This window comes from Tripterygium wilfordii, chromosome 17 (assembly GCF_013401445.1).
Source record: "Tripterygium wilfordii isolate XIE 37 chromosome 17, ASM1340144v1, whole genome shotgun sequence".
Classification (NCBI taxonomy): Eukaryota; Viridiplantae; Streptophyta; class Magnoliopsida; order Celastrales; family Celastraceae; genus Tripterygium; species Tripterygium wilfordii.
In genome coordinates, this window is record NC_052248.1 from 3,699,951 (window position 1) to 3,810,693 (window position 110,743).

Below are 110,743 nucleotides of genomic sequence, written 5' to 3' on the forward strand. Positions count from 1 at the left end.
ATCAAGAGAAAGCACCAAAAACAACTAAGAAAACTTAGAGAGAGAAACTAAATCTACACTACTACTATGGTGGCTTCATGTTGGAGAAGTGAATGAATGATATGAGGAAGCCACCCAAATCTTAGGGTTTTCTTCTATTTTTACAATAGAAAATACCTAACTACCCTTATAAAATCGTTTCCCATTGGTTACATACATGATTTACCCCAAATGCCCTTGAAATTTCAGTGCAGAAAATTACAGATTCGTCGTAGGTGTCCGGACGGGTGTCCGGATGCTTCATGCCTCCAACTTTGTCCGAACAAGGTCTGATTCCAAGCTCTTGTGATTTCCACCATTGGATCTTTTTCCATCTTCAAATCACGACCTTCAATTACATGTGCAAATCTTGGCATGTGCACTTGCAGCCATCTTTGACCATTTGATTAAACTTGCACCAAATCTTGACCTTGGTATCTCCAACAATTTTGTCATCTTTGACCATTTGATCAAACTTGCACCAAATCTTGGCATTGGTATCTCCAACAATTCCCTTTTAAATGTGTAGCAACTTGCAGCCATCTTTGACTCCAAAAATCAAGTAAGATATTCTTTTAAGTCAAAAATTACAAGCAAGAATGTTGTCTTATGCACAACCATTGGATTCACCTTTAAATGATCATCTTAACCCTTCAAGTCTTGTTGTAATCTAATCCATTCATAATTCAAAACAATTCAATCTCGGCCATAGATTAGTGTACCGTTGGAGCTTGTAGTCTTCAAGAATATCTTCATAATCTAAGTCCCGACACCTCACAGCAAAAAGTGCCCAAAAAGTGCTCCAACTTGCTCAATTCAGTCATTTAAGCCCGATTTCCTGCAGAACCAACGGGAAACATGTATAAGGGTAAAATTACTTTATTTAAACACAAATGAATTACTATAAGCACTAGAACCTCCTAATTAGATAGTATTAGGACCTCAAAATAGAGGTCCGGTCACACCCCCCAACTTAGACGTTGCTAGTCCCTAGCAATGCAAACACTTCTAAAAATAAAATCCTAACTCACTGACGTAGGCATCACGGTTGCATTTAGCATATGCAACAAGCCTTTAAACCCCTAGGTCACCCTAGTGGACGAGTTGTAGTCTCGTGAGGGCTTATCAGAGCGATACCCACAAACACTTGCCAAAGGATCCACTATTACTTTGAAAGCACCATAAATGATTCTTAAGTTCTCACATGCAAGAAATAGAGCTAATCCCCCAATTTCCCCGCTAGTTGAAGACATGCAAAATCTTTAGAAAATCAATCTCAAATCTCCTCAAAGATGACTAAGAACATTTTTATACTATGAAAAATATAAGTGCAATCAAGCAAGACAACTCAATACATTCACACAAGTAAAACCTTGTTACGGAACCTTTTGGTGTTCATAAATCCCCAATCCCAAATGTACACAAAAACATAAAAACATTGTGCTAAGTAAATGACTTACACAATTGAATTAAATATATGTGTTTATAAAAGATAATTTGGATGGGCATAGCTTTGAGAAAGAAATCACCTACAAGAGCAATTAATGCATCCGCCAACTCACTTGCTTACCTTGAATCAAATTCATCAAAAGGTTAAATGGTTTGTAATGTGGCTAAGGGACAAGGTAGGAAGAATTTGGACTAGGTAACAAGTTGCAAGGTTAAGTTCAAACATGTGAGCTAAATTCTCATTTTGTCACCCCTTCCATTGTACCACAAATTCAAACACTTCTCATCCTTTACACACAAAGGATTAACTTTATTGCATACACCTTTTTTTTTTTTTTTTTTTTTTTTGAATATAACATCATTTATACAACAACCCTCATAATTTTTTTTCATAATGAGGAGGGGTAATATCACTACCGATTTATTTTTCAAGCTCCTACTCAACCTTGCAACCAAAGGTGGAAAATATTTGGGAAAATAGCTCACACAAGGCTTGTATGTGAAATCAAGAGGCTTAAAGAAATTTAGGGCTTATAATCACTCACAAATGAATAGGCTAAGCTCACATCTCTCAACCTAGTGAATCTTTCAATCCTAAGTTCACAAGCAAGTGGCAAAATACAAAAATCACACTTCTCAGTAATCAAATGTAATGTTTGCAAAGCTATTGAAGAACACGCTCATAGGATGTCAAATGAATATCAATGAAGAGCATCACCCAAAACCCAATGTATATCAATGAAGAATGGTTCAAAAGAATGAGAAGAGTAAAAAGGTAATTTTTCAGACAAAAGAATCCAAAAACGCAGTCATACAAATGCTTCAATGCCAAGATGTCTGCTTAACTACACAATTTTATATCAAACTAGGTCCCAGTCATTCCAAGAGAAATTGATCATAGTCATCCCACTCAATCACATGCATCGATTTAGCAAAAGAAACCAAGGAACCTACTCTACACTTGCACGTGTGAACAAGAATAAGAAATTAACAGTCAAATTGGTAGTGAATCCCCAAAAGCACCTACCCGTCCCCTCCTAAAGTCCATCTAGCATGTATGAACAGCAAAGCACAACACAATAGGATAGAGGGTAGGAAGTCATACCATACTCTTCAAAAGTGGTCAGAATCATGAGAAACGAAGCATGTCCTGAAAATGTTAATACCAACCACACTATCCAAGCATGACACAACAAGACTTTTTTTTTCTTTTCAAAATTTTCAAATTTTTGATATTCACAAAAACACACCAAAATAAAGCAAGTTTCACAATGGATTCAGAATTCCCTCACCCCCCAACTTAAATGAGACATTGTCCCCAATGTCAAGAATGGAAAACAAGGCAAGAGCAAATTGTGAAATGCATTGTGAACATACAAAAAACACCAAAATTAAGGGTAAGAAAATCACAACATAACACACAACCATTTCACAATTCTCACCCCCCAACGTCAATGAGTGCATAAGGCGCGGAAATTGTGAAATGGATTGTGAGCATACAAAACACACAAAAATTGAAATCAAACCAAAACTAATCACAACCATACTATGGTACAAGAGTGGAGTCTAACCATGACACATGGGAGAATTGGGATCCTTGAGATCCCAAGAACATCCTCATAATCACTACTCCCATGTTGAGGAACATGACGGACCACGCATGATTCGGTCCCTTTTTCCCGAAACTCACATGGAAAAAATTGTAATTGGGATTTGGGACGCCATACTTTTTTAATTTCTGTAAAAAATTTCTGTGCAAAGTAGCATTTAGAGGACTTTTTAAATCCACTTGGTAAAGGTATTTTTTTTGGTTTTTGAGGATGCACTTGGTATGATTCAACTTTGAGTGGGGAAGGCTCTAAAGCTCCTAAAAGAGAGGACAAAAATCCCACACCGTAAATAGTTAAGGATTTCAAAACTCCTTTCATAGCATCTCCCTCAATCAAAAGTTTACTACCTTTCTCAACCAATGCTAGTACAACCTCAATTGAATCATGTGCAAGTGTCAACTTTAATTTGTCCTCAACATGAGAGTGAATATAAAGCTTAGGGATGTACTCAATTGCCCTCCCAAGGTGTAACTCATTCCCTTTTGGTCTCACTTTGTTCTCCTCTTTCTCTTCATTTCTCTTCTCTTCGCTCTTTTCCTCAACCTTTTCAACTTGATAATTATCCTTGTCTCGACATGATTTATCTCCAACTACAACATTTTTCACCTCACCACCCACTTCTTCCACTAATTTCTCATCCTCACTTACCTTAGGAGTCATGGTATTGTCAATTACTATCCCACTCCCTGAGGTAAGGATGGGTTGTTCTTGTTCTTGCACATCCAACCCCTCACTTGAAGTTTCGAATTGAAATTCTAATGTTTGAGTGATCTTTGTCAATTGGCTTCTTAAATCTTCCAAGGCTCTATTGGTTTGCTCACGAAATTCAAATCTCCTTTGATTAACCTCCAATTGAGCTTCCATGAATATTTGAAGCGTATCCTCAAGTGATCTCTCTTGGGGTGGGGTGCATGGTTGGTAAGATGGTGGAGCTATACATTGGTGTGAAGATTGTGCTTGCCTAAAGGGTTGGTACTCATGTGCATGAATGTAGTCAAAAGGAGGAGGTGCATGTAAATTTTGTCCGAAGGGAGCATATTGTGGCACTTGTGGCATTTGATAATACATAGGTGGGTAGACATTTTGTGGGGCAAATTGCGCCGCATTGTCTTGTTGAAGTGGTTGAGGTGCATTTTGCAAAGCATGCTCAACTTGAACATTTTACAAATTTTGGGCATTGCCAATTTGGACATCTTGCCCTTGCACCGGATTCATCAACTCATCAATATTCACATGTTGCAAAAGACGACGCAATGCATCAAGATTCATATCACCCCCACGTACACTCCCCGCATCACTCACATTTATATCACCACCTATCCCATCTCTATTGGACCCATGCCCACTAACATTATCTCTAGGTTGAGACATGATGGCAAGGAACAATAGCAAGTAACACACAAAAGTAGCAATCAACCACGTCAAGTAACACAAGATTTTTTTTTTTTTTTTTAAATTAATGAACAACCAAGAACAATATTAAGCAAGAACAAGAGCAAGGATAGGAATAGAGCAACAATCAACCTTAGGAACAATAACACACCAAGATGTAGCAAGTAGTGATAAAAAAAAATGCACAAAACTCTCTCAAACAACGTATCACTACCAAGCAGCAAACAAGGTGGCATCCATCGCCCACAGGAATCTAAGTTAGCCCCATCCGCCAAGTTCTTCTCACAAATTTTTTTTTTTTTTTTTTTCAGCAACTACACTAATTCAACTACACTAGAAAGCAAGTAAAAGGGAGGAACGAAGTTACCCTTGAAGCGTGACCGTGCTCCTTCCTTATTTGATGACGTTTAATAGCATAAAGCTAGCATCTACAAGCCACCCAACTCCGTCTTTGACACTCGCTTCCCCGGCAACGGCGCCAAAAACTTGACCGACACCAAAGTGTGTGTGTGTACTTACCCCAAGTGTAGGGTATCGTCAAGTAATAAACCGGTGAGTCCGGTATCGATCCACGAGGAAGCAATGCAAATTTGAAGTGAATGATATGCAAATGACTAGCTAACACTAATAAACACAATGAATATCAAATAAAAGCAAGTAAAAGAAATGGGCCGAATGACTCGGTAGCATGAGCGATTTTGTAATCAAAGTAAGCACAAATTGGATTTAAAACAATTAATTAAAAACCTAGTCTCTAATCCGTCCCGGTGGTTACTCGGTTCTCATACTCAAGGAATCATTGCAAACACACACAACCATACACAATGCATTGTGTGATACTATCAATCATGCATATGCAAAGAGAATTGGGATATAAGACTTCAATTCATACATGTAGGCCATCGGGTCTCTTAATCTACGATGAACGCAAAGGGATAAGCACCTAATATTATGGATTAATGTTCCCCCTTGGGGCTCGGCTTGGCTAACACCCTAGTTTCACACTCAAAGATCAATTAACCATAACTCTCCCATGCACATTCCTAAATTAACCCAAAACCCCATCATCAATACACATAATTAATAGCTATGCAATGGAAAACTCAATTAATTAAGGAAATCATGCAATGGGTTTAACAATTCTCAATCTAACACATTAGATGCAATCCCTAGACTAGACAATCCAAGAATACAATCAAATATGTCATTCTCATATATCCAATCACACAACTATCACGAAATTAAAAGAGAAGGATCGAAACTACGACCCTTTGAGCATACCTTGAGTAATCGAAACCTTGCATCCACCTTTCGGGATTAGAAACTAGAGAAGAGAACTACCCACTCATGATTGTTGCAATAAACATCCAATCTATTGTCATCTAAATCAAAGTTTATACAAAATCAAGAGAAAGCACCAAAAACAACTAAGAAAACTTAGAGAGAGAAACTAAATCTACACTACTACTATGGTGGCTTCATGTTGGAGAAGTGAATGAATGATATGAGGAAGCCACCCAAATCTTAGGGTTTTCTTCTATTTTTACAATAGAAAATACCTAACTACCCTTATAAAATCGTTTCCCATTGGTTACATACATGATTTACCCCAAATGCCCTTGAAATTTCAGTGCAGAAAATTGCAGATTCGCCGTAGGTGTCCGGACGGGTGTCCGGATGCTTCATGCCTCCAACTTTGTCCGAACAAGGTCTGATTCCAAGCTCTTGTGATTTCCACCATTGGATCTTTTTCCATCTTCAAATCTCGACCTTCAATTACATGTGCAAATCTTGGCATGTGCACTTGCAGCCATCTTTGACCATTTGATTAAACTTGCACCAAATCTTGACCTTGGTATCTCCAACAATTTTGTCATCTTTGACCATTTGATCAAACTTGCACCAAATCTTGGCATTGGTATCTCCAACAATTCCCTTTTAAATGTGTAGCAACTTGCAGCCATCTTTGACTCCAAAAATCAAGTAAGATATTCTTTTAAGTCAAAAATTGCAAGCAAGAATGTTGTCTTATGCACAACCATTGGATTCACCTTTAAATGATCATCTTAACCCTTCAAGTCTTGTTGTAATCTAATCCATTCATAATTCAAAACAATTCAATCTCGGCCATAGATTAGTGTACCGTTGGAGCTTGTAGTCTTCAAGAATATCTTCATAATCTAAGTCCCGACACCTCACAGCAAAAAGTGCCCAAAAAGTGCTCCAACTTGCCCAATTCAGTCATTTAAGCCCGATTTCCTGCAGAACCAACGGGAAACATGTATAAGGGTAAAATTACTTTATTTAAACACAAATGAATTACTATAAGCACTAGAACCTCCTAATTAGATAGTATTAGGACCTCAAAATAGAGGTCCGGTCACGGAGCATGTGAGACTCACGATTTCACATGGATCATGTGCATCCATCTCAGCATTTAGAATAACTGGGTCAAAAAATACCGGGATCCTTAACATTTTCGTTTTGAATAAGTTGCTGTTTTTTGAGCAATAGGTACTTGTAATAATGGTATGTAAGGAGTTTTTACACAAATGTTTTGCTATTGCAGAAATATCGTCTTTCTTTGAAAAAACTGCAAGATGCTAACCAAAAGACCATGAGGATTGATTCTCCAGCTGAATCAAGTTCATCACGTTATCCGTCGACACGCATTAATCGTCAAGGAGGATTCGTAGAATTGTTTAAGCCACAATCCATGGCTTCAGCATATAAACCAGAATTCAGAAGTTATTTTCAGGAGACAATGAATGGTGGTCCAATGTCTAGACCTTCTCATGGTTCTATCTGTCTCTCCAACCGTGTGGACTCAAGCCGTAATAAGACGCCAAATTTTATTTATAAACAGTTGAATCTACAAAACCTTCAACCACATATTTCTTGTCCTGATCAATTTGAATTTGGCATCGCTGCTGCTATGGGGAAGTCATCTGGCTATAACCAAATGGGAAATTATATTTCTGAAGGACTTCTCAAGGGATCAATGCCTCGGTGTAATGTGGGAAGTTTTGGCTTAAGTTCTATCGATTGCCCAACATTGTTTAACGATCAACAGGGACAATTTCTCTCGCAACAACCATCATCAGTGCGACTTCAGCCGTCATCAGTGCCTCCACCACAATCACAAGAAGAAGAAGAGTTGGGGGGTAAAAGCTGGGAAGTTGATGAGTTGCTTGAGATAGCAAACGAGTCTTCCTCATTTTTACTTGATGAGGATTTTAATAATCTCTGGTAGATGGACGAATCTGCATGCATGTAGATTAAAAAGCTGCTCTTCTGGTCTTGAACATGAAACTCCAACAGATTCTTATTGTTTTTCTGTTTGACAAGTGCAGTTTGCATCTTAGTGATTCATAGCAGATGTTTAAAATTTATCTTGTGGTGTTCTTTCTTGTATGCATTGAAAGTATTGATTTTGTGGCATGATATGGATTGAGCAATTTTGATATAGATTGGGATTATCATTAGCATGTTGTATTGGAGGATAGCATAGTTGGTGAATCTCCCTAGATCAAATTGTATGGACTCGAGAGGTTGAGTTCAATTTTCCTTGGGAGCAATACCTTTATGGCCACGCGTTGGGCTTTGACCCAACTTACTTTGTCGTCAGGTGAAAAACTTATGTGCGCGTAAACTTGATGGTCCGAGTTTAGGCCTATATGGATGTCTAAAGGGCAAGATTGTATCGTTCTCGATTATCAAAAAAAAATTTGTGTTGCATGATTTATTGAGGATAAACGCTTTTTATTAGGCACGATTTTTGAAAAAATGAAAATGACAATAGTCTCTTGATAAATAAATTCAATGTTAACATAGGTACTTTGATTAATTGTGGATGATAATCTTGTGAGTCCACTTAATATGACTAAACCATCGCAGACCTCGTATATATGCTAATCGTTTGACTTTGATTGCCGATTGAGTTTGTCTGTGTGAGAGTGAGTCCTCCGAGAAGGAAAATTCTTGAAGTACCAAACGATCAGTCCTCCTTACTCCTTAGGGTTTTGCAATAACAACCATGGAAGAACTCACTTCTTGCACAACACAATGACACACTCATAGCCTGGTGGTTAGGTGTTGGGTTTTTGCCCAACTTATCATGTTCTCAAGTGGAAAATTTTCATGCGGCAGGCTTGACGGCCCGAGTTTACGCTCATATCGGATATCCAAAAGACAATCTTATATGATATTGTTATCGTTAAAAAAAAAAGTGAAGAGAAATAGAATGATGTGAAGGGTATTTTTGGACCTATAAATATTCAACGGTCTAAACGTTGATGAAAAGAAAGATTTTGAAACTTCTTCTTGGGTAGTGTTAGGACTCCAACATCGGTTAGATGTGGGAGTTCCATTCACTTAATAAGAGGTGTCCAACCTCGTAACACTTGAGGACCATTTTAGGGACAAAACCCACATGGGCCTTGGGCCTTTGGCCCAATGTGAAACAATATCTCAAGTGTTTGTTGGGCCAACATTTATTCTCTACCCATTCTTCAAATTATTACAGGTAGTGTAAACGCTAAAGATACATCGAGTGTAAACACTAATGTTAATGGATCATTTGGTTCGATTGAGGGCGTTTAATAAGCTCACAAAACGCCGAGCCAAACGAGATCTAAGTATCTAACCTTATTTTTTGGAAATGTAAAATTTTCAAACAATGAGTTGTTGACTGAGATGGAAAACTTGAGTAACTCCTAACACAAGTTGGAGGTTGTGAGTTTAAGTCTCATGGGTGTTTTCACTATCGCAATTTGTGTGATGAACCCTTGCTTAGTCCAGCGAGGTCTCAACTAGTCCATGGGAGTTGCACTTGTGGGGTCTTGAATGTGACCAATCCATGGGGTTGCAGGGTCTTTCATGTGACCCTGGGTTTACCAACAGTGAAATGTATGGATGGGGAACTTGTCTCAACTAGTCCATGAGGATTGCGGGGTCTTTCATGTGTCTGATCCATAGGTTTGCAGGGTTTTCTATGTGGCCCGGGGTTTACCATTAGTTGTCCAATGGGCAGCTAGGTGTGTCCAAGTTTAAGACTTCAAGCTCAAGGGGCATCAGTCATGACAAATGTGAGGGGTCTTCTAGCAAGTAAATTAAAGTACATAGGCGTCTATGTTGAAGTAAGAAGAGGGTATGTTATATATACAACCGCCCCAACGTACAGGGGTCTATGTACGTTGTATTTCACTATCTGCGCACGTTAGCCTTTGTAACGCTCATTACGTAGCTGTGGCAGGAGAAGGAAAAAAGCCCAGACCAATGCCTCGCCGACCTCCGAGCTTTCAACAGCTTCGCGGGAAAAATCTGTTTGTCCCTTTGATTCTCTCTTCACTTTATTGTTGTCATGTAGACTTTGTATTTCTTCGCTGGAGCTTGTTAACGAACAGTGACTAGGCATTGGCAGCATTACATGCTGTATATCGCAGTAGATGAGGAACTCACGGTTGCGGGCAATTTTGGGGAAGGACTAAGAGACCTAATGCTAGGTTTCTTGCCCAATGTGTAACCGGTACATGTCAAGAAGTAAGTAGTAACTAACTCTTACTAATTTAGATATGATCATGATAATGTTGCCATCCCATGTGTATTTCGGTGGAGGCTGGTGGAATATCCAAGGTTAACATTCATTTAGGTGGTTGGAAATCGTAAAAATTAATGGAAGGCATGTGGGTGGCCTTGCACAACCAAAGAGGTGCTTTCTCTGGAGATCCAAATTAAGCCCCTCCATGTGTTGTGTTCTTATGTTGGGAGGTTATATGGGGTAAAATTCTTACTCTAGACAACTTGAAGAAACGAGGCATCTCTCTAGTTAATAGATGTTGCCTTTGTAAAGAGAGTCATGAATCTATAAACCATCTTCTTTTCCGGGATTGGAACCAGCTGTGTTAGCTGGTAGTTAAAAGCCACATTTAAATTTGTCTATAAATGTCATCTACATTGACTGCCAATATGAAAGCAAGACACACGATTGAAATATTAAGATCTAATAGAGGAGCACCACTAGTTCAAATGGTCAAGAGATCCTCATCACCTTGCCTAAGGGCAGGGTTTGAATCCCCATCGATGTTGAACTATCGAAAAAATGTTAATGGTGAAAGTCTTACGTAGACATATATAAATCTTAAATATTAGGTGAAGATAATATCATAATTAGGAAATAATATTAGCCAGAAGCATTTCATAATAGATGTTGCCTTTGTAAACAACTAATATGCATAATACCCCTGTACGTAATTTATCACAATCTGCTACACAGAAAAAATTTTACTAGCAAAATTTCAACTAAACACTACAAAGCATTCAAGCAGCATATCTACTACTAAAATTATCCAGTATTTCTACTATCGTCATTTCTGCTGGCATATGTGCTACTTTGCAAATGCTTTACCAAACGGGCAATATTGTTTTTGCTTCGTTTTTGTTGAGGATGCAAGAATTGACTTCTGGAAAACGCAATCCAAAAATCCTCAACTCAATGTTTGTTCAATTATTTAGACTGATGATTGCATTTTCTGTGCATCCTTTGTATAGTTTCAGTCAAATTTTTTGTAGTTAGTTACTTGCAATTATTCTACTGAAAAGTTATGCATATTTATGGATATCTTGCATTAATCTTACAATTGGATCTCATTTAAGGTTGTAGTTTGCGGCATGGCTTCATAATTTTTCAGTGCCAGGTCTTTCAAAGCAGCTTTAAAATTACAACAGATCCATTATATGGTGTTGACCTACTGTTCAACTCAATCTAATTAATTGCCACTCAAAAAAATGTTTTTAAGTTCTTGGTAAAGCATAGACATGTATGATTAAGTATATTTTAGTAATGTTTACTGTCCCCTTGTTTTTAGGGAAGTGGGTGAAATCCTAAAAAGGTATTTTATTGAAGGTTTTTGTATATAGGCCTTATTAATATTGTGAATCTTCATTATATGGACATTTATTATCCATTGACTTGTGCTCTTTGTCAACTAATAAGTGAATCTTCATTATATGGAAACTTATTATCCATTGACTTGTGCTCTTTGTTAACAAATATGATTTTATATGATACTCTCTATTAAGATATATTATTGACCAATAGCAAATTGTAACGTGCATATATGGAATATCTTCTTTTGGTAAGTTTCAATATGTATATATACCATATTGACACCCCGAGGAAGTACAAATATATGCCTCGAGTTTACACCATACACCAATTTGTGATCTCAAACTCAGCATTTCTTTCCTGTCTCTTCCTATCATTCACAAACAAACATGACCAGTCAGGGGACAATCCTGACTGAACTTGGCGAACATGATGCCCGCTCATCGACAAGAGGAAGTGTTCTGGTAGTCGATTGTGATTCTGTATGTGGTAAAGTTGTGTCAAAAATGCTTTGTAGATTTGAATATAAAGGTATGTCAAGATCTTACTTTCTCTTTCTGTATGCTCACTTCTTTCACATGCTTCATGTTTTAATGAAACTTCCAGGGTTCGTTTGTTACAGTTGTTGATCCTATTTGTGATATTAAGAGTGTGTTTGGATTGAGGGATTTGGAGGGAAGGGAAGAGAAGGGAAAGGGAGGTTCCTTTCAATTTCATTGTTTGGATAGTTTAGCAAACATTAAGGAGAGGGATTTGGAAGGAATTGGAGGGAAGATTTCATTAAATTTTTGTCAAAATTCTTCCTCCCCAAAATGAAGTCATTTGGAGGGAAGAGATGACTTATTGAGTTCTTTATATGTTAAAAACCTATTTTTCTTTCTCATAATCATAGAGATTTCCTTCCACTCTCTCTGATTTAGCTCTTAATGTCAACCATAATGAAAAGATTTTAAACTTTGACTCTCAAAGATTGTTCCTCCATGTTTTGGATAAGGTTTATGTTTGATTTGTGTTATCTATTTAATATATGTCTCAGCTTTCTTTGTCACATGTTAGATGTAGTACTATAATGACGTTATCTACATCTTAAACCTAAAAAGCCCACCTCTATGAATACCCTCTTGAAGCTCCAGGATCTGGGGTGGCCTACACTTGTTACATACAAAAAAAAAAGAAGACAAAAACAAAAACTAGAAACTTTCATTTATACTTATCATTGCTGTTTTTTCACTTTTGTTAATGAACATAAATGATAGTGGTAATCATAAAATTGTTTTATATGAATTATTACCAGCTAATACTATCTAGTATAGACACACACACACACACAGAGACAGAGATATATATATATATATATATTTTGTTATTTTATCGTTTGGCATTTGATTGAAGTTCTAGTCCCTCGTCTCTGGGTATCCTCGCTCTGTCACTCTTTACAGATGCTTTACAATGTTTCTTTAGTGTGTAATGACTGATGTAAATAAATTAGTGTAGAAACCTTATCATCAAAGTTTTGTTCAAAGTCACATGCATAATGAATGAAAGATTAGCATGTAATTGCAGGTGAATGCTAATTCCCTAAAAAATACAACCTAATTCTGCTTCTCTGGGTGGAAACAGATGGTTGTAATTTTTCTTAGATTTAGAAGTTCAATTGTGCCTTCCTAGAGGATTGTGGCGGTTTCTTATAAGTTATAACCATATTTCCTGTTTTTCTTTTGTGGAAGGTTCTCAAGAAAAGCCTTAGCATGTCTTCTTAGAACTAGAATAATTTCATATACTAACTACCACTGAGTTTAGGAATAACTGAAAATTTCCTACACCGCTTTCACTTGCAGTTACAATTGCTTATCGAGCAGTTGACGCTTTGCGCATTGTGTGGGAGACAGAAAATGAGCTTGATCTTATTCTGATGGAGGCTCACTTACCTGATATGCAAATGAATCCTCTGCTTACGCGACTTGAACAAATGTCCAATTTGCCAATAGTCAGTAAGTGTCCCTCTTGGCCATTTTAGCCATCATTTTTCCTGTTAAAATGTTCTTCATGAACTTACAAAAGTCGTGTTAAAAGGCTAAAAGCGTTTCATTTTAATTTAACTTTTATTGTATTGCAGTTATGTCAGCTGACAATGATAGCAACACCATATTAGGAAGCTACTCTAAAGGGGCAGTGTTTTATCTTGTGAAACCACTCACGATGAATGATGTAAAGAACCTCTGGCAGTTTGCATACATCAGTAAAACAGACAAGATGATGGCTATGGAAGAAGTAAGCGGCTTTTCTGCAGAGTCACATAATGGTGATGCAGATGATGTAGAGTGTATTGTGGGAATGGAGAAGCAGGGTTTGCTATATGACAGAATAAATGAGGAGGAGACATTGGATAAGGAAGATATAGAAGATGGTGTGGAGGTTTTGACCACGTCAAAGATACTTTGGACAGATGAGCTACATGAGAAGTTCTTGAAAGCTGTAAAAGAAATAGGCATTGAAAGTAAGTGTTTCTAGGTATAAATTATCATGAATGCAAGTATTTCTGGATACAAAATTTATCACATGAGTGTATCATGAGTTCATGACTCTAATTTGGTCTTTTCTTTGTCTTTATTTTATGGGGAGCTTCTCTCTTATCTTTATTTGTCTATGTACAGATGCTCATCCGAAGAGTATTTTTGAGCATATGAATGTCCAAGGACTGAAAAAAGAACATGTTTCAAGCCATCTGCAGGTTTGTTCTCCTTAATCTCTTACAATTTTGGAATTGTGTAATACTTGAAACTAAAGTCACCATTTTTACCCAAATGGAGAAGAAAAACTGAAAACAGATTTATATCAGTAAAGAACGTCAATGTATTAAATTACCCAGCTTTGAAGCTTTTTGGAAAATAAAAATAATTATAATGATTACCTCCTTAGTGTCTGACTAAGGGAGTTTTTTTTTTTTTTTTTTCCCTATATGTTCTTCAGAAATATCGTATTGCATTGAAAAAAGAGCAAGAATCTATCCAAAACATCATGAGGAAATATCCCATCATGGCTGGTTTTGCACCATATTCTCCTTCATCAACATGTGATCTTCAAGGTGAGTACCTACAATATAATTGTAGAAGCCACAATCTGAGTACTGCGAATCAACCAGGATTCAAAAGTTATTCATGAGAATCTCAATGGTCCCATGTATATGCCTTCTTGTGTTCTGTCTATCCAACCTTTTGTGTGGGCGCAGGTCCTGATGGGGTGCCAAATTTTATGCATGGACAGTCGACTCTTGTGAATTGTCTTCCTGATTCATCTCATCCCAATTCTAGCCAATTCGGATTCAGAAATTTAGTTATGGGGGAGTTACCTAGCTCTAACCAGATGGAAAACAATAACTTTGAAGAATTTCTGAAGGGAAGAACGGCTCTTAGTAATGTGGAAGGTTCTGGCTTAAGTGCGGCCCCCTGGCCAAATTTTTTGAACAATCCCCTAACAAGACAAGAACAATTTCTGATGCCACAGCAATCATCACTGCCTCCACTACAACCACAAGGGCAGGAGGCAGTGGCTGGCAATAGAGGGGGGTAATGATGAGTTATTTAGGAATGCAAATGAATCTTCCCCGCTTTCTTGCGATGATGCTTCGAGTGAATTGTTGTACATCACTGATAAGTCATGAAGTCGCCATGTGAGGGTTGAAAGAAACTCTGAAAGATTGTCAGGCTTTTGTTCTTTCAATTTTCATTGCTGGAGTTTGTGAGTTTAGTTTTATAGTTTATCGGATGTCCCGGAAGGGACTGGTTTAGTTTTATAGTTAGTAGTTTATATTCAACGCTTAAACTCCAGTCTCGTGTTCTTATATGCGCGAAAATGACTGATTTGGTGGCTTAATTGGAATTAAGCTTTTCTTTAGCCTTCTTTACTGCATGTTTTTCATACCAGAATCTATTATGAGAATTTGTTTTTTAAATCTTTTTTTTTGTTTTTTTGTTCATATTTTTTATCTGGTTTTTGCATTATAGAGATGCAATGCTTGCTTGCAGGAGGATAAAACTTTTATCACTGTGGGGGGGTCATTTAGGGATCTTATCCGGTGATCCAAGACGATAAAGCTTATCCTCATCATCTTCTCAGCCGACCTTGACTCCTGCTATTTTGAGGTCATATCTAGTATGCAAAGTTTGCCATTAGCGGACTGGTGATTCTTTTGTATCACCATTTTCCCTTTCTTTCTTGTTCCAAGGAGAATGTGTCAAGAGAGCTCTCCCAGCGAAAAGAAAACTACGGATTTCCCTCCATAAACTGACTTGATTGATGCAACTTGGATCTAAGACGACAAAATGGGTCTTTGAGGTGCACGAAGACATGCACTGTCGATCGAGTATTCTTCTTTGTCATGGGGTGGGGCGAGACCTTGGCGGCTGGAATACCATAGTAGCCTCAATAGGTACCCCTGAGCGCAGTTTCCATAATCGGGTTCATTGATATTTCAGGTATGGTAGATGCTTTAACACATACAACTATACTCACTTCGATAGAATTGCTTGATCTAAAGGGAACCCCCTTTAGATCAAGGAATATAATTTCGCACGTAAGTGGTTATTTCTTGGTTTCATTCAGTCATTCATAATTTGCAGAAATCATGCTCGTAAGGAGTCCTATTAAAACCAAGAAATATAGGTCTGCTTGTTATCCAAACCAAGGGAGCCCCTAGGAGGTCTTCCTCCACTAGCAAATTTTCTCGGAAAACTCCATTGATTCACCAATACATCACAGGATTCATCATGATGGGGGCTTTTGCTCATTGCTATCTTCTCTATTAGAGATTACACTCCGGAGCAGAATGAAGATAATGTATTGGCAATAATGTTAGACCATAATGGAAGTCCAAAAATCATCATATAACAATCTAGAAATTCAAAAATGGAAATTGAAAGGAAAAAATGGGAGGTTTGTGATGATTTTTAAATATTTTATCCTAAGTAATCTAGTATCCTTATCTATGAAGATAATAAAAAATGTGAACTTGATTGGATTGATGATAAAATTGAACCATTGGTCATGAACAACGATTGGATTGATGATAAAGAAAGAAAATTATTGGTTCAGTTCTCCACTTTGAAGATAGAAAAATGGATTAATCAAATTCTATTGAGGGACATCCTCAAAACGTTCAGGTCAAAATATGGCTTTCAAATTAAGTTCTAAATTATTAGATGCTGCTAAAGGGAGTGGCGATGCTACACGCAAAAAGGAAGAGACTCATAGAATGGCCAAGGCAAATAGAGCTTTCGCACATTTCCACACTTGAAATGAAAAGAGCCGGTAGCGATGGTCCAGAAACAGAGTACATTGGAGAGAGGGGATTTCTCACAGTGAATGTCATAATGAGACAGTTGCAGAGCTTTGAAGATACCTACCCTTTTCTAGTGATCATCCATTTATTCCATGACCGAAATAAGGGGATACACCTTACACCACAATTTTGAATTAGAATAGAGATTTCAAGAAATGACGAATCTATTCACTCTATCAATAACCAGAAATAGGTCAACTCACCCATGTTTTGCTCAATTTCTCGCGCAATCAAATTCTCATAAGTATGAATCAAGGAATAGCCCCCCAACCTGTTTTTTTCATATAAAGGTCATGACGAGTTGGGTAGATTGGGTCATACTTCAAAAAAATAGGCATTCATTTTTCCTTTCTTTTCAACCCATTTCATATATAGTAACCTCTTCTTTTTTTTTTTCGGCAGTACTAGCTGTACATAATAAAAGTGTACATAGACTTACGTAATACATGTGGCAAGCCACACGTACAAATGACAAAGCAATTTCAAAAATGAGTCTAACATTTTTTCTCTCACATGTTTTTATTTTCTCTTTCTTAAATCAAAACTTCAAAACATTTTATCTCTCAAAATACAAGTTGGATTTTCAAAAAAATTTCATATTTAGAATCGGCATGTAAAACTCTTTCCAACAAGATATATTGTCAATATTTTTCGCTTGGTCGTTCTTAATTACATTTTTTCGTCAACAATGTAATAGAGATTTGGAACAATTAAAAGACAAGTATTTATTACATTGTTTTAGCCTCTTATCACATTGTTTCAACCACTTATTGCATTGTTTAAACATTTTACTACATTGCGTCTGTCTCTAGTCACATTGTTTTCTCGCTTTTATTACATTATTTCAGCTTCTTATTACATTGTTTAAAATTTATCGAATAGTTTCAACCTCTTATTACATTTTTTCAGCTTCTTATTAAGTTGTTTAATAAATTCGACCATTGTTTTTGCATGAACCAAGGCCAAAAGTATGAGTTTTACAAAGCCGAGCTCAAATAGTACGTTGTTTAAAATTTATCACATTGTTCTAGCCTTTAATTACATTGTTTCAACCTCTTATTACATTATTTCAACTTCTTTTTACATTATTTAATAAATTCGGCCGTTGTTTTTGTAGGAACCAAATACCCAGAAGTATGAACTTTACAAAGCAAAGCTCAAACAGTACGTTATTTAAAATTTTATTACATTGTTCGAACATCTTATTACGTTGTTTTAACCTCTTATTATATTGTTCGAGTATCTTATTACATTGTTTAATAAATTTGGCCGTTGTTTTTGTAGGAACCAAATACCTAGAAGTATGAACTTTACAAAGTAGAGCTCAAACAGTACGTTGTTTAAAATTTTATTACATTGTTCGAACATCTTATTACGTTGTTTCAACCTCTTATTATATTGTTCGAGTATCTTATTACATTGTTTAATAAATTTGGCTATTGTTGTTGCAAGAACCAAGGACCCAAAAATATGAGCTTTACAAAGTGGAGCTCAAACAATACATTCCAATCTCGTATCCTCTAAGGCTGTAGAAACACAAAGATGAGAGTAGTTGGTCTCTTTCTCTTCGAATCTACTCTCATGATTGTCGAAAAATAAAAATTTAGCGAGAACCAAGCTGGGTCAAAAATACTCGTTTGGGTCTAGAACTGGCTCGGGCACTTCCGGCTGTTGTTATGGTCGAAAATGGTTGCAAAATGTTGCCCTTGGTTCAGTCAGTCAAAAGGAACCAACGGTTGGCTAAAAAGTTACTGGAGTTGGCCAGATCTAGCTCATTTAGGCGACGGTGGTCATGACATTGTAGGGGATTATCCAACGATTCTCACAGTTGTCCACTGCTAATGATGGATGAGTTTTGTTACTGGGGACATGATACTTAGTTGGTATGGTGGTCAGATGGAGGAGTTTGGCCATTGGCCATGGAAACTAGCGGCTTGGAGCTGCAAAATAAGAGAGAAAATGGTGGAGAGAGAAAGAAGAAAAGAAATAAAAAAAGGAAATAAGAGAGTGAATGCATATAAGAGAGAGAGAAAGAAATTACAAAAGAACCAGAATATATATTTTATTTAAAATGCTCCTATGTGACATGATGATTTTTCATGCCACATAGGCTATGTATAATTATGTACAAAAAACCTATGTACAAATATCATTTTCCTTTTTTTTTTTTTTGGCTCAGCTACCCTACCAAGCCGAGCCATTCACCTTTACTGCAATTCTGCAAAATATGTACGAGCCCCTTCTAATGGGAAAACAAAATTTAATGAGGATTTAGTTCATCCCACACATACACGCCATAGGTATCTCAATTTCAATTCAAATATGAAATTGATTCACACTCCATGTTTTTGAGAAATTTTTACCATCTAAAAAGAGGAAAAAACTGAGTGTTTGTTTAAAGAAATGCGTAAATTTTATTGAAGTCAAAATGAGAAAAAAAAAATTGGATTGAAATGGGAGAGGGAGGATTTAAATTCTGATCACCAACATGATAAATACAATCTTTATTACTTCAACTAATGGCTCGAGTGAAAAAATTGGATTGTCTACCTACATCTTTTGTACTTTTTTTTAATTATTAACACAAATCTTACATATGATTAACTTAAAAATATAAATAAAAAAGGGTTGCACTTAAAACGCACCGTTTGAAATAGTAGAATAGAAAGAGTGAAAGACCACGTTCCACATAGACCGTTCGTTCTTGTCCAAAACCAGCATTCGATGACCACCTGAGAGAGAGTGAACAGGGAAGCAAATGGGTTCATCATCTCATCTTCTTCAATCTCTCCCGCAAATGCCTCCTCCTTCAACAGTTCCCGCTAATCTACCTCTACCTTCACTCCCTTCGCACTTTAGTTCCCCCGGCGCACGACCACGGATTTCATACGTAGCTTGTGCTGGAAAAAGAAGCAGCAGCACGGACGATTATCACGCCACTCTCCGAGCCCTCAACTCCAAAGGCCGTTCCCCTAGAAAATCTCTCGGTCAGGTGCCTCTTATTCACTTCACGTCGCTGTTATTATTACTGTTACAAGAGGGCTAGTTGTTTCTTCATTGAAGCTTTTTAACAAACAGTTAGTTGGCATGTTGCAGCATTACATGCTCAATTCTACCATAAACGAGGAGCTTGCGCGCGTGGGAAATGTTGAAGAAGGAGACCTGGTGCTCGAGATTGGACCAGGCACTGGTTCCTTGACTAACGTTCTCATTGATGCCGGTGCCACCATTCTCGCTATTGAGAAAGTAAGCAAGCCGGAGTCTTTAATACAGTTGAGGAAAAAATATTTGCTTCTACATTGTTATCCTCATCTTGAATCCCAGATTATACAGTGTTTTTGCGGGAGCTTTTGAATTTCTGGTCGTGTCAAATGAAAATTTAACAACCTTGAATTTCCGTATCACACTCAGAGAGAATATTTCTTGTAGGATCCACACATGGCTGCTCTTGTAAGGGAAAGATTTTCAAGTACTGGCCGTTTGAAGGTAAATTCCGCAATCTATATTTGGGTGCATTTCTGGGTTGATAATATTTAAAAACCATCTGATATAAAATTAAAGGTTTTGCAAGAGGACTTTGTTAGGTGCCACATTCGCTCCCATATGTTGCCATTGTTGGAAAGTGTAACTTCATCAAATGCTAAGCCAAGATATGCAAAAGTAAGCAGCCAAGATCATATCCTCTGTAATTTGATTCTATCGACTTTAATTTGTATTGATTACTTAATGTTGTTTTTGAAGAAGATGTTTTATTCGTGAGCATCACAAAGTGTTATTTTCTGTATTTGAGGGCATGCTATGATGGCTAAATTTTTCTCTTTTGCAGGTTGTCTCCAACATTCCTTTCAATATAAGCAAAGATGTAGTCAAACAACTTCTTCCGATGGGAGATGTGTTCTCAGAAGTTGTTCTCTTGCTCCAGGTTATTGTCATCACCTCTCTGTAGTAGCTTTTATATATTGAATTTATAAAAATTAACCAACTCTTAAATGATTCAAAGATTATTATTCAAATTAGTATGAAGTCAAAATTCCATTTTGTGTTTGTGCATATTACAATGACAATAAAAGTATCATCAGTGCTGGACAATAAGACATATTTAACTGAACTGACAAAGACACTAAAAGTTTTGGGATTGATAATTTTATTATAAGACACGAGGCGTAGATAGTTTAAACAAATGACGGTATTTTCATCTAAAAGTTCTTGAAGAAGCAAGTGGAATAATATCCGGTGCCCTTGGGTTGGATTGGAAATCTGCAACATATGAAGATCTATTCTGTTTAAATGAATTGTTATCAATAAGATTGCAAATACTAGAAGGTTCTGACTTGATAGATAAAATAGCATGGTCTTTGTGCTCCTTCCCTTTATTGATGTTCTGTTTTGCCTTTTGTACTACTCTAAGACTGTGCAGATGCCAAGTTGGTGGATAAAAGAGAATCATCATTCTTTTCCAAACTCTGTCCAGATTCAAATAATTTTCAATCTGGCTGTTATTTCTACTTATTGCCAGTATGATAATCTAGAATATTTTCAGGAGGAAACAGCTTTGCGCCTGGTGGAAGCATCTTTAAGAACATCAGAGTATCGACCCATCAACATATTTGTGAATTTTTATTCAGGTATGGTGATTGTTAATCTAATTAAATGCTAAATTAACTTCATTTGGATTAAGTGTCAGGCCAGGTGTTAAGTATCGACATTTTGTATGAGATTTAAAGTCTCATCTTGAGTAATTATGGATAGAGTGTGAAAATTTGTTCACCAATGCTGAGCAACTTTCAGCTCAATAAAATGGTGGGCCGCACTGAGGTTAAGTTACAAACTTGAAGCAGTTACATTCAAAAACTTCAGGTTTCTGTCATTCTGTGAGACCTATTTGTTCTATGACTTCATTTTTCTTTCTGTGATGTTGATTTGATAGTCATAGATGTTCATTCGGGAATATTATATTCTTATGGTACCATGATTTCTAAAGCAATGCATGTTATTTATTTATGACTTAGCTCTGTAAAATGTTGCTTTCTTTTTCAGAGCCAGAATACAAAATGAAGGTCACAAGGTCAAACTTTTTCCCCCAGCCCAATGTAGGTGATACGTTTACTAAAGAATTTTGATGCATTCTTTATAGTATCACCTCCCCAATATGGATAAAAACCATGAAGTCACAGTAAAGTTAAACAAACCTTGTTCATATTACCAAATGAACCGTTTATACAAGAAAATTTTCAATTTTACTTCATTGATGAATGTGGATTTCAGTTTTAACTGATCATACATACTTTTTGTAGGTTGATGCAGCTGTTGTGACTTTTAAGCTAAAGCCGACTGCAGACTATCCGCCAGTTTCCTGCACCAGAAGCTTCTTCTCAATGGTTTTTTTTCCCCTTACTGGGCTTCTTAGCTTTGAACTTATTGCATACATTACATTTCTTCTCCAGTAAGCTCTAACACAGTAGAAATAGCTTGCTGGATAGCAATGTCGCAACTCACAACCTAAGCCAAACCCGGCAGTTCAGATTGACATTTTCCTTAATTTTGCTCTGATGAGACAGAAATGTTTAAGCCCTATGTCTGGTATATGACCATTATTTGTCGCCAATTGCATCAATCATCATCATGCATACTTTCTAGTTGCTGGGTCATTTGCTTCGAGTTCTTTCTGGTGACATGCTTTCACTGGTCATGTACATAGGTGAATTCTGCGTTCAATGGGAAACGTAAGATGTTGCGAAAATCACTTCAGCATATATGTGCATCCCCTGAAATCGAGAAAGCCCTTGAGAATATTGGTTGTGCACCCACCGTAAGTGCTTACACCCTTTCTTCCACCTTTCTGCGGTTTAATAGTTTTTATTTCTGTAATTTATTTCATTGAATTATTTTCTCTCATGCCATGATGATTCATGCAGTCAAGACCAGAGGAACTTACCTTAGATGATTTTGTCAAGTTACATAATTTACTTGTGAAAGTATAGAGCTTCTAGTGCTCTGGTGAGGGCCAGTAGCCAAGTACTTACACTCGAGAAAATACAAGGGTGGTTCTACATCATCCGAGCTTTGCAGCAAGATTAACGGCGGGAACATTGAAGGTCTCCGTGTCATGGGATTTCATCAGAACAAGCGATTTTGGATATAGTTTATCTCGAGTAAAGGCCGCCTAGATGTATTCGTAACGCCCTAACATGCTTCTGAGATCTGAGAAATCATGCAAGTCATTATGTTCTGCTGACAAGGTGTGTTACCAAGAAGCAACAATTCAAATACTACTCGAAGCTCTTGTTATCAAATGTTCCTGTAGTTATGGAATTACTGGATACTTGCGTAATTGTAAATATATCTCAGTACTTGTATTTTGCAGAATTCATGGTTCAGCATGGATTAAATTATAGCCGAACAAAGTTGAATTCATGATGCATGTATCCATTCATAACTTACAGAGGAGTCTCTAATTCAAGATGATACTGAGAAAATTTGTGAAGCAAGGAACACAGCTAGTCCAATCAAATTGGTAGACAAGGAATTCAGCTATACCTATAAGGTTATTCAATGGAGAGAGGAACCACAGAGAATAATTCTACTCTCACAAAGTGCATAAAATATAATAAACGTTTGAGAAGAAAGATGTTGGGATTGAAATAAAAGGTGAAAGTAATTTACATATGATACAGAAAAGGCTTTGCGCAAAGTACTACTGCAATCTTGAACTGATAGGGCCAACACTGATCGATGGATACATTGCGCAATGCCTAAACTTTCAGCATCCGTAGGTAGTCATCTATTATTGACATTGCAGATGAACGGTAACCAGGACCAAACAGATTGTAGTGATTCAAGTAATGATACAACAAATACACATCTCTCCTCTTCTCAAAGCCAGGCTGTTCGGGCATCACCTGGTATGCGCAACAAGCACAAAAACAAAATATTATAGTTTAAAGGGAATAATGGAATAAAAAGGAATGAGGTGAAGATCAGTAGTCTTAAAGCCAGTACTCAGTAGCATTCTCCATAAAACTAGACCCAGCAGCTATGAACACCAATTTTTGGCATGCTTGGGATGCATTTCAGGTTGGTAAAATACAAATAGCATTTTTTACATCTATTTTGTTTATTTCCCTTCCTTAAATCATCCAAAATCTCTGGCAGGAAAAGCACTAGCAGTGACAAAAAAAAAGAAAAAACAATTTGGTAGCTCTGGAACATTTATTTTGTCATACCTCTACTAGTTTAACAATATTGAACATTAATTTTTAAAATTACCAATCGATGCCTCCTTGTTTTTTACTACGTAATCAAATTCTGATTTCCTTAGTCATGTGATCCCTTGCTTAGCCCTGGTCATGGCAGCCTTGCTTTGGCTGTGGCCACTGAAAGGATATAAATGGCAGCAAGTGGCATGTAACCATCTCCATACAATAAGCTGGTTCGCATGCCTTGGGCATTTAGGCCATGATCTCATTGGGCTGAGATCAATGGTTCAGCTAGCGGCTCAAATGTTGAAAGTCAAAACTGGAAAAATGAGGAAAGATATATAGAAGGAAACTTGCATAATGCATGAATGTAGTATCTTGAAGTATCAATATGGAAAACTGATACCTCAAAATAGGCGTCGTAGAAAGAACCTCCGAAACTTGCACACCAGGACATTCCAAATTCTGCCTCACTATGCCCATCTGCAGAGGAAGACAATCGACAAACATAGTGCAGTTAGCACTTCAAATAATAGTTTCTAAACCTACTTATGCAAGATCACCACAATCTTTACCACTGGAGTCAAGGACTAGGGCCACTACAGTTTGCAGAAGTTTGTGTTTTTTATTGTGTATCGATCATTGGATTCTTCTTTAGTGCATTTAAGAAAGGACATCCAGCAACATACTTTTCCTCAGCTTCCTTAGCTCGCATGTCATACTAAAAATGTTCCCGCTCACAATTACCAACCACAATAAATTCTCATGACATGCTGTGGAAGTCCAAAACAGAACTTCCAAAATTATTTCATAACTAGCAGTGAGCAATAGGCTGTTTGGTGGAAACCAAAACACTTCCAACTTCCAATGAGGAAAAGTGACCCCAGAAGACAAAAATAAATAAGTACATAAATAACCCTTCTACTAAAGAACAACATATAAATAGAAGAATTTAGATAGCAAGTTTCCCCTTCTTTGATCTCAAATCACTTGTGAGGAACAAATTACCTCACATTCCCCTTCAAGGGTGGGCAGACTTAACTCATATTTTGGAAGGCTCAACAATTGCAGCATTTAATCAAATTTTTAGATGCAACAATCAAATTAAAAAGCCTCGGCCTAATGGTAGAAACATGGGTCCAATTCTCGAAAAAGACACTCCGCTAAGCGGAGTAAGGCTGTGCATATCTTGTGCAAGAGTTGTTTACCGTATGGGAGGTGAGTCTTGAAATATCACGTACCACCTTCTATTTCAAAAGCTTAAGCTGATTGGAAAGGTGAAAGTTTTTATTATTTAAACCATTACCCAAAATAAGCTTCGAATTGAAATTTTGCACTTTTATTTATATGAATTCCCTTTTAGGCTAAGGGACTGGCATCCCATAATGCTCCTTTCAAAAAGATCATTGTTTATCAGGAAGTGTGAAAAATGACAAAGAGATGCTGAACAATTTGGACTCACAATAACACGCAGGATCAAGTATAACAGGCTCGCCATTCTTGTCAGAGGTGATGTTTCCACTCCACAAGTCTCCGTGAAGCAAGCAAGGCTCTATAACAACGTTTTCAAAGAGAGGTGCCAGGTTCTTCACCAGTCTTTCTCCTGTTTATTGTGTTCAAGATTAATGGTCCAGAAATTTAAGCATCCTATTCTTTTCAAGAGTTACTCAACGAAAGAAGAAGCATTTAAGTTTTACAAGCTGCATATTAGAAGTTCTAATAAATATTGAATGAATAATACTTATATGTTCCACGTAGCACAAGTTTGGCAAACATATGAATGTTCTTGTATACGTGTGTACATACATACATACATGAGCACATACAAGTAAACACATAACCAGTAGATACCATAAACAGCCTCATAAACTGGTTCGTCTACCTTTAAATTCCCATGAGAAGACAAGTGGTTTGTTAAAGTCCCAAATAGATAGGCAAGATGAGGGCATATCAATAAAATATCAGAATTCCATACTAAAAATGAAAATAGAACCAGTAAAAAGCATAATGTTTATTCCAACTTCATAAGGTGGAAGCACGCAGCAATGCAGAAGCCATCAATGCAAACCATACACAAGATCTGTGTTACACATTCATAATACTTTCACCTCACATGCATTCACAGTGATACATCCTATATAAAATTTCAGGTAGCTTTAGTTTCTTTCATTACTTCTAGAAAGCATAGATGAGAGCCATAAGGCCCATAACTTGGGACGATATTACATGATAAGTTATGTAGGAAGCAAGAGACAACCTTTTTGATAAATTGTTGAATCACCATATTGGTCTAGTGCCAGCTTCAGTTGGTAACCCAATCTATGCTCTGCATAAAACTTAACCCAATCTGAAGTCCAAGTGTTTATCTGTGGAGTGCTGCAATGACAACACATATATTAGTGGATTCAGTAAATATTCAATTTATTAAATATTACAAGAGAAAATTTCAATTACATTTACAGATGGAACTGCACCTGCCAATTGTATTATCAACATCAAAGCCAAAGCCTTTGTCAGACTTCCTCGCTTTATGCATTTCAGCAAGCTTCCTACCTAAAACAGACTGAGGACCGATAAATAGCTAAGAGATCCAATTTCCGATTTTCTTTCACAAACAATATATATTTTATTCCCCCATCCTCACCTGGTCAGCCCTAGATGCACCAAATTCAATAAATTCCATAATAATGTATGATCCACCTGTTGGAAGGGGTCCGACCTACAACGCGGTTAAAGTTTTCCACTCAAGTAGACGCTACTATTTGCGCCAAAATGAAGAAATTGCATAAAGAAATAGATCCTCCATATCATAAAAGGAAGAGGATTCATCACCTTAAACGGCCTAGGTACTCGAATTGTTTGGGTTTCATACATAGCACCTAGGCCGAGAGCCTCTCCCTCAAACATTGATGGCCCAATGCTCCTGCTTAAGTGTCCCAACTAAATCAAACAAAGTCTACACAGAACATCAAACGAAAAAAACACCAAAGAAGTAGTTGTTCTGCTATACTGGTGTCCACATACGTTTATATTTTTCTGATACTAAAATGAGTACCTGTTTGTTTTAACAAAGAAAGAACCAGCATCAGTGTCATAACGACTGGCACGATTGATGCAACCACCACCAATAGAGCTAATCCTTGTAATCTGAGTTGCCTTTCCTTCTGAGAGGATCCACTCACGTATTGGATCATCACTCATTGCTGCCACTGCCATATATTTGGAACTTAATGCCTAAATTCAAACAACATTCTTTTATGGTTGAAAATTGAAATATATGAAACTGATAAAAATAACTTTAATCCTAAACATCATGGAAAACAAGAAAATTTTCTGCATTACAGGTAAGTCAATAGGAATAAAAAATTTCACAAACACCAAAATAGTTCATCACAACAAACAAGCATTGCAGCTTATGCTACTCCCTTCTCTTGAGAGCATATCTTTAGGAACATGTGGGTATCTAATAAACTTACCAAAACGTATTGCTATCTTGAAATCCAAATACACCAAGTACAATGCTCAAAGGAATTCAAAATAATAGAGCCCCAACCCAGAATTATGCATTGGTCTAGTAACTGAATTTTCTAGGTCTTATAGATTTCAAATCAAGAGACGAAACACTTTATAAAGGGAGATCAAACAGCCAACCGAAAATGCACAGGAGGTACACATCAAAGAGAGCTCAGAAGAAACTTAAGATGATAGTGGTGAATCCTTTAAAGGCCAACCGAAACTTCTATGTCTCAGCAGATACACAGAGCAGAAATTATCAAATTAACAGCAATCTTCAATCGCTCAAAACCCGCAAAGGGGTCAGGAAAGAACAAACTCCGGTATACAGTAAGTTCAAATCAGCAAAGACAGTAGCATATCTCGTTGCAGTCGCTTACAAGCAAATGGTTTACGTTTAGTGAAGTAGAGTCGAGGAAGGCAAGGCATTGAAAGAAAGGGAGACCCCAGAGAGATGGCTTGCAATGCCATGTGTGCCTCCGTCTTCTATCTCTCACTAGTTTGGTCTTGTGGTGTCCAGCTTCCATTGGCTATTTGGCTCTGTTTCTGGTAGACAAGGTCTAAACCGCGCTTGTTTGGCGAAACAGAATAGCGTAACCTCATCCCAATTAAGCTTATCCCTGAAACAGTTTAGGATGTTTGGCATTTATTACAACGTAAACCCAAATAGCTCTTCCCAAGCTTCTTCTACACACAACACAACTGGGAAAAAAAATATCAATGGCTGATCCGGCACTCCACCCAGAGACACTCAAACACCAAGAGATTCAACCGCTCAAAGAAATCGCAATAGACTACACCCCGGAGGCTTGCACGCACTGCCCAGTCTCCAACTCTATTAGCGTCACGTACGACCATCGTGGCGGCGCTCGGTGGCGCTCCACCACTCCATTCCTGTTTGGCACCTTCGGCTCTCTCATCCAGTGCCCTAAAGGCAACACCAGTGGCCTCAACTTCAACCTTTATCTCTCATCTCTTGAAGGGGACAAATCCCAAGACGAGATCGACTTTGAATTCCTAGGCAAGGACAAGACCATAGTACAAACAAATTATTACACTACAGGTCTGGCTTTTCGTTTCAGTTGACTGTAATGTAATTGCAGATTTTGATCTTAAAGTATATGCTTCTCCTAGTTGACCATTTGCGTTTGGGTAGATCTTGTTTTTTTGCTTCTGCATTTCATCCTTTATTTCATGGATTTGAACTGTGTAATCATCTTTCTCTGATCTTGGGATCATTTTAAAGTTAAATGCTTGGTAATGGTTTCTGTGGTCATTGATGTTGATATATATGTCCAAATGTAGTCATACAAGTTCTCTTTTTTGATAAACCTACCAAAATCTGTTACTCTTTGTAGGATATCTAGGAGTCCATTCACATACTTGAATACATTTGTGATGCAGGGACTGGAAATAGAGAGCAGCTTCATGATCTGGGTTTTGATTGCTCTGATGGGTTTCATGAGTACACCATTAAGTGGAGACCAAATTGGATTGAGTGGTTGATTGATGGCAATGTGGTGAGAAGAGAGGAGAGGAGGGAGGGTGAGGCGTTTCCTGAGAAACCCATGTTTTTGTATGCTTCAGTTTGGGATGCGAGCTACATTGACGAAGGAAGGTGGACTGGGCCTTACATAGGGTGTGATGCACCTTATGTTTGTCTCTATAAGGACATTCATGTGCCTGCTGCAACTTCAATGGGGTGTTCTATCGATTCTTGATAGAGGTTTCTGGTTTCTCTTTCGTGTGCATGCCAATTGAAGTTGAAGTGGATTCATGATCTTCTTTGTTGTTCCTTGTTGTGAAATCTGACTGTTTAAATTCGTTCTCTAATTGCTTTTGCTTTGAATCATGGTGCATTGGTTATTTGGAGTTGTAATTTCATTAAAAGCTTGCTGTACTCAAATTGCTTGATGATGATTAACTGAATCGATGTTACTGTCAGATTCGTCAATGGTGAATGATTAATGCAATATCCTTTTTGTCACTCTACAAACAATAAAGCAAGGGATTTTTCTTACATAAGTGGAGATGATTAAGTCGTGTGGGTGTGACCTGACGACTAGCCAATTTCTTTTTCCGGTTGACGATTCCAGTCTGTTGTGCGTTTTGTTTATTTTTTGTGTTTTGTTTGGGACCTTGGGTTAACTTATGACTCTTTATAGAGTAAGTGGAAAGACTGCAGTTTGTCAAACTGTTGCCATATTTTGAAAATGAGTGCCTGCAGTAGGATTTTTTCGCTAGGGCAGGTTTGGTGCCAGATAAGGATTAACATTGAGGAGGAGGAGACTAGAAAGAATAATTGCTGTAGTTTGGCGTTGGAAGATATGTGCCTGCAAATTGAGTGGCTTGTAGCTGCTTACATCTAGCCAAACATTTGATAATCCTCTCCTCTGTTGTCTTTCTCATTGTCTTTCTCTTTTTTATTTTCTTATCAGTAGTTTTGTGTTTTCCTTCCTTTTACTATTTTGAAATCTCTGTCACTGTCACGGTTAGGAAGTTCAAAGGTCTAGCACATAGTAACTATTGAGGGGCATAACAAGTGATTGCATATTGGTTTCTTGCATCCATGTCGTATAAATAATATGATAAATTGCAAATAAAATGGAAGTTATTCTGTTAGATTTTGGTCTCTCTGATCTTACATAGCATATGGTAACTTCATCCAACAACATAATACCACATCCTGTTGCAGAGTGATTTTAATATGTTTTGAACAGCCTTGTCTTTGATTTGAACTCTTCTTTTCCAGCACTTGGATGATTTGTAGCAGTCATTGTTACCAATTTTCAGATTAATATGTGACAGCAAATTAGGGATTCTCAACACCACCAACTCCACCCCTGTGTGTCATTTTCGCATGAAACGGAATGATTTGATCACCTAGTGCTGCTAAATAGATAGCAGTCTGTGAATGTCATGCTGGTTATCCTGCTTACAGGAGAAAAATCAAGTCTGTAAAACCCAGCAAATTTTGACATGCATATTTAAAGTTGCAGGCTATCTAATATCTAGTTAGAGAACCCACCCACCACACACCATACAAGGGTTAAGCATTGACCATCATAAATTAGTCTATAGACTCATCTGTACTGTAGTTCCAGTCATTGCTGCATTTTCAATACATCTTGTGAGAAATGATAGATGTTCCAGGCAAATACTAAATTATGTTCAATTTGGTTTGCCGATGATCCAGCTTTGGTGGGGAGTAATAATGTCAGGCAGTGAAGGCTATAGATATAGAGGACATAGTCAACCTTGTTTGGTTTCAAGTCCATGATGGAAGCTGATGTGCCAAAAACTCTTATACTAATTTGGATTTTGAATTTTAGTTTCTTGTTAAGCTGATGGAAGCAGAGTAAGTGATGTATGCTGTCAACACCATTGCATATAAATCTAGGTGATTTGTCACCCTCTGCAATAGAAAATCCTTACTGAGATAAATATTAGGTCAAGAACATCATCAAAAACCTGAAAAAATAGGTTTCTTACAAAGGCAGATAAATTTTTTTCAACTAAACAGTACCCTAGACCATGAATAAGTCATGACTTAAGATATCTTAAAACTTGGTAAGAACACCCTCATCAGATCTTTCCTTCTTTTCTGCAATAATTTATTTATTAAAGTAATATAATTAATTTTTTTTTGAAATAAGCATCCATATATAAAAAGAACAAGTACCTTGTCGGGTCCCAAGTCTTCCTCTCCTTGTTGCAATACATATATATAAATGTGAATACATATATATAAATGTGAAAGGATCCATCTTTGTCCATCATAACAGCTCAAACGACATCGTTTTCCACTGGATCTTATTGGCTTATCCAACAGTAGTAGACCTAGGGAAAAGAAAAGAAACAACCATTGAGACTCTCTACCTTGAAAACACTGTGCACAAATGACTTACAAGAATCCTATAGTTGCCCACTTCTTTGTTTTTACAGTTGGATTGGTTTGCCGCCAAAACTGACTAACTGCCTTAATCTCAACCGTCCGATCATATCAGGCACTTAATTTCGCTGAGGCCTGCCTGTTGCGGAGCCTACCTAGCAAATTCCAAGGAGCAAGAAAATGAAGTGTCTTCTTCCTTCTACAACTTCTCCAATCCCCACCATCCAATTCAAGTGCCCTGACTTCTTCCCTTGGAATTAACTTTGAGTCCACCCAAAGCGATTAGGGTTCTAAGTGGATAGTTTTATGTATTTGTGCTTGCCTGCTTGGTCTTTACTGTTTTTGGCATTTAATATCTTGCCTTTTCTCCAAAGATCTTGATATGGGTGTTTGATTCTCTTCATGTGTTCTCTGTTTTCCATCATAGTTTCTTTTTTGGAGCATGTGGGTTGGTCCTGATTTTGTTCTTGTTTCTCTTAATATGACTAATTTCTGTTTTTCTGGGTGGTCTTGTCCAATATGCTATAAATGCTTGATCTGGGTTTCTTTGATCTAAATCGTATCATAGTAGTTGTTTAGCTGGTAGGTGCTGGATTTGCAGTTGTTGTATGTACTTCTGGTGGACTTGTGTGGCATTTGTTGTCTTTGGAAATTGACATGTTTGGTTCTGGTATGAATTTGATTACTACTATTATTGGGTTTGGAATGAGTGTCACTTTCATTGTGTTTGTTTGCACAAGAATAATCTGTAGGAGGCTTCAAGGGGCTGAGTCACGACCAATGTTTGAGATTGATACCAGCATCCAGGTATGTTTGATTCTGTGCACTTTCGGTTTTGTGTGCATGTTATGCATTTTTTTTGCTTGAAAGAATGCCTCAATGATCCTGTCGCGTTCACTCAGATAAATTTGACTGAATCCAATATTCAATTACACTTGGATAGAAATTTTTTTCCCAGATGTGGGTGAAAGGCTTGAAGCATCCACCTATTCTTTTGATGCATACTAAAGCTTTTGATGCTCACTGATGGCCAATTTGTTCACTCAAATTCTGGTTTTGATTTTTTTTTTTTTTTCTGTTTGGTTATTGTATATCATGTCAAAACTGAGATATGTTAAAAGGCGGAGAAATGAGTCGGCTTGAGTCATTCAATGTAGAATGTAAATATGTGATGCTAATTGGTATAACAATCTATCTAATTTCATTTAATCTGGCTACATAAACCAAACCTTTGCAAGAATTGCTTCTGTATCTACTCTGATAAAAGTTACAACACTAGCATTCTAGTTTGGAGATTTGAATTATTCATGTTTTGATCTTTGTTGACAGCCAGAGCATCGAATTAATGGCCTTGAACCAGTTCTGGTTGCTGGGATCCCCACAATGAGATACAACCATGAGGCATTCAGTTCCATAGAAGATGCACAGTAAGTGTAGCCTGCTGCTATATTTAGCTACATTAGTGCAAGCAAACTTTCTTCTGGTTGCCTTTACTTCACCCAAGATTTTTCCCTATCGATCAAGGAGACGTACCTCCTCTAATATTCTCATTTGATTCAATCTTAATCTTAATCGACTTGGTGAAATATAGTGTTTGAAAATCACACAAATCCTTTGCCCCATCAGTACCAAATTTTCGGGTAGTATGCAAAAATAGTAGGTTGACATGTAACCAGGGCTTGGATTACTATCTAATTTTTATGCTTGATTACAACTTTTCAATACATTCTTGTGTATCTAATTGCGTGATGCTGCGTTGTTATATATAGTTAGAGACATCAAGTTAAATCAGTCTGACATTAGTCGAAACCGTCTCTGACATCTTTCTCCTGCAGGTGCTCAATATGTTTAGGGGAGTACCAAGAGAAAGAAGTTCTGCGAATTATGCCTCACTGCGGCCACAATTTCCATGTCTCTTGTATAGATACCTGGCTGAGAAAACAATCAACGTGTCCAGTCTGTCGTTTCCCCCTACAACACTCTTTGGAAACTAAACATGTGAGGCAAGCAACATTCAGTATGTCTCAATCTGCTGATAGACCCGAAGCTCCAATCGAACATTCTCGCCAATGGTTGCTTCCTGGTTCTGAGCGCTCACTAGGAAATATAAGCCGCGAAGTGCATCTTGACATTGTTCCTGGAAACACACAACCTAATCCAGGAGCGCCAGAAACAAGGGAATAACCATGCAAACAGAACAAACATCTGGATTTGCATCCTACTACCGGTTCATGTAGTTCGAGCCTTCATGATTTACTTGAAAGCTACTGAGACATCGGCATGAAGAATCTGATATTTTGTGCATCTCATCTGTACATAAAACCGTCTTCTGTCGCTTTCTTAGACTTGGTACTGATAGAGGGCAGGCTTATTTGTTGTGACAAACTTTGTAAGAACTTATCCGACCGGAACACATCTATAGAACATCATAGTTCAACCTTAGCCCTAATAGGAATTCCTAAATTTACACATACAGTTTTGTGGTTGAAGCTATTTGCAATCCATATTACTGAGAATTTTGGAGCATGCTTTGTGTTTCTTTCATTCAGCCGTCATGATGCCGATTAATGCAGAACAGAACAATAGACTAGAGAATAATCACCCATGGTGTTTCTTAACAGCCAACAAATAGATTAAGTCTACTGGTCTGGAGTTTTGAAGATGTACTGATCAACTCAATTGATTATAACTTCCATCAAAGTTCATTATTGAAGCATCTGAAGCATATAATGGATGCATTTGGCAGTGTGTTTGCACCTGTCAACCGCTTTTGCCTTGGACGCACCATGTTCGGATAAAACAATGTTTGGCCGAGCCTGTGTTACGGTATCTCCCCACTGCGGTGAAAATGCAGGGAGTTGTTTCCAATCCTGACGCAATGCGATTAACAAAATTTTCGACGTCAAAACACGAGTTTTTTTTTTCAATTTTTCTCTCAATTAATTTTATTATTCCATATATACTTTTACAAAAATTAATTGATATTAACAAAAAAAAAAAATTCTATTTTACTCTCACCTTGCAACCATATTTTTACTGATGCACGAAACACTTTTTGTCACTACAACTCGCCTCGTCTCACGATAATTTCGGAATTCGCCCCACCTCACCGCTATTAGTAAAAACACAACACACTCCCATACAAACCCAGTAAGAGCCTTCAATTTTCTGTGTGTTCAAATTCTCTTAAACAACACAAGCTCTTTTTCTTACCTTCTAAGTCAAGCAATAAGTATGTGCAAGCAACTTGATTAATTTAGGCATAAATTAATGGGATTGTTAAAACAAATATAGTTCGACCCTAAACTTTTCCATCATGTTTGGAGCTTGCTTTGTGTTTCCATGTGTTTAGCCTCTCACAAGTAGATTCATTTTAAATGGTAGTCATGTATTGTATTCTTTAAAATCCAATTATTAATAGATAAAAAACTTTTAAAAATCTGGTCCCCAAATGAAGATTAATTCAATTCTTTTGCCCACTTGACAGATTCATGCTGATATTATCAATGGAACTAATTTGTATGTATTCAGTTCTATATATATATATAGCTTAGACTTAAAGGTAGGCTACTCTAGCTAGAATTATGAGGTATTGGGTTCGAACCTCATTAGATAGGGTGAGATGTGAGATTTATTTATGTTGAGTGGATTAAACTCCGTGTGTGTATTGAAAAAAAATCATAGACCTAAGTGTATTCGTAGACCTAAGTGTATTCGTATATTCAAAATTTCAGTAAGAGAATATGAGTCCAAACAGTTCAGTCCACGTGGGACCATTTATGGTGAATTCAATCATTTACATTTTTTTTCTTAACAAGGTAAAGATGTGTCTTTGGCTCTAATACAGGTTTTGATACAAACCATTTTTTTGAAATACCACGGAGAATTACGTTTATAGTTGGAATTGAACATTGGACACACATATGCTTAGCACAATCGATTGTCAACCAAGCCAACTCTCATTGGTAGATACAAACCTTAAAAATCAAGCATACTGAGTGATTGAGAGTTATAATAAGGGATCAAATTGTCACCTCCCAATAGTAACCCAGCATTCCGATCGGTCGACAAGTGGCACGTGTCATTCCAGGCGTGTCGTGTGCAAAATATCCCATTCACTAACAAACAAACATTACATTTCCACCCTTAGAGGGATGAAAATTCGGGGAATCTAATGTTAACCCTAGGATGACCATAGTACTAATCCAAGGGCCAAAGTACTCAATAAAACGACAAATCTTTTTTAAAAAATTTAAAAAAGAGTCACGTAATTACCTATTGTTTAAGGTTATAAAACAAAAGTTTAATGAGTCCAGATACAAAAGCAAAGTTTAAACTAGTAAATAATGATCAATTCGTGTGGGTAATATGGTCTAGAAAATAAAAACAATACAAAAGACAAATGTATGGGGGAGATGGTGGAGCCCACCAATCATTCTAACATCCAATTGCTAAATTCCACTAGTGACCCTCACGTCATTACCTTAAGAAAAAAAAAATACTAAAATTGGGGAATCCAACGTTCCAAATCCCTTCTTCATTTACAAAATGACATATTGAGATGGCCTTTCTTCTGTCTGATTCCCTCTTTTGTATGATAGATAGTCATATGGCTTGGCTTGGCTTCGAGAGGTGGCTTTTGAGCTCCTACAATTGACCATGAATCAGATACTAGGGGTGTCAACGATGGATAATTGATATAAGTTTAATTGATCATTCAGTCGATTATTTGAGGTGTGGTTGGTTTTTCAGTTTTTCGATCGATTCTCACTAATTTACATTTGACAATAACCGATCAGACGGTCAATTCGGTTTGGTATGATTTTTTTGGACAACCCTATTAAATACTGTGATATTTGTTGATTAGGGCAAACAGCAAACCTTAATCTCTCAAGCCGAAACTTTAACTTTGGAGAACAAGCCAATTTAGCTTGATGGATTATACAAGTACATGATTGAAGATAGAGACTAATAATCAATATTAAGCAACGATTAATAATTTAATAGACATCAAGAACATAAAATCTACAGTACTCTCCCACTTGAGGATACTCACCATATATAAATAGTGCCACATTAGTCCTACTTATGCCTATGTGTTTCTCCACATGAAGCCATAGACCAATTCTCACCAACCACACTAAAACTCCCCCTCCTACCCCTAAAACAAATAAAGCACTTACTATAAATGGCAATTACCGAAACACTAAAATCCACCACCACAGCCGCCCCCATCACAACCGCAACCACCACGCCGCCGGCCAAACCGGTGGTTCGAAGATTCGTTGGAGTTCGACAACGGCCCTCGGGGAGATGGGTGGCGGAAATTAAAGATTCATCTCAACGCGTTAGGTTATGGTTAGGCACATATGATACACCGGAAGAGGCTGCTCAAGCCTACGATGAAGCGGCTCGAGCGTTGCGTGGAGAAAATGCACGAACCAACTTTGCACCGCCGGCTAGCCCTAGTGTCCAGTCCGGTTCACCAATGAGCGAACCGGATGCGAAGCAATATGGGCTTAGCTTTTCTTCATTGAAGGCTAAATTGAGCAAGAACTTACAAAGTATCATGGCAAGGTCCAAGGAAAACAAGTCAACGAAAAGTAGAGTGAGTGATCACTTCACTTTTGCTAGTATTTTTCACTTCAAGAGCAACCAATACAGGAATTCTTCGACGGACATGAAGATCAACAATGAGAAAATTGTGTTGCCAAGTATTGTTGTCCCTCCTGTGGTGGATGAGATATCTTCTTGCACTTGGGAGAGCTCAAGTGTGGTGTCAACTAATAGTAGTGATTGTCTTGGGTTCTTGCAACCCGGGTTCGACTCGGACGGGTTGGATATGGATCAAATGATGGGTTGGATGAGTAGCCCGGATGCTATGAGTGGTTGTGAGGGCGATCCGGGTTCAAGGAGCAAGAGGTTTAAGGTGTCTTCTTCTATTTTGGTCCCCCCAACATTTAGTGGCTCTCCTAATAATTATGGTGCAACATAAAGATCATAGGTTGAATCCGTAGAAACATCTCTTCTACATATTTTGTGCGATAAAGTATGCATACATCATGTCTGTTCTCAATTCCGCCCACTGCGGAAGTTCTGGTCCGTACACAGGAGTTGTTTTACCTTTTATGTAATGATTATGATGTTAGATTATCATAATTAAAGTTGCTGGAAGAGTTGATCCCACCTTTGCAGAATTGCTGGCTGTTAATCGAACCCTTACTTGAATCGAAGAAAGAGGCTACCGTGATTTTATCCTAGAGATGGATTCGTCCAATATTGTTCAAGCTTTAGGTTCTGATGACTGGTTGAACTCTCGTATGGGTCATTTTGTGAGCGAAACCAAGGCTATTATGGCTAGACTTGGGGTTGTCAAGTGTCAACACGTTTGTCGGTCGGGTAATGAGGTTACTCATACGTTAGCAAGAATGGCTAAGTTTAGGTTTGGGAGTTCCATCTGGATTGTTTTCTGTCTAGTGGAAATTGTCCCCCTTGTTAGGAAGGATATTTCCCTCCTGTGTAATGTTGCTCGTTCTTAATGAAATGTTTTTTCTCAAAAAAAAATAATCATAACTTTGAATTAGAGTGAGTTTATGAGCTACTTTTGTAGCTTCGATCGGTTAAAATTATGTGGGTCTAGCAAAGATTGGTTGTATGGATCCAAATTATCCTCTTAAGGAGCTCTTGATATTTCAAGTGTCCACTAAATTTCGACCTAATTTCAAGTGTTGATTTTCCTCCGTTATAGGCATGAAGCACCTGAAACTCTTGTTTCAAGTGTTTGATAAACAAGATTTCCAGCATCCAATTGTAGACGCTCTTATCTAAAGTATTCAAGAAGATGTGATGAATGTTCATGAATGCACAAATAAGTTTATCCTCTTAACATAAATCTATAGACATGACCGACTGATTGAGTTTGTAGCTTCAAACAACATCATTTGATTTTTACAAGACCATTGGGCCGAGCTAAGCTTTCATGTTTGAGCCGAACCCAATCATGAGAACTCAAGACCCAATAACGAATGTAGCCCATGGGGCTTATACTATTCTCCTTCGTGTGGGCCACCCTTCCAGACTTGAAGAATTCCTATAAATTGTCATGGTTGCCTAAAATGAAATTGATTCAAATTTAATGTGCTTTTGAGGGGACGGGTGTGGCTAGAATGATTCCAACCAATTCCATCCATCACAGCTATTGCATCATCATTGATCGTACTTAATTACATTATTAATCAAATGCTATCAACGGCTGTGATGAATGGAATTGACCGGAATCATTCCAACCCCTCCCATCCCGCTTTTGAGTTGGTGGGGGGATTGAACTTTTGGGAGTATGGTTCAATGTGTGAAACTGCCGAGAATTTGGATAGAGGTATTGTCGATCGAGTGGCATATAAATGGAAGACCTCAAAAAGAAGAATTTACTAGAGACAATTTCATAGAGGGGTCAAACTAGTAAGTCAACCAAGGAGAGGGGAAGGGTTAATATCACTTTTGCACACCGAAAGATAGTGAATGTTTCAATTTGCACACTGTTGTTTACAATGTTTCAATTTGGTCATCCGATGATAAAATTGTTTCAACTTGGCCTCTTAGACAAATTTTCTCACTTTGGGACAGTCAAACTACACATGTGACACGTTGACTATCCAAATCTTGATTGCCACATGTGCAGTTTGACTGCTCCAAAGTAGGAAAATCTACCCGAGAAACAATTTTATCATTGGGTGTTCAAATTGAAACATTTTAAACAATGGTGTGTAAATTGAAACACTGACTATTTTTCGGTGTGCAAAAGTTGTATAATCCGATAGGGAAATGACAGGAAATCGTAGAAATTTCAACGGATTGGGGCCTGTTCAAGGTACTAATATGGATCGTTGGATTTTTTTTAAGATGTAAACTTATCAAATTATCCTCATATATGAAATTATCTTAAAAGTTGTTTATTTTTGGACTCATATTTTTTTTCAATACAATTAAATTAAACCGACTTAATTAACGTAATGAGTTCAATTCGTGTGTAAATAACGGTTCCTTTATAAGTATTGAGTATTTGTTTTTCCCCTTTGTGGGATGAGGAGGGTTTGGAAGGATTAGGGAAGTGATTTATTGACGTTTAAAACTGGTGTTTCACACAAAATCTTTTTTTTGTTTAGCTTAATTTAATAATAATGTAATGATACGTTAGGGTTGTGGGTCTTTTCTCATCATTCTGTATCAACTTTGCATGCCCATCTGTCCATAATAAGTACCAGTCGTCATGATTTTCATGTAATTCTATTCTACCATGTGTTTCACATTTGGAAATTTTCACTCATAATTTTGTGGGCTTGCCTAGTAACTTCATATTTAGCCTTGGGAGTTGATGATCGAATGTACTCATTGAGAAAGGTTTTTACGTTGACTTAATGATTAATTAGAAGATAATCACTCAGGATTAAGAATACTATTCAAAATTTAAATCTTAATTAAGTCTTAATTAATGGGAAAAAAACTAGACTGGAGTTGCTCCTACTTGTATTTTTTTTTTAAACGATTTGGACCGTTTAGGAGTGTTCCCCTTCTGTTCTCGACTAGGCAACAAAAAGCCTTCTGTGTTTCTCTCATTCTCGAGTTGAGTTTCTGGGGTTCTGACTTTTCACTATCAACCTCCTGTTGTTGATTGTTGATTTCGGAAGTATCACAGAAATCCTGAGCTTTTATTGAGATTAAAGAAGAGGGTGGAGAGGTGAGTAGTGGAGGTTTGAACGGGAAACCATGGTGGGTCGGTTTGCTTCCCGGAGAAAAATCTGAGATTCTGATTCTTAAAAGGTTGGTTCTTGAACCTTGTTTTTACTTGCTTTCTTTGATCCCAACTTAGAAAAAGAAAATGGCTTTTTCTTTTTTTCCTTCTATCTTATATTGTTTCCCCAATTGCTTCCACATTTGGGTTTCTTGTCATATGAGATCTTGATCTCTATTTTGTTTCTTCCAGCTTCTTATACAGTGCTTTTGTGCTTACAGAAACAACAAAGAGATAGGTGGGGGGTACTGTCTGGTGGCTGTCAATTGTTGAGGGCTATTGTTAATTGTTGAGGGCTTTTGGATGTTGAGGAAAGTCAAAAGACAAATTGAGGTATTTTCATGGTTACTGCACATTGAATTTTCTTAGGAGTATTTGAGTGGGGTTGGTACATCTTGAATTTAAAATACACTCTACACTTATACTACAACTGTTGATTGAGACTCATGTCTTCTCTTCAAAGGAAAGTGTTTTTTTTTTTTTTTCCCTTTCAATCCAGCTAAAAGTAATTCATGATTCCATCAACAACATTTTAAAGCCACAGGATATTAATGTATTCATTATTTTAGAAATAAATTTCGGTTGCCATTTAATGATCACTTGACAAAGAAGTGGAGATGACTCGTGGAGGCATCTTTTGGATACTACGATTTGGTTGGTCGGGTCTTGTATCCTGCAAAACAAGCTTTGTGTGATAACACAAGATTCTCAAAGCTGATCTTGGCCTATTTGTTTTGTAGTTCTGGTTTCTTTAACACCTGTAATCTTTGTTTATAATTTAGTTTTGATGATTGTAACTGCTCCACTGCCTCTCAACTAATCTACCTTCACTATTCATTTCTTCGTTACATATATTCTCATCCGGATCATTGCTCAAAGGTTTGGTTTTTCTCTGATATCCAGTTTTTGCAGAGAATTCATTTGAGTCCAAACCCACATTTGAAATCATGGCAGAAGATGATAACAACAACGTTTTGGTTGATATGTCAACTGAAGAGTGGTTAGCACACGTCCAAGAGCTTGTTCCAGTGGCACTCGAGAAGGCTAAGAAGGTTAAGGGTTTCACTGGACGGTGGAAGATCATAATTTCCAAATTGGAGCAAATTCCTTCAAGTTTATCTGATTTGTCAAGCCATCCTTTCTTCTCTAAGAATACACTTTGCAAGGAACTATTACAGGCTCTGTCACAGACGTTTGAAGAAGCAATTGAATTGGCTCAATTATGTGCTAAAGAGAAGTATGAAGGGAAGCTTAGGATGCAAAGTGATCTTGATGCTTTGTCAGGGAAGCTGGATTTGAATTTGCGAGATTGTGGGCTTTTTATCAAGACAAGTGTCCTTGGAGAGGCTACTTTGCCTTTGACAGTGGCTGGTTCTCAGCAAGAGCCAGAGGCTGTGATGCATAGCAATATAAGGGAAGTTCTTGCCAGGCTTCAAATTGGGCACTTGGAGTCAAAGCACAAAGCTCTTGACAGTTTAGTTGAAGTCATGAAAGAGGATGAAAAGAATGTTTTGGCTGTTTTGGGGCGGAGTAATATTGCTGCTTTAGTTCAATTGTTATTAGAAACTTCTCCCCGCGTACGCGAGAAGACTGTAACTGTAATCTGCTCGCTTGTAGAATCAGGAGGTTGTGAGAATTGGCTTGTTTCTGAAGGCGCTTTACCTCCCCTTATAAGGCTTGTTGAGTCTGGCAGTGCAGTGGGGAAAGAGAAGGCTACTATTTCACTTCAAAGGTTGTCAATGTCTGCAGAGACTGCCAGGGAAATCTTTGGGCATGGTGGGGTTCGGCCACTGATTGAGCTATGCCGAACTGGTAATTCTGTTTCACAGGCGGCTGCTGCTTGTTCTTTGAAGAATATATCAGCTGTCCCTGAGGTTCGACAAACTCTAGCTGAAGAAGGAATTGTAAAGGTCATGATCAATCTCCTCGATTGTGGAATTCTTTTGGAATCTAAAGAATATGCAGCAGAGTGCTTGCAGAATCTCACTGCAAGCAATGAGAACCTTAGAAGGTATGTTATTTCGGAAGGTGGTATTCGGAGCCTATTGGCATACGTTGATGGTCCGTTGCCCCAAGAATCCGCAGTTGTGGCATTGAGGAACTTGGTTGGCTCAGTTTCTATGGAAATGTTGGTTTCTCTCGGCTTCTTTCCTCGCTTGGCTCATGTGCTTAAATCTGGATCGCCCGGTGCACAACAAGCTGCTGCATCAGCAATCTGTCGGGTTTGCAACTCAACTGAGATGAAAAAACTGGTGGGTGAAGCAGGGTGCATTCCCCTGCTAGTCAAGATGCTTGAAGTTAAATCAAACAGTGTTAGAGAGGTTGCTGCACAAGCTATTTCAAACTTGATCACCCTTTCAGTGAATTGCAGAGAAGTTAAAAGGGATGATAAATGTGTGCCATATTTGGTCCAACTACTTGATCCAAGCCCACAGAACACTGCAAAGAAATATGCTGTGTCCTGCCTTACGTCTCTCGCTTCAAGTAAGAAATGCAAGAAACTGATGATTTCTTATGGAGCAATTGGGTATCTAAAGAAGCTTAGTGAAATGGAAGTACCAGGTGCCAAGAAGCTGCTTGAGCGCTTGGAAAGAGGAAAGCTAAAAAGCTTGTTCAGTAGGAAATAGAGGGAGCACCATCCTGCTTTGTACCATGATTCATGAAGGTTTTTTTCCCTGTACAAGCATTTTTCATTATTTGTATGAAACAAAGTAGCTAGATCTGAATCAAAGATCTTAAGGTGTTAATCTATGCAATCAAAGTGTAATTATTTACAGTATAAAATATTAATTGTTCCTCTATGTCTCTTTTCTGCAGATACCATCAATTCTCTGCTTGCTGCAATGTTTTATTTCTTATGCGATGAGTTTGCGCTCTTCTTTTGGTTTTTTTCTTCCCTCCTTTCCTTCTGTTTTTTGAAACATTGTTGATCAAAGGCATTGGTGCTGGTAATTTAAGGTGCCAGGCAGGATATACATGGCACGTATATACAATGCTACGTATTATGCACCTCATATAACCAAAACTACTGTGGCTGAAAGAATGTAAGTATGGTCTTGCATTCTACATTGGAAACTGCCATTTTCAAGCTGGAAACGTTACTGCTGCTGTTCAGAAGAGAATTTTAACCTGTGCATGGTACTGCTCTGATCGTTTATGGAAGAAAAAATCCAAGTCTCGAGTTACCCAATTTGACCCGGATTAATATTGGAGAGACGAGGCTGCTCCTTGCAATTGCAATCAAATCAAGGTAAACATTCTTCCTACGGTACTTGTTTCCCCATACTAGTTTTTTTATTTGGATTGTCCTCTTTCTGTTTCCTTGAGAGAGTCGAGTCAACGTAAAGATGCATGCTTTGAAGGTAAATGGGGGGGGGGGGATTATGAACTCTTTGTGTGATTCATAACATCTGGATTATCTGAACTGCTATGGCATAAGGCATGGTGGTCCTATTTATGTCTTACATTAGAGGGAACCATTGCTCCTTAAATTTTGTTACATTGTATCTGATATTAAATATTGACAAATCCCATTTGTGACAAATGATGATTCTGGTTGTAAGGTCTTTATCATCCTATTGACTCTGATTCTTGTGGAAAAGGATTGGGAGGACTATATCAAAAATGGAGAAACTAACCTCACATCATTGGAAATATTGTTTGTTATGGATCAGCTCTGCCACTAAATGTGTGTAGCCCACGACTTTTGTCTTTTGGTTTAGATATGACTATTTGCACCCTTCACTTAAATTAAGTACACCACATTAATCTTATAAGAACCCTCATCTAATAGCACCCCACTAGACCCTATCTTTTGCCCAATTATCTTCCTTTCTCATTTTATCATTCTCCTTCTTCCCTTACGAAGATACAACATCACTCCCCAAATCGATGGAGTCTTCGCCGGAGTGATCAAAGGAGTAATTGTGCAAGAGAAGCCTCCTTAACATTTATTTCCAACTTTGCATTTAGACAAATGTGGTTCTAACAAAGAAGGAAGTGAGTTTATTACTGTTAACCAGTTAGATGCTGCTTCGGAGAGGTTAAGGTATCTTAATTTCTTGAGCGAACCAATAAAGCTTGGAATTTGAATTCCTCCGAAGTCATAGTAACTTAAATCCAGGTAACTCAGATACTTTAAATCCAACAAAGAATGATTTATCTTACCTTTCAACTTGAAGCTTGAAAAAGCTTCAACCTCAGTCTACGTTTCCGAATCAGAATCAATAGTACTACCAAGGTGAAGTTCTTTTACATGACCAATCATATTGTCGCAAATGTTTTGCCATTAGGGCGGAAAGTATCCGGTTGAGAGAAGTTAAGGTTTCTGATGGTGGTGTAGAGAAGTGATTGGGTTCAAAGGGTGCAGAGGGTGTTTTAGTGGAAAAAAACACACAAATAAAAATGTACTCATAATTGCTATGTTTTTAATTGAGATTTATTTAGATTAGATTGTACTTAGTTAAGTGAGAGATACAAATAATGCTCATCGCTGTAACATGGAATGCTCGGGATACAAATAATGCTCATTGCTGCAACATGGAATGTCTGTCATTTATATTTAAATATGCGTAGTATCTTACCTGCCAAGGATAAATACATGTTCAATGTAATGTCTGTCATTTATTTGATCCTAAAATGGGCCAGAGAAAAGTTCATATCCAAGAAACAGAAAGATTATACAGCTGCCTCTCAGCCACAAGCACATAAACTGTCCAGGAAGGAATTGCCCTCTATCTGGGAACTGAAACAGGACGTTTGGTGTTGTTTTCTTATGTACTATTTTTTATCACCAAGAGGAATTTTGAGGGATGGGAGAAGGAAGAGAACCAGTAACATATCCACTTGTACATAAACAACACAGAAGTAAAAGAGTGTCAGGCAGCCTGGCAACATCTTAAGAAGAAGGAGTTGGTTGGTGCAAACCATTATTTAGTTAAAAAAACCAAAAAATAAAGGACAGTTTTTACAGAGGAAATTCGTCGTCTGCTTCAACATCCTCTTCCTCCCATTCATAGTCTTCATGTACTCCAACATCTCCTTGCAACATGTTCACTATCTGCGCCAAATCCCGTACACGCCTCAGCAAATATTCACTAGAAGCAGTGGTAACTGGACTGTCTTCGGGGGGATTTGGTTGGGTGTAACTCAGAACCTTCAGGGCAAACTCTCCAGACGGTTTGAGAATTTCAACATCAAATGCAGGTGATAGTGACCGCCCCATAACTTGAACATGAGACACGCTACAATATGCCAATAAAGTGTGTTAGGAACATAACGTCAAACAAGTCTGCAAGTCCACCAAGTAACTGCATGCTAGCATTCAAGCAAAAACAAAGGAAAAAGGGGGGGGGGGGGGGCAAGGACGAATAGTGACAGGACTTAATATAATATCAAAAAGCTTAGGCAAACTCATCACTTGAATACGGTTACCAAATAATCAAATAGAACAAGAAAATGGAAGGACAAGAGTATACCAAAGGAAATAGCTACTCCATCCTTCATTTAGATATTCTACTATACAATGGAAAATGTAGAAGGTTTCACTTAGACGGTTCAGCATAGAAGGAGAGACTATAAAATCAAATTGCTTACCACTGAACCATAAAATGAATAAAGAAATCATAGCGCTCTTTTTTTTGGGAAAAACAAAACACCGAAGAAAAGGAAAACAGAGAAGGACCTGTAACTTTCCCCAAAAAAATCCTCGATGTTCAAAGAATTGAAGAAAAAAAATTAGAGAATAGTTTTGGAAGGATATGAGCATCCCCTTCACACATGTCTAACAATGGAAAGAGATGCACCTATATACAGCATTAGGAAAAAAAAATTAATGAGCATAAAACCTCCTCTTCATTCCATACTTAACTCTGTTAGTTAAATAAATGGTAGAAATAGGAATGTAGCACTTAGAACCTAAAAGTGGAAAGAAATATCATCGGAAATTTCTCTTCTGAACCTAAACCAGACAAGCGTGTGTTCGGTACAAACCAAATATAGAACAAGCCATCCATTTCTTGTTTCTGAACTCTACCCAACAGCTCAATCTGGAAAATTCCACCAATGCATAGAACAGGCTGTGGAAGCACAAAAGTCTGCAAACGGTTTTCCTGTTCATAAGGAAGTTATCTGGAAATTAGGATCATCAATGAGTATTTAAATGCAAGAGCATAAAGAAACAAAAAATTTCTCAAATGCCCAAGAAGTATAATATCTGTCACATGAGAGGAAGATAACAAAGCTAAAAGAACTTGTGATCGGAGGCAAACACATCACTAAAACACATAAATCCGACTTAAAACGAAGTCTAGAATCGATTAGTATTGGAGACGATACAGGGAAATAGATTCTAAGGTTTAAGAAAACCACTCCAGTACATAGTAATAGTAATCGGGATTAAGCTTATGAAATCAGTTCACAACGTAGGATGTTTTTTGGGTTGCTAGGCATGAAAGAAGGAAATTCCCGCTCTTAAGGCCACGCCAGTCAATCGAGTCAGTCCTTACCCGCTTAGTCTGCCCTTGCTTAGGGCTCGACCGATGGAAGGGAACCCTTTGTATGCTCCCGAGGGACTAGGACAGAAAAGAGAAGGGCAGCCCTTCCTGAAGAGGAAGGATTTCCAAAACTAATTTCGATTCATTTGATTGGGCTTCCAATAAGATAGTTGTCGCTACTGGACGACCAAAGGGATTTTGAAATTTATTAAGTCTCTCCAAAAAAGGTATTGTTAATAATCCCACAAGAGTCTCCCTTAGTACTGAAGAATTTTAATTTTGATTTTAGTTCACATCACGATTGGTACGACTGTTTCATTTCTGATAAGAATTAGAAAGCTTTTACTTTTCCATATGGATTTAGGATTTGGTTCTCCATATAAAGGAGCCTTGTAATAGCAAGTAAGGACAGAAATCACAAACAAATTATTGATTAGTTCTATTTGCATTTTGCAAGAGTTGATTTACTTTGGTGGTGAGACTCCATCAAGTACTCTTCTAGGAGACATTCCTAAAACGCCTTAGCTAGTTTATACGACAATTCTTCTATGTTAAAAAATGCACAGAACACAATACATAACATTGGAGTTTTAGTCCTGAAATTTGGAATTCTCCTATACTAGCAACTCCTCTAAGGAAGTGCACCAAAATAAGAAGGATACACAAATCCTCCAAATTTTGTTTTATAACTAATCCTCCTCTTCTTTCTAGTCTGGAAAACTGCTTCTTATGTCTGCCAATAGCTCAAGGCTATCATAATAAAAGGTTTTCATGGAAAGTATTCAAGTGCAAAACACTAGAGTATCCAAAGGGAGTGAGGAAGAGTGGAACATGATTCCGCATTATGGTTCAAATCACCCAAAAAAGGCAAACCAATGCATAAGAAAATCAGACATGACGTCTCTACAGGAATACTCTTTTTCGCTTTTGTGTTTTAGTGGGGGTGGTATGGGGGGAGAGCGACAAGAGGCTAACTCACTTCCTGTCAAACCTTCAGAGAGAAAGTAAACGCATCAATAATAATCAGGGTCTAGCATTAATGCAATTGCAAGCAAAAACATGTCATCACCAACATTTCAAGTCTGATGTCCTTTATAACTTTAAAATGCCCAATTGCCAAATCGGGACAAGAACCTTAGCTTCACACATTATTCCAATTACTGTAAATTTAAGATAACAGTAATGCCTTTGTCTAATGCAAAAAGAATAACCCTCTTAATATTTGGTTAGTAGAAAGATAAATGTAACCTCTCTACATATTATGTGAGGTAAGGTTTGTGTATATCTTGCATGTCCCCGACCCCGCCCACTATGGGGGCCTTGTGCATTGATGTTGTTACCCTTTAGAAAGATATATGTGTGGGTGTGTTTCTTGAAGGAATCAAGTTTTTCAATGTAATTTCCTTACTATATAAAAATCTAATAAAACAATCCGACCATGGAAAAATTAGAAAGTTCAAATAGTCTGTGATACACGATATGACAACTATGCTAGCAATAACTTACTAAATATAGACAAAAATAAATTAGGAAATGCATAAATAAATCTCAAATACTCATTCAGTTATTTAGGCGCTTTAGCCAAAAAAAGGTTTTGACAGGGTATCACCACTAAAAGTAAAAGTTTCATAAAGAAACATTATTTACATAACTTCTTCATTGGATAATTGCTTATACACCACTTCTTTACCTAGAGGACGAGAACAGTATAGAAACAAAAGCCTTCTAGTCCAAAAAGGAAAAAGTTTTCTGAACAACTAAATAAAGTTCACCCTAAAATCATATAGAACTACGAGCACTCACATTAGAATAGGTAAAGTAGAGTCTCTAAAATAGAGATTTTATAAAAAAAAAAAAGTAATGCATCAATATCTGATGCTAGTAGCTAAAGTAGAGACACAACAAAACAAGTCTAGACTTGTAGAGACTCCCAAATAAAAATAAAACAAAATAATATACATATATTTTATAGAATATTTCTCTCGTCATGTCTATTGCTCATTATTAATATTATTTTTTTGTTTATATTTGAAACATATGGTTTATTATTAATTAGTATATTCTATTAATTTATGAAAAGGTAATATTAATTTACTCATAATTTATTTATTTTCTTTCTAAAAGTAATAATAATTAATATTAATGTGATCATTAAATAAATTCATTTTAAAGTGGAACTGCAAAAGCTAAACAATGAATAATAAAAGAAGAGGAAACTAATGTTTAATCTATAGATATTAGGATAGAGACTATGATACATTTGTTATTGGATAGAGTCCGTAAATTGAGGAAAAAAAAATGGTATTTTAGTTTGTAAAACTGATGCAAATGCTCTAATGGCTTAATGTAATAAAACTACTAGTTGACATGACTTCATCAACAGAGCTTTTATCCGACAAGTTTGGGGTCGGCTATATGAGTTTTTGAGAAAATGAACAAGAATTCACTACGTGTATTCGTTTCCGCCATTCATTTTTATTTAGGATCATACTTTCATCAATTCCTATTGAATCCATATATTTTCTTACCATTTCAAGCCATTCCTTTTAGGTCTTCCATTTCGCTTCTCACTATCGCACCACTATCTTTACGTTGTATATGCCCATACCATCTTAAATGGTTTTCTTGCAACTTATATTCAATTGGTGCTACTCCTACCTTAGATCTAATAATCTCATTTTTATCATATTTTCTCTCGTGTGGCCAAACATCCAACAAAACATTCGCATCTCTACTACATGCATTTTTGGATATGGCGAAACCAATTAATGAATCTAAATGTTTCTGAAAATCCTTTAGATTGTTTTCTCCACAAAAAATAATACACCCCATTTTGTAATGCTCTTCCTAACAACTAATGAATTCTCTAAACGGGGAAAAAATTCCAAACACTGTCATTAAATTGAACATATTTGTTGGCAAAGGCAAATAGTGCACATCTCATGAACATATGCAAGTAAAAGAATGCACTTTCAAAATTATTAAGCCCATTTAATGCAGGAAAGCAACGGAGTAATCCGTGTCCGAGAAAGTAGAGCGGGAAAAAATGGTTAAAATAGCTTACCTGAGCCACTGGAAATTCCTGTGAAGTGTAAGTCCACACAAGCTGGTCATCAACAAGATCCCAGTGTGTATCACCCATATGATCATCTATGGGGATTTTGGAATGACCCATACGAAATCGTACAGATTTGGCAGAATATATGGGGTGGCCAAATTGAAAATAAGCTGGACAAAAAACATACCCTCAGTCACTCACAGCAAAAATATCCGAACGAATTGAAAGATTAACACTCTACAGGGATAATCAACACCCGTGCACAAGGCCCCCACAGTGGACAGGGTCACCCTCAGATGTGCTGAGAGGCTATTCCAGGAATATCACATGTTTACCTTCAAAAGGATGTATGCTTATTTCATTAATGACACAAATGTTGGAAACCAACTTATAAGTCAGTCTTTCAGGTACTGCAGGGTTCTTTTGTCCTTTGCTGGACCAGTACGAAGCTCTCCGCCCAATTCTATCTCTTGAATCCAGAGTATTATTAATGCTTTCAGCCGGGAAATTATCAGTACTAGAAGCACTGATTGCATCTGAAATACACTTCCTTATAGCAAATGACGTAACACCTCGCGCCAAAAACATATAAACTTTATGTTCCTTCTCCAAAAATTCCCTTTCCACATGTCGGCTACTGCTACATTCAAATTCTACAAGCTTCTTCTCACAACAGTTTTCGATGACGTAACCAACTCTAGATAATTGAGGAAACAGTCTGACACAGAAACTCTTACATAGACCATTTTCAACCACTGCAAAACAACCATTTATCAAAAAACCAAAAATCAGTGCAAGACAACTAGTTCCACATTATCAGTAACAAAACCAAAATAAGTGATTGGCTACATGGAAAATATTCAACTCCATCACAGTTCCATCATCCATGTTGAAAATTGAAATTTATCAATAAAGCCTGTTTATTGTATCCATGTGCTGTGCTTATCAGACGACCACTAGTTAAGAACATGATCTTGCAATGAAAGATGTATTTGTTATTAGTTACTACTATCATGCTCTGAACTTAAAATGGACAAGAGGTCAGGGTGGTCATAAGATGACTGAGATGGACAGGATGAAGGGTGTATAAAGCCAAAAAAAAAAAGAAAAAAAAAAGATGTCTCATTAAATACAATGAAGAGGGTCTTAAAGCTGCACCGTTTTGAATCAAGCACCAGTTCATATGTATGCCAAAATGCAACAGCACTGGGCCTGGTGCAGACTGCAGAGTAATATAAACTGAAGCGATAGTCCAATTGTAAAATAGAATCCACAAGCCACTATATTTTTCCATGTGCCAACATAATAACCTATAGAAACCTGACTCTCTCCATGCATTTGTGTCCCAGGCTTTAATGTCAAACCAATCAATTGGATTTTTTTCTTTTGCCTTTCTGATGTTAACCTTCCCCTTTTTCCACTAAGTACATGGAAAACGGATATAAATAGGGTCCGTTTGGTAGACAATTTTGACAGTGGCATATATTGTAGCATATATTGTAGATAATAAATGGTGATAATAAATAGTAGCATATATGGTAATTGAAATGCTGGTAGGTGTTTGGTGCTGCTTTTGTTGGTAGCATATATGGTGTTACAATTGTTGTCTAGATTACGTGTAGGGGTATTATACATTTATATTATAACAAATTAAAATAAATTGTAAACAATTTCTAATAAATAATAACAATATTAAATAAATTAAAGTATTATAAAAATTATATTTTATAAGTTTTATATTAAATTTTGTTATTAAATTTATAATGTTTATATTAATAAAAAATTGTTAACTAATAAAAGAATTAAAAAACGAAAAAAGTTTTGAAGTCTGGTTCCAAAACAGGAGAGCCAGGTATTCAATCATTTATTAACAAATCAAATCATCACTAATTTAATCATCAATAATTAGAGAATATGTATATGCAGGACAAAGCTGAAGCAAACAGAGGTGGATTATGAGTTGTTGAAGAAGTGCTGCGAGACACTGACAGACGATAACAGAAGGCTACAAAAGGAGGTTGAAGAGGGTAATATCATCAGTTACAAAATAAATCAAGGATATATTAGGAATGAAAATTGAAATTGTTCCAAAATGGTTCAAACGAGAACAATTTTGAAAGTGTAATAAAATTGTCTAAAAATGGTCTTGGATTTTGTGCCCCTAAATTGCCGTTCGGTGCCCCCTAAACAATATATATTGTTGTTGGAAATGGTTAACCAAACAAACACATATAATATCAGTCTCACCAATGCAAATTCTAGAATTACCACTATCAACCAATATTTATTCATTCATTCATTCCTATGCAGGATTTACATTTTCTACCAAATTCTTATACCCACATATATAATGTAGTTTTGAGACTTAACTTGAAACTACAGAAACTTTGTGGTGTGTAAAACAGCACACAAAACACAACAAAAAAACGAATTCGGCCAAAAAAATTGCAAATGTCCTAAATAACTTCAACCGAACCAAACAAAAATCTATCATCCATTTTTCCTTTCTGCAGAAAAAATCTTATCAATCCAATTTCACTTGGCAAGAAAACCCCCCATTTCAATGGCTCCATTTTGTAAAGAATGACAGGCATCTGATAATAAAGAACACATGATCAAGCATAAGTTTGAGTAGAATTCCTCACCAAAATGTCGCCAAGAGCATGAGACAGCACAAATGCGGGCAAGATCGGAAACATCTTCCAAGCACATCAAAATCTTCATTGACATGTCAAGGTCAAGAGAGTTCACAAAATCTACACAAGTCCCCATTTTATATGGCCAGACAAAACAAGAGGACAATATCGTTTTCCCGAACCTCAAAACCTGATTTGCATTAAAAAAAATAATCAAAAAGAACTTAAGAGTATTTATAATAACGCGAAAGGAATTTGATTGACGACACTATTAATTCTGCAGAATACATAAGGACCCTGTAGTAATCACCATATTCAATCAAATCAATTTGCAATTGCATCAAAAGACGAAATTCAAAAAAAAAAAAAAAAAACCTCTAGGACCCTTTATTAATCACCACATTTAAATGGGATCAGCAAATGCCCAATCCCGAGTGCACGCCAATATCAAAAAAAAGAAGAAGAAAATCGAGTAAAAATCAGAACGCATATATGACTGCAATATCAAATAAACAATTAAATGAACATAACGATTGAAAAATAGTAAATGAAGAATCCACAAAGAGATTGTATGGACGGAGGACCGAAAAGTTCCCAAATTTAGGCAAAATTGCATCAACGGAGATAGAAAATCTAAGAGAATGCAACGTATTCAAGAGAATAACTATAAAATTCTCAGAAAACGAAAAGGGGAAATATAAAATAAAAAAGTTGAAGAGAGCGAACACAAATTGCATAACAGAGGAGAAATCATGGAGTTCCCACCTTTGATGAGCGATCAAAAAGCTTGAATCTTCAAAAGCGCAGAAAACCCTAAGAGAGAAATTTGGGGGGAGAGTGCGAAATAATTGAGATAAAGATATTGTTGGGTAATAATAAAGAAACACGGACAGATATGGTACTCAATACCCATAGCCCACAGGTTTGGACGGTGGACGGGGAACTCGGCCAAGGTTTTTTAATTTATTTTTAGGTTTTTTTTTTTAAAAAAAAAGCCTTCCAAATTCCAATGATTATATACGTGGAAGTAAACTTAAAAAGGCATTATAGAATTTTTCCTTCCATTGAATAGAAGTCAGTGGTCAATTTTCAAACTTGGTCTCTTCTACGCTTTTATGAAATATTTGTTTCCCTGAAAGTAACACACATTTCGTTATCTTTTTTTAGTGGTTTTTATCTATAAATACAAAACTCAAAAATTATATTTCAACAAAACAATCTAAAAAAAAAAAATTTATAGAAAAATGATAAAATCTAACAATTTATCAAAATACCCTCTCTCCTTCCTCTTTTCTTTTTCTTCCTTGCACCATCATATTGGAAGTGATCGTCCAACCATCATTTTCAATAAAACAAACTATCAAAATGAAACTCTAGATCAACCCAATCAAAGCACAGTCATCACCAACAATAGAAAATCACTTGAGTCACCGAAAAAGCTTCGTAAAATCACGACCACCGTTTGAAAAAGAGATAGATTTGGCCAATACGGCCGACACCGATGACCATCAACACCTCTAATCAACTCCACAGATCAAGGCACATCACCTTTGAGGTTTTATTGCTTTTTCAAACCTTTTTTTTTTTCATCTTAAATCGGTTTGGAATATGCAGATATTATATCTGTTTCGTATATTATATTATATATGTTTTGTATATGTCAATATTCTTCTGAAAAATCACTAAAAAATGACATAGAACTCTCAAATAAGCCACGAGGGACGGAGACGAAGCTTTCAACAACGAAGACAAAACTTACGGTAGAGGTCCAAGATGAATCATGTGCAGGAGGCATATGTCATGTTTGAAGATGAAGATAAGAGTATTTTAGACAATAAAATCATATATTTTGACTTTTTATCCTTCTTGTAATGTGAGGAATGGGTAACAGACATCATTCATCATAGTTCAAGAGCATGTTTGACCCAAAATGAAGTTTAAGGGCTTAATCAACTCAATCATCAAAGTTTAGGGGGTCAATTCAACTCTTTTCTCTTATACATATAAGAGTCAAAAGTAAGAGTCACTTTTTAATTATATATGTATAAATGAAATTACAAATGGGGCCCAATACTTTGGGTGTCAAATATTCAAATCAATGGTGTAAATCTAGGCCTTACTTAATACCCTTGTTTTAGACTTTTATATGTGAATTCATATATATATATATATGACTAGTCTCTACTACGGACGTCCCGTAGACAATTTTCTTTACGGGACTTCTATTTCAACAGACAGATGCGGTATTCATGACTTGACAGCATGCCCCCACTGATGTACTTCTTTTCTGTAGCGCGGATGTCGTCTATAGACGTCCGCATGTGAGAACCATGATATATGAGATTTCATAAAAATGGTTAAACCCAATTGATTTATCTAATTGGTTCCAACTCATATGTGGACTTAGTTCAAGGCCCAAACTTTAGTCACATTCCACTATTTATATTAAACAAACGTCGATTTTCATAATACTGTTCATTGACCTTGCGTTTTTTTAGTTCGCGGCTCTTAACACCCCACCCCAAGTCTTTGAAAAACAGAGTAGTTCTTCCGCCCAAACGACGAAAGCGAAAAAGTGATTTGCATGCCTCTAAAACCCACACCATAACTTGGAGCACTCTCTTAGCGCCTTCTCATCACAAATTTCCTTAGACTTGGTTGAACAAGTCTTGAAAAGCTGCAAGAATATCGGCTTCTCTGCCCATAGATCTTTTATCTGGGCTAGGGGAATTTCCAGTTTTAAGCACAGTAGGTGAAGGATGCCCAAGAGTTCTTTGATAAAGTGAAGTTAGATTTTGAGCCTAGGGTTAAAGCTTATAGGAATTTGGGCCAGGGACGGGGTGATGTTGGGGAATCATCGATGGCACGCAACTTGTTCGATGAAATGCTTCAACGAGGATGTGTTGCTGATGCGCCTGCTTAAAATAGCTTGTTGGAGCGTTTTTGCATAGGGGGAAATGTGGATGAGGCATGTGAGATGTTAGCGAAGATGAGGTCAAATGGCATCAAGCCAGATGCTTGTCCTTATTCAACATTTATCCGTGCATATTGTGAAGCGAATGACATTCATTCAGTATTTAGGGTGCTTGATAGCATGAGGGGGGTACAATCTTGTGCCCAATGTGTTTACTTGCAATTGTATCATCAAAAAGCTTTGCAAGAATGAAAAGGTAGAAGAGGCTTATCAACTTTTAGATGAGATGATTGAGAGGCAAATTAAGCTGGATACATACATGTGGTTTACACAGTTTGCAACCAGAGTAAGTGAAAGTTTTAGACGAGATGATTGAGAGGCAATTTAAACAGTTGTGCTCTGTTTTCTTTTTTCTTTTTCTTTTTTTTTTGTCTTCAGGTGCACTTCTAAAATATCTTAGTTTTTTTGGTACTTTTGATGTATATATAAAAATTTAAATTTCTATGGATTACGCTTAATAAAGGGTGTGTTTAGTAAACAATGGGGTGTGAATTAAGTTTTCTCCAACCTATATTATTATAGATTTATACGTCAAATTTAATTTGAAGTCCCAATTTTTAAAATCAAAGCCGTTGTTAAAATTTTGATTTGATGCATACAAGGTATATATGTAACCATAAAAAAAAAAAAAAAAAAAACCCAATTCATCAACCACAGCTCGATACGTCAATCGAATACAAGATTTAAAACTACTTGAATGATAGTGTAATTGGTAAATCTCTTTAGGACAAACAAATCTCTTTATCTTATCGTATCCCAAATATTGTGGCTTGATATATCATATATATAGTAGACAAAAACTAACAATGTTCACATCTATATATATGGCATTATTCACGCGAACTTCAGACTATAAGACTATAAACTAATTAATACATTTTTTTGGGGAATAGTCGTTGCTTTGGAAAGGAAAGATTGTTGAGCATGTGAAGTGATTCCTTCCAAAGTTAAAATATATTTTTGATTGAAGTCAAAAACTCACCCAATCCCTTGGACAACAAGACTATGCCCCAATTACATATATTTATATATATAGAGAGAGAAATTCTCCTATAAATACACAAAATAAAGACTTAAAATAAGTACACATGTTTTCACCATTGATTTAAAACATGTGGAACCCAAAACAATGGGCCCCACTAATCATTTCATTTAGATCAATGGCAAAAAAGTTGTACTTATTTTATGTCTTTATTTTGTGTACTTATAGGAGAATTCATATATATATATATATGTATGTATGTATGTATATATGTAGCAAGAGAGAGGAATTCTTCAATGCACACTTAATTTGTACACTTAAAATACGTAAATTAAGTACGCGTTCGAGAATTATTTGTGTAAGATAATGCATACATTTAGCATCCATTTGTTTCAAAGAAAAAACTCCATGATATAAATGCCGCGAATTTATTATTTTTCTAGAGTTTGATTTTTCTTAATACATACGGAGCATTTTATATGGACACTAATAAGAATGTTTTTGCCAACTACAATGTTATGTTATATATATGCTTGGGAGGAAGGGAAGCAAGGGATAAAAAAAAATCTTTTTGTATTAGATTTTAGAATATAATACATGAAGTAAAAGGTGGAAGAAACTAGACCATTATACCTTAGGCATGTATGTTGATCGAAGATAAAATACGAGAAAGCCATTAACATTGGTTATTGATATGTTCAAAATATTCGTGCTATCATGAGAATGATTTAGTGGAATTAAATTTAATTAATGTACAATATTGTAAAAATAGAAAATAATAAGAACTAAATAACTAATAAAATAAATATATGTATAAATTCAATAGCACTTTCTCTTTTTAAGGCATCACTACCTTGAAACCTTTACTAAAATGGAATCAAAATATTTTACACCAAGGACTAGCATTCACAGCAGAACGCCTCCTGGAAACCATCTCATCAGAGAAAAGATAAACAAACAAATATTATTGGGATCTTCCTAAGCATCTGCGGTCCTGGATCAGTTCTTCAGAAAAGCGATTACCAGGTGAATAGTTATTAACATTAACCACATCAACCTTGCGGTTATCCAACCCTCTTCATAATCCCGATGATTGACAGTTATGGACTTGGTAACCGTTGTAGAAACAGACAGGTGCACACTTAATGTAATAATTCTCGCAAGTGCACAATAGTTTACGAATAGCATAGTGTATGCAAGTACGAGGTCGATCCCACAAATACAAGTTAATTTAATTGTTGTACCTAACTTAATGAATGAATTGAATGAGAACAAGAGAATGAGAGAATGATTGATGGAAGTAACCTAAACTAACATGGAAGTAACCTAAACTAACATAGAAGTAAAATTCAGAATTTTGTCATCGAGATGAGAGAAGCCTAGGGTAACGATTTCACCTAGCAATCATATCACAAAGCATCAATTAATAAACACACAATTATGGTTCCAATTCAAGGGTTGATTCTTTCTTAAATATGTTGGTTCGTTCGTTCGCGGTGCCAACAAATATTATTAACAATGGATTAATCCTGTTCGGTTCGTAGTCGTTAACCCAAGGCTAATAACTCATTACGATCTAAAGAACTGTAACAACCAATCAATCCCTTAAACCTTGTTCATGACAGTCGATAATTGATTTTTTTAATTCCGGTTCCACTAAGATACGTGAATTCGATTCGTTCCTTAGTCCTAGCTAGATGAGCCTAATTGAACATTCAATTGGTGGCCAATCAATCAAACAAACAATATATTATAAGCATGGTAATTAAACACAAGAATCATTAAACCAAAATCATGCATTCAATTAATTGAAATACTTGTAATATTCATGTTAGGCTACATCACTCCCTAGCAATAAGAAAAAAAAACTAGAGAGAAGAACAAAAATAAAAATAAAAATAAAAGTAAGAGAGAAAACGACTCTCCAACTCCCCTTGTATTGTGTTAGAGGACTCCCTCCTTTTATAGTGTTCACAAAAGCTTCCTTCAAATTTGACAGTTGACACTCCTTCTCCTTATTGAATTCATACAAGTAGTTTCCTTCAATTGCTATTCTTTACCTTGATTCCCTCTCTTTGGCGCAAGTCATGTCCTTATTTTACGTGCAAAGCATTCCCTTTTCAATGCGAAGACCGACCCTTGTTTTACATGTACTCTTCTAATAACAGTCGGCTTCCTTGTATTTTCCTTTAATACAACCGAATCTCTCCTTTCTTTGACTTTGTTTTGCTTGATTTGCTTTCCTTGTATTTTATCCAATCAAAAGCCAAGAGCAAGGCCATCTTTTACCATCACGTGCAACGCCTTTCATTGACTCCAGCCGGGCTCTACTTCTTTTCATTATTGATCTTGAATTCATCCCAAAATAAGTATTGAACTTGCACTTAAATCATGACCCTAAAGAAGCATTTTGCATCCTTTTTAAAATCAAAAATATGAGAAGTTATGTAAAATCCATACTTAGTTTAAATAAAAGAGACAAAAAAAAAGTGTGAAATGAGGCGTAAAAATATGTAAAATATCATATTATCAACACTACCCTGAATAATGTCCGGAGGGGCCGATGAAGTTGCTACCGAAGATGAAGGACGTCATTGATTAGCAACTGCCATGAATCTTAGCGATGGGGTAAATTGCTTGCTTTCTTGGAAAAAGAAGGAGCCAAGAACAATTGACCAATGAAACTAACCTCCATATTTTCTCAAAGGACATTTGGGTGGGTATTATCAGAAAGAAGCAACGATTCCTCTTGATCCGCTAAAGTAAAACTTGACCAATGAGATACCAAATCTTCCATCCGATAAAGTAAAAATGGACCAATGAGATACCATTTCTTCCATGAATTAACAAGAGCACTCACACTTCCTCTCTTTGCAAATGGTTTTTCTTGATATGTTGTAGTGTCAATTTAATACCACTGGTTAATACTAGGGTTTAGTAAATATTTGGTGAAAATAATTCGTGAATTCTCATAATTTTTCTCATGAAATTATGTAGCAGCCCTCAAACAATTCAGAATGATGTTAATGAGGCGGGTTTGGAGCGGAAACCCCTTTGCCCGTCTCCACCCCGTTAAGTAACCTTACCTATTCTTTCCCACTAAAATGTGTATTAAGTATTATATTCTTCACCCAATCCCTGAACCCATTAGGGTGGGGATTTCCATCCTGCCAACTATAACAATGAATACATTTAAATAAAAACTTGAATATATAAACTTCACAATAAAAATTTGAGATTGGAAGTCATTTTTGGGAGATTAGAAATTCAATAATAAATAATAGATATAAGTAAACTACAAATATTATAAATAATATATACACAATTTATACTATATGGGTATAGAGCGGGTTGAATTTCGACAAACTCATCCCTATACCCATTTTTTCCTTGTAAAAATACATATACACGTTCCCCAACCTGTTAACTAACATGTACCCATTATTTATACTGTAAGTCTCCTTATGATTTTTTTTTGCTATTTTTGTAGGACATGAAACTGCCATTCATACAAATGAAGGATTTGAAAGAGGATCAAGTCGTTCAAAAAATTAAAATATAAGTTTACCTATTATATTTGAAATTATATTATCATCAATTCCACATTTTAGCACTATGACTTTCAACATAAATGGTTTCAATTCCAACTAACCTTGGTATGGAAGTTATGCATGAAAGTAATGCTCATAACTTCCCTCTAGACCTAGCTACTATCGAAGTTCCATTCACAAATGTATAAGAGTTCGGTTTTAGTGTATACAAGTTTGGTTTTTTGAGAATAAAGGAGCAATAAAAAAAAAAACCTTTTTATTGCTCCTTCATTCTCATTTTTTATTTAGTAATCTTATTCTTAGCATAAGTTTTTAATTTATGTTTGATTTATGTTTATTTGTTAATTCTGTTTGTTTGTAATAATAGTAGGACAAGAAAACTTGCAATTACACTACAATAATTTAAGGTTAACTTATGATATTGTTCCAAAAAAAAAAAAAACTTATGATATACTTACCAAAAATAATTAATATTTAATTTACTCACATTTCTTTAATAGCCGAGTAGATGGTAAGAGTTAAGGCTAGTATCATAGATCAATCGAGCTTAGCGGTAGTATGCAAGGATTGGCTCACAGCTCCTTCATGTAAGATTTAAGGAAATTTTTGCCATGGATTTTGGAGATTTCCACAGGCATGTACTTACCACCAACTACAAAGAATAAGATGTATGCTCCTTTAAATCTTAACCAACTTTAAGTTTTTCCTGAATTACATGATTTCATATTTCAATGAACATAGTGATTTAAGGGTTTTAGCATCAAATTTTGGTGGGATACTCTCACAAAGCGCGTATTGGTGTTCTAGTTGTATAACGCTTTAGTTAAAAAAACCATGCCTCTTTTGGATATTATCATTAATTGTTTTCATTGTGAGTTACCCATACCCATACCATTCGTTAAGTAAACCACTTATCCGTTTCCACTAAAATGCATTGGGTGTTATTGAGAATCTCGGCCTCTTTATCTGTCCCTGTCGCCAAATATAACAATGAAAATTTTAGTAAGTGTAAATAAATAAATTGAAATCAAAATCTGAATGTATAAATCTCACAATAAAGATTTGAGATTGAGAGTCAACAAGTTTTTTGGGAGATTAGTAATTATATAAAAAATTATATATATAAGTAAACTACAAATAGTATTAGTAATATATATACACAATTTATACCATACGCGTAAGAGACGGGTTGAATTTCGGCAAACTCATTCCCATATATATTATTTTCTCATAAGAGTATTCATACCTGTTCTCTGATCCATTGACTAACGGGGTATACTTGTCTGATTCGTGACGGGCTATGCGGATACTCGTCGAGCACGGGTGTTATTGACATCTCTATTAAGCTTCTCATAAAGACGTCTTTTATTTCTAAAGGATGATGTGAATTTAATAATGATAATAGCGACATGATCTCATATAAGCAAAGGAAAAACTATGTTTCTTTCTCTTCAAATCTCCAACTATTCCCTTGACTCTGAGACCTACCAAAGAAGGTCAAAAGTAAGTAAAAAAAAAAAAAAATCACTTGTATTTGTAAACATTAAACAGTAAGCCAACAACTTCTTTAGGTAGATACATGTAAATCTAAAGGGGAGCCACAAAACACTTGAAGCACGGTACATGTGATGTGCCAAATCAATTCCAAATGAAATCAAATTACAACCCTGGTTCAAGAACCAATTAACTTGAAAGCTTTTTGATGGAGCAGTTTGTTTGCAGGTGGTGGACAAACAAATTAACCAGATTATGAAGTTTAGATGACAATAACACCCTACCAAATACTACTGGGGCACTCACGTGGGGGTGCATTACTCTTTTTTTTTTTTTTTTTTTTAATAATAGGTCTCCCTTGTCTCTAAAATTAATTAGGTGATGCAAACTGTTTGACCTTTACTGATATCAATTTGCATAAAAGTAGTCAAAATTCATTAATGTGAATCATTTAATTGTTTCATTAATTACTAATTACCATTAATGGGTTCAATTTTATCTCATCAATTTAAACTTTGTTCGTTCTTCTTCCCTTATTGAATATATTTTTTTTATCGTGGCAATCCGCGTTCACTATCCTTATAATGTCATGAATCTCGCAAACCATAAATCGAATACACAATTTTTGAAAAAGAATGGATTTCCCCCTAATTGTTTTTGGTAAAAAAAAAAAAAAAACTCCTTTAAAATAGGGAGTGAGATTTGAATCTTGATTATCAAGATGATATACATAATTTTTATCACTCCAACTAGTGACTCGAGTGTAAATTTTCTCTTAATCGTTAGACTATCTTCTTAAACATATAATTTTCATTATATAGTTTTAATATTTCTCACTCGTATTTTGTTTTAGGCTAGACATCATGCTATTTAGGACATGGCAACTAAAAGTCGTCTAGACTATAACTACTTGTAATAATTATTTTTTACTTAAAACGTTATTTGATTTATATAAAAAAAAATTGAACAAAACGTGTATTGTTAGTAGACGTATATAGATAATACTTTTCAAATAAAAATAATTTTGTTTACATGATAAACGAGTAATTCAGATGACACTCATGTGTGTGGTATTTCATAGACCTCGAGCTTCTCCAATCCCCATCCCATCCCTATATTCAAAAAAAAAATCCGAAAACATATTTTAAAATGTGCAAAAAGAAGAAGAAGGAATATATTTATTAATTAATTAATTAGTGTGGAAGAATATCCCCACACATATATTGATATATACTTACCTTAAATACGTTGTTATTGTATTAATTAAGACACGCTCACCGCCTTCAATACATTCACGAGAGTACACGCATACGTTGCGCGTGTACATCACCTTCCTCTCGCGCCCAACGCAAACTCCGATGCCATTTAAAGGCACCTTGAAAAGTTCAGTCGTCACTCTTACGTTTTCTCCTCTCTCTCTCTCTCACACGCACATTTATACGAACAGCTCTCTGTCTTTCTCAATCAGAGTTTCAATGGCTGCATTCACAGTGAAACCCAAACACACCAGTCTATCCTATGTACTCATGCTCTCAATCCTCTGCACACTCTCCTATTTCATCGCTATATGGAAACATTCCCCCTCCGCCACCACCATTCGCAACGCAATCCAATGCAATTTCCTCAACCAAACCACCACCACCGCCGTCATCAATCTCGACTTCTCCTCCCACCACCAGGCCCAAGACCCGCCGTCCACGGAGGCGACTGTGCTTGACTTCCCTCCCTGCGACTCCGATTTCACCGAATACACGCCCTGCGAGGATGTGGAGCGATCGCTGAAATTCGATCGGGATAGGAATATATACAGAGAAAGGCACTGCCCGGAGAAGAAAGAGTTGTTGAAGTGTCGCGTGCCGCCTCCGTTCGGGTACAAGGTCCCATTCCGGTGGCCCGAGAGCAGGGACTTGGCCTGGTATGCGAATGTGCCTCACAAGGAACTGACTGTGGAGAAGAAGAACCAGAATTGGGTTCATTTCGAAGGGGACCGGTTCAGGTTTCCGGGCGGAGGGACCATGTTTTCTCACGGTGCGGATGCGTATATTGATGATATTGGGAAATTGATTAATCTCTCAGACGGGTCGATCAGGACCGCCATTGATACAGGGTGCGGGGTAAGTAAAATTTTGAATTTTTTTATCAGTCCGGTTCAAACCGGTTCAGTTGTTTTGACTATGTGAATCGGACTGGTCCAGAGTTGTTGTGAGGTAGATGAGAGTGGTTGAATTTGCTGGATAGTTCTCATTTTATTTACTTTTTTTTTAATAATTTCACTTAATAATCCTGAATTTTGTATTAGGAATGTTTTATGAATTTGACTTATAATTGGAAATTTTGGTAAATTACAATAATTGAGGGGGTCAATGATTATTTCTCTGAAATCAAAATTAATTAGATGAATTTTCCAGGCACCTTTTAAGGGATTCATTATAATTACACTCTTGTTGCCTTTTGTATAATGATGAATGCATATCATATACAGGTTGCGGGGTAAGTAAAATTTTGAATTTTTTTATCAGTCCGGTTCAAACCGGTTCAGTTGTTTTGACTGACCAGACTGGTCCAGAGTGGTTGTGAGGTAGATGAGAGTGATTGAATTTGCTGGATAGTTTTCATTTTATTTACTTTTTTTTAATAATTTCACTTATAATTGGAAATTTTGGTAAATTATAATAATTGAGGGGGTCAATGATTATTTCTCTGAAATCAAAAATTAATTAGATGAATTTTCCAGGCACCTTTTAAGGGATTCATAATAATTACACTCTTGTTGCCTTTTGTATAATGATGAATGCATATCATATACAAGACTGAATTATCATTTCTCAACTAAAAAAGGAAAGGGAATAGCAATTAAGTTTAAGATTTCTGAGAAGATACTAAATGATTTGAATACTATCTTCTCTTTAAAGAAGTTCAAATTTTACCGGAAAAGAAAAGAAAAGAAAGTGGTTCCTAGAAACAATTGGGCATTTTTAGATTAAATATATCATGCTGTGTTGATGATTTTGAATTAGGTGAAATTTGATGGAACTCTGGTCAGCCTTTTGTTTGCCAAGTGTGATTCTTCATCATCAAGTAAAGTGTTGTTCACTAGGGATAATGATTCTTTAGTTCCTAATTTTTCTGTTAGGGAACAAGACACCTTTTTCACTTGCAAGTTATCCACAAATCATAAATTATATATAAAACATCATCCACAGCACTTTTTCCACATTAATTTCCCCTTTTTTTTTTTGATAATTTATTGGATTAATTCTTAATTTCTAAGGTAGAGAGAATCGAACTCTGCACCTCGTTCAAGTATAGGGAGTTTACTATCGCTATGGCACAAGCTCCTTTTTGTCATTAGTCTCCGCTATGTGACATAATTCTACTTGGTGAGGTTTGTTACAGTGGTGAGTGATCATGAACAATGCAGGTTGCGAGTTGGGGAGCTTACCTTCAATCGCGGAACATCCTAACAATGTCATTTGCTCCAAGGGACACACACGAAGCTCAAGTGCAATTCGCTCTTGAGCGAGGAGTCCCAGCATTGATTGGAGTTCTTGCTTCAATTAGGCTTCCTTACCCTTCAAGAGCCTTTGACATGGCTCATTGCTCACGCTGCCTTATTCCTTGGGGCCAATATGGTAGTTATCAACTTAGTCCATTTTAACTTTTGGTTTAATCTACATTTACATTGTTTGAGGTTAATTTGACTGAAAATGTTGTGTATGATTTTACAGATGGACTTTACTTGATCGAAGTTGATCGAATTCTACGTCCTGGTGGGTACTGGATTCTATCCGGGCCGCCAATAAACTGGGAGAAATATTGGAAAGGTTGGGGCAGATCCAGAGAGGACCTGCAAGCAGAGCAAACTAAGATTGAGAGCATTGCGAAAAGCCTGTGCTGGAAAAAATTGAAGCAGAAGGGGGACCTTGCTATTTGGCAAAAACCCACTAATCATATCCACTGTAAAGCCAACCGTAGAGTGTTCAAACAGCCACGCTTTTGCAATCCAAAGAGTCCGGAGGACAAGGGATGGTAATGCTATTAATTTTCGACTTTTTAGTCGAGTTGATATGCATGTTCTTTGTGTCAGATTCAATGGAGCACACAAAGAATTTTAGTTGCTTATGCTATTAAAATACTGAAAGTAGGATTTTATACCTAAACCAACTGGATAACAAAGGCAGAGTGAACAATCTCTGCCATTGTTAAAGAATCTTTTCCTTCTTTTACCTTTTCTGCTATGGACTATGGTACTTTATGTTGCCTTGACAAAAAAGATGCTTCCTTCTACTAGTTTTGAAAACCAGTTTACATTTCTAATCTTATTTAATAGGTTTGATATTTACTTAATCCTTTCTTTATCTGATCAGGTACACCAAACTGGAGAAATGTTTGACTCCCCTGCCAGAAGTGTCCAACATTCAAGAAATTGCCGGTGGGCAGTTGGCAAAATGGCCAGAGAGGTTGACTTCAATTCCTCCCAGAATTAGCAGTGGAAGTTTGGGTGGAATCACAGCAGATAATTTCCGAGAAAACACAGAGCTATGGAAGAAGCGAGTTGCATACTACAAAACTTTGGACTATCAGCTAGCGGAGCGTGGTCGGTATCGCAACTTGCTCGACATGAATGCTCACTTAGGAGGCTTTGCAGCTGCACTCGTTGATGATCCTGTATGGGTTATGAACATTGTCCCTGTTGAGGCTGAGATCAATACTCTTGGCGTCATCTACGAACGTGGATTGATCGGAACGTATCAGAACTGGTATGCCTTCACTTTATTTTCCATAATCCTTCAGATTGAAATTCCATATTGCTAAGTATCTGTTACTCTATAGGTGTGAAGCAATGTCTACTTATCCAAGAACATACGATTTCATTCATGCTGATTCAGTTTTTAGCCTATACAAGGACAGGTAACATTCATTGTAATTCTGCGCATTTGTTAATCTGAAAGTAGTTGTAGTTTGAGGTTGAGGAACTGCATTTGTTGCAGATGCGGAATGGAAGATATACTGCTAGAGATGGATCGGATATTGAGGCCGGAAGGAAGTGTGATTATCCGAGATGATGTCGATGTTCTGACAAAGATGAAGAACATGATAGATGTTATGGAATGGGATGGGAGGATCATGGACCATGAAAACGGACCCCATGAGAGGGAGAAGATTCTTGTTGCAGTGAAACAGTATTGGACCTCACCAGCCCCTAAACAAAATCAACAAGGAACCTCAACAGCTTGATACATATACAGTGTGTTTTTTTTTTTTTTTCTCTCTGTCATTGTTTTGTTTATTCTTTTCTTTTCTTTTTTTGCTTTATTTTTCTCTAGTTATTTAAGTAAAAATCAATTTTTACATCCACTTTTGAATGTGGAATAACAAATAGTTGGATCGTCACATAATAAAAAGATATTGTTCTTCAATGTTTGAGGAACCTTCAAGAGCTTGAGGAAGAGGAGTGTTGGATTCTACAATGTTCTTCACATTTTTCTCTCTCTCTTTACTTTTATGGATTTCTTTTATGCTATTTGTTATATTTCTTGTAGTATGAGGTACTAATCCTCTAATTAGGGTCTTAATATTAACCCAATTTCGATGATTCAATAAATTGGATTTTGCATTCTCAATGATTTTCGGTTCTCCCATTCGATTTCGCAATCGTTGCTTCACAATCTTCATCGATGAAAATGTACTTTCTATCGTTGCAGTTGCCATAGTAAAGCTAATACCAATGTTATTAGTCTATACATGAGCGATACAACAAATTATACATTTTCACAACCATTTTCTCTGAAGACCAACACTATCATGAACCCCTATATATAGATACATTGTTTTCTTAAAAAAAATGTATACCTTATCAAATAACTACCTATTTGTGATTAATTTTTTATTGGGATAAGGGAGATATATATCATTATTATTAGGTGCGTCATTCAGTTTTTGGACTTACTTATTCAATTGGGCCTATAGTTTATTAGTGTTTCGGTCCAGATTATGTAACTAATCTTTTATTGACCTAGGAGGGGATTTATTGTGTGAGCCACTTAATCTAATTTATGTATATATAATTTATTATTTTAAAAAATTACTATTGAAATTTTTTTAAAGCCACCCTTCAAGTAAGCATGGTTTCGCCCTTGCATACCTTTGAATTTTCCATTTGCATCACTCAGGGTTTGTTTGGATTGATGTTTTAGAGAGTTAAGTGAGGAGGGTTAAGGAAGGAGGAGTAAGTCCACCTTGCTTGGATTATAAGAGAGAGAGTTAAGTGAAGTTAAGTGGGGGGAAATTTCCCCCTCACTTAACTTTTCAACTCTACATTTTGTAACCCCTCAATTTGGGGGTTTGTGAAGTGAGAGAAAAATTTGTTTATTAATTCCAAAATCATCCATAAATTTTTTTCATTCATTTCAATTTTAATAAGGGTATTTTTGTAACTCACATCTCTTAACTCTCCTCAACTCTACCTTTTATCTAAGTGAGGGTGAGTCAAGAAAATCCCCCTCCCTTAACTTCCCTCCCATAACTCTCCCTCCATTAACTCTATTCTACTCTTCATTTTTCAATCCAAACAAACCCTTAATACAACCACCAATTTCAGCTCTTCTTAGCTTAATTCCACGTGCATTTTAACATTTTATTTTTTTTCGAATTGGCAGTCACTATCAATTGTAAGTGGGGATGAAAATGGACCAGACCACCGCGGACGGCTCACGCTTGAAGGAGCCGCCCCAATACCTACATATATAACATATTATAGGGTAGCTTTAGTCACACCCCGGTTTTTTCTAAAGACACCCCAATCTAAGTTGACCATCCCTTGTAAAAAATCAGTTGACGGGGTGTCTTTAGAAAAAATCTGAGTGTGACTAAAGCTACCCTATATTATATGTATAACATATATATCAAAAGTTCAAGCCCACTTAAGAAGTTCAATACTCCAATTGTTTCCGTTTGGTGGGCTTCATCAAGATGAATACCCTCTTTCATCCCTTTGTCTGAAGACATTGTACTGGTCCAACTTGAATGATTAAAGCCCAATCCATCTTGACAAAGGCAAGCCCAACAAGACTGAAGAAGGCCCGATCCAAAGCAAATAGGGCATAGAATAAACAAGAATTATATTCAAGATGACACTCTGGAACAATTGCTTCAACTCCTCCTTTCTCCGCTCTCGCTTTCTCCTCCAATGAGAGATTAAAGTAGGAGCTCCGATGAGGCGATCAGATAGTAATTGAAAAATGGGATTGACGTGTTTGAAGCTGACACACGACGGTGGGCTAGGAGGGTAGCTTACTACAAGAATTCTTTGAACGTGAAGCTTGGGACTCCTTCAATCTGTAATGTCATGGACATGAATGCATATTTTGGAGGTTTTGCTGCAGCATTGGTATCTGATCCTGTCTGGGTGATGAATGTTGTTCCCGCGTACAAGTCATCAACTCTGAGTGTAATATATGACCGAGGCCTGATTGGAGTCTACCATGATTGATGAGCCCATATAGTGTATATAACTCGTCTCTGAAAGAAATAGTAGTAGAAGGCTGACTTGAATTGTTCAAATTATTCATTCATGCTACAAACTTTTTTAATTACTTGAAAACATCAAATGGGAAGTTGACTTTAAATATTCAACTTAAGCCGCACAATAGAAGCCTTTTCTATTCTTTTATTAACTGATCTATTATGTATAGGATTTCTTTTCATTCACCTCACGGTTGGGAACTAATGATTGGTTCTATATACAAGAATTTTGGATTTACTCATATTCTCATAATGATCCAATTATATCTTGTCTTGTTTCCACTCTTCCAATCATATTATAATATACACTTCACTTTTACTTGCCCTTGAACTTATACTGACTTGCTAAACTGGATTCATTCTTAGTATGAGCATTGCTCAAGTGGATTCATTCTTATTACGAGTATATCGGTCACAATTTTTACTATTTGCTCTGTTTCCCCTATTCCTTTTCTTTTTGTTCCTTGTTTTGTTTGGTTATCATGCGAGGCTTAGTTTCAGAAGTGTGCTGGAAACTCTGGTGTTCTTGATGACGATCATCCACTGATACGTATCCCCGCAAATATGATCTTATCCATGTGGCTGGCATTGAGTCACTAATAAAAAGTCCTGGTTCAAGCAAAAACAGGTACTCGTACTTAATCTATGCCCTTATCATTTAGAGGGACAAAAAATATACACAAAGGTCCACACTTGAGACGGCAAGATGTTTTGAGAAACCAACCAATGAACCAAAAAGATGCTTTAAGTACATAGAGGGGAAAAAAGGTTAAAACTTAAAAGGGAGGATTAAAAAAAAAAACCTAGTTTATGGGGCCCTGCCTTGGAACATTTTGATGTATCTCACAACGTGGTGGGTTTTCTGTTTTAACACTATTAGTTGGGCTCGAACGCTTCATTAATGGGCCTACAATATTATCCGAAAGGTGACGAACTGTACAACTTTGTACAGAACATGGTGAACCTTGGTAACGGTTAAAGCGTAAAAACCCATCTTAAGAATTAAAAGCCCAAAGGACAACATACCTTGCTGTTCACGTCATATGGGCCTTCATAATACTTTTCACGTGCAGTCCATGTCAGAGCTCCATTAACGGGGCCCACAGGCCCTTAATCTCACTCTCCTTAATAAGAAATCAAATTTGAAGGTTATTGTAGCGTTAGAACTATATATATATGTTTCAAAAATGACATGTGACCCATCAATTTAATAGTCCACGGGAATTCACTAGGTTTATTCCATTGATTTAATCAATGAAATAGTTTTATTTTCATTTTTTTATCTCATAATTCATTGTCCAAAATTTATTGTTTTAACATAGATTCTATTGTTTTTTAAAACACAGTCTATAATTCATTATTTTAGTTTTAAATTCATTATTTTTGAAAAATTCATTGAAAAAAATAATGGAATTAAGAAATTTCATTGAAAAAAACAATGGAATTAAGATTTACCCGATAAAATTCATCGACAATGAATTTTTTTAGAAAGAGTTTTATGCGTTAATTCTAAATATGTAATTTTTTAATAATCTAACATATATTTTGAGAATTAAAACGTTTTAAAATTTCACTTAAAATACTTAGACTCTCATAGACTATCACTATATGAGCTACTTAGCACTACTCCATAAGTTTGGGGTTGGGACAACATTATTGTAAATCAAGTGGATTGATTTGAAACTTTGTCGTTTGATAGACTCGAGATTTTAAGCAGAAGTGGATGTTGAGGATCGTTGTAAAAGTTCGGTGTTCTTTATTTTCAATGATTTATTGTTGCTTCCACTACGTGTGATTGATTGAACTAATAATCCATTGTAGTTGATACAGACCTAAGCATTTCAAAATATCGTTTGCGCAAATTGTTAAGAGCCCCCACAATGGGTGTGTTAAATCACACTTGATATCTCATTTTTTGGAAAAGTTCAGCATTAGAGCCCCACAATGGGCCATTTTTGCATATTTGAAAATAAGTGGTGTACATTGATAATTTTAGGAAAACTTGAGAGATGAAGTATGCGGTAGTTTGTGTACAATAATATCAAAAGCCACTCAAAAAATGCCACCTGTCATATGTTAAATAATGACTTTCGTTGAATAATTAAAAAGTAAATCTTTGATAAACTAAAGTAAAGGAAAAGAATGTTTCAAGAGTATAATATGACATCATATTACAATATTTTACCGGTAGGATACAATTGTAAAATTTTACAGTTGATCAAATACAAAATTTCTATTATTATATAGCAACCTAGATAGGAGAGAATTGGAGGTTGGTAGTTGATAGTATATGTATTTTGTAGTGTTTGAGATGACAATCATTGTGGGTGTATAGTATACTCCACACTTGAAAACACAAATGTTACACAAATTTTGAGGTATTTGGAGTGCTGGATCATGTTTCACCACTGTGGACACTCTAAGAGTTTTTCACAAATTTTGGAGTATCCTAATAATTACCTGATATGCATATGCGTGAGACTAGAGGGCGCACATTTCCAACATAATAGTTAAGAGTAAGGTTAGATTTTTTTCTAAAGAGAAGGCGACGATTAGATATCAGAGATGGAATGGAGTTTTTTTTCGTCACAAAGAAAAAGAAAAGCAAAAGTCTTTCTTGCCAATACTTCAACTTCCATATTTGGTATCATGTGAAACAATATCTATCCCAAAACTCGACTAAATAAAAGTTCCTTAAAAAATTAAAAGTTGTACGAGAAAGTCGTAGAAATATAATTGAAAGACTTTATCAAAGTCTTTCATTTTGGTGGCTGAAAGTGTGTAGTAATTTAATGGGTCAAGTCCTTTAATGTAAGGACACAGAGACCTTTCATGGGCCGGAAAACGGGGGTTGATGCATTAATGCAACGGCAAAAGCAAAACACATGATGTCGGCATTGCACCAAGCCTGAGGGGAAAAAGAAGAAGAAAAAAAAAGAATGGCAATTACCAATAAAGACGCCTGATAATACATGTTTTAATAAGGATAATCAAAAAAAAATATTAATAAGGAGAGAACGTATTGAATTATGTATATGTTTCTCTTCATTTTAAAAAAATTACATAATTGAGCATCGACGCCTCTTCTCCCATATTTTTCTAAACACGCATGATATCATCAGTTTTGTCTCTTGTCTTCACACTTGAGGTAGAACACCCGACTTCCAACAAAAAAGACAACACAATACAAAATAAATAGAGGTCTCTTGTCTTCACACTTAAGGTAGGATTGAAATAATGAACTTGTATCTGTAGAACCAGATATATCAGTTTGAAACCACATCCAAGACTGATATGGCAATTTGAGGCATCATCAAAGTAGCTCTGAAAACGGAGACATGCTGGGTGTAGATCGAAAGAGATCGACCATCCTCACCATCATCGTCTTCATTGTCGTACTGATGTTGTCAATCAACAAACTTACAAGTAGAACATTTAGAGAACTCAAATTATTCAGCAAACATACCAAGGCTACCCCACGCGAAGGAGAGAAAATAAAGGGGAGGATACTCAGATTGCCGGTGAGGAGAGTTTTGACACACAAGATTTGTTGATCAGCCATAAATCAATTGTAAATCTATTAAGTGAATAATAATCCTCCTCTTTTATCTAGACTTAGTACTCAGAGTATGCACATACATAATCAATAACAAGATAGTCAGTGTATACATTGACTTAGTATCCAAAGATAGTCGGTGTTTCAATTTGCACACCATTGTTTAAAATATTTCAATTTGATCGTCTAATGATAAAATTGTTTCAACCTGGTCTCTCGGACATATTTTCTTACTTTGGGACAGTCAAACTGAACAAGTGGCACTTTGACTATCCAAATATTGATTGCCACATGTGCAGTTTGACTGCCCCAAAGTGGGAAAGTATGCCCGAGAGACCAAGTTGAAATAATTTTATCATTAAGTGACCAAATTGAAACATTTTAAACAATGGTGTGTAAATTGAAACACTGACTATCTTTCGGTCTACAAAAGTTGTATTAACCCGTTATTGACCTCCTCTTTCACATAATTGAATTAATGAATCTGTTGACAAAAAAACTGGTTTAATAATTCAAAGATTGAATTGACTCTATATATATGTGACACATCTGTAAATGCAGTCCTTATGACATATGAAGTATAACAACCACAAGTATAACTCTCGAGGCATCTTTCTTATATATGACTGTCATTCTCACTTTGACAATTTTGATTGTGTTGGGTATGAATCATATACAATGTTGTGTTTCACGACTAGTCTCTACAATGCAAAAGTTTTCCCTTTTCTCTTTAGTAACTTGGTAACCGAAAACAAATCGGCAAGCTTATCCTTTAAACAACCCATTAAATCAAAACTTAGGTTGGGCTAAGGCTAGGGCTAGGCAAGGGCAATAAATCTTAATAAGGTGGTATGGATACCGTACTTTCACTTTCATGTCACCATAGAATGTCCCCATCGATAAGTAATTTTATTATATTTCATTTCTTAATTACTATTGTTAATTAGAGCTGTAACAATCCCAATTCTCTTCAATTTCAAAACATGTGCAAATGCCAATTATAGAAAAGCATTTGGCCCACTAGATATATCAAATATACCCAAAAGGCCAAAACCTTCCACTTAATCTAAAGCTTCATGTGTAATTCTCTAAGATCCCATAGTCTAGAAGGATTCAGGGGGGAGCCGGTTCACAATTGAACAGGTTAATAACATGTTCAGTTTGTGAGCTGTTGGATTTTCCCAACAAAATCCAACGGTTTCCCCTAAATCTACTCTTTGTATTTTCTCCCATCAAAAGTACAACACTCTCTCTCTCCCCCCATCAAAAATACAACACCGACTCAGTAACTTTTCTATTTCTTTCGAATCTGTCATTAATTTTTTTGAGAAGATCATATCCGGTGTGTTTTGCTTTGCATACGAAGAGAGGAGAAAATCATCTCTGATAATGAAATCTTAAGTGAATACAAGGTAATCAAAGTTGCTGGATTTGTAGAGAGAGGAGCCAAATCGGGGCGGAATAGAGAGAGGAGCCAAATCGAGGCTATGTAGAGAGAGAATTTTGGTAATTGCAGGTTTTAGATCTACAAAGAGGAGCTGGGTATGGTGGTAGTAAAGGAGAGAAGGATGTAGGGGGTGGTGGCGGTGGTGGACCGTGGGAGTGGAGGATGGTCCGAAGGAGGAGGGGCACGTGGAGGTGGTTATGGTGGTGTTGAAGGTTCTGGCAGAGGATATGGTGGTGGAGCAGATTTTTTTTCACTTTTAAAGCTCCAAAAATTTCAACTAGGGGGGACCGTCAGATCTTGAGGACAAGATCTGACGATTCACAACTGAACAGGTTATTAACCTGTTCAATTGTGAACCGGCTCCCCCCTGAATCCAGTGTAGAACAGCCACAAAATAAATAGGCAATTCCCAAAAATACAACAAATTAATTAGTGTCCCCATCATTCACTATGTATGCATTATAACTTTTTTTTCCTTCATAATGAGGAATATTTATGTACGCGGTTCATGTAAATTCTGAATACTTGAATTGTTCCAGTACTCTCCATTAATAGTTTGACAAGTAATTGACATTATAGCGATGAATTGAACTTGATTCATCTAATTGAAGGATTCATGAGATCCCAAAAAAAAAAGGAATGAGAGAATTCATATAGAAATAATATTTCTGCTTTTCATTCTATTTTGTTATTAATAGATTTGATCAAGGGATAAGTATCAAGGAAGCCCCTGAACTTACAAAGAAAGGCCACTTGAGCCCTTCAGCTTTTTTTCAGGTCATACCAATCCCTCAACTTCTCGCAACGGGTCACGTTTACCCTTTTAACAATTTTCCGTTAAAACTATGATGACATGGCTGTTAAGTAATGACATGTATTTATAAAAATTTTCAATGATATTCCACGTGGCGTACACATGGTATGTGCCAATCATATAATGACATGTGTAATTCAATAAAAGAAGGAAATTTCACTTGTCAACTGACATTAAAAAAATCTGAAAACCACGATCATCTTCTCCGATGACATTATCTTCTCTGGTGAAATCTGAAAACCACAGTCATCTTCTCTGGCGACATCATACAAGTCCAGGTTATGGGTCTTCAGCTTTTTAATCTTAGTTTTTCTCAGCATTGCCGCTCTTGGGTCTTCCGCTTTTGGGTCTTCAAATTCTTGGGTTGACTCTCCGTTTCAGAACAACTTTCAGCCTTGTCGACGCCCTTGCTCTTGCCCACATAGATCCCTCAACCAAATTAATCTTGCCCATATCATCCGCTTGAAGTCCACTCGGTTGCAAACTCCTTCGATTCCTATTTCACTGCAAGACCATACCCATTCACCTCATTTTGCTTTGGGATCAACGGCTTCAAGTGGGTCCTTCAAAGTGTTAAGCTTTTATGGTTGATTAGGATCTTATACAATTTGTTCATCTATAAACCCAACCATCTCCAAGAGGCTAGGAGAAAGATTGAGAACTGGAGAGCTAACAAAAGGTTTGTGAGAAAGAATGATATTTTCAGTTGGACTAGACGGCAGCAATGGGGGAGGGAGAGAGTTAGATTTAGGGTTTTACTTATTTATTTATTTATTTATTTATTTTATAACATGCCATGTCAGTAATTACATATATTTATAATTTTAACAAAATAAAATACATATCTAAAAATGATATCCACAGCAGACTATTTTAACGGTAAAATGGTATGAGGGTTAACGTGGACCGTAATTGAAAGGTGAATGGCTGATTTGACTCGAAAAAAAGATTAAGGGCTTAATTGATCTTTTTTTAAAACTTTAAGGGTTTCTCTGATACTTATCCATTTGATCAATAATATATATAATTATTTTAATTTATTTTGTTATATGGAGTTAACTTCAACCTGCTACATACTCCTACAGAATATAACAAAGTCGCATATACTTTAGCATTTTTGGATCATATATCTGAATCGATGTCAAAGTATTTAGCAGCGATTTCTCTCTCTATTTTCTATATCTCTATATGTTTCTGATATTTTTCCTTATTAATATAATTCATATATTTCCTTGAAAAAAAATTATTTTAAAGTATTACACTTACATATTTACCAAAACAAAGAGGATACATGGAACGGATCATAATTGAAAATTACAAAAATCATCACTAATTAATAGATGGAAATAAAAATCCTTGTATTTAATATGGCATACTATAAATTATAATTGGCATCTGCATTATTTACTTCCTTTTTATTCCTTTGACTTAGAATTAGGATTCGTGAGGGAACGAACCCCAACTTAGTTGGTAATACATTTTCACACTTACACATTATGTTTAGGTTTGATCCCCTCCTCATCCAATGTATCAAAAAAGGAGTTAGGATTCCTGAACCGTTACATGCATAACATTATTACCAAATCTGACTATTTTTTTGGAAAAATAACAACAGTTAGTATATTAATTAAATAAAAATAAAAGCACAAATTATTACATCCCTATCCCTTTTATTGAATTTACTAACTAGTGTATAAATAAAAAATGAAAAATGATAATTAGTGCCTCAAGACACTAGATGAGGATGAAAAATGTATATTGAAATATGAAAAAGATATGTATTTTAAGTTTAAAAATGAGGTGAGAGAGTCTTTATTAAGCATGACATATTATGATATACTGTAGTCAATCCTTAACTAAGAACACCCGTTATCAATACCCATAAAAAATAAATGTTAAATTGACTTCGCAAAAATTCAAAACCTTAATTAACCTTTTAATCATGATTAATTATTAATGGATTACTAGTACCCACACACATATATTGATCCAAGATGAATCATCAATATGCTAAAGCTAACTTTTAATCACATAATTACGTACTTATGAAAATGTAATTAATCAGAAAGAACAAAGGGTGAAAGGGGTTCATAGATAATAGTTCTCTAGTCATTAATAAAAAGGGTCCAAATAAAGCATTGAATTAACAATTAGTATAAAATTAGTTACATTAGTAAAATGTAATTAATCAGAAAGAACAAAGGGTGAAAGGGGTTCATAGATAATAGTTCTCTAGTCATTAATAAAAAGGGTCCAAATAAAGCATTGAATTAACAATTAGTATAAAATTAGTTACATTAGTATATATATGTTTTAAAAATCAATTACGTGCGAATTTTTTTGTTAAGTAAGTATGGTGAGGGACTCGAACTTGGATACCATCAAGTCAAGTATGTGCCTTAATCATCTTGGCTGAGGGGTTGTTCGTCAGTAACGTGACAGTGCGAATTCTAACAAAATAGTAAAAACATTAGCTAGACTATGTATGCTAAATTTAAATTATCGTTATTTTTTTGTGTAACGAAGAATTCTCCAGATCAACATGAGTCGTTATTTTTAATAAGTTGGAGGGAATTAACCAAAATGTGTTGTCTATGAATGAAAGTTTACATAAAATATTTGAAATATGATTCCCTAATGCATAAACAAATTCCTAATTAAGCAATCTAGATTTCAATATAAATTATGATTAGTGAAATCACCAATCCTCACAAAACCACTTCTCAACTCTAGAGCCTTGTACTCTCTCTCCCAAATTATTGTCCCTCTAAGAAAGAGGATTTGGAGAGATGAGAGCCCAAATGACTCACTATTATGAAAGGTATATATATAAAAATTGTTATTACTTTTAGAAACAGTAGTGAAAGTCTTCCCTACATTATTATTTTATTGTATTTATGGGTGACTGAGTTGAGATTTCAGAGCCTTCTGAGAGTCAACCGGCCTTTTATTTTTTTGGTTGTTTTGCATTTGTAAGGCTTCGAAGAGTCCACATATGTTGAGTTTATCTACCCTTTTTCTTTTTGTTTTCCTTCTCCTTCATCTTCTCTCTTATTTTACTTTTTTGTTTTTCTTTAATTTTTTCTGTGTGGGCTTTATGAAGCTCAATATAGTCCAGAAAACATGCATGGGATGAGATGACAATACTTACCCAAAACCAGGGTTTCCTTCCCTTTCTCTCTTTCTTTCTTACTTCAAGTTTGTGATTGAAGTCGCTCTTGGGTCTCTCATAAAAGCTAAAGGCTTTCTCTCTCTCTGAGAGTTAGTGAGAGAGAAGTAGAGAGAGAGAGGGATAGAGAACGAAGTGCTAAGCAGCAGAAGTTGCGGATTTGCTTGCCTTCTTTCTCTTTCTATCTCTCTTCAGTCAAAAAAAAAAAAAGACTCATCTGAAGAGAGGGAGTTGGAGACATTTGGATACCCATACCCGTATATCCTTTTGTCTCCTCTGTCCTCTCTATCTGTGTTTTTTTTCCCCCTTTAATTCCTTGGTTTTTAAGTTCAATACTGTTTTTGAAATACCCAGTTGCGCACATCTAGGTTTTGGATTCTGGGTTTTTGGTTTTCTTTTCTGAGTAATAAGGGGGAATCGGTGAATGGGATTGTAGTGTTTGTTTCGGGACTATTTCATGAATTTTGGGGTTTTCTTGATAGCCGTAGCAGTTACAGTGGTCGTGGCGCTGAGAGATTCGTGACTGATATGCTTTACAAAACCAACACAAACAGTATGCCCACTGGAGCAATCGCGCAACCACGCTTTATGATTCACTCTCCCAACAAATCCATGTTCAACTCTCCAGGCCTCTCTCTCGCTCTGGTACGTTCTCTCTCTATTTCACTTTATTGGGTTATAAAGATCTGTTTGGCTGATAATCATTGTCTGGGGTGATTGTTTTGCAGCAGCAACCAAACAGTGATGGACTTATTGAAAGACCGAGAATGATGGACAACTTCGAGGGGAATAACAGTTTGGGTAGGAGGAGCCGAGAAGAGGAACACGAGATGAGCAGATCTGGGAGTGATAACGTGGATGGTGTCTCCGGTGATGATCAAGACGCCGCCGACAAGCCTCCAAGGAAGAAACGTTATCACCGACACACTCCCCAACAAATCCAAGAACTCGAAGCGTATGATTTGAGAGAGATTTCACTTGTCATTTTGTTTTTGTTGTTTCTTTCATTTTTTGTACACTCAATTTGGGTGATTTCTTTTTCGCAGTCTGTTCAAAGAGTGCCCTCATCCTGATGAGAAACAGCGTCTTGAGCTTAGCAGAAGGTTACGTTTGGAGACCAGGCAAGTCAAGTTCTGGTTCCAAAATCGCCGAACCCAAATGAAGGTACAATCATTTTTTATAATAATCAACTCTCTTTTCTCTCTGGGTTATTGACTTATTTCTTGATTTGTTGAAAAATTGACGCAGACCCAATTGGAGAGGCACGAGAATTCGCTACTGAGACAAGAGAACGATAAGCTCCGAGCCGAGAACATGTCAATCAGAGACGCTATGAGAAACCCAATTTGTACAAACTGTGGTGGTCCAGCCGTAATCGGTGAAATCTCAATCGAAGAGCAGCACCTAAGGATCGAGAATGCTCGCTTAAAGGACGAATTGGATCGTGTTTGCGGGCTTGCGGGCAAGTTCTTGGGGAGACCAGTTTCATCACTGGCTTCATCAATGGCATCCCTAATGCCAAACTCGAGTTTGGAACTCGGAGTGGGAGTGGGTAGCAATGGATTTGGTGGGTTGAGTAGTACTACTGTGGCTACAACACTCCCTTTGGGGCCTGATTTTGGGACTGGGATTTCGAATAGTGCTTTGGCTGTTGTCCCCCAATCGAGAACAGATGTGACCGGGCTCGATCGATCCGTGGAGAGATCGATGGTTCTGGAACTTGCCTTAGCTGCCATGGATGAATTGGTCAAGATGGCACAAACTGATGAGCCTCTATGGATCAGGAGTGTTGAAGGAGGAAAAGAAATGTTGAATCAAGAGGAGTATATGAGGTCTTTCACTCCTTGCATTGGATTGAAACCAAATGGGTTTGTCACTGAAGCTTCTAGAGAGACTGGTGTGGTTATCATCAACAGTTTGGCCCTTGTAGAGACTTTGATGGACTCGGTGAGCCAATTTAATCAAATTTCCCCTTACAATAAATCTCTCTCTCTCTTTGATTAATTTCTTAATACACATTGCATTGAATTTCATAGAATCGCTGGGCGGAGATGTTCCCATGTTTGATAGCCAGAACTTCTACTACTGATGTGATTTCCAGTGGCATGGGAGGCACAAGAAACGGTGCACTTCAGCTGGTAAACCAAAAATCTCTATATTATTATTTTTTTTTATGTGCAAAATCTTATCATTCAAATTTATATTTAATGTATATTTTTTGGTAGATGCAAGCGGAGCTGCAAGTGCTTTCACCACTGGTGCCGGTGCGGGAGGTGAACTTCCTGCGGTTCTGTAAACAACTGGCAGAAGGTGTGTGGGCGGTGGTGGATGTGTCAAATGACTCAATCAGTGAAACTTCTTGCGCACCAACGTTTTTGAACTGCAGGAGACTGCCTTCTGGTTGTGTGGTGCAAGATATGCCAAATGGCTACTCCAAGGTAATAACTTTTCCACTTCAAATTAAATGTGTTGAGAGAAAACTCACTTCACAAAAATCATGCATTTGTAATAATTTTGTTTGTGTAGATATTACTCACTAAGTACCTGCACTGTCACTGCCTAGTTTAGTTCACCAACACATACATTTAAGTATTGAACTTTCCTAGAAGCTGTTGATCTTGTTTGCTTCTTCTAGAGTCAAATTATGGTTTTGCATCACAAGTTTCAAAACAAGGGTGAAGGGTTTGCTTAATCACATTAAAATATTGCTCATAAACTTAGTATTTTATATTTTATCCATTAGAATAGAAGCCTTGAACACATTGATTTCATATATTGATGCTTGGTTATGTTCAAACCTTGGTATAGATAAACTATGCATTTGATGTTTCTATTCCAATCTCTGATATCTCGGTAATCCCCAGTTAGATAATAAATAAAATCATTGAAATGTGCGGGACCTGGCTGCAGCCTATATGATGTTTTTGTTTTTACTAGCACAGAAAATGAAGAGTGTAGGCCTGGACCTGGTTAGTCAAAGTTCAACACTGGCCTATTTTGTTCCCATTATAGTATATCTGAGTAAGCAAGCTTATTGTAGACGCAGGTGCACATCTCAGATGATACCCTATAGTTGCACTTTGTTCCCTCAAATCTTGCATAACTTTTCTTGCTTTGATTCATTCATTATTTTATGTCTCGTAGATATAGATAATGAATGTATATAATATATATGTATATATGATGCCGTTCCTTTCATTGAGTGAGGCAATGATTTGACATATGATAGATAATATATATATGTATATATGGGCCCAATTTCTCGTTACAATGAAGAAAGTTATGTCTGTAATATAATGAATAACTATTAAATTATTCATTGACCATATAGAATCACAATGAAGATTACTAACAAATATTGAAAGTTGCAGGTTACATGGGTTGAACATGCAGAATACGACGAAAGTCAAGTTCACCAGCTCTACCGACACCTAGTTGGTTCCGGCATGGGATTTGGTGCCCAGCGTTGGGTAGCTACCCTTCAAAGACAATGCGAATGCCTTGCCATCCTCATGTCCTCTAATGTCTCCTCTAGAGACCATACTGGTACATATATATATATATATATATATCAGTTTCTTCTTGGGGGTTCAATAGAAGACTTAATTTATTTATTGACTTTGGAAATGTGTTTGTTTAAAATGTTGTAGCCATAACACCGGGCGGTAGGCGAAGCATGTTGAAGCTAGCGCAGCGAATGACAGATAATTTCTTTGCGGGGGTTTGTGCATCAACCGTCCACAAGTGGAACAAGCTCAATGCTGGTAATGTTGATGAAGATGTCCGGGTCATGACCCGAAAGAGTGTGGATGATCCAGGTGTGTTGAGTGCTGCCACCTCAGTCTGGCTGCCTGTTTCTCCACAGAGACTCTTCGACTTTCTCCGTGATGAACGGCTCAGAAGTGAATGGGATATTCTATCCAACGGGGGTCCTATGCAGGAGATGGCCCACATTGCCAAGGGCCAAGATCACGGCAACTGCGTATCCCTTCTTCGTGCCAACGTAACCTACCTACATCTCTCACTCTCTAACATATAATTACATATATTGAAATGACGTCTGTGTCCCTGCTTGTTTGGTCAATTAGTTTTGTCGTTTTGTTGGTTAAAAAGGTTGTAAATTTGTCGTTTTGTAAGCTTTAGAAAGTCAACATTGGCACTTTTTAGGCTTACAGGGTTTGACTATTTTACACTGTTAAAATACACTGACACGTAAAAAGGTATTGATGGCAGATTACGTAATTTGTTAGAAAAATGGGGTTTGTGTTTTTGACTTGTTTGTTGTTTGCTAATTTGCGCAGGCTATGAACTCGAACCAGAGTAGCATGCTGATACTGCAGGAGACGTGCATAGACGCGGCGGGATCGCTTGTAGTGTACGCGCCCGTTGACATTCCTGCCATGCACGTGGTCATGAACGGTGGAGATTCTGCTTACGTCGCACTCCTCCCCTCGGGTTTCGCGATCGTACCGGATGGGCCTGGTTCTCGTGGGCCCACGCCAACTCAGAATGGGCTGGCCAATGGTGGGCCACCAAGAGTGAGCGGGTCCCTCCTCACTGTGGGTTTCCAGATATTGGTGAATACTCTGCCTACCGCCAAGCTGACGGTGGAGTCGGTGGAGACAGTTAACAACCTCATCTCGTGCACTGTCCAAAAGATCAAAGCTGCTCTTCAGTGCGAGAGTTAGATCATGTCACGTGATCTTCTTGAAGAAGTGGAACTTTCCTTTATTTTTTTTTTGGTATGGTGAAGTTATTATGAAGTAGGTTAGGTGTACGCTTGCAGCCGTGTGTGGGGGGTGGTGCAGTGAGGGGTATGAAGGGGGTGGGCGTGGTCGGTGATGAGTTATTGCTGTGGGGGTGTAGAGTCAAGAACGAACCGCGCTCATGGAGACTGGACTGCTGGTGTACTGTGATAAGTTTGAAGCCGACAATGACCGACTCTCGGATCATATATTGATGCTTAAATTTGACACAGTTGCCAGGGTGGTGGTTCGGGTATTGACTCAGGTCAATCCCTCTACAGCTGCCTCCGGAAGGTTAAAATCAGAATCAGAACGTGAAAATGGAGAGAAAAAAAACTTTAAACGGTTGCTTTTTGTTATTCGTATTTTGACTGATCGAAGAATTGAATTTACGTTGTATGTTGGTCATTTGACTATTGTGTCTAAAGACTAAAGGTGTCTGTCTGTAAAGACGAATCTCTTTATCTTCTCTTGCGGTAAAATCTAATAGTCTTTTGAGTTTACTATTACAACGTGTTTTTTTTTCCTCTCCTTTGTTAATCTGACATTGGCCGGATTCCTTGTTGAATGGTGAATATTAAAGCTGTCGCTAAACAGTCTTTTGGGCCAGACTGTATAACTGTAAATAGATTTTCTTTTTAAGGTTTTTGTAACCCAATTGAGAGAGTCGTCGTTCTGTAGAGAGAACGCCTAGAGAGTGATTGAGTGAGAAAGAGCTACTGAGAGCTTGAATCATTGTATTTGATAAGTTTTTCCACTTGTAATTCTTCTCCAAACATAGTGAATCGATATCTATTATTCATGGATGTACATGGGCTTATGTTGAACCACATAAATCTCGTCTCCTTTACGTTAATTACTTGTTATTATCTGCATTGCTTGCTTGGTTTGCTTGATTTAGTTTATCACTTTGGTGTTTAATTAGTATGTGGGTTGGTGATTTAGCACAACATAAACATATATACATTGCGATGTTAGAGCACGCGCTGCTTGGTGCAATGGGTGGTGGATGTGTGTGAAGGAGAGGTGCATTAAATGAGAAAGCAGAAATTTGTTGGGAGAAAAAGTTGCATGCATTTAATGCAAAAGGGAAGTGTGGCAGCAAATGAGAAGGAGAGACGTGGTTTGTTGGAGTGGTGATTGGTGAAGAAAAGGGGAAGGGGTCTGAGTGTATATATGTATGTATGTATTGATGCCATGATATGGAATGAGTATTGGTTCAGTGCTGGGTCAGTTTGTTTGTCCATTGATGATGGGACTGTATATATCTGTGTGGCTTTTGTGGGGGAGCTAGATACAGCCTGCCACAAATCATCCTGGTTGGCAGAAAGCAATGAATGCATTTTTTTTTTGGAGTTTTGTTCATTTCATTTACATGTAATTTTGTAAAATATTTGTGTTATTCTTTGTTATAATAAAATTAAAAGGGAAATAAGTTCAATAAAAGTTGGTAAGGGTGATGGAATGGTTGATTTTTAGATTACATTCTATTATGAGTGATTTACTGGTTCATGAATACATGCAAATTGGGTCACAAAAGAGGCTGGTATAGGTCACACCATAATTACCCTTGAACCACCCAATATATATATACATAAATTTTTCTATGCGGACTTAAAGTAAGAGCTTTGAATCACTTTCTAAAGATATGCATACGTGAAATAACAAGTGAGATCCACTGCTTGAATCTCACATCTTTGAAATCAACGATGAAAAATATAGGTCCCACATTTTAGATCCTTATTTTATGTCCACATGAGAGATATCCACTCTCTTTCTATATGTATATACGTATATAGACACACACACACATAAGATAACTATATGGTATTAAAGCTTAATTAGGGTAAACATCCAAAAAATAAGCGTTGAAGATGGTGTCTCCGTTTTCCCCCCTAATGTAGCTCTATTGTTTGTAAGGAATGATGACTTTGGGATACAAACTATGATTAACGCAATTTATAATACTTAAAAGGGTAAATAAAGCCACAATGAAAATAAATAGACTTCTCTATCACGTTCTTCTTGGGAATTTGTTTATATATAGGAAATACTTTGAACTCAATATGGACACCAAAGGATCATTTGAGAGAATGAGTAGCCTCCATAAGTTTTGATTTTGATGGATGGATGATCTTGGTCTATGCTATAGTTGTTACGATTTATAGTATCCCACATTGTTTGGTTTTTTTTTTTTTTGATAAGCAGCAGGATGTATTAAAAGGAGGCACAAACAGTACAACAGGGCATCTATTTGGATGGCCTGAAAAAGAGGGAGAATAACAAACTAAATAGAGAAAATAAAGCTAGAACCAAATTAGAAAATCAGAGGTTCTCCTGGTGCCTTCTTTTGCTAGCAGATCTGCTAAGTCATTCTTTTGCTAGCACATCGTTTGGTTTATAAGAAAAATTCACGTCTTTATCACTCATTGAGACATTTTCTTTGAATCTAAGTATCGTTAACTGAGAAGGTTCAGGAAGAACAAATTCGTGCAGGCCTTGTGCATTTACGAAAGGTTATAAATCCAAAAGGACAATATCATTAATGTAAATAGGGCTGCCTGGTATATTCAACTAGAGGAAAAGCAAAATGGTTAAACCCAAATTAGATAGTGTGATTCTTTAGTAAACATGCACTAATTTCAAATATATATATATACATTTGAAAAAGAAACATACACAGAAGAAACGAGAGAAAGAATGATGAAATCAAGTTCCATGTACGTACACTGTGGCATGCAGTGAGATGTTAACATCAGTTACTATAAATTAACAGTATCCAAAGATGACATATATATATATGTGTATATGTATATGTATATATGGGGCAGTGATTGTGTCTGCAACCATGCACATAGAAAGAAATAATATATATGTAGGGTAATGTCCACACATGTAGGTGTAGACGAATACAATAAAGTCAAGACAGTGAGATCCTATCCGAAAGCGGGAATGGCAGTTGGCTTCTTAATCTTCTTCTTCTTCTTCTTTTTTATATAGGCTTGCACAACTCTTTTGGAACTTCTCAAGTTCTTATTATAATCTCTCTCTCTCTCTCTCTCTCTCTCTCTCTGTGTTCCTAGTCATTTAGTCCTCTGTCACATGTTGGAAGGGCTCCACCATATATATCCCCCCCAACCCCTACCCTTGAAAACCAATTCAAGCTAATGATAGTTCCATTAATCTACCACACCTTCATTCCCATTATTAATTGTGGGTCATTTCCCTTCCTATGTCGACCACATGTATAATTTAACAATTAATAAACTTAGTCAATCTTCAGGCTTGGTGGTTGAGTTGGTTGTGATTGAGTATCATAATTTGTTAAGAATCCCATGTCGGTAGGATGATCCAACCGATTATAATTTATAAAACCAAGTTCACCCCTTACTTAATAACAAAGCCTTTTTCCTAGCCTAATAAGTTGAGTTTTGATCCATAATAGTTGGGTTTCTCAGTTGCTCATTGAATTAGGCTTCAGCCTGTAATAATTGGGTTAATGAGAAATAAAGTCGTGATGATCCGATGTATTTATGAGAATTGGATAACATAAAGCGAAAAATATTATTGATATGTATATGAGTATGCATTTCTATAATAATTAGAAAAGTTAACAAACCCCTTTTCTTTTTTTTTTTATGTATAAAGAGTACAAAACTTCACATGTGTGATTTTCTTATATATATCTTTGTATGTGTGAGAACCACCAGCAATACATGTGCCAGCCCATAATAATCCAAACGTGTGGACAGACTTGTATAAATTAATTCAACAACCCGGGTCTTTTCATATTTACCATTCATGCGTACTACCTATCACTATCAGTGCCTTTGAATAATAATTAATAAAGCATTAATTTGATTAAGTTGTCATTTTTTATTATTTAATTATGGACCCTTCGTGGAGCCCACAAAACAAGCCCATTCCATTTGCATTTCGTAAATTATGCTGGCCCAATTACACTATGGCCTCAGATTTCTCACATTTGTCCAAGCCCGGCCCAATATTTGGTGATATTTTATAAGCAGACCCAGAGAGAGAGAGAAAAAAAAATTAGCCCAGCCCAATAGCTTTGCAAAGCTGTTTGAACTTTGAACCCCAAGCCTTTGATTACAAAAATGTTATGAAAATAGTGGCGGTTGGATCATCTGCCAACTACTTGCACTATTTCAAAGAAGACCAATCAAAGTCAAAGACCCAAAAGAAAACTCATAATTCAAGAGTGCAGAACTTGTTGGCTGGAACTCAGAGTGCATAGATGCAACTTGTAATTCAATAATTAAAGCACCTCAAAAGAAAACTCCAACTTAAGATCAATGGTGTAGAACTGTTCGTGAAGTTTTTCTTTTAGATCAATCAAACAAATTAAATTCCAACTTCAAAGGGCAAGCATTCATCTTCTCTGGCGGTCAAGTCAGCAGGGCAAGAAAATTAAGCCATGGGACAGACGTACGGATGTTTCAGCTTGGTATTTGGGCATGATGACTGTCGATGTCGTGTGTTAAAAGCAATGTCTTAAATAGCGGGTTTGTAGGAGGAAGGTCCAAGGTAGCAGCTCTATTGTCAGTGACAAGATAGGTACAAATTTCGAGGTAGGCTTGTGGGGTTTTGATAGAAAGGTTTCAGGGTCTGTTCTAGACGATATGGGCTAGCTCAAAGTCGTCGAAGTCGAGACAACTTGAGCTCGGGACGGTATGAGGTCATTTTGCCTTATAACCATGAAATTGGTAATAAGGCCCAAAAATCAAGACCCATTAATCTGTGAATCCGTGGCTTTGTCTTGATTTTTGCATTTTCAAGATTCTCCAGGTAATGGAGGAAGTTGTTGATTTTGGGAATGAGGCTACGATTCCTATAACTATGTATCGAAAATGACATATAGTCCATCAATTTGGTAGTTTATGGGTGCCCAACAAATTTATTTCATTGATTTAATCAATGTAATAGTTTTATTTCTACTATTTTATCTCATAATTCATTATTCAAAAGTTATTGTTTTAATATAGATTCTAATGTTTTTTAAAAGCATAGTTAGAATTCATTGTTTTAATTTTGAATTCATTTGTTTTGGAAATTTTATTAAAAAAACAATGAAATTAAATTTACTCCATAAAACTCATCCACAATGGATATTGCTAGAGAAAGTTTTATACACTGATTCTCAATATATATATATTTTTAAAAAAATCTAACATGTATATTAAGAATTAAAACGTTTTAAAATTTTGTTTAAGAGGCTTGAGTTTCCATGGACTACCACCATATGAGCTACCTAACACTACTGTAACTATATTAACTACAATCCCCTCCAAAATTACATTAAAACAGGGATTAAAATGCATTTTTTAAAAAAAATAAAATATTTTAGGTGTTCAAAATGATAGAATATAATAGATTTTAAAAAAATTGTCTTATACCCTAAATCGTGAACGCTAAACGCTAAATCTCTCAACTCCTAAATCTTAATATATCATTTGTCAATCCAAAATCATGATTTAACATGATGTAAGTGGAGGATTATAGTCAAATTAGAGCTAAAAGAGTTTATATATATATATATATATATATAAATATAAATTGTTTTAGACACAGCTCATTGATTTAATGATCATCAACCACAACAACTAATGAAATAAATTAACAAAACCGACTTTTGGATTCTTTTCCATTTGTTGACGTAAACAGTTGGCTTTAATTAAGACTTTGTCAAGTTAATGGCACACAAGTAACTCAACTTTGAATGATCCCAAAAGAATGGACTAAATCAGGAAACCCTAAATTAATTAACAAGTTGACCTTCGTGCAAAATGACGATGTGTTAGAATTAACTAATTGCAAAGAAAAATTAAATGTCAATATGTTTGAATATTGTTTTGGGAAGAGTTATGTCCTAATTTAATTTTGAAAAACCACCTAATTGTGTGATGAAGTTTTAGTCGTAATGATGAAGTTGACAGTGATAATTCTTTGTAAATATGAGAGGTCGTAAGTTCAATTACAATTCCTAATAGTTTATGTACTATTTTCAATAAGTATTCGACCCGATCTTTCCTTCATCAATGTGGAGCGGATTGAGTTGATGACCCTAATTTAGAATTGATTTCGTTGTTCGGTAGGCATGTTGAGCTGAGAAATTCTCGGTGATCAAAAAAAAAGTGAGTTTGGAAGGAAGAATAATGGGAATTTCCCGTATATGTGTACGCTTAGCCAATCGAAAATCCTATTAATACGTCATGCTAAATCCCAATCAAGGAATATATAATTACATAAAATGCCTAATTTAAACGCAAGAAAAAAAAAAAAAAAACACTGGTCTAAACCATACAACCCCCCGAATATTCCGTTCGCATCAATCCTTGTCTGAAAATCCCTCTACCGCAAATATCTAACAGAATAAGGGGTAAAATGGTAACATCACGCCACCTGTTCAATCCACATTACTCAAATCCCTCAAATACTGATCGTTGGATAGGCAATTATTACTATCGACGGCGTGAAATGGAGGTTTGACTGAAGTACAAAAAAAAGGGGGGCTGGAATAATTGGGCCTTGTCGAGCTTTGACCAGGAAAAATCGAGATGAAAAGGACACCTGGAGCCTGTGGAGAGAGTGGAGGGCTTTGAGATTTTGTTGAGCTTTGTGTTCGTTTCGTTTTTTCTGGTTCATTTGTTTTGCAAATTTGTATTGTTTGTTTCTGGTTTTTGCTTGCCCGCTCGCTTTCTCTGTGTGTTTGAAACCGCGGAGGAGGAAGAGGAGAGAGAGCTGCTGGAGTTTCTCTCTCTCTTCTTGCGAATATTTTGTTTTCTTTTAATGTTCTAGATTTTCTTTGGAGTTTGAAATTGAAATTGGATCGCGATTTGGGTTAGGGTTTGGGTTTGGAGGGAAGCTGAAACCATGAATGTCATGCGTCGGCTCAAGAGTATTGCTTCTGGTCGCTCCTCTTTTTCTTCTGATCCTGTAAGTTTTTCCTTCTTCAGCTCTCTCTCTCTCTCTCTTTTTGTTCATTTGGTGGCTTTGCGATGTGATTGATTTCTTTTTGGGAAATTTGTCAAAAAGGAGATGTGGAAAGATCGTCTCGAGCTAGATGTTTGTTTGGCTGCTGTTTGTGCAAACATTTCTGTTCAAACAAATATTAATCGGACATAGTTATTGCTTGATTATCAATGAGGCTTTTGTATCTTCAGTAGACCCTTAATTTGAGAGATGCAGAGGTAATACCGATGTGCATCTTGCCACGCACATTTTGATCCTTGAAATTATTTTAGAGGTGTATTAGAGATAATGGTTACACTGGTGCATGATCATGCCCGAATGTTTGAGCTCATTTATATTTTATATCAATATACGTCAATATATCTGCGCGTATGTAAGAGGTAATTTTGTTTCGGCTGTGCATTCCATATTCAAATTTTCATTGTTTTCCTTCCAAGTTGTTTGGTTGGTGAATGGTGATTGATGTTTCTTGGGATAATCATGGTGATGAAGATAATTGCATTACTGTGTTTTGAAACTGCATCAGGGGTGAGTAATTAGTAGTTCTTAGGGTGATTGAAATTGAAAATGTAGTCTAGCAGCTGCTTTATGATTGTTCTTTCCAGCGGATTGCTAATGTGTTTGGAAATACATTATTATTATTATTATTTAGTTGCCAGATTCTCTTTGGTTCACCTTCTAATTCAGGTTTCCTTTTGTCTTACGGTTTGTGCTTTGACTACCCTATAAAAGGCCGCCGGATGAAACATTCAACTATATAAAGGCTAGTTGGTTATTTTGGTCAACGCTCTATATTTTCGACTTTCATGTTTACATGGTATCAGACCTTGCCTAACACTAGCAGATAAGCCTTTCACCTGCTGTTGCCACCCTCTGTGGCTGCGTCATTGTACTCAATCTACAGCTTCACATCAAAGGAAGTTTATTCCTTGTGACCATTGACCTATTGCAAGACTGTTTTCTGAGCTGGAAATTTGAAAATTTTGTTTCATGTTTTTGTCTCTTCAACAAAGTATTTCCTTTGTTGCTTTTGTGAGACTAATCTTGCATGTGATGTTATTTCCATCTTCTTCTGCCTTTGTTCCTAATGACCTCCTGCAAAGCTTTTCTTTTTGGTGTTCTTTAATGTACCTGTAGTTCTCAGAGAATTTTCCTGTACACTAATAGTATTGGAGTTTTATTCTTTTATGCACACTTGGTGTGGTTACATCATGCTTAATCACATGGTTCAATCAATTTTTGTGTGTCGACTTATTTTCTATTGCTGTGAGAGCACATACTTGTTTTCCATTTGCAAAGGCAAGTTTGTTCTGCAGTATCACTGTGAACATAGGTGGATAATTGGATGTTAGAAAATATATTAGGCCAATCTCATTTCCTAATTTATTTTGATTCACCTACAAGCCTTTGATCCTGTTGTCGAAAATTCTCTTTATTTTTGTTTGACTTCCAGAGCTTTACATTTTTAGAATTTTTTTGTTTCATTTGCCGCATGCTTACATTTATGTTGACCAAAATTTATATTTTTATGAAGGAACATCATAGTTCCTAAGTTTCCACTAGCACACACAACTTGGTTATTGCGATACCATCTAGACTAGAAGTGAATTAGGAAACATGTAAATATATTTCTGCGATTTGAATTCCTGTTTTATTTTCCTTCGCCTATTAACTTATGTGCCTTTTCATGTCATGTTTTCCCTTATTTGCCTGTTGACTAACTCTATAAATTTGCCTTATTTCCTCCTTGGATTTTACGATATTTTTGTTTATTATCCTTTTCCTTTTTCAATTAATTATGGAAGCATTTTTAATGCTTCTATTAGCTCTACCTACGATGGACACAAAAAATGGGAACAAGTTATCTATACAATTTTTTGCGTTCTTTGGGATATTAATTGTAGATTCTATCATTTCTTTGGGATATTAATTGTAGATTCTATCATTTATATGGCTTCCACTATAGACCTGTGTTTGCGTTGTGCACCATAATTTCTTCCATTCTTTACTTTTGAAAGGAAATTTTTTTTAAATACTTTTAGGGGTAGATGCTGCATGTTTCCATGCTTGAAATGGGCATTTAAACTCTTTTCTTTAGATAATATTGGTTACAGTTGCAGCAAATTCCTATCCGTACGTCTATTTCATGTATGATTTGTAGAATTGTGTAAATTTCCATAATACATGGTTGAGTTGCATTCTTAGAACCCTGTGGTTATGTGTTGATGGAAATTATGTCGCAGGTGGTCAAATTGCGTATTGGCTTGCAACTAGTAACCAAGTTATGGGAAAAATGTTTGAATTTGTTTACTTAAGCTTAGGGCTTGCTTTACGTTGTTCTGAAAGGTGTGCAAGAAGTGTGAGTAAAGATACTGGTACTTTTTATGTCAATCTAAACTATCATGCTTAATTTTGTATGCAAAACCTCTAGGGTGGGGATATTGGGACAAAGAGGGCGAAGGTTGATCAAGAAACTGAACAGAAGGTCAATGGGGAACTGAATGCAGTTGAGAGCCGTGCCAATGGCCTGGAGCAAAATATGGCTTCTTCTTCGTTGGAAACTGTTCCAAGCACTTCCAATCCTTCAAATGCTAGGACAGAAAATTCCGGTTATGATCAGCTTCCCCAAGAATTGCATGAAATGAGAATAAGAGAGGAGAAAACTGCTGGCCACAATGATAAGGTAATTTTTGCTAGTACCCCGCTCCCCACATTGTTTCAAAAGTATCTTTTTGCAGTTTTTTCTGACATTCGTTGAAATGCTGAAGATGTAAATTATTATTAGTAACAATTTCTTGTATTCTTTCACATAAACTGTATGGTTGGTTCGTTATCCAGCAGTTTATCCCTCTGACTGCGTCTTTATCGCACATCTTGGAGGATTCCAGCCCTTTATCATCTCCATTCCTATTGAGTCTTTGTCTTGCTGAATGTATTTGTGCTTGACCCTGATGATTGTTTAACTTGAACTGTGTGCATGAACATTTCTATACTGAAAACTAATTGGCCAGCTTGCAGATAAGTTAACTAGAACTGAGCTGGTGGTTGAGGGGTTATGATCTCTGATCTGAGTTTGACTTTATAATTATTTGGCAATTAGATTTTAACGTTTCATTTGTCATTGTATTTAATATTTAATATTTTATGTAAATGAATTATAATGTAATTCTGATGATTTAAATTGGTTCTATACTTAGCTAGGCTCGTGTGTTGAATTTAGACTTACCTAATACGTTAGCTAACAATGAATTCTGGAATCAATTTAAGGAAAGTATATTTGTTTTAGAATAACAATGTGATATGGAAAGTGCCATAATTTGCTTCCGTCCCTGGGGAGTGTAGGTCCTTGCAGAGTGCTCGGGAGGAAGGGTTAAGTATAGTCTGAATCTGTGCATTGATGAACCTTTACATGTAGTTTTATCATCTGATACTGGTTTACTCAATGCTGCTCAAAGAGAAGATAAAAGGAACGCTGCATAAAAATAGCATCAAGTTATCTGATGAAAGTATACTCTGTGCAGGATTTGGAGGCTACAGTTGTGAAAGGTAATGGGACAGAAACAGGCCAGATTATTGCAACCATAGTTGGTGGTCAGAATGGACAACCAAAACAGGTGTTTAATTTCCCTTGTTGGATACAATTTCATATTTTAGGCTGCTCTTACGCGCATTCGTTTTCTTTCATCCTGGATCTGAATCTAGAAGAGTCTTACAGGGATTGATTCTATTCTTGAATTTCTGGTGGTGCTGATTTATAGGAGCAATTTCTTTCTCCATCTTTTAAGTTTTTCTCTATGTTATGTGAATAGTTGTTCCAATGTATTCATTTACTCTTGGTCATGTACTAATATGGGGATATCTTGGCTATTTTTACTCCATGTGCATATTTATGCCTGCTGAAGTTACATAAAAAAACACATTTGAGTTCACATGTTTGTGTGTACATTGCTCTAAACATTTTCTTAAGGTTTCCAGCGTGATAATATTTTTGCTTAGAATCTTTGGACTATTTGAATTTTTATCTTAGTGGGTCCCTTTTGAGAAGTCTGCTAAGGATATCATGTTAATTGGGTTGCAGACTATCTCGTACATGGCCGAGCGGGTGGTTGGCACTGGTTCTTTCGGAGTTGTCTTTCAGGTACTTGGAAATTTGGAATCAATCAGCTTGTATCGATACATCTAGATGGGTTATCATCTTTGCTTCCAAAGTAATTAAGTAACTATGCTGTCTTACTATTCCTTTTGGGATTTCTACGCTGCAGGCTAAGTGCCTGGAAACAGGTGAATCAGTTGCAATAAAGAAGGTGCTGCAAGATAGAAGATACAAGAACAGGGAACTTCAGATTATCCGCTTACTTGACCACCCTAACGTTGTTCAACTGAAGCAATGTTTCTTGTCAACTACTGAAAAAGATGAGCAATATCTCAACCTTGTATTGGAGTATGTATCTGAAACTGTTTATCGAGTTTCAAGGCACTATAGCAGGGCAAACCAGTATGTGCCCACTATTTTTGTGCAGCTCTATACATACCAGGTAAAACTTCATGATGTTGATTCAACATCTGCAGGTTTTTAGATTCTGCAGATCTGCATGTGGATTTTGCTTTACTAATTTCGATGAAGTGTAACTAAAATTTTTCTGCTTTCCCTCATTTTGTTTTAGATTTGCCGTGCACTAAATTACTTGCATCATGTTGTTGGTGTATGTCACCGTGACATAAAGCCACAGAACTTGTTGGTAAGATTTTCTTGCTTTTGTTTCATTCGACCGTGAGTTGAAAAATTGGGGAAGAAAATCAGAGTTCTTCAATTGGTAGTACTTTTTACTGCTAAAGAGATGGAATCATTTTATGTTCTTGGTAACTTATTGCTGCTAGACTCGATAAGACTATCCATGAGAAGAAGGGTGTAAAAGCAACTTAACGACCACTTCAACATCGCTTTTTGATCCTGAAAATAAGATTTTCTATAGAATGTTTTGTTTAACGTGCTAATTTCACTTGGGAGTTATAATTGTTATCAAGACCTTTGATTTGAGATTTTATGCATACTGCAGGTCAATCCCCATACGCATCAGTTGAAAATATGTGATTTTGGGAGTGCAAAGATGCTGGTATTATGTTTTGTTTACTCTACTACCGTTGTGGGAATGTGAAAGTAAAAGAATGATTTTGGAGACATGACTTTTTGCTACACAATTTTTAGGTGCCAGGTGAACCCAACATATCATATATTTGCTCGAGGTATTATCGGGCTCCAGAACTTATATTTGGGGCAACTGAATATACAACTGCTATTGATATGTGGTCTGTTGGCTGTGTTTTGGCTGAGCTTCTCCTTGGACATGTGAGTCTGCTTCTGTTTGTGTGTGTATTGTAAGGCATGTACTTGATCGTGTTTATTCAAAAATTTTGTTCTACATATCAGTTGTGCCTTGGCATATAGTTTTGGGATATTTAACTGACTCTCGGCATGCAGCAGAAATACTATATGTAGAGAAGCTACTTTTATGCCAGAGTTTGTTCACGAGAAGCCTTTTGAGTTGTTTCTGATTCCTTGGTCTATCTTGTGCATACATGGTTTTTGAAATTTTTTTCCCCTTTTGAATAAGACACAAATAGCTAGTTCAGTAGTTCTAATGGTTAATGGGTGTTGCATCTCTCTGCAGCCACTGTTCCCTGGCGAAAGTGGTGTTGATCAGCTGGTTGAAATCATTAAGGTCTGTCTCTAGTGTGTTTTCCTTGCCCTTGCCTTTCGTGTTTGGTTCTTTGTAATTTTGATTCCTCTTCGATCATTTTGCCCCAAATCAGGTCCTGGGAACTCCAACTAGAGAAGAGATTAAGTGCATGAATCCAAATTATACGGAGTTTAAGTTTCCTCAGATCAAAGCACATCCATGGCACAAGGTGCATTGACAATTATATCAAGCTTGTTGACATATTCTAGTTTCTCGTCTTTGATATAGTCTATGCATTTCTCAAAATGAAAATCTCACTGAATTGTCTACCTTCCAGATATTTCAGAAGCGAATGCCCCCTGAAGCAGTGGATCTCGTGTCAAGACTCCTTCAGTATTCACCAAATCTGCGTTGTACTGCGGTAAGGATTTCTGTATTACTTCTTTATGAAGAGCTTGCTTAATATTTTCTTCTTTTTCAAAACATGTTCATTTCAAATTTCTTTTCTGGTTAGTCTGATGGTTGATTTCATATGCACATGATTTACTATATTTGTAAAGTCAGTTTAAGTAAAAATTGAAGCCTTGTAGGGGAACTAATGTAATTCATTTCCTGGCCCTTAGTTGGAGGCATGCGCCCACCACTTTTTTGATGACCTGAGGGACCCTAATGCATGCTTACCTAATGGACGAGCACTTCCTCCTCTGTTCAATTTTACAGCTCAAGGTATAGCCACAAAATATTTGGACTCTTTTACTGTTTAAAAATTGTTTCACTCAAGTGTTGCTATATGCTAAACATTGCAGAATTGGCTGGTGCATCTATTGAATTGCGTCAGCGTCTCGTCCCAGAACATGCGAGGAAGTAGAAGTGACAAACATGGTATTGTCATATTTGTGTGGGGGGGGGGGGGGGGTTGGGCGCACTGTAAATCAGTTTTGGAGTAACACATTCTGCCTAACCCAAATTTTCTTTGAGCTTTCGGCTTCATGCTTTCACCTATTAGTTTCCTCAAATATATATGCTTTATATGTGGGTAATGATAACTGAGAAAAAGGGTTACCAACGCATTGGAAGGAGGCAGTTCATGGGCTTTATGATGGATCTCTGGAGGGACATTAAGCAGAAAGATGGGTGGGACTACTCGGGAAAGGAGCTTGCAACATTTTCATTACTTTTTTTTTTTTTTTTTTTGTTGATAAACAACATTGTCTTTACTTACATGGTGTGTTTTATATATCTCAACCTTGAATGAGTATGTCAACTTGCCATTGCAGTTTAATGGGCAGACCAATGACATGGTTGATAGAGTTGAATTGTTAGCCCTTCGTGACCATTTTGGACGGTGCATGATGTATTATAATTGGTAAATGAAGTATCATGGATGATCTGAACAGTAATTGAAAGAATACATATTCTATATTTAAGAATTGCAAATATAATAAATAGAGATTATTACACTGAAATTTGATGCCCAATACTTGAGTTACAACAGCTAGCTGCAAATGCAACAATAAATCAAGCGCCAGATTGGGAAATGGAACATTCTGCCTGAAACTATGAGTGTTTGGGTTGAGCGATTTGAGAAGAGAAGAGAAGGGAAGGGGAAATAAGTTTACTTCTGATGATAGTTTATAAAAAATTATAAAGAAGAATCTAAAAAGAGTTGGGAGGAAGATTTTATTAAAATTTTATCAAAATTCATCCTCCCAAAATAGAGTAATTTGAAGGGATTAGATGACTAATTAAGTTATTTATAAATTAAAAGCCTATTTTACCCTTACACATAACACTTTTAACATAAAAATAAAGATAAATTAATAAATTAAATTGATTTTTTTCCTTTCATTTTTTATCTATCCAAACGTGAGGGAGGAAAAAACATTATTTCTTCCCTTCTCTCCACTTCTCTTCCCATTCCCAAATCCCTCGATCCAAACATACTAAAAGTAAAGTGTTTCAAACTTATTAACGCCGCTTTATAAACTATTAACGATTATTAACGTTGTTTTGTAAACTCACTTTGAACTGCAATGAGAATACTTCTTTCTCTCTCTCAATCTTCTCGTCCTTCTTCTCTGAGGCCCCAAAATACTGTGTATCTGAAGCTTTTCATATACAAAGAAGAAAAAAAGGCAATGAGCAAAATTCAATCAAGTGGATTTTATATCAAACTAGAATGGAATCTCATAGTATAAAATATAAAAAAAATATATTGACCATCTGTTTTATTATGTAAATAATTCTTTACTCTACATTATCATGGAACCTCCAAAATTGTTTTCAAGTAGGTTTTATAAGATTACCTGTTGATTGCATTCAATGGACATGGCTGAGATGGGGAGTGTTTGCCTTTACAGGTACCAGCGCTGTCCAACGAAGATCCTGATCAGTAACACATTTGATTTTTGATGCAAAGCAACACAAATCTCTAACTCTATATATTAGTGCAAAGGAGAAAAGAGCTTGAGAATTCCTACCTCAAAAGCACTGGGCTGCAGGAATAGCTTGCAAGAATGCAAGTTTCCGTTTCAGTCTTTATTTCATGTTCCTCAACGGGAAATATTGAAGATAAACCTCTACCAGTAGTCCCCACAGGAACATTCCCCTTCTGTGAAATGATGAAAACATTTTGGATCCCTCAAGACAATATTCCGACAATAAACTTTTGATATGTATTTCATTGCAGCATGACAATCACCACAAATCCTGATATTCTTGAAAATCCGTATTGTTGCACCTTCTGGAATTGTCAGGAGGGCATAAGCAATAGCCAACTTTTCACTGTGATAAGCTAAACCAATCTCCTTACCCTCTTCATCTGTGTCATGAAGTGCAAAATTCAGGTCTGGCACATATCCAGCTTCCTTGATCAATTTCATAATCTCTTCAATCTTTTTATAAATCTCAGCGGTTCTTGGATGGCCTTTGTCTTCAGACATAAAAGTGTGCACTTTACTCTTCACCTCCATCCAACTGCAACCAGGTTCCTTGTTAATCGCCTTTGATTTCATCAATCTTCTGATTCTTGCAGCATCTTCCCACCTTCCAGCTGTAGAATACATATTAGATAAAAGAATATAAGGCACAGCATTTCTGGGTTCCAATTCAAAGAGGTTTTTTGCTGCTCTCTCTCCCAATTCCAGGTTTCCATGTACTCTACATGCAGAAAGCAGGGCCTTCCATACAGCTGCATCTGGTTCCGTAGTCATATGATTCAGCAATTTTTTGGCTTCAACAAGGTTTCCTAAACGCCCAAAGAGGTCAATCATACAAGCATAGTGCTCAGGACCTGGATTGATTCCATATACTTTATGCATTGTTTCAAAGTATTCAAGACCATTGTCAACAAGGCCCGCGTGACTGCAAGCAAATAGTAAGCCAATGAAAGTTATGAAGTCTGGCTTTGTGCCACTGGCAATCATTCTGTCATAAAATTGTAAGGAATCCTTTCCTCTACCATTCTGTGCATAGCCAACTATTAGAGCTGTCCAAGTAATTACATTTTGAGCTTTCATGGAGTCAAAGACACGATTGACGTCTTCTATACACCCACACTCTGCATACATTGTCAGGAGTGAATTATCCACAGATAAGGAAAATCCAAGACTAGATTTGTTTAAAATTGCATGAACTTGCTGCCCAAATTTTAAAACTGTCAATTTGGCGCAGGAGCTTAAGATGCTAGCAACAACAATTTGGTCAGGATATATGCCAAAAGTTCTCATGTCACAGAAGAGCTTAAGAGCCTTTTCATAAGAGCCATTATGCGCGTATCCTGTAACCAGGGAAGTCCACGAGATTATATCCTTGTCTTCCATCTGGTTAAATACATTGAATGCACAATCTAATTTCCCCTGTTTAGCATACATGTCAACAAGAGCATTGTTCACAAGCTTGTAAGCCTCGTATCCAGTTTTTACAATGAGACCATGGACAGACATTGCATTTTGCTTATCACTTGAGGAAGCCAAAGAGTTCAAAACAGAGGGGTAGGTATAGTCATCAACCTTCATATTTGTGGAATGCATTTTGTGAAACAAAGACAGAGCTTGGTCCATGAAACCCTGCCTCACACACCCTACAATCATGGAGTTCCAAGAAACCACATCATTTACTTTCATATTCTTTAAGACCCTCATAGCAGTATCCACGTCCCCACATTTCACATACATGTCAACTAATGCACTTTGAACAAATATATTGGCTTCAAACCCACCCCTAATTATACAAACATGCACCTGCAACCCAAATTCACTTGCCAAAACAGCTGCACAGGCATTTAATACGCTAGGGAAAGTAAACTGGTTGGGCTCTACCCTTTCAGCATGCATATCTCGAAAGCACTTAATGGCTTTAAATCCATCTCCATTCTGCGCATACCCAGTAATCATGGCAGTCCATGTTACATGATTATTACTGTGAGGCATCATCTTGAAAAGATACTCAGCTGCCAAAATGCAATTGCACTTTGCGTACATATCAATAAGACTTGTTACAACAAAAACATTAGTATCAAACTGGGTCTTCTTAGAATAACCATGAATCAGTTGCCCCTTTTGAAGCAAACCCAATTTGGAACACAACCTAAGTACACTGCCTAAAGTGTACTGGGTTGGTCTTTGCCCCTGAATCTGCATTTTCCAAAACAATTCAAAAGCTTCGTTTTCACACCCATGTTGACAATACCCAGACAAAAGAGATGACCAAGTAATTGAGCTTTTCAGTGGAGTCTCACTGAACAGTTTTCTAGCTTCATCAAATCTTCCAGCATTGGCATAAGAAGCAATCATGGTGTTCCATGTAAACTCGTCTCGATCCGACATTTCATCAAACAGCTCGCGGGCATAGTCTATACGACCGGACTTCCCTACATCCTTTAAGAGGCGATTGTACTCGAACCTCGAATGTATTCTGGGCGTGGAAACTGCAACGCGGTGCGCGTGACGGATTGATTCTACGCACTTGAATGGTTTTCGTGGGTTTAATTTGTTCATAACCTCCTGCTTTCCCTAGAGCTAGCGGTATTGTCCAAACTTAATACTTCGAAGCTACTCAAACCTCAAACCAACCTATAAATAATTGCCACATCATCAATTATGGTGTGGGTCCCTTACAATAATTGCGAAGCCAAGTGTGATGGAAATTCCTTTTGATTGAGGTCATTTCAATATACATACCCTTTTGAATTTATAAGAATTTGACGTTTTATTTTCATGTCATGCCTGACCCCTCCATCCTTTTACCATCTTTGACTAATGGAGGAGCATAAAACACATCTTTATAATAGAATTGGAAATGTTCATGGTCTCTGGTAGCTACAAGTGCTCCTGTGTTTTGTCTGATGGAAGTGCATAGCTTTGGCAATTGGTGTCTGGGTAAATAGTATTTTATTTGGGATTTTTTTTTCAATTTTATTAAATTAAAACAACACTATTTTATCATTATCTTTAGTTAAATGGCGGTCAAAGGATGAAGGGATCAAACATAACACGAAAACAAAACTCGGGGTGTTGCCCTCATTCTTAATTCTAGGACTGTTATTGGTACGGTTACCGTTACCAAACCCTTAATCCCGTTACCATACCGATCCCTTCGGTAACTAAAAAATGATACTGTTACCGTTACCGAAAGAATCGGTATACCGATGAATTGGTAATGGTAAGCCGGTAATTGGTAAATTTACCAATTCTAAAACCTGTCTCCTGCAATAAAAATAAGAAGAAAAATATGCTTTTTGAAATGAAATATGTCTCCAATAGTTCCACTTCCCATGTCCCACACATTACTAGCAATTTTTTCATACAAATACAAGACCATTACACAAAAGAAATTAACAAAGTCAATTTCATGGCCTTCAAATTTTCATATACTACGAACTACTTGACTGGACAATGTTACATTGATACTTAGATACTACATTACTACTTCAGAATTCAGATCATGAACTCATTTTCTGGGGCTGCAAACTTGATATACTTCCCCAGCCCTAGCCCTTCTGTACCTGCTCAACTGCTTAAGAGCTTTCAATGCAACTCCACCGCCATCATCTCTGGAAAAAGGATTAGGTCAGAGAAATGTCAAAATGGAAGTGAAAACAACATTCAATTTAGTTCAGTTCATATACCCAGTTCATATACATACTCTAATCAAATAATAAATACCTGTTCATATACATACTCTGCACTAAAGAGCAACTATTTATACAATAGCAGAAGAATTTGTATGTATAGTTATATACAATAGCATATAAATAGTAGCAGATAACATTATTAGCAACTAACTTTATTTATTTTTATAGTAGCAGGCATTCAAATAGACAAATATACATTAATAAGCAATAGTAGATAACATCCTAGCCATGAAACTTACTTTATTCTTAATCAAATTCAAATCCTAGTATGTGTCATTGCCATAAAAAAGAAACCAGATATGATATCTATAACTAATGAACTTACAAACATGTTTTTACCAACACTGGTACAGACTACAGACCAACATACAATACTTATGGAGTTATAGAGAAATTATTTACGAGAACTGTGAACGATAGGCAATTAGAAATCAGAATATACTAATCACTTTTTAGTTATAAATATACTAATCAGTAGCATGGAGACCTAATAAGAACTTCAAAATTGATTAACAATAGGCCAATAGCAATCAAACTTCAAAATGGAGACCTAATTAGTAGCCTAAGTAATCATAATCAACTAACCAGTAGCCTAAGTAATTAACAGAGAAACTTACAAAAATGGAGGCTACGAAGTTGCAGACTTGCGGGCTGCGACAGAGATCGGGCTTGTTAGGTCAACAATTGACACCCAAAAGGCCAGAATCTTCACCCAGAAATCATAAATCGAACTCGTCAACAGACTTGCGACGAGGATCGAGTTCGACAACAGAGACTAGAGAGTGAGAGTGAGGGCTGAGGTTGTGGCCTGTGAGAGTGAAAGGGGATCGAGTTCGACAATAGAGAGTGAGAGTGATGGACGAGGCTGGCCTGTGAGTGTGAGAGTGAGGGATTGAATCGATTGATAACAGATGGGATGGGCTTGAAGCAAGAGGTCGTGACTCGTGAGGCTCTGCTCAATGAGGAAGACAAGAAGCGTGATAGGAAATTATTCGAGAATGGAGAAGACTGAAGGAGAAATGAATGATGAAAAATAAACCCTAAAATGAATGGTATGATCTCCTTTCCTCATCTATCCAAGGGTCCTAATTAAGTAAAATTAAAACTAAAAAATAATTTTAATATATATGTCGGTAATCGGGAAATTTACCGATTTCAAACCTTGCTTACCATTACCGGTACCAAAATCAGCGGTAAATTTACCATACCGACTTATTGGTAATGGTATACCAACATTGTATCATTTTCGATAACCAATGTGTCGGTAACGGTATACCAGTGGATAATTTACCGTTACCGTAACAACTCTACTTAATTCTCAAGCTACTTGGCGGGAATTCCTTGGAGGGAAAATAATGGGCGTGAAAAGGCTGTCTATAGAACACGTGTCACCTAAGAAAGATGAAATCCACGTGTTCACATGTCTTCAAACATTGGTCCCCCTCACACGTGTCATCAATCCGCAAAGAAATGAATGCGTATCGGCAGCTACTACGTGTCCGCGACCACAATTGTTTTGGTCCCGCGGCTTTTGTTTTCTTCTTCAGATCCTAATCTCTGTTTCTTCTTCTTCTTCCCTCTGTTCATATTCCCAAAACCGAAAACCCTGGCTTCTTGCGCTCTTCAATCACGACGCGAACGATTCCTTCTGTCAGACCTTATTGGTTGGAATTACCTTCACTTCTTCCAAAATAAAATCGAATTTATAATCTCCAATCTCCAGCAGAAATGCACTTACCCGATAATCCGCCACTGCAAACAGACTCTTCTTCCTCTGAGACCCTGGACACTTCACCGCTCCTCAATCACTCCCTCGCTGACCACCTCCTCCGGAGCCGCCGCATCCTCCGGAATTCCCCTCGACAATTTCGTGGAGCAGCTGCAGACCTTCTCCGGCGAGCTGGGGAACGCAGTATGATGCTCCGGGAACCCTCGGTCCGTGTCCGTGAGTTCGCCGCAGAGCAACTCGAGGAGCGGCAAAGCGACTGGGCGTACTCGAAGCCGATAGTAATAATCGACGTGTTGTGGAACTTGGCTTTTGCTGGTATTGCTGTGACGGTTCTGGGGTTGAGCGCCAAGGAGAAGACCGAGGTGCCGCTGAGGGTGTGGATAATTGGGCACGCTCTTCAGTGTGTTTTTCATATTGTATGTGTAGTAGCAGAGTACAGAAGACGAAATCAGAGGAGGAGTATTGTGGGATTAGAGGAAAGTGGGAGGTGGAGTTCTTTGTCTGGCAGCGATGCTGATGATTATGGGGCAGTGCAGAGTGGCAATGAACATGAAACTAGGTCAGTCTATGATTGCTTTACTTTATGCCTTCTTTGGTTTTCTTCCGTTAAGTGTATGTCGTTGTTTATGGGGTAGTTGATGGAAACCTTCCAATTTAAGAATTTTAAAGAAATAGTACTGGTAAAATTGAAAATTAAATACAGCTTCCAGAGGTTAGGTGTAAGCCCGTATGATTGTGATATAAGTATGAATTTATTTCTTCTGAGCTACAACTTTGATGAGTAAAATTTGAAAGGGAAACATATTTCTTTCCTCCACCAATCCGGAGGAAATGAAATGACTTCTTTTTTTCTTTTTTTGTCGTAGGGTTGCTTATTTTAATTTGCTTCTGCTTACTTTTCTCATTTTAAAACTGTATTTCTCAAAAAAATTATGCAGAAGCATGCAGAACTATGAAATGCCATAGCTGGCAGTATTAGGTACCCCAGGATAATATGCTCATGTGTCCTTGAATTTTACTGCTGCAGTGTTGTAAAGCATCTAGAGTCTGCAAACACGATGTTTTCATTTATCTGGTGGGTCATCGGGTTTTACTGGGTATCTGCTGGTGGCCCAAATGTAACAAGTGATTCGCCTCAGCTGTACTGGTTAGCTTCAGCAATCTAGCCATTGACAATTTCTTCATTCAAGATACTGTTTGTACTTTTTGTTGGGCTGATCGATGTGTTTCTTTTATGCAGGCTGGTTATTACATTTCTTGCTTTTGATGTACTGTTTGTGGTCATCTGTGTTGCTGTTGCATGTCTGATTGGTATAGCTGTATGCTGCTGTCTTCCGTGCATAATTGGAATATTATATGTCATGTCGGACCGGGTAATTCTCTAGGAAAAAACTATCTTTGCTCTTTTGCCTAGTTTACTAGAAGTGTTTTCAATGTTCTTACTGAACACCCATGTACTAACTTTTAGACAATTTTTTATGCATGATTGCGGATATTGTCGAATTTGTGCATGCGTACACATACATGGAGCAAGTATTGTTTGCCCTAAAAAGCTAATGATTGATAGACCAATTCTGAGTCAAATGTTAGTACTGAAATGTGCGTGACGATAGATGAGTGATGTACGCATCCATAAAATTGTTTTTTTAAACCTAAATAAAGTAAAAAGAGGGTAGTTTAGAACATACTTCTGCCACCTTTTGCTTGGATTGTTAATTGTTCTTGCAATGTGAATCAAGTGTTTCTTGGTTGACAATCCCTTTGTTTGGTAAATATCAGCCCTAGTACAAAACCCATTCTAGAGTTGCACGCTTCAAATGTTATTCCGCCAGCAGTTTACAATGATGATTTACCTTCTTTATGAGTGCAAATCTCGTCAGCCAATATCCATCACTTAAATTAAATGCAAAGACTGTTGTCAAGTTAAAAGTACTTGAGCCGGAGGCCAATATGGTTAAAAAAATTTTGGAGGGGCCCTTATCGTTTCCCCTTCCCCATCTCTCTTTCTCTGAGGCCGTGGGTACATCTATTTTTAAAAAAATTCAAGTGGATAATGTGATTTCACTTTTTTTCCAATCAAAATAGTTTAGTGGTTTCATAAATTTTTGCTAGGATATGAAAGATTGGGGGTGTATATTAACTATGTATGATAAGCGTTTGATGTGTCTATATAGACTTGGGTTTTTTGCGTTGATATTTGTTCTTCTGGCAAGTTGCAGCTATCTTTTAAAATAAATGATAAGAGATGAAAATAATGAGACCATAGGGGGGAGTTGTTATTTTCCCCAAGTGGTAAATTATGTCGTTAGTTTTTTAAATGTAGCATGTTGGTATTACAAACGATGTTTCATGTCATGTGACTTTTATGTTTTACTTCAATTATTTGGCGTGATGAAATTGATGTACTGGTTCATTGGATATAAGGTCAAGTTATTGGCTTTGATTCTTTCTCGTTAGTCTTACTGCTTTCTACTCTAATTCCACATCTTGTCTATCTTGGAAGCAGGATGGGGCAACACAGGAAGAGATTGATAGATTGCCAAAGTACAAATTCCACCGAGTTTGTGATTTCGAGAAAGTTGATGATGATATCCAAGAACCTTCTGGGGGAATAATGGCCGAATGTGGAACTGACATGCCCTCCAAACGCATTCTTTCCGAGGAGGATACTGTAAGTTTCCCATGTGATTCGTAGCTTCTTAAGATGACAAAGAAATTAGGAATTGTATCTTACTTTTTTATGCATGGGTTTCTTGCTTCGTCCTTGTCTCAAATGTTGTTGGGCGGGGGTAAGATGTGGTCAGATAGTTCTTAGGCTCAGTTACATGGAAATGAAATAGAAATGGAGGGACAGTGGTGAGTGGTACCCTTCATGCCGTAAACTTACTCCCATTCCAATCCTTTTGACTAAAGCTTAGTAGTTCGTGGACGTCATTTTAATCTTTTCTCAAACTTGCCTTCGCCTTGTATTTACTCTGGATTATTTGATGGCAGTCTTTGTTTATTCTAGGTTCACAACCTTCAATATGCAAGCTTTTAGAAACCTGATTTCTGTTTCCCAGAAAATATGTTTTAAATTATCATTAATGGTACATAGTCCGAATACATCTTTGTTGTAAATTGTAGGAGTGTTGCATCTGCCTATCTGCCTATGATGATGGAACAGATCTGCGCGAACTTCCTTGCCTTCACCATTTCCACTGCACCTGCATAGACAAGTGGTTACACATCAATGCTACCTGCCCGCTTTGCAAATTCAACATCCTCAAGTCTGGCAACCAAAGTGGCAGCGAAGAAGTGTAGAGATTATTGATTTTCGGTAAACGTACTGACTGGATATCTGTTATTGATCATTTGGATTGGCACTTCAGTTGGGGTTTACGGTTTCCTGGCTAATTTCAACAGTGTTGCTGAAGGTGGGTTCATGCCAGGGTATCAAACATGCTTCCTCCTGCTTACCATGTATATGCGACTTCTTTCTGGTATAAGTATTTCCGAGATGTTAATGAACAAGACGTATTTCTATTTATCGACAATATCTTCCGTTTCGTCCAAGCTGGATCCGTAGTATCCGCCTTATTGGGGAGAATGCCCTTAGCTGTGGGAAATTTGATTCACAAGGAAACAGACGTTCCTTGCCAATGTAATGTAAATTGTTCCAGAAATTTACACCCTAGAGCTTGTTTCATCATGTATATGCAACTTCTTTTTGGTATAAAGTTGATTCACCAGGAAACAGACTCTACTTTCCAATGCAACTCAAAATTGCTACGGAGTTTGCATTTTACGTTGTGTAAAATTAAGAGGAGTTTCCACTTTCGGCCCCTCTTATCTTCCTTTAAGCCCGTGTTGTCTTGGGCCCATAAAGTCTTCGTCTGCAAAATAAAAAATGCTGGAAGGGAGGAAAAAAGAGCTCTATCTATCTTCCTTTATTTAAGCCCGTATTGTCTTGGGGCCCGGATATAGAAGGCCCATAAAAAATGTGCAAAATAAAAAATGTTGGAAGGGAGGAAAAAAGAGAGCTCAGACGCCACTTGATTGTCATTTGTGATTTCAAATGAATATAATGGACCCTACCATCACAACAAATGCGATTTTCCTCACCGCTCTGACCCAGCAGGGGATCGAACCGGCCTGCAACGTAGCATGGTACAATTTTACCACTGAACCGCTACTGCTGCTTTTGTTATGAAGTTTCAGTAAATTTTATACTTCATGTTAACAAATACATCTTTTTGAAGAAATTTCACTGCACCTGATACTGCTATTGGTAGCTGGTTTTGGTCCGGGGCAATTTGGAAATTAATTTTAAATACTAAAGTTAAGGTATATAAATTTACTTGGAAATTGAAAACAATTTTGTTTGTCGTGGACATGACTCTTTTCCTATCCCAAATATGTACACTGAGCAGATATGTACACTCATTGATTAGTTTGACAAGTATATAAGAGTCCTACCATAACACCATTTACAGCTTAACAAAAACTCTAAATGTTCAATTTTTGCATATTTTTCACAAATTCTTAATTTATCAAAAAATACATCCACACATCATATTAGATACTCTTAACCACATTCTAAATTATTTGAATATTTATTTCTGTAATCATTTTTATTAATTTAAAATCAACGCATTTTACAACTATTATAACATACCATATTAAATAATAATCAATTGGCTTTAATATTACTAATTATAGTTCGGTGAAATTTATGCGTTATCTAATGATATCTTTCTTGTCCATTTTTGTTTTATAATCAAGAGTTTCAAATTTAAATGGTTGTTGAAGGGAAAGGAAAATAATGGTGAATACTTTTTTCTGCGAAAATATATATCTTAGAAACTGCACGTATGGCTGGGAGCCTGGGACATGATCAATTATCATTTCTTTAATTTTTTTATCATATTCCCTGTATTATTAATTTTTTTTTTTAAATATAGGGGAACGAGATGGGAAAACTCGAATTCGAGATCTCTATGCGATATTATATAGATGAGTGTCATCTGAGTTACTCGTGATTCTCATTCCTGTTCCTGTATTATTAATAACGATATCATAATATATCCCTTACAAAGAAAAAAAAAATCTCTTGCAAAGTTATGCATGATAACCAACCGGAACTCCAGTCACGACGCCACCTGCATAAGTAGGCAATCCCATCTCCGGCTTTGCTGCCGTCAACGAACTACCTGCATATCCCCGAACCTTTAATCTCGCCGAAACGTTAACAATGCCGTTCTTCAACCCTCTCTCGTCCCTTAATCGATAACTCAAGAAGTGCAAATAATCCAACGGCGTATACTCTCCCTCGATATCCGAAACCGGCATCGTAGCCTTCCCAACAATCCTACCGTTGTTCTTGCACCTCACCTCTGCTGTTACAAACCGTGAATTCGCGGGCAACTCCATCACAAACTTGTCCTCCCAATAAGGGTAGCTTCCGCCTTCGGCGTCGATCTTCGTTGTAAAACGGTTCAGAGGATCGATCTTCACAACTACGAACGCGCCCTTCTTGATTGGTTTTCCATCCAATCGCAGATCTTCCCCTGATAGTACCGTAAATTCTAGGGTTCGCGAGGACGATGACGACGTCGTATTAGTACTCCTCTTCATCCCTAACAAAACGCAAAATTCAGAGTATGAGATTGTGAGTGAGTGAGAGAAGTGTATGGGCTTTCTTTATATAGGCTGAAACGAAAGAGGAGGGAAGCTTCGTTTTTGGTGGAAGGAAGTAGTCAAGGAAATCAAGTAATCCAGTCGCGTATTTATGAGAGAGTATTTGGTATGGACTGTTACATTGGAATGGCGTATAAATATTTTCCAATATATATAGGAAATCGATTTGGTTGGTTAATCATATAATTACATTATGAAACTTCCAGCGATTTTCCTTGTTAGTTTTCCAACTACAATGAGTCATATATATTATACTAATATATATACATACATATATATATATATATATATATATATATATATATTATTGAGAAAAAAAATTAAGAATATATGTGTTGGGCCAAATTTGGCAAAGGGACAAATCCAGTTGATCGACAACTCTCTCTAAATCAAGTATGAGGAGACCAGTTTGTATGCCCCACAAGATTCCACAAACCCAAATGCTTGGCCCATTGCCATAGCCCACCAACTTAAGAAGTCACCAAACAGGCCCAAAGGCTCTGTCATGCTCTATATCGTCTAGCGGGTCCCACAAAGCGCTTATAAATATAAAAACTCACACTTTGGAGATATGAGGAAAATTTCATTCAATACTGCAAGGCTAACAAAGTCTCCCTAATTTTTCTTGCTCTAAGTATACCATCAGACCACCACAAAAACACCATGGAAACACTCCATACCACATCCTCTGACTATTCTTTACGCGGAAGCGCCCCTGACACTCCCTATGTCATGTCATGCAGTTTAAAGGGGCACCTTTGGCACTCCCTCGGCCATGCTCACTATACACGACATGCATACCACTCTTTCGACAATATTTATTCTATGCGACATCCACTAACACTCTCTCAATCATGTTCACTCTATGCAACGCCCCTAGTACTCTCTCAACCATGTCCACTCTACGCAACACCCCTAGCATTACCTGGACCTTGTCCACTCTATTGGAGAGAGCAAAGATGTTTCAGATGTCGAGACAGGTTTATGGAGATTTCGATCATAATTCATGCAAATGTGACAAAAGAGAACTTTGACTCTCTCGCTCCTCCTCTTTTTCTCTTCCTCTCTTTTATTTTCTTCCTCCTCTTTCTTTTTATTTTTCTTTCACTTTCTCATAATCAATCAAGGAGTTATAAATTACACGGGAATAAGATTATACGAATCTTCTGTCATCTTGCCAAGATCCAAACTATCAACTAATTTAGCTAAATATTTTGGAATCACTTGTTCCGTGATCTTGCAATTCTTCCATTTAATTTGGGGATCTAAGAGTTAGTAGAGATTCAAAGGTTTGTGTTTAAAAATGGGTTTTATTTTGATATATTTATTATATAGTTGCTTCATCACTATTATGAAAGTTTAATGGATGCATACAAATGCGCACCATGTAATGAAGTTTTTGGAGGTGAAAGAGATCTTTGGAGGTGGAGAAACATATGATACAAAGATAGAGAACCACAAGAACGCAATTTTTTGGCGACTAATTTGTAACAAATCATATCTTTCGATAGTTGAAAATAAGTAATTATTGACAGGTTCATATTGACTTATTGTCATGTTAGTGGAAGTTTTGCCTGACTGTTTTGCTTGAGTAAGTAGTTTATTGGATTTTAAAACATTGAGTGATGATTTTGTAACAATTTTTTTTTTTTTTTTTGCAGAATCGTAAGCATCTCCAATGAGAGATGTAAATGGCTTAATTATCATTTTGCATTCCCAAACCACCAAATCAAGCTTTTCAATGGGAGATGCAAAAATTGTGATCCCCACTCTCTTGGGTGCAAAAATGGATCCAAAAGAAAAAGGAAAATGAGAAGATGCAAAATGATTACTCATTTATTTACTTGAGTTTGGACTCATTTGATTATTGATGAGGTGTCAAAATACTACAGCAACAATGAAAGGGGTTTGAATTTTTGATTTCACTATTTTGCTCTAAGGGCACTTGGAATGGTGCAAGTGTTAATGTTCCCAACAAAATTAATCTTTGGTCCCACTTTTATTA

General features: G+C 36.7%; 14 protein-coding genes and 1 non-coding gene across 27 annotated transcripts; 10 read left to right on the forward strand and 5 right to left on the reverse strand.

The window, feature by feature from the left end:
* The first annotated feature begins 9,798 nt into the window (after window positions 1–9,798).
* LOC119983114 (two-component response regulator ARR14-like) lies at window positions 9,799–15,249 on the forward strand. 3 transcript variants are annotated; one of them, XM_038826786.1, is made up of 7 exons: window positions 9,799–10,010; window positions 11,753–11,886; window positions 13,194–13,346; window positions 13,472–13,852; window positions 14,010–14,086; window positions 14,326–14,440; window positions 14,585–15,249. In XM_038826786.1, the coding sequence occupies exons 2-7, from the start codon at window positions 11,862–11,864 to the stop codon at window positions 14,923–14,925; spliced, it is 1,092 nt and encodes a 363-aa protein (XP_038682714.1). In that variant the 5' UTR covers window positions 9,799–10,010; window positions 11,753–11,861; the 3' UTR covers window positions 14,926–15,249. The 3 variants fall into 3 exon arrangements, with proteins under 3 accessions (XP_038682714.1, XP_038682715.1, XP_038682713.1); XM_038826787.1 differs by lacking the exon at window positions 11,753–11,886; XM_038826785.1 differs by lacking the exon at window positions 9,799–10,010 and having other exon boundaries at window positions 10,892–11,886.
* Window positions 15,250–19,381: 4,132 nt separating this feature from the next.
* LOC119982699 (ribosomal RNA small subunit methyltransferase, chloroplastic) lies at window positions 19,382–23,156 on the forward strand. 2 transcript variants are annotated; one of them, XM_038826200.1, is made up of 10 exons: window positions 19,382–19,685; window positions 19,790–19,939; window positions 20,123–20,179; window positions 20,255–20,353; window positions 20,520–20,615; window positions 21,234–21,318; window positions 21,731–21,783; window positions 21,988–22,071; window positions 22,392–22,502; window positions 22,609–23,156. In XM_038826200.1, exons 1-10 carry the CDS (start codon window positions 19,452–19,454, stop codon window positions 22,672–22,674), a joined length of 1,035 nt encoding a protein of 344 aa, XP_038682128.1. In that variant the 5' UTR covers window positions 19,382–19,451; the 3' UTR covers window positions 22,675–23,156. The 2 variants fall into 2 exon arrangements, with proteins under 2 accessions (XP_038682128.1, XP_038682129.1); XM_038826201.1 differs by having other exon boundaries at window positions 19,542–19,680.
* A 140-nt stretch (window positions 23,157–23,296) lies between these two features.
* Window positions 23,297–28,082, reverse strand: LOC119982698 (protein-ribulosamine 3-kinase, chloroplastic). Of its 3 annotated transcripts, none has more exons than XM_038826197.1 (9): window positions 27,783–28,082; window positions 26,945–27,123; window positions 26,722–26,812; window positions 26,534–26,608; window positions 26,364–26,452; window positions 26,147–26,265; window positions 25,352–25,492; window positions 24,296–24,372; window positions 23,297–23,592 (listed from the first exon to the last, which is right to left on the reverse strand). In XM_038826197.1, the coding sequence occupies exons 1-9, from the start codon at window positions 27,927–27,929 to the stop codon at window positions 23,446–23,448; spliced, it is 1,065 nt and encodes a 354-aa protein (XP_038682125.1). In that variant the 5' UTR covers window positions 27,930–28,082; the 3' UTR covers window positions 23,297–23,445. The 3 variants fall into 3 exon arrangements, with proteins under 3 accessions (XP_038682125.1, XP_038682126.1, XP_038682127.1); XM_038826198.1 differs by having other exon boundaries at window positions 26,945–27,098; window positions 27,783–28,020; XM_038826199.1 differs by having other exon boundaries at window positions 26,945–27,098; window positions 27,541–27,925.
* A 9-nt stretch (window positions 28,083–28,091) lies between these two features.
* Window positions 28,092–29,389, forward strand: LOC119982701 (probable xyloglucan endotransglucosylase/hydrolase protein 32). Its single transcript, XM_038826202.1, has 2 exons — window positions 28,092–28,465; window positions 28,807–29,389. Exons 1-2 carry the CDS (start codon window positions 28,123–28,125, stop codon window positions 29,121–29,123), a joined length of 660 nt encoding a protein of 219 aa, XP_038682130.1. The 5' UTR covers window positions 28,092–28,122; the 3' UTR covers window positions 29,124–29,389.
* A 2,042-nt stretch (window positions 29,390–31,431) lies between these two features.
* Window positions 31,432–33,820, forward strand: LOC119981662 (RING-H2 finger protein ATL39-like). Its single transcript, XM_038824746.1, has 4 exons — window positions 31,432–31,575; window positions 31,881–32,101; window positions 32,624–32,721; window positions 33,130–33,820. The coding sequence occupies exons 2-4, from the start codon at window positions 31,952–31,954 to the stop codon at window positions 33,476–33,478; spliced, it is 597 nt and encodes a 198-aa protein (XP_038680674.1). The 5' UTR covers window positions 31,432–31,575; window positions 31,881–31,951; the 3' UTR covers window positions 33,479–33,820.
* A 2,662-nt stretch (window positions 33,821–36,482) lies between these two features.
* Window positions 36,483–37,289, forward strand: LOC119981826 (ethylene-responsive transcription factor RAP2-4-like). The gene has a single exon (XM_038824968.1). It carries the CDS (start codon window positions 36,483–36,485, stop codon window positions 37,287–37,289), a length of 807 nt encoding a protein of 268 aa, XP_038680896.1.
* A 2,565-nt stretch (window positions 37,290–39,854) lies between these two features.
* On the forward strand, window positions 39,855–42,900 carry LOC119982091 (armadillo repeat-containing protein 3-like). 3 transcript variants are annotated; one of them, XM_038825284.1, is made up of 3 exons: window positions 39,855–40,111; window positions 40,275–40,415; window positions 40,986–42,900. In XM_038825284.1, exon 3 carries the CDS (start codon window positions 41,030–41,032, stop codon window positions 42,707–42,709), a length of 1,680 nt encoding a protein of 559 aa, XP_038681212.1. In that variant the 5' UTR covers window positions 39,855–40,111; window positions 40,275–40,415; window positions 40,986–41,029; the 3' UTR covers window positions 42,710–42,900. The 3 variants fall into 3 exon arrangements, with proteins under 3 accessions (XP_038681212.1, XP_038681211.1, XP_038681213.1); XM_038825283.1 differs by having other exon boundaries at window positions 40,304–40,415; XM_038825285.1 differs by having other exon boundaries at window positions 40,304–40,415; window positions 40,995–42,900.
* Window positions 42,901–44,801: 1,901 nt separating this feature from the next.
* Window positions 44,802–53,190, reverse strand: LOC119982917 (F-box protein At4g00755). Its single transcript, XM_038826518.1, has 6 exons — window positions 53,036–53,190; window positions 52,280–52,460; window positions 49,970–50,389; window positions 49,641–49,804; window positions 46,074–46,192; window positions 44,802–45,325 (listed from the first exon to the last, which is right to left on the reverse strand). The coding sequence occupies exons 2-6, from the start codon at window positions 52,404–52,406 to the stop codon at window positions 45,049–45,051; spliced, it is 1,107 nt and encodes a 368-aa protein (XP_038682446.1). The 5' UTR covers window positions 52,407–52,460; window positions 53,036–53,190; the 3' UTR covers window positions 44,802–45,048.
* Window positions 53,191–62,666: 9,476 nt separating this feature from the next.
* LOC119982291 (probable methyltransferase PMT15) lies at window positions 62,667–66,779 on the forward strand. Its single transcript, XM_038825594.1, has 6 exons — window positions 62,667–63,385; window positions 64,693–64,903; window positions 65,000–65,300; window positions 65,639–66,031; window positions 66,105–66,182; window positions 66,263–66,779. The coding sequence occupies exons 1-6, from the start codon at window positions 62,747–62,749 to the stop codon at window positions 66,507–66,509; spliced, it is 1,869 nt and encodes a 622-aa protein (XP_038681522.1). The 5' UTR covers window positions 62,667–62,746; the 3' UTR covers window positions 66,510–66,779.
* A 10,826-nt stretch (window positions 66,780–77,605) lies between these two features.
* On the forward strand, window positions 77,606–83,032 carry LOC119982076 (homeobox-leucine zipper protein ANTHOCYANINLESS 2-like). Of its 2 annotated transcripts, none has more exons than XM_038825260.1 (9): window positions 77,606–78,426; window positions 78,513–78,736; window positions 78,828–78,945; window positions 79,030–79,728; window positions 79,818–79,919; window positions 80,007–80,219; window positions 81,153–81,327; window positions 81,432–81,784; window positions 82,083–83,032. In XM_038825260.1, the coding sequence occupies exons 1-9, from the start codon at window positions 78,310–78,312 to the stop codon at window positions 82,467–82,469; spliced, it is 2,388 nt and encodes a 795-aa protein (XP_038681188.1). In that variant the 5' UTR covers window positions 77,606–78,309; the 3' UTR covers window positions 82,470–83,032. The 2 variants fall into 2 exon arrangements, with proteins under 2 accessions (XP_038681188.1, XP_038681187.1); XM_038825259.1 differs by having other exon boundaries at window positions 77,607–78,426; window positions 78,510–78,736.
* Window positions 83,033–89,085: 6,053 nt separating this feature from the next.
* LOC119982580 (shaggy-related protein kinase epsilon-like) lies at window positions 89,086–96,606 on the forward strand. Of its 2 annotated transcripts, XM_038826045.1 has the most exons (14): window positions 89,092–89,167; window positions 89,393–89,483; window positions 91,951–92,202; window positions 93,041–93,133; window positions 93,598–93,657; window positions 93,782–94,054; window positions 94,184–94,258; window positions 94,577–94,633; window positions 94,726–94,866; window positions 95,189–95,239; window positions 95,331–95,426; window positions 95,535–95,618; window positions 95,821–95,923; window positions 96,004–96,606. In XM_038826045.1, the coding sequence occupies exons 2-14, from the start codon at window positions 89,421–89,423 to the stop codon at window positions 96,063–96,065; spliced, it is 1,410 nt and encodes a 469-aa protein (XP_038681973.1). In that variant the 5' UTR covers window positions 89,092–89,167; window positions 89,393–89,420; the 3' UTR covers window positions 96,066–96,606. The 2 variants fall into 2 exon arrangements, with proteins under 2 accessions (XP_038681972.1, XP_038681973.1); XM_038826044.1 differs by having other exon boundaries at window positions 89,086–89,483.
* Window positions 96,607–96,846: 240 nt separating this feature from the next.
* On the reverse strand, window positions 96,847–100,215 carry LOC119982581 (pentatricopeptide repeat-containing protein At2g03880, mitochondrial-like). Of its 3 annotated transcripts, none has more exons than XM_038826048.1 (3): window positions 97,678–100,215; window positions 97,504–97,566; window positions 96,847–97,299 (listed from the first exon to the last, which is right to left on the reverse strand). In XM_038826048.1, the coding sequence occupies exon 1, from the start codon at window positions 100,192–100,194 to the stop codon at window positions 97,777–97,779; it is 2,418 nt and encodes an 805-aa protein (XP_038681976.1). In that variant the 5' UTR covers window positions 100,195–100,215; the 3' UTR covers window positions 96,847–97,299; window positions 97,504–97,566; window positions 97,678–97,776. The 3 variants fall into 3 exon arrangements, with proteins under 3 accessions (XP_038681976.1, XP_038681974.1, XP_038681977.1); XM_038826046.1 differs by having other exon boundaries at window positions 96,847–97,305; XM_038826049.1 differs by having other exon boundaries at window positions 96,847–97,305; window positions 97,504–97,582.
* A 2,616-nt stretch (window positions 100,216–102,831) lies between these two features.
* On the forward strand, window positions 102,832–106,799 carry LOC119981654 (E3 ubiquitin-protein ligase At4g11680-like). 2 transcript variants are annotated; one of them, XM_038824734.1, is made up of 6 exons: window positions 102,832–103,618; window positions 104,087–104,206; window positions 104,300–104,432; window positions 105,566–105,730; window positions 106,186–106,378; window positions 106,465–106,799. In XM_038824734.1, exons 1-5 carry the CDS (start codon window positions 103,059–103,061, stop codon window positions 106,360–106,362), a joined length of 1,155 nt encoding a protein of 384 aa, XP_038680662.1. In that variant the 5' UTR covers window positions 102,832–103,058; the 3' UTR covers window positions 106,363–106,378; window positions 106,465–106,799. The 2 variants fall into 2 exon arrangements, with proteins under 2 accessions (XP_038680662.1, XP_038680660.1); XM_038824732.1 differs by having other exon boundaries at window positions 106,186–106,799.
* Window positions 106,800–107,078: 279 nt separating this feature from the next.
* LOC119983242 lies at window positions 107,079–107,168 on the reverse strand. The gene has a single exon (XR_005464589.1). It is a non-coding gene; the product is annotated as a small nucleolar RNA snoR114 (small nucleolar RNA).
* A 945-nt stretch (window positions 107,169–108,113) lies between these two features.
* On the reverse strand, window positions 108,114–108,692 carry LOC119981638 (BON1-associated protein 2-like). The gene has a single exon (XM_038824711.1). It carries the CDS (start codon window positions 108,673–108,675, stop codon window positions 108,160–108,162), a length of 516 nt encoding a protein of 171 aa, XP_038680639.1. The 5' UTR covers window positions 108,676–108,692; the 3' UTR covers window positions 108,114–108,159.
* Window positions 108,693–110,743: the final 2,051 nt, after the last annotated feature.

Bases quoted from the DNA above. Each gene is read 5' to 3' on its own strand.
- LOC119983114 (XM_038826785.1), top strand. From the start codon at position 11,745: ATGACCAGTCAGGGGACAATCCTGACTGAACTTGGCGAACATGATGCC. The intron at 11,887-13,193 runs GTATGTCAAGAT...TTTCACTTGCAG, and splicing joins TTGTAGATTTGAATATAAAG to TTACAATTGCTTATCGAGCA. The intron at 14,087-14,325 runs GTTTGTTCTCCT...TATGTTCTTCAG, and splicing joins ATGTTTCAAGCCATCTGCAG to AAATATCGTATTGCATTGAA.
- LOC119982699 (XM_038826200.1), top strand. From the start codon at position 19,452: ATGGGTTCATCATCTCATCTTCTTCAATCTCTCCCGCAAATGCCTCCT. The intron at 20,180-20,254 runs GTAAATTCCGCA...ATAAAATTAAAG, and splicing joins CAAGTACTGGCCGTTTGAAG to GTTTTGCAAGAGGACTTTGT. The intron at 22,503-22,608 runs GTAAGTGCTTAC...TGATTCATGCAG, and splicing joins ATATTGGTTGTGCACCCACC to TCAAGACCAGAGGAACTTAC.
- LOC119982698 (XM_038826197.1), bottom strand. From the start codon at position 27,929: ATGGAAGCTGGACACCACAAGACCAAACTAGTGAGAGATAGAAGACGG. The intron at 26,266-26,363 runs GTGCAGTTCCAT...TTGTCATTGCAG, and splicing joins GTTGATAATACAATTGGCAG to CACTCCACAGATAAACACTT. The intron at 25,493-26,146 runs GTTGTCTCTTGC...CACAATAAACAG, and splicing joins TTCAACAATTTATCAAAAAG to GAGAAAGACTGGTGAAGAAC.
- LOC119982701 (XM_038826202.1), top strand. From the start codon at position 28,123: ATGGCTGATCCGGCACTCCACCCAGAGACACTCAAACACCAAGAGATT. The intron at 28,466-28,806 runs GTCTGGCTTTTC...TTTGTGATGCAG, and splicing joins AACAAATTATTACACTACAG to GGACTGGAAATAGAGAGCAG.
- LOC119981662 (XM_038824746.1), top strand. From the start codon at position 31,952: ATGTTTGGTTCTGGTATGAATTTGATTACTACTATTATTGGGTTTGGA. The intron at 32,102-32,623 runs GTATGTTTGATT...CTTTGTTGACAG, and splicing joins AGATTGATACCAGCATCCAG to CCAGAGCATCGAATTAATGG. The intron at 32,722-33,129 runs GTAAGTGTAGCC...TTTCTCCTGCAG, and splicing joins AGTTCCATAGAAGATGCACA to GTGCTCAATATGTTTAGGGG.
- LOC119981826 (XM_038824968.1), top strand. From the start codon at position 36,483: ATGGCAATTACCGAAACACTAAAATCCACCACCACAGCCGCCCCCATC.
- LOC119982091 (XM_038825284.1), top strand. From the start codon at position 41,030: ATGGCAGAAGATGATAACAACAACGTTTTGGTTGATATGTCAACTGAA.
- LOC119982917 (XM_038826518.1), bottom strand. From the start codon at position 52,406: ATGGGGACTTGTGTAGATTTTGTGAACTCTCTTGACCTTGACATGTCA. The intron at 49,805-49,969 runs GTAAACATGTGA...TTTTTTGTCCAG, and splicing joins AAGCATACATCCTTTTGAAG to CTTATTTTCAATTTGGCCAC. The intron at 46,193-49,640 runs GTAAGCTATTTT...CCTTATGAACAG, and splicing joins AGGAATTTCCAGTGGCTCAG to GAAAACCGTTTGCAGACTTT.
- LOC119982291 (XM_038825594.1), top strand. From the start codon at position 62,747: ATGGCTGCATTCACAGTGAAACCCAAACACACCAGTCTATCCTATGTA. The intron at 63,386-64,692 runs GTAAGTAAAATT...TGAACAATGCAG, and splicing joins CCATTGATACAGGGTGCGGG to GTTGCGAGTTGGGGAGCTTA. The intron at 65,301-65,638 runs GTAATGCTATTA...TTATCTGATCAG, and splicing joins AGTCCGGAGGACAAGGGATG to GTACACCAAACTGGAGAAAT.
- LOC119982076 (XM_038825259.1), top strand. From the start codon at position 78,310: ATGCTTTACAAAACCAACACAAACAGTATGCCCACTGGAGCAATCGCG. The intron at 78,737-78,827 runs GTATGATTTGAG...TCTTTTTCGCAG, and splicing joins CAAATCCAAGAACTCGAAGC to TCTGTTCAAAGAGTGCCCTC. The intron at 81,328-81,431 runs GTACATATATAT...AAAATGTTGTAG, and splicing joins CTCCTCTAGAGACCATACTG to CCATAACACCGGGCGGTAGG.
- LOC119982580 (XM_038826044.1), top strand. From the start codon at position 89,421: ATGAATGTCATGCGTCGGCTCAAGAGTATTGCTTCTGGTCGCTCCTCT. The intron at 92,203-93,040 runs GTAATTTTTGCT...TACTCTGTGCAG, and splicing joins CTGCTGGCCACAATGATAAG to GATTTGGAGGCTACAGTTGT. The intron at 93,134-93,597 runs GTGTTTAATTTC...ATTGGGTTGCAG, and splicing joins AGAATGGACAACCAAAACAG to ACTATCTCGTACATGGCCGA.
- LOC119982581 (XM_038826048.1), bottom strand. From the start codon at position 100,194: ATGAACAAATTAAACCCACGAAAACCATTCAAGTGCGTAGAATCAATC.
- LOC119981654 (XM_038824732.1), top strand. From the start codon at position 103,059: ATGCACTTACCCGATAATCCGCCACTGCAAACAGACTCTTCTTCCTCT. The intron at 103,619-104,086 runs GTCAGTCTATGA...TTACTGCTGCAG, and splicing joins GGCAATGAACATGAAACTAG to TGTTGTAAAGCATCTAGAGT. The intron at 105,731-106,185 runs GTAAGTTTCCCA...TGTAAATTGTAG, and splicing joins TTCTTTCCGAGGAGGATACT to GAGTGTTGCATCTGCCTATC.
- LOC119981638 (XM_038824711.1), bottom strand. From the start codon at position 108,675: ATGAAGAGGAGTACTAATACGACGTCGTCATCGTCCTCGCGAACCCTA.